Below are 144,179 nucleotides of genomic sequence, written 5' to 3' on the forward strand. Positions count from 1 at the left end.
ACAAATTTTTGAGGAAATTACCAGTAGGCTAGACAAGGGAGATGCAGTGGATGTTGTATATTTGGATTTTCAGAAGGCCTTTGACAAGGTGCCACACATGAGGCTACTTAACAAGAGCCCACGGAATTACGGGAAAGTTACATACCTGGATAGAGCGTTGGCTGATTGGCAGGAAACAGAGAGTGGGAATAAAGGGATCCTATTCTGGTTGGCTGCCGGTTACCAGTGGTGTTCCGCAGGGATCAGTGTTGGGGCCGCTTCTTTTTACATTGTACATCAACAATTTAGATTATGGAATAGATGGCTTTGTGGCTAAGTTTGCTGACGATACGAAGATAGGTGGAGAGGCCGGTAGTGCTGAGGAAACGGAGAGTCTGCAGAGAGACTTGGATAGATTGGAAGAATGGGCAGAGAAGTGGCAAATGAAGTACAATGTTGGAAAGTGTATGGTTATGCACTTTGGCAAAAAAAATAAACGGGCAGACTATTATTTAAATGGGGAAAGAATTCAAAGTTCTGAGATGCAACGGGACTTGGGAGTCCTCGTACAGGATACCCTTAAAGTTAACCCCCAGGCTGAGTCAGTAGTGAAGAAGGAAAATGCAATATTGGCATTCATTTCTAGAGGAATAGAGTATAGGAGCAGGGATGTGATGTTGAGGCTCTATAAGGCGCTGGTGAGACCTCACTTGGAGTACTGTGGGCAGTTTTGGTCTCCTTATTTAAGAAAGGATGGGCTGACGTTGGAGAGGGTACAGAGAAGATTCACTAGAATGATTCCGGGAATGAGAGGGTTAAAATATGAGGAACGTTTGTCCGCTCTTGGACTGTATTCCTTGGAGTTTAGAAGAATGAGGGGAGACCTCATAGAAACATTTTGAATGTTAAAAGGCATGGACAGAGTGGATGTGGCAAAGCTGTTTCCCATGATGGGGAGGTCTAGTACGAGAGGGCATGACTTAAGGATTGAAGGGCGCCCTTTCAGAACAGAAATGCGAAGAAATTTTTTTAGTCAGAGGGTGGTGAATCTATGGAATTCGTTGCCACGGGCAGCAGTGGAGGCCAAGTCATTGGGTGTATTTAAGGCAGAGATTGATAGGTATCTGAGTAGCCAGGGCATCAAAGGTTATGGTGAGAAGGCAGGGGAATGGGACTAAATAGGAGAAAATGGATCAGCTCATGATAAAATGGCGGAGCAAACTCGGTGGGCCGAATGGCCTACTTCTGCTCCTTTGTCTTATGGTCTTATGGTCATATTCAGAAATTTTTAAACTAGAAATGTTATTTCTGTCCTTAGTTATAACCTAAAGTGTGTTTCACATTCAATTCATTTTGAAAGTCACTAATTCAAGAGAACAAACCTCCAAAACGTTACCATTTAAAGCAAATGTTGTAAACAACCAAGGAATCATTCTGCTGAGATTTTTCAGCATTTTCCATATTTATTTCAGATTTTCAGTATTAGGAGTGTACCGTAAACAATTTCTCCTCTGACTAATCACTCACAGAAATGAATTCCAGATCATAACCTTTGGCTGAGTGAAAAAAAAATCCTAATGTCACTTTCAGGCAAATCTTTGTCATAGAATACAAATACAATGATCGTTCACATCATAGGGCTACTTTGACAAAGCAAGTAAGGTGAAGATAGTAAGCAAAGAAAACAAAGTATGACATTAGAGATGAATGATTCTGAAATATATTAACGGAACGCTATTATCCATCAGCAGTGCTAACCCAATAATAACGTGCAATCTATGAATAACTTAGTAAAGTAATTTATTTGAAAGAAATCAAAAACATCACAAAAGTATATAAGATTTGGAGCAAAAATGATTTTGTGAAATAATTTCACTCAGAGAAATAATGTCCAAAGCGACGCCCCCCTTCCCCCCACTAAAGATCTTCAGCAGGCGAGATGTCTTCAGGGATTCTCTGAACCTCCCCAAAGTACCGATGAAAGCCTCCGGTGGTTAACCCCAATCTCGGACAAAGAAAAGATGAACTTCACGCCGCCCAACGAAACCACGCAACAAATCTCTGCGACTGCTTTCTGCAGCGGCGCCGGTCTCGTCAATTACCTGCTTTGAAGAGAGTTACGGGAGGCAAACTCGGCTCCAAGCCGCACTGATCTCACCCGAGCTCGGTTCCTGGATGTTCTCCGCTCTAATCTCAAACACGAATGTTGAGTTTTTGCCGCGCTTGCCACCACGTGGTTATTGAGGTTCAGCGTCGTCCCGGCAACATTGTAACGTCACCTGGCAGCTCTGTGACGTCACTACATTTCCAGCCGCTCGCTCCGGCCCTGTATTAGGATTTTAGCGCAGCCGCGCCGAGTGAATCCCTCATTTCACTCTCGTCCGTCTGTAGATCATGGAAGTGATGCGAAAGAACTGGAACTTATTATTTCAGCAGACCAGATTTTAAATCGTGCATCACTGCAGACCCTACATATCAGAAAATATAGATTTCATGCTTTTCCGTCTATTACAATTTTTTTAACCTTTTCTATTAATCTTTAAAGAGATATTTAGACATCTCGGAACCTTCTCATCTAAGTGAACTAAATTCATCAACTGCATTTTTTTTAGAGAGTGGGAAACAACTGAAGATCAGATGAGAGGAACATTGTATCATTACTTAATGCATGCATTACTAAATGACAGTAAGAGAGGACTGCGTGTCCTCATAATCTTAAAAAAAAGATCAAATCATAAAATAAAAAAGAAAAGTTAACAGGCACTAATTTCCACTATCCAGTATGCACTCCAATGACCTGAGGATGATGACCCTAGGGATATCAGTGCACTGAATCAGAGAACACTGCTTGCACCCATGGTACCCTGTCACATACAGAGGAGTGCAGATGTTTTTTGCCTTAAAGCGTCTTAACCGCATCTGGGGGATACTGAAGGTGATCTGTTTGATCTATGAGATAGTGAGAAATTCCATTGTAATGCATGATGTCTGCATTGGCAACGTTCTTTCACTTATTTTATGTGTCATACTCTTAGTAATGCTATTTAATGGAGACACTACAAAAGAAAATGCAGCATCTTTGTGATTTTTATAAGTACTTCTTAGGCACTGTAAGATATCTTGGTTTCTTTCCTTAACCCAGTGCTAGCAGAGCGGATCCTGTAAATACTAGTCCTGGCACATCAGTATGGTGACCCTCTTGTCCAGCTTGTCCTCCATATGTACCAGAGGATGGTATTCCGAAGGAACTATAAAAATATAAACTAAAAACCCAAGTGCAAACATTGGAAATATGAAATAAAAAAGAAGGCAATGCTGGAAATGCTGAATAACTCCTGTGATGGCAGGAAGATCACAGTTAATGTGACATCTTCTAGATATTTAGAGTTCACTTTTAACCTCTTTAGAAATAGGGTGAGAGGAATGGCAAACCTGCAACAGAAAATTTTAAAAAATGAGGACTTAGAACTGGCCTCTAAGAGTGAAAATTAATCCTTCAATATACCAGAAAAAAGATGTTATCAAAGAGTATGTTTTCAGTGCCTTTAAAGGGGCCACCAAAGAGTATTTGATGCTCTTTATGCAATCATGATGTACACAGCGATTCGTTAATTGTTACGCTATTCATCACAAACATTTATTGTTTCCATCAACATTACAGTGGTGCGGCATTTAATACCTATAAATCAGTAATGGTAGAAAATGGCACAAATGGTGCCAAATAGGCCTAGCATTTTCAAGGCAAGTGTTTCACACATTGAGTAGAAATTAATGGACAGGTCAAAAGAACGTGTGATTTTCCTAAATTAGTCTCAGTATTTGAATCACTTCTTAAATATAAAACAAAACCAACCTAATGCTCGTGTCTGTAATTAAAACAACCCACTGTCTACTCCGCAGAGACAACATGTTATTGAAAATCCAAAAACGGAAATTTTATTCTGTTTATGACTCCTTATTGCAAGAAGCTTAAAATGATTTACTATTGCTCCCCTGAAAAATGCCACATATCTGTATCAAAGAGAATTATCTAATTTGCCAAATAATGACCATATGCCAAAGATGATAGATCTTAGGTAACTGTCTCAGAAAAGTATTGCATTTATTTATTTTTTAGGATTGTAATATTGCTGCCAAGGCAGGTTGTACTTGAGGGACGACAAGACCATCAGACGAACACTCACAATGCGCTGCAGGAACTCAGCAGGTCAGTCAGCATCAGTTGAAAAGATTAGTCGACGTTTCGTGCCGACGAAGGGTTTAGGCCCGAAACGTCGACTAATCTTTTCAACTGATGCTGACTGACCCACTGAGTTCTTCCAGCGCATTGTGAATGTTCCATTGACAACAGCATCTGCAGATTATTTTGTGTTTAAAACCATCAGACTATAAGACATAGCAGCAGAATTAGGCCATTCAGCCCATCAAGTCTGCTCTGCCATTCCATCATGGCTGATCCCAGATCCCACCCAGCCCCATACACCTGCCTTCTCGTCATATCCTTTGATGCCTTGACCAATCAGGAAACGATCAACTTCCACCTTAAATATCTGCACAGACTTGGCCTCCACCAGAGTCTGTGGCGGAACATTCCACAGATTTACGACTCTCTGGCTAAAAGAATTCCTCCTTACCTCTGTTCTAAAAGGTTGCCATTCAATTCAAGCATAAGGAACAGGCGAGACATGGTACAGGCAGAAGTACGGATCCGTGAGGAAGAGAAGCGGATATCAAAGGCAGTAGAACAAGGGTCCCAGGGTGCCTGGACAAAATGGGATCTGCCCAAACGCAAGATCTCATGGGCAGAGTTAAGAAGTCTGGAGCCCTTCCATATTTCCTTCCTCTTGTGATCCGTGTATGACACCCTTCCTTCGCCATTACAGCTGTACACATAGGAGATGAGAGAGGACCTGAACTGTAAGCCCTGTGGTCAAAAGGGGACACTGGCTCATATACCGTCAGGGTGTAAAACAGCTCTAACTCAAGGACGGTATACGTGGCACCATGATAAGGTGCTTCTGGCTCTTGCTGACACACTAGAGTGAGAGAGATGCAAGAAGAGGATGGCTGGCACAGATTTGAGGAAGGCCATCACCTTCATCAAAGAGGGAGCCAGGCCTTCTTCTTCTTCTTCTTCTTCTTCTTCTTGTGTTGTTTAATGGCGGTTGGCAAACCAGCTTTAAGGTGCATTACCACCACCTGCTAGACTGGAGTGTGGATAGTTGGATAAGCAGGAGAAGGGAAAAGAATTGCATTCCCCATATTCTATATAACAAACCTGGGTCTTTCAGACACTTCATGATACAGATCTGTATTTCTCTTGAATTCCCACTTAAGATGTCTTCTATACCCAAATCAGTTTTTTCGTTTATCTTAAGCACTCCTATCATCTTCACTCTTTCTTTTTGATACTTACATTTTATCAATACATGTTCAACTGTATCTGGTTGATTACAGTATTCACACAACCCAGCTGGATGTTTCTCTATTTTGTATAATGAGTAATTAAGACTAGTGTGTCCAATTCTCAGACGACTGATGATCACTTTTGTCTTTCTATATCCACTTGACAATCTTTTGTATCTGACTTTCCTCTGTATTTTGTACAGTTGTCTCCCTGTTACACTTTGACAATAAAAATGACAATAAAGAGGACTGCGAGTCTTTATAATCTAATCTAATCTATTCAAATCTAATCTCATCCCAATCCTTCTGCCATGTCTCCTCAATGCGTGCTTTAATAATGCTCTTGACTTCCGCTTTGCTAAGAGCGATCTGGACCGCTATTATAGATGATTTGAGCGATTGTTCAGCTATACGATCCACCTTTTCATTCCCCTCCACTCCACAATGAGCAGGAGTCCAATGAAAGCTTACTTCTACCCCGTTTTTGGTCAGTGTATATAACTTGCATAGAATCTCCAAAAAGATATCCTGTCTACTTTCTGATTTTCTTGATTTGATCGAGGTTAATGCAGATAAACTGTCTGAACAGGTTACAGCCTTTTTGATAATATTTTCTTCTGTCCAAGATAATGCACTCAATATTGCCATTAATTCCATTGTATACACTGATAAATGGTTTGATGTTCTTTTTCTGATACTGGTTTTGCACTGAGGAATGTAGACTGCAATACCTGTGTGGCCAGATCTAGGGTCTTTTGATCCATCCGTAAATATTACAAGTTCATTTCTAAAATGCAAGTCTTTATATTCTTGTACTATCTGTTTGATTCTATAGTTAGACTTCTTTTTTTAAAAGTTGTTGCAGGTTTTTATCTACTATATGCATTGTAAAGAGCCATGGAGGAACATCAGATATTGGAACTGCAGGGCTATATTCCATTTCATGTGGACAATATTTTTGTGCTGCTGCATCCCCGATCTATCCAAAGCTATTATAATTTGACTTATTATGTTTCCAGCAGTCTTAATATAGCTTTAGCTGGATGTGAGTCGTTATGTCCCATGACATTAACCCAGTAATTTAGCATTAGCTTTATTCTTCTAAGTCTTAATGGCACTTCCCCCATTTCGACTTGAAGAGCTGATATAGGTGATGTTCTGAATGCACCACTACGTATCCTGAGGGCCTGAGCTTGCTCATCATCCAGCATTTTTAAATTACTTTCTGCAGCTGACATGTATGCTACGCTTCCTTAATCCAATGTGGCCCTCATTAAAGCTTGATAAATACTTAATAGCGATATCCTGCTTGCACCCCAGTGCTGTCCAGCAAGACCCCTTTCGTAACCAAACAACCAAAGCCCAATCTGCTGCTAACGGCCAGGTCCTGGGAGATGAGGGTCTATCTGGGAAGGAGATTGCAGTTCCCGGATGTGGTGCACACAACCCTACGCTCGGACGTTGTACTGTGGTCAACTGGAGACAGGAAAATAATTCTGTTTGAGCTGACTGTGCCGTGGGGGGAGGGATGGGAAGAGGCCCATGGGAGAAAGGCCTTGAAGTACCAGCCCTTAGTGCAGGAGTGTAGAGACAAGGGACGGCAGGCATGGTTGTTCCCTGTGGAGATCAACTGCAGAGGTTTCCCAGCCAAATCAGCATGGCGGTTGTTGTCAACTCTGGGCCTGGATGAAAGGAGCAAAAAACAAGCAGCTCGTAGGATGGATTGGACTGTTGGATTTGGAGTAGCTGAGAGGAGGAGAGCTGGAAGCCAGGAGCAGATGGGCAGTGATTTGTACACCACTGCCGGCCCACCCACTGGAGTGTGTCATGGTTAAGGGTTGAAACACTCTGTGAAGGTTGGGAACCACGGGATGACATCTGCTCATGGCTGAAGTCTACAGTTACCTTATACGGTATCTGGAGAATGTGCCCGAACAGGTGTACGTAACAAGTAACAAGAGGCTCTGCCCTTTAGGTCTGGTTCCCCCCACCATAGGAAACATTCTCTCCACATCCACCCTATCTAGTCCTTTCAACATTCAGTAGGTTTCAATGAGATGCCCCCCACATTCTTCTAAATTCCAGTGAGTACAGGCCCAAAGCTGCCAAACACGTCTCATGTGTTAACCCCTTCATTCCCATAATCACCCTTGTGAACCTCCTCTGGACTCTCCAATGACAACACATCCTTTCTGAGATGTGGGGCCCAAAACGGTTGACAATACTCCCAAGTGCGGCCTGACTAGTATAAGAGGGTGTGGTGTTGAGCTGCATTCTTGAACTGCTGAAGATATTTTTGTGATCGTACCCCAAAGAACCCTGTAACATAGGGATTCCAGGTTTGTACTGAGGAATGAAGAAAGAATGAATATATAGAGTACTTCTAAATCAGGATGCTGTGTGACCTGAGGGGAACATGCACTTAATGCCCTGTTCTTCTTGGGCGAATAGATAAATAAAGGTAATAGATTTGGGAGCAGCTTGGGGAAGCAAATGCATGTTTTTGATAGCACACATTATATTACTGTAAATAGTGATGGGGAGAATACATTATTAAGGTGGTGGATCGGATAATGATTAAGCAAGTGGATTTATCTTAGACGCTGTTGATCTTCCTGAGTCATTGGGGCCTCACTCATCCAGGCAAGCAGAGACTATTCCATTATGTTATTGACTTGTTGCTTTAGATGGTGGAAAGGCCCTAAGGTGTTAGAGGTAAATTGTTCACAACAAAATATCCAGCCTTTGACCAGCTTTGTAGCCACTGTGTTTATGAGGTTGGTCCAGTTGATATTCTGGTCATTGATGACCCCCCAGGGTGTTGATGGTGGTGAACTGGACAGTGATAATGCTATTAAATGTTGTGTAGCTGAGTTTTCTTGATGGAAGTAACATTTCCCTAGCACATTATGGTGCAAATGTTATCTGCCACTTATGATGGCTCAGGTCATTGTGGATTTAGGTGTGGACCACTTCATTTTTAAAGTAACTTATCATCAAAAATCATCAGAAAATATCCTTACTTCTGCCCTTAATGTGGAAGGTAGGTCACTGATAAAACAACTGACGATGTTTGACCCTGAGGAAATCCTATCATGATGTCATTGGGCTGGGTCGATTGACTTCCAAAACCATGATGATCTTCCTTTGTGCAATGTACAACTCTGTCCATTGGAGTGCTTTCCTGTCTCTGCCCCTTTGTCAAAGGTTGCCATGATGTCAAGGTCAGGCATGCTCACCTTCTGTTTGCAACTCAGCTCCTTGATCACACTTGGCTGTGGTGTGCTCTGAAGCCCAGTGGCCCGTTGGGTACCCAACCTTCGCACTGATGCTCAATTATCTTTAGAATTCTGTTTCTGACACCATCCATTACTTTGTTGATGTTTGAGTGTAAACTAATTGGGTGGATTGAATGTGTCCTATGTTTTGTGAACATATCCGGATCATTTTCACATTGCTCAGTAAATCCTGTACTGTATCTATACTGGAAGATCCTGATTTCAGCCATTATTGTATTCAAATTCAGGCCATCTTCTTTTGCTAGCAGTTTACATGCTCACAAAAGTCATGACCAGATGCTGCAGAATTACACAGCTTTAATATTGTTGCTTAGCTATGTTTCATTGCTCTGTTAATCCATTCAGTCTCTGCCCAGATGTCATATTAGCACTGACATAAAAATTGAATTCAAGATGCCTGCCTGATACAAGCATCTCCCTGTCTGTTTAAACTAGATTCACAGGCTTAAGTGATCAAATGAATCACTAAGATGGAAATTCACAATTGATCACTGTAGCAATGCAGTGAGAGACAATATCTATCTAAAAGGTTAGTGGTTTATTTGCTAGGCAGATATTTAGATTAAGACACTAATTGGGCAGAAGGTGACAATGTTGTTACTGCAAAACAGACACACAGCATGACTCAACTGTCCATTCAGCACCATATTATAATCACACAAGCAGTTAGGGAACAATTAGTATGTTCTTGTCCAAAACAATAACAGTGCCATCAAATTATGTTTAAAAACATGTTTATTAATGCATTTGAATGGAGGACTCCTAATGCTTCTACATATTCTGGTTTACATGTAACTTTAGTCACAACAATTATGTGGTTAAACTTAATTGCCTTATTAAGTATGCTCAAACATTGGTCTATCGAACACACAGTTGTATGATGTTACCTTTTGGTTATAACGTTCCTCATGGGAAGTTTTGATGAAGTTAGTTACATCAATTTTCCAACGTACAAAATTGAACAGTCAGCTGGGAATAAAACAATGTGCTTTATGTTAAATGTTCAAAGCTAAGTAATAATTTTTTTCATTTCTTCATATTATACCTACTAACAGTAAAACATACACAGAAAAAATCTGAATGTTACATGCAGATGACTGACAACTCAAAAAGACAATTACAACTTCCTAAATAAAACTGATAAGAAAGTTACTTACAGAATGCAACATTTAATATTTTAGTAATAAGATATAGTTACTAGCAATTAAACCAGCAAGATATTTGTGAAAATAAACAAATACAGCTTCTGAATAAAGAAATGATCCTGACAGTATATTAATACATCAAATTTACATTTCAGATGTAAACAAATAAAAAATCTTTTTTCCCCAAGTCTTGTTAAGACAGATTTTAGTTATTTAAAAACAATTGGTCACAATACTGAGCTTATTTTAAAAGGAATTACATTTGAATGATGTACAGTAAATGTTTAATTGCAATTACCCACTGTGCAATATTTTATTCAAACTCTCTGGCAATCTTATAAGGGAATAACAAATATATAGAGAAGCAGCATATTTTAATATTTATCTTTGTTCGTGTAGACTTTCTTTTGGTGTCAAAGTGCTTGTAATCAGATAACGGATTTTTCCTGCTCTGTCATTTGAGCTGCCATTGTTAAACAAGATGTTTTAATCTTCAAATAAGATGTAACTCTAAAAAAAAATCCACACTGTAAATGAATAAAATTAAGACACCAAAATGCAATAAAATGATACTATAATTTTACTAAGTACCATAGCATTTGGAAGGGCATGTCTATGTTTGTGTGAGAATTAGCCATCACTTATGACATGCAAGGTATTGAAAACATTGTTTATTGATTTCACTAGCTCTTTTAGGAGTGGGCCTTTGAGACCACAAGAACAGCAATGGAAGTGCACTTTTTGATCTACTGAGCCTGCTCTGCCCTTTAATACGATCATGGCTGATTTGACATTCTACAAGTCCATTTTCCCACACTATACCCAGATTCCTTGATTCATTTACTGAGCTAACTCGGTTTTGAATACATTCCAGGATTCAACCACCGCTGTTTTCTGGAGTAAAGAATTTCAAAGACTCACAACACTTTGAGGGCAGAAGTTCTTGGTCTTAAATGAGACTACATTCTCTGTCCTAGACTCTCTTACAAAGGAAAACCTTTTTATAACTTTTTATCCTGTCCAGCCCTCTAAGGACCTGAGGTGATTCAGTTAGATCGTCCATCATTATTTTAAATTCCATTGAGTATAGTCCCAGCCTGTTCAACCTTTCCTCAAAGGATTATTACCCCCATACACATAGAATCATCCCAGTCACTGTTCCCTCTAAGCTGCAGGGGTGCACGGCCATGCAGCAACTGAAATGCTCCCGCACACATAGTTCTTCCACACTGCATCCAATTTCTCATCCAGGCAGTGTACGATGTGCTTCCAGGCCCATCAAACCTGCACACCTGGGGCAAGGCAGAGTCATCTGCGTGCCCACCATGCTCCAAGCGAGGAACCCTGGAGCACAACTTCAGCGGCTGTGCAAGGGCACTTGATGAGGGACGATACAGGTGGAGGCATGATCAGGTCCTGAAGACCATCGCTGAAGCCGTCAGTGCAGGAGTTGAGTGGGCGAAGCGGTCCCAACCCTCCAAGCAGACCATTGCCTTTGTCAGAGCTGGGGAGCAGCCAATACCTGCCAAACGAACATCAGCAGACATTCTGACCTCTGCAAGTGACTGGCAGCTGTTGGTGGACCTCGAAGGGCAGCTGAAGTTCCCCAACCATATTCCAGCCACCATCCTGCGACCAGACATTGTCCTAGTGTCTGAGTCTACTAAGCAAGTGGTGCTGCTAGAGCTGACAGTCCCATGGGAAGATAGCTTGGAGGAGGCCTTTGAAAGGAAGTTCTCCAAGTACGCAGGACTGATCAGCAACTGTCAGCAGGCTGGATGGAGAGCAAGGTGTCTCCCAGTGGAGGTTGGTCGTAGGGGATTCGTAGCCTGTTCTTTAGTTATAGCCTTCAGCATTTTGGGCATCGAGGGAGAGAGGAAGAGGAGAGCCATCCGCAGTACCACCGATGCAGCAGAGAGGTCCTCAAGATGGCTGTGGCTCAAAAGAGGGGAGCCATGGAGTCATAAGTAGCTGGGGGTCTGATCAGCCCCGGCTGGGTCACCTGGATACGCAAGCCAGGGCAGTACAATATGGAGAGCAAGCTGTTGCTCCTGTAGCAAGCTCCCCCCCTCCCCACACCCCCCGCCATGCAGCTGATGCATCCAAAGGGACAGCAGAAACCAATATAGTCCAGAGTTGCAGGAGTTAACACTTAACAGTCAGTGTTGAACTCAACGTAGGGCTGCCTCAGGGATTGCAGCTCCGAATTTTTCTACAGGGTTTACTTCCAAAGCCTTCTCCATCAATAGGTATATCTGCAAGGCAATGGAAGTAGAGAACTGATACAGTCAGAGAAACCTACTGTTGTAATGAAGCCCAACACCAAGCTTGAGAGATATCTTCTCATCTTCCACCTAGATATACTGCAGCCTTCTGGACTCAATATTAATTCTACAGCTTCAGGTAACTTGATATTTATATCCATGTCACTCATCCATCTGTGATAGTGGCTCAATCTGGTTATTTTTTTAATCTTTTATTTATTTTTTATCTTCTATTTGTGGAGGACATGCCCAGCCTGATCTGCTCTGCATTTTGAAACTTTCACAATCATTCATCTCTGTTCTCACTTTCAACTGCTTATATTTACTCATTTTCTAGATCACCTAACTTTATAGTTTATCGCCATGGACACTATGGTTTTATTCCTTATCAACTCTTTCCCTTTTTCTCTCTGCTGCTTAATAAGTTTATTTTAACTTTTCCTCAGCTCTGATGAAGGTTCCTAACCTGAAACTCTTACATCAGGCGTGACCTGTTCTCCTGAGTACTTCCAGCATTTGCTGTTTTATTTTATATTTCCAAAATTTACAGTTTTTCAAATTTTCATCCAAATCGCATTACAGTCTGATAACAGCAGATGCAATTCAGAAGAGAATGTGGCTCCAGAAACAAACAAACAAAAAAAAAAATCTGGTGCTGAAAAATACTTAAAACTGTCTCCATAAGAATCAATAGGACCACAACATATGTAGTGTCTCTCTGGGTTAGATAATAATCTGCTTTTCGATTCTTCCTATTGAAGTGCATGATCTCATGTTAAACTCCAAATAACTTTAACAATCAAAATAGGCTCCAGCCCCTAGTTATTTCCCTTTCAGTTTCTCGAGTAATTTTACAGAATTCCCATCAATATATCTATCAACCCAAACTAGTTTCAGACAGGCAGGCAGTTGTGCATTCAATTTGTTGGGACTTCTGTTCTGGGGCTTTCTAAAGAGGTGTGCACCCACTTTTCTCAAACTGTATACCAGTTAGGTTTTCTCTCTAGATGTTCCCTTCTGTTGTTTGTGTGAGTTTTAGACCAGTTAACAAAAAAAAAATCGGTATCTGCTGAATAGAGTATTCATTTCCAACTATCCATATATATGACCTGACTTGGTCCATCCAAGCAGAGTTCACTGCCAAGAAGGCCCACCAGCGCCTTTACTTCCTGAGAAAACTAAAGGAATTTGGCCTGTCCCCTATTATCCCTCACTAATTTTTATAGATGCACCGTAGAATGCATTCTTCTAGGGTGCATCACAACCTGGGATGGAAGTTGTCCTGCCCAAGACTGAAAGAAGCTACAGAAGATCGTGAACACAGCCCAGCACATCACACAAACCAACCTTCCGTCTGTGGACTCAATTTACACCGCACGCTGTCGGAGCAGCACTGCAGGATAATCAAGGACACCACCCACCCAGCCAACACACTTCTTGTCCCTGTTCCCTCCGGGATAAGGCTCAGGAGCTCGAAGACTCGTACGTCCAGATTTGGGAACAGCTTCTTTCCAACTGTGAAAAGACTGCTGAACGGATCCTGACCCGGATCTGGGCCATACCCTCCAAATATCCGGACCTGCCTCTCGTTTTTTTTTGCACTGCCTTACTTCCAATTTTTCTATTTTCTATTTATGATTTATAACTTAAATTTTTAATATTTACTAATTTTAACTATTTTTAACATTCTTAATATTTAATATTTGTAATCAAGGGAGTGGGAAGCGCAGAATCAAATATCGCTGTGATGTTTGTACATTCTAGTACCAATTGTTTGGCAACAATAAAGTATAAAGTATTTCTTTTTTCATTTCATGGCTCTAATATGCTTAGCCACCAGGATTGTCTTTTTAAGTTAGGATACCTCATAGAAGTTAAACAGAATTCTACAAGGAATGCAATTGCAGTTAATTTGTTAGATCCAAATTTGTTTCTGCTCCTTCTGCAATTTTTCACAGCACCAAAAAAACCTGCTTTTTCAATGATTTCCAAGCATGTTTATTCACAAGTCTGTTGGTTTTGCATGTTAGGTTATCATTATTAATTCCTTTGGAATATGCAAATTAATTCAAAGTAATTTAATTTTCACTTGTACTCACTTCCCCTAATCAAAGTTGTTAAAGCATCAAGAAAACCACCCAGAAGAAAAGAATGTATTGGTTAAAAATTATGAAAACTTTGGGTGAGTTCTGAAACATTTTCCCCAATCATGGCAGTCTCTACGAAAAGTGACAGAAAAAGACCATAACAATAGTCAAAGTTGGAAGAGTCAGATTTCCATGTGAAGAACAAGCTGTTGTTCATGCAGCAGGCCCCCTCTCTCCATGCAGCTGATGAACTTACAGGAATGGCAGAGACTAATACGGCTTGATAACAGGAACAGCATTGCAGGAGTTGCCAGTCGACATTGAACGCAGCACAGGGTTGCATTAGAGATTCCAACTCCAGAATTTTTCTTGGAGCTTATTCCCGAAGGCTTCCCCAACAGTGGTTATAGCTGGAAGGCAGCAGAGGTTTGAGATCAGAGTTTCCCTTCTCCCAGATAAGCTGTCATGCACAGCTGAAAAGTCCCATTGGCCCTGGTACTGATGAAAGTGATACAAAGTGTTGCCTTTATTGGATACAGCTTCCAAAGCCTCAGGCAGCAACAGTGACATTTTGATAGTTAAGGAAGCTTCTTGGAGACAAAACATAGTAACGACCATGTAGTTAGTTGAGATTAATTTTTGTGTCTACTGTTAAATAACAAAATGACACTTCCACCTAGAACTTCTAAGAAGATTGCTGCTTGACACATCTGCTCTTCATGGAATACTTTTAAAACCAATAATTCAGTCGAAGAACATGCCATACTTTTCAGATTGCTCAGGGAAACAAGCTCTATGATTGCCATATGATTTTGGGGTTCCAAGCAGCAGAAACAAGATACTGCAGATACTCTAAACCTAAAATGAGGTTAAATGTTGATGCAGATCCTCAGCAGGTCAGGTAGCAAAGACAAAATCAGAGTTTCAGTTTTAGTCTAAGGAGCTTACACTAGAATAAGACAAAAAATGACTCTTCCATTTCTTCAGTTGATTCTGTCTTTCATCCCTTCTTCAGATCTTCAGCTTCTCCTTTGAGACCTTGAATAGTCCATCCTCAACAAAGGTCTCAGCTTCAATCACACATTTCTATATTGCAATCATTTCAAGCTCAAAATGATACCAAGAACTTCTTCCACTGCCTACACTTCCAGGTGAAGGTCCCTTTATTCAGGAGACTTCAACCAGAGCATCGAACTATGGGAACATGGGAAGATCAGTAGCCTCCCAAGCTTTTCTGGCATTTAAAGGGATGGCCATGCTTATCCATTGACCGATAACTTCAGATAAACTTGGTTACCAAAAATCTACCAAACTCAGGTTTAAAAATAACAAAATACCAAAGAACACGCGATTTTTATAAAATGATCTCGCAAGCTTCTTCAACTCTGCCTATGTACGCATTTCCTAACTTCACTTCTGACAGGACCCCTAATTGTTTAGACCATGCCACATGTCCAAGACTTCCCATTTAGTCAAAAAGCTGCACTCCATTTTCCCCATTATTAACTTGGATTGATCAAATCATAGCTTAACTTTCTAAGTTTCACAAACGATAGATACAACATAATTGTGTAATTTCTGGTGAATTTCTTGTTCATGTATGATTTTGGTAAAGTTATAGTACATTCTACCAAAGGTCAATACCTTTCAATATTTTCAAGGTGTGGCACCCAGAATTGCTCACACTACCTCTGTACTAATCCAATTAGGGATTTCCATGGCTTAGTCATAGAGTCACAGAGCACTAAAGCACAGAAACAGACCATTTGGCCCATCAACCCTGTGCCAAACTGTCATTCTGCCTAGTTCCAATGACCTGCACCTGGACCATAGACCTCCATACCCCTCCCATTCATATGCTTATCCAAACTACTTTTAAATGTTGAAATCCACTACTTCAGCAGGAAGCTTCACTCACACACACACTCTCTCTTTCTCTCTCTCTACACCCTCTGAGTGAAGAACTTTTCCCTCATGGCTACTTAAATATTTCACCTTTCACCCTTAACATATAACCTACTTCCAGGCTTGTTTATCTTCAGTGGAAAAAAGCCTGCTTGCAGTTACCATATCTATAAATCTCATAATTTTGTATATTCTTTCAAATCTTCCTTCATTCTCCTACAGTCCCAGGAATAAAGTATGGTACTAAGCTATTCAACCTCTACAGGCAACTCAGATCATTAAGTCGCAGTAGCATCCTCATAATATTTTTTTTGTACTCTTTCAATCTTATTGATATCTTTCCTGTAGGTAGGTGACCTAAACTTCACACAGTACTCCAAATTTGGCCTCACAAACATCTCATGCAACTTCAACATAACATACCAACTCCTGTATTCAGTACTTTCATTTATTAAAGCCAACATGCCAGAAGCTCTCTTCATGACCCTATTTACATGTGACACTACTTAATGCATTAATTTCATCTGCCATTTTTAGCCCATTTTTTACAGCTTTTATACATCCCACTGTCGGCTTTGATAACCTTCTTTGCTGTCCACTATGCTCACATTCTTAATGTTATCTACAAATTTACTGATCCAGTTTGCCACTTTATCATCCAGATCATTTAGCAAAGAACAACAGATCCAGCAGTAATCTCTGGCACACGACCAGTAACAGAAAGGCTACCATCTACCCTGGCGTCTTCTGCAAAGTCAATCTTGAATCCAATTTACTACTTCATCCTGAAAGGAGGGATTTTTTCAGCCAAAGTGGTGAGTCTGTAGAATGCTCTGCCACAGACTGCAGTTGAGGCCAACTCATGGGTATATTTAAAGCAGAAGTTAATAGATTCCTGACTGGTCAGGGCATCAAGGGATATGGTGAGAGGGCAGGTGTATGGGATTGAATAGGATCTGGGATCAGCCATGTTGAAATGCCGGTGTAGACTCGATAGGCTGAATGGCCTAATTCTACTCTCATGTCTAATGGTCTTATGGTCTAATGCCAAGCAACTGATACTTCTGGACCAGCCTTCTGTGTCCAGACTTTGTCAAAGGCCCCGGCTATCCAAATACTTACACATATATCCATTCCCTTACAATACCTTCCTATAATTCACCCACTATTCAGGTCAGGCTCATTAGCCTATAATTTCCAGGCTTATTCCAAGAGCCTTTCTTGAACAATGAAACAACATTAGCTATCCTCCAGCCCTCCAGACCTCCAGCCTCTCACCTGCGGCTAAGGATGCTTTAACTATCTCTGGCTGGGCCTCTGCAATTTCTGCACTGGCCTCCCATATAGACCAAGAGGACACCTTATCAGGCCCTGGGAATTACTTACCATAATTTTCCCTCAAGACAGCAAGCACGTCCTTCTCTGTAATTCGGATACAGTCTATGAATTCAGTAATGTTTTGCTTCAATTCTACAGTCTCTGCGTCCATCTCCCAAGAGAATAAATAATCAAAAACTCTATTGAAAATCTATCACACCCTCCATCTCTTTTGTATAAATTACCACACTGATCTCATGTGGACTAATTTGGTCCATTGCTATCCTTTTGATCTTAATATATCTGTAGAAGTCCTTGGGATTCTCCTTCACATTGTCTGCCAGAGCAAGCTAATGCCTTCTTTTAGCCCTCCTGATTTTCCTTTTAAGTGTTCTCTTGCATTCATTCTACTCTTCAAGCATCTCATTTGTTTCTTGCTGCCTATACTTGCTGTGCAAAAACTTCTTCTTCTTCTTAACCAGGGCCTCAATATCCTTTGAAACCAAGGTTCCCTAAACCCATTAGACTTGCCTTTCATTCTTACAAGGAACATACAAACTCTGCACTCTCAGTATTTCACTTTTGAAGGTCCCCCATTTACTAAAGATCCCTTTGCCAGAAAACAACCTAACCCAATCCACACTTGCCAGGTCCTTTCTGATGGCATCAAAATTGGCTTTTCTCCATTTAAAATCTCAAACCAAGGGCTAGTCCTATCCTTCTATGTGATTATCTTCAAACTAATGTAATTATGATCACCAGATCCAAAGTGTTCGCCTATACATATTTCAGTCACCTGCCCTGACTCATTCTCTAATAAGAGATCCAGTACCACACTCTCTCCAATTGGAATCTCTATAGATTGATTAAGACCATAAGGCCATGAAAGATAGGAACAGAATTAGGCTACTCGGTCCATTGAGTCTGCTCCACCATTCCATCATTGCTGATTTATTATCCTTCCCAATCCTGTTCTCCTGCCTTCTACCTGTAACCTTTGACGGCCTTACTACTCAAGAACATATCAATCTCCACTTTAAATATATCAAATGACTTGGCCTCCACAGCCGTCTGTAGCAATGAATTCCACAGATTCACCACCTTCTGGCAAAAGCATTTCCTCCTCATAGTTGTTGTAAAGGGACATCCCTCTATTTTGAGGCTGTGCCCTCTGGGCCTAGACTCCCGCACAAGGGAACATCCACTCGTTCAAAGACTTAAAATATTCAGTAGGTTTCAATGAGGAAGCCCCTCATTCTTCTAAACTCCAGTGAATACTGGCCTAGAGTCATCAAACTCTGCTCATATATTAATTATTTCATTCCTGGGATCATTTTTGTGAATATTTTCTGGACCCTCTCCAATGCCAGCACATCTTTTCTTAGATAAGGGGCCCAAAACTGCACACAAGGCTCCAAGTGCAGTCTGACCAATGCCTTATAAAGCCTTAGCATTACATCCTTGCGTTTATATTGCAGTCCTCCCGAAATGAATGCTAACAATGCATTTGCCTTCCTCACCACCGACTCAGCTTGCAAGTTAATCTTTAGGGAACACTGCATGAGTTCTCCCAAGTCCCTTTGAACCTCTGAATTCTGAACTTGCTCCCCATTTGGAAAATAGTCCACACTTTTATTCCTTCTACCAAAGTACATGACTATATTCTTTCCTACACTGTATCAATCCTCCACTTCCTTGCCAATTCTCCTAATCCGTCCAAGTCCTTCTGCTGACTCCCTGCTTCCTCAGCAGTACCGCCACCTATCTTTATATTGTCCGCAAACTTAGCTAGCAAAACATCAATTTCAATCTCCAAATCATTGACATATAAAGTGAAAAGCTATCCCAACACAGACTCCTGTGGAACACTGCTAGTCCTAGGCAGTCAACACATATAGGCACCCTTTATTCTGACTCTGCCTTCAATCAGTCTTCTACCTTTCCTATAATGCCATGGGCTCCTATCTTGTTTAGCAGCCTTGTCAAAAGCCTTCTGAAAATCCAAGCAAACAACATCCACTGACTCTCCTTCGCCTATCCTGGCTGTTATTTCCTCAAAGAATCCCAGCAGGTTTGTCAGGCAAGATTTCCCCTTATGCTTATTTTACCATATTCCTCCAAGTACTCCAGGTAACTCCTTAATAATGGATTCCAACATATTTACAACCACTAATGTAGGGCGAACTGGTCTATAATTTCCTTTTTTATGCCTTCCTCCCTTCTTAAAGAGTAGAGAGACACTTGTGAAAATAAATGATGTTGAAAGTTTAAGCAAATCCGCTGATAGAAAGGTTGTGAGTGGTGGTAAAAATCTTCTGAGGTGTATATATTTCAATGCTAGGAGTATTGCGGGGAAGGTGGATGAGTTGAGGGCGTGGATTGACACGTGGAATTATGATGTAGCAATTAGTGAAACTTGGCTACAGGAGGGGCAGGACTGGCAGCTTAATATTCCAGGGTTCCGATGTTTCAGATGTGATCGAGGCAAAGGAATGAAAAGTGGGGAAGTAGCATTGCTTGTTAGGGAAAATATTACAGCAGTGCTCAGGCAGGACAGATTAGAGGGCTTGTCTACTGAGTCCTTATGGGTGGAGCTGAGAAATAGGAAAGGTATGGCCACATTAGTGGGATTGTATTACAGACCACCCAATAGTCAACGAGACTTGGAAGAGCAAATCTGCAGAGAGATAGCAGGCAACTGCAGGAAACATAAAGTTGTGGTGGTAGGGGATTTTAATTTTCCATATATTGATTGGGACTCCCATACTGTTAGGGGTCAAGATGGTTTAGAGTTTGTAAAACGTGTTCAGGAAAGTTTTCTAAATCAATATATAGAGGGACCAACTAGAGGGGATGCAATATTGGATCTCCTGTTAGGAAACGAATTAGGGCAAGTGACAGAAGTCTGTGTAGGGGAGCACTTTGGTTCCAGTGATCATAACACCATTAGTTTCAATTTGATCATGGACAAGGATAGATCTGGTCCTGGGGTTGAGGTTCTGAACTGGAAGAAGGCCAAATTTGAAGAAATGAGAAAGGATCTAAAAAGCGTGGATTGGGACAGGTTGTTCTCTGGCAAAGATGTGATTGGTAGGTGGGAAGCCTTCAAAGGGGAAATTTTGAGAGTGCAGAGTTTGTATGTTCCTGTCAGGATTAAAGGCAAATTGAATAGGAATAAGGAACCTTGGTTCTCAAGGGATATTGCAACTCTGATAAAGAAGAAGAGGGAGTTGTATGAAATGTATAGGAAACAGGGGGTAAATCAGGTGCTTGAGGAGTATAAGAAGTGCAAGAAAATACTTAAGAAAGAAATCAGGAGGGCTAAAAGAAGACATGAGGTTGCCTTGGCAGTCAAAGTGAAGGATAATCCAAAGAGCTTTTACAAGTATATTAAGAGCAAAAGGATTGTAAGCGATAAAATTGGTCCTCTTGAAGATCAGAGTGGTCGGCTTTGTGCGGAACCAAAGAAAATGGGGGAGATCTTAAATAGGTTTTTTGCATCTGTATTTACTAAGGAAGCTGGCATGAAATCTATGGAATTGAGGGAATCAAGTAGTGAGACCATGGAAACTGTACAGATTGAAAAGGAGGAGGTGCTTGCTGCCTTGAGGAAAATTAAAGTGGATAAATCCCCGAGATCTGACAGAGTGTTCCCTCGGACCTTGAAGGAGACTAGTGTTGAAATTGCAGGGGCCCTGGCAGAAATATTTAAAATGTCGCTGTCTACGGGTGAAGTGCCGGAGGATTGGAGAGTGGCTCATGTTGTTCCGTTGTTTAAAAAAGGATCGAAAAGTAATCTGGGAAATTACAGGCCGGTGAGTTTAACGTCAGTAGTAGGTAAGTTATTGGAGGGAGTACTAAGAGACAGAATCTACAAGCATTTGGATAGACAGGGGCTTATTAGGGAGAGTCAACATGGCTTTGTGCATGATAGGTCATGTTTGACCAATCTGTTGGAGTTTTTCGAGGAGGTTACCAGGAAAGTGGATGAAGGGAAGGCAGTGGATATTGTCTACATGGACTTCAGTAAGGCCTTTGACAAGGTCCCGCATGAGAGGTTAGTTAGGAAAATTCAGTCGCTAGGTATACATGGAAAGGTGGGAAATTGGATTAGACATTGGCTCGATGGAAGAAGCCAGAGAGTGGTGGGAGAGAATTGCTTCTCTGAGTGGAGGCCTGTGACTAGTGGTGTGCCACAGGGATCAGTGCTGGGTCCGTTGTTATTTGTCATCTATATCAATGATCTGGATGACGATGTGGTAAATTGGATCTGCAAGTTTGCTGATGATACAAAGATTGGAGGTGTAGTAGACAGTGAGGAAGGTTTTCAGAGCCTGCAGAGGGACTTGGACCAGCTGGAAAAATGGGCTGAAAAATGGCAGATTGAGTTTAATACTGACAAGTGTAAGGTATTGCACGTTGGAAGGACAAACCAAGGTAGAACATACAGGGTTAATGGTAAGGCACTGAGGAGTGCAGTGGAACAGAGGGATCTGGGAATACAGATACAAAATTCCCTACAAGTGTCGTCACAGGTAGATAGGGTCGTAAAGAGAGCTTTTGGTACATTGGCCTTTATTAATTGAAGTATTGAGTATAAGAGCTGGAATGTTCTGATGAGGTTGTATAAGGCATTGGTGAGGCCGAATCTGGAGTATTGTGTTCAGTTTTGGTCACCAAATTACAGGAAGGATATAAATAAGGTTGAAAGAGTGCACAGAAGGTTTACAAGGATGTTGCTGGGACTTCAAAAACTCAGTTACAGAGAAAGGTTGAATAGGTTAGGACTTTATTCCCTGGAGCGTAGAAGAACGAGGGGAGATTTGATAGAGGTATATAAAATTATGATGGGTATAGATGGAGTGAATGCAAGCAGGCTTTTTCCACTGAGGCAAGGGGAGAAAAAAACCAGAGGACATGGGTTAAGGGTGAGGGGAGAAAAGTTTAAAGGGAACATTGGGGGGGCTTCTTCACACAGAGAGTGGTGGGAGTATGGAATGAGCTGCCAGACGAGGTGGTAAATGCGGGTTCTTTTTTAACATTTAAGAATAAATTGGACAGATACATGGATGGGAGGTGTATGGAGGGATACGGTCCTTGTGCAGGTCAGTGGGACTAGGCAGAAAATGGTTCGGCACAGCCAAGAAGGGCCAAGGGGCCTGTTTCTGTGCTGTAGTTTCTATGGTTTATGATTTTCTAGTCCTCCGGAAACATTCTAGAATCTAACCATTCTTGAAAGGTCATTAAAAATGCCACCACAATCTCTTCAGGTACCATTTTCAGAACCCTGGGGTGTAGTCCATCTGGTCAAGCTGTCTTATCTACTTTCAAACGTTTCAGCTTCTCAGTAAGAGCAACTTACTTCTCCTTGGTAAGAGCAACCATACTGACATCTGCCCTCTGATGCTCTCAAATTGTTGGCGTACTGCTGGAGTTTTCCACGGTGAACAAAATACTTTTTAAGTTCATCTGCAATTTTTTCTCTTCCATGACTACATCTCAGGAATCTTTTTCCAGCAGTCTGATATTCATTCTTGCCTCTCTTTTACTCTTTACATATGTGAAAAAAATCTTTTGGTATCCTTTTTTATATTTTTGGCCAGCTTACCTTAATATATTAACTTTTCTCTCCTTATAGTTGCCTTCAGTTGGTGTTTAAAACCTTCCCAATTCTCTAACTTCCCACTAAGCTTTGCTGTATTATACACCCACTCTTTTGCTCTTATGCTGTCATCCACTTCCCTTGACAGCCACAGTTGCCTCATCCTCCCTTTAGAATACTTCTTCTTCTTTGAGATGTATTGATTCTGTGACTTCTGAATTGCTTCCAGAAACTCCACCCATTGCTGTTCTGCTGTCATCTCTGCTAGTGGCACTTTCCAATCTGCTTTGGCAAGCTCCTCTCTCATGCCTCTGTAATCCTCTTTACTCCACTGTAATACTGATACATCTGATTTTAACTTCTCTCTCAAACTGGTAGTACAGGATATTTATCTGAGGTATGGAGGATTCAAATGTGAGATCTATTTGCTGCAGTTTTGGTAAATTTTCAAATTGTAAATATCATTTTTGTAATTTTATGGTTCCATCTACACATATCTGCAATTTTAAATTGTATATGTGGCTTTTTAATCCCATAATCTTCATTACTAATAAACCACAGTGAATACTTTATGGGTCATTATTAACCATCATCTGCCTTTAGACAACCTGTCTACCAGAGTCATTGTCGGAGTTGTACAGAATAGAAACAGGCCCTTCAGTCTACCACATATATTCTCACCATCATGTCTATTTATAGTCATTCCATTTGCCTGCATGAATTCCACATCTCTCTCTCCCTGGCTCATTTAAGTACCTGTCAAGATGTCTCATATATATATTTCATCACCTCCTCTGACAGCTTATTCTATTTACCAACTATTCTGGGTGTGAAAAATGTGCTCCTCAGATCCCTTTTAAACCTCCTCTTGGTCACCTTAAATCTACGCTTCTGATTTTAGTTATTTCCACCACAAGAAACAGACATTGCTATCTATGCCTCTCATAATTCTACATACCTCTGATCATGTCTCCTCCCAGCTTGCTACAGTCTAGGGGAAACAGACCCAGTGTATCCAATTCCTTCTGCTAACTCAAGTTCTCCACTCCAGGCAACATAATTGTGAATCTTTTCTGCAGCCTCTGTTTTAATCGTATCTTTCCTGTAGCACGCTGACCAGAACCGCGCATAATATTCCAAGTGCAGACTAAGCAAACTTTTATACAACTGACACCTGAAGTGCCAACATCCCTATTCAGTGCCTCAGCCAATGAATCTAAGCATGCCATATGCCTTCTTCACTACCCTGTCTACTTGTATTCTCATCTTCAGGGAACTATTTCCACCATCTGCACAATCTCTGTGTCCAAGTTAAATTCCATCTGCCATTCCCTTTCTCAGTTGATCTCTATCCTGTTGTAGTTTCACCTTCTTCAGTATCAATGACTCCACCATTTTTTTTCGCCATCTACAAACTTACTCAATCACGCTACCTACATTCGCATCCAAATCATTATGTGACAAACAACAGAGGATCCAGCAATGATCCCTGCAGCACACTACAGATCACAGGCCTCCCATCTGGAAAAGCAACCCTACACTATCACTCTCTGCTTCCTCATCTATTGAACCTTCTCACTCTGAATCCATGTGTTCTAACCTTCTGTCACAGTCTACCATGTGGAAGACTTTACTATAATGTCCATGCAGAAAACATCTACTGCTGTGCTCACGTGTCTCTCGGTTACATCTTCAATAAAAAACTATTTAATTTGTGAGATGTGATTCTGCTAATCAGTCCTCATCCTTCCAAATGCTAATAAACTCTTCCTCTGAAAATCCCTTCCAATACCTTTCCCACCACTTATGCAAGACTCACTTGCCTGCAGTTTGCTGAAGTATCCCTGCTGCTCTTCTTAAATAAAGGCACAATATTAACTATCCTCCCGTGCCACACCTATGGCTGACAAAGATACCAAGATCAGGGTCCTGGTGAGTGGGAAGGAAGTGGGAAACTCAGAGTCTTTGCAGGAGGGGTTGGAAGGTGGAATTGTAGGGAGCTTGGCAAGTATTAACTGATGAGTTAGAGACTAAACCTGTGTGATTTCAGAATTGTCAAATTGTTGACTTTTGGAGCACTTCTCTAGGCACGTAATTCTCCCTTGGGTAAATTTACTTCCATTAACTTCAGTGAAATGAATTTTAGAAACTTTAAAGTATTTTAGAAGTTTTAAAGTATAACTCCAATAATCCTCAGTTTTGTTTGTTTAAATGATACAGACTGGGATGAATTACTACCTCTGAGCTTTTTGCAAATTTACTACAGGTAATTAATTTGCCCAGGTCTTTGACTGAAATGAAAACTCATTTTCTCCCTCCATAGTTATTACCCCATCTGCTAAGTGTTTTCAGTATTGTTCAAAAATCTAATAACTCATTGACAGAAATGTTGTCCACATCTTTGTTTCATCTTTCTGCTCATTAATGTATTATACTTACCAGTTACAGTGATGCAGGTCTTGCCAGAGCTTGAATCAATTTCAGATCCCTCATCTTCAAGCTTTATTCCAGATAGTTCTATTGTGTACACTGGCTCATTTGTTGATATAAAAGAAGCTCTTTTAACATGTTTCTCAAATGCATTGAGTTTTACATTAAATTTGATATTTTCCTCAGATTGACCTCTTAGCTTTTTCCAGATAACCTGTTGAATATTTTCTAATTGTGTTGTACAGCTGAAGTTAACGTTTGCACTTATAACTGCTGTCTTATTCTCTTGAGTCTCTTCATGTGGACTTTTTGCTGTGAAATGGAAACAGAATACAGTTAAAATTTCCCGTCAAGACCTTGAAGTTTTCAAATTGGTATGAATGATTTTACCACAGTTTGGTAAAATGATTCTCATCAGCTTTGTTCCACTCCAAAGCCCAAAGCACAAACCCTGGACTTGTACTTCCGTGCTGATTTGAAGGAGCAGCACTGTATTGGAAGTGTACTTTTCAACTGAATTGGTAAATTGAGACCCTGACTGCTCCTCTTTACAAAGCTCTTTACAATGGACAGGGCAAGTTTTCTCCTGACCCTGGCCAATAGTGATTGCAAATCATTTATTGTTAATAACATTATTAAACTAATCCTTAAATAGTTGACAACTCCATCTGTAATAAGTTTTCATAGGCAACAACACTTGAACTGGAAAACTAGAAGAATCTGTTGCAGGACAGCACCAAAAATACTTTTTTATTTACCTGACTATCATGTCAGAAGATGCAAGACAGCTGATCTTTATCTCAGTTATCATATTGGTTTCTATAGCTCTGCAGATACCACACCCATTATTTCCTGATTACATGCAAGGGTCAAATATGTACAGTAAAGTCCTTTTGGTACTGCACTTTACTTTTCCTGCAGGGCTCACACCTGACATTTCTTCTGGATGAAAAAGCACATAACTATGTATTTGGTTCCCAGTCACTGCCCCATTATCTATCTCTGGTGCTTTTAATAACAATGCCTTATTTCTGGAGCATCACGAATACAACCTTTTCATGTTTCATAACAAAAATGCCAGAAATTACTCATCTGAACTCTTGAACTCCCATTGTTACTCATTAGTTTAAGTCTAAAAGGTAAAGAGCAAAATCTGTGATATTCTTTGTGGGGATAAAACAGCTACAGTTTGGGAAGACATTGTTAGTGAGCTACCAGGAAACTACATGCATAAAAGTTTATCCCCAGTTGCTACAGGTCATTCATGTTTTTATAGATGTCCGTAAGTTGATTTTGTCCATGATGGAAAATAAACAACAAAATAAAACTCACTTGGTATCATAACCAATGGTAACCATACCTCCACAGTACTACAAGGAGTGGCATCAAAAGCACACACAACTGATAAAGAAAGAACAATTTTAGAAAGTGAAGTGAGAAGAAACTAATTCTGCTGTTTGTAAGTATGTACATTGAATTTTTGAATTTGAATTTTGTGAGCATGCCTGTATGTAGGGGTGTTCATAAGTTGAAAGTTCTTAACCCAGGAATATCCTACACTACTGAATACATTATTACATTAACTGTGTGATAGTCTGCCTTGAAATCCATTCCAATGATATCAATGGATTACAGCACAGAAACAAGCTTTCCACCCCACCAAGTTTCACTAAGCAGCAAGCATCCATTCACAGTAGTCCCATTTTGTTCTCCCCTCAACATTCCTGTCATTCATGCAATTTACTGCGGCCAATCTATCAATCTGCACATCTTTGATGTGTGAGTGGAAACCACTGCAGCCAAAGGAAATCCGTGTGGTCATGGAGAGAATGTCCAAATAACTGAGGTCAAGATTGAAGCCGGGCACTGGAGCTCGTGGGCAACAGCTTTATTAGCGCATATTGTGGACAGCAGTATTTTGAATCTAGATTATTTAACCCACTGTTTACCTCAGGTCCTCAAATGAAATTTGAATTACTAGTCCTCCAATTTAACAACTGACCACATGATTTCCTTGGCAATACACAAAGTACTCTCATAACTACTGATCCAGGCAGAATACCTGTCAGTGCAACAAGGAAAGTACAATGGTTTAAGAACATACGATGCTAAGCACATAACTGAGCAATGTCCCATCCATGATCCAGTTAAACCCGTGGACTGTAGACTGCTAAATTGCCTGATTGCTTCTCAGCTGCAAGGTCAGCCTCATGGGAAATAAAACATCTTAATTAATCAACACACCATGAGATATGTGTTTCAAAATGATCCAAATTGAATTTTCAGTAGTAATAGACAATACCTATTATCGATTAGACATAACTTATTGCTTATTCTTACTAATTAACATCAACTTCAGGTAAGTAAATATCAGTTGTATTTTTAAGTAAAAAGTAAATATTTTAGTCACTTTTACATGAGATAATGAAATTACAGAACAGACTATCATAGATGATTTTAGTTCAATCAATTCTATTTCAAGATAACAATTAACAAAAAAAGATTGAGAGTTTTGTTTGAATAGGTTAGTTTGAATGACGCTAGAATTAAAAAAATTCTGGAATCTTGCACGAGTTTGCATTCATGATTAAATAGTCACATAGGGAATGTGGAAGGAGATAATTTAATGAGCGAAGTGGACTTCGGTGGTTGAAGACATACTTTATTTTTATTTGTACAAGTCTTACCAAGTACATTCAGGCAGGTCTTCCCAATATTTGATCCATCTGGGAATACTGATAACATCCTTTATCTTCATGTCTCACTCCCAGAAAGTACAAGGGTGGATTCTTGCTGCTTTGATGTCAAAATAGACACCCTATCCATAAATGGTCCAAATACTTTGGGTCCAATTTTTTCATTGTAGATGGCGATGTTTTCCTCTGTTTGACCATTTAACTTTTGCCAGGTCACCTGTAGAATATCATTTAAATTTGTTGTACAAGTGAAGGAAAAACTTTCTCCTAAAACTGCTGTTATTTTTTCCTTTGTCTTCACAATCGGACTTTGAGCTGTGAAACAGAAATAAAATAGAATATTGTAAAGAAAACTAATCAACCATTTTACAAATATTTATTCCCAAAACACTCAAAGGTATGCTAATTATACTGGACATACATATGTCTTGGATGAGAATGCATGTGTCTGATAGCATATTTACAGAAGAGGTAAAAATTTGTGCCTGCTGAAGGGTCTCGGCCCGAAATGTAAACTGCACTTTTTTCTATTGATGCTGCCTGACCTGTTGAGCTCCTCCAGCATTTTGTGTGTGTTGCAAAAAATTGTGGAGATTGTAGAAAGCAAAGAAGGTAGCCTATGTGTACAGCGGGACACAGATCAGTCAGAAAGTTAAGCAGAAAAATGGTAAATGGAATGAGCTAATGCACCTTGGAAAGCAAATCCTTGCAGGATATGTACAGTAAATGGTAAGAACTTTAGGAGTATTGATGCATAGAGGGACCTTTGGGTGCAAGTCTATAGCTCACTGAAAATGGTAATCTAGCTGCATAGGAAAACAAGGAAGACATTTTGTCTGCTTGGTTTCATAGGCTGAGATATTGAGTATAAGAGTTATGGTGTCATGTTATAGCTGTATGAAACATTGGTTAGACCACACTGGAGTGTTGGGTACAGCTCCATTTGCCACACTGGAGGGAGGGTGCTGTAACAATAGAAAGAGTGCAGAAGAGATTCACCAGATAGTTGCCTGGAATGGTGGGCTACACAGAAATTGAATAGCTGGGTTTATTCTTATTGGAACATACAGTGTGCTAGAAAGTTCGTGAGCCCTGTAGAATTTTCTCTATTTTGGCATAAATATAACCTAAAATGTGATCAGATCTTCACATTAAGTCCTAAAATGAGATAAAGAGAACCCAATTAAATAAATGACACAAAATATTATACTTGTTCATTTACTTATTGAGAAAAATTATCTCTACAATTCTTCTTCTAAGGTCCTCTGAAAGTTGTTTTGATCACGGCATGGGGCACATAAACAGATCTTTCTTGAGAAGAGCAGACTTTGTCAGTAACCCGACTTGGTGAACCATTTTTATAGGGCAGGGCACGTCCACAACCCAAACCTCCAATCTCACCACATTGATTGGAACACCTGACTCCAAATAGCTTTTGTAGAAGGCATTACCCCAGAGGTTCACATACTTTCACCAACAGATATATGTAATACTGTAATTTTGTAATAATGTAATATATGCAAATTTGCCTCCAACTTCCACCCTGCTCTCAAATTTACCCGGTTCATTTCTGACACCTCCCTCCCCCTTCTCAATCTCTCTGTCTCTATCTCTGGAGACAGCTTATCTACCGATGTCCACTATAAACCCATGGACTCTCACAGCTACCTGGACAATACCTCTTCCCACTATGGTATGTATAAAAACACAATCCCCTTCTCATAATGCCTCTTCCCCTCTCTTTTACCTTGCCCCTGTACGTTTCGAAACATCTAAATCTTCGAACAGCCAACAGCCATTCTGTTAGCCAAGTCTCTATAATATCACAACATCGTAGTTCCATGTGCTGATCTATATTATAAGTGCATCACCCATGTTTCTGATACTCTTTGCATTAAAATAGACTCACTTCAACACATCCTACTGACTGCAATTATACCCCATCCAGTACCTATTCTTCCTCACAGTCTGTCCGCATGCTGAATCTACCATTACACCTTCTGCCTATTTTCTGACCTTCCCACCCCCTGCCAAACTAGTTGAAATCCTTCCCAATAGCTCAAGCAAATCTGCCCACAAGGATATTGGTCTCCCTTGAATTAAGGTATAACCTGTCCCTTTTGTACAGGATATACCTTCTCTGGAAGAGTTTTCAATGATTCACAAATCTGAAACCAGCTCTTCAGCCACACATACACTTGCTAAATTATCCTATTATTATCCATACCAGTGCATGGCACAGGCTGCAATCCAGAGATTATTGCCCCTGAGGTGCTGCTTTAGGATTCCTACCTAACTCCTTCCATTTGCTCTTTAGGACTTCACGTCCCTTATCCTACCTATGTCAATTGTATCAATATATACGACTTGCGGTTGTCCACCCTCTCCCTTAAGAATGCTATGGACGCGATCTGAGATGTCTTTGATCCTGGAACCTTGGAGGTAACAAAACATCTGGGAGTCTCTTTCATATCCAGGAAATCTCCTCTCTGTTGCCTTAAGTACTGAATCCTCTATCATCACCCCTCTTTCCTTCTTCCTCTTCCCTTCTGACCCCGAGATCCCTCTGCTCCTCCACATTACCAAGTATCCTGCCATTTACTTTGTACTCTGACTTGGAGTTTGTCCTTCCAAAGTGTACCACCTCACACTTCTCCGGGTTGAACTCCATCTGCCACTTCTCAGCCCACTTCTGCATCCTATCAATGTCTCTCTGCAATCTTTGACAATCCTCTACACTACCTACAACACCACCAACCTTTGTGTCGTCTGCAAACTTGCCAACCCACCCTTCTACCCCTACATCCAGGTCGTTAATAAAAATCACGAGAAGTAGAGGTCCACGAACAGATCCTTGTGGGACACCACTAGTCACAATCCTCCAATCTGAATAAACTCCCTCCACCACCACCCTCTGCCTTCTGCAGGCAAGCCAATTCTGAATCCACCTGGCCAAACTTCCCTGGATCCCATGCCTTCTGACTTTCTGAATAAGCCTACCGTGTGGAACCTTGTCAAATGCCTTACGAAAATCCATATAGATCATATCCACTGCATCTATATGCCTCCTCACCTCCTCAAAGAACTCTATCAGGCTTGTTAGACACGATCTGCCCTTCACAAAGCCATGCTGACTGTCCCTGATCAGACCATGATTCTCTAAATGCCTATAGATTCTATCTCTAAGAATCTTTTCCAACAGCTTTCCCACCACAGACAGAAACGCAAACACGAGGAATTCTGCAGATGCTGGAAATTCAAGCAACACACATCAAAGTTGCTGGTGAACGCAGCAGGCCAGGCAGCATCTCTAGGAAGAGGTACAGTCGATGTTTCGGGCCGAGACCCTTCGTCAGGACTAACTGAAAGAAGAGCTAGTAAGAGATTTGAAAGTGGGAGGGGGAGGGGGAGATCCAAAATGATAGGAGAAGACAGGAGGGGTGGGGATGGAGCCAAGAGCTGGACAGGTGATTGGCAAAGGGGATATGAGAGGATCATGGGACAGGAGGCCCAGGGAGAAAGAAAAGGGGGAGGGGGGGAAAACCCAGAGGATGGGCAAGGAGTATAGTGAGAGGGACAGAGGGAGAAAAAGGAGCGAGAGAAAAAGAATGTGTGTATATAAATAAATAACAGATGGGGTACAAGGGGGAGGTGGGGCATTAGCGGAAGTTAGAGAAGTCAATGTTCATGCCGTAAGGTTGGAGGCTACCCAGACGGAATATAAGGCATTGTTGCTCCATCTTGAGTGTGGCTTCATCTTTACAGTAGAGGCCATGGATAGACATATCAGAATGGGAATGGGACGTGGAATTAAAATGTGTGGCCACTGGGAGATCCTGCTTTCTCTGGCGGACAGAGCGTAGGTGTTCAGCGAAACAATCTCCCAGTCTGCGTCGGGTCTCGCTAATACATAGAAGGCCACATCCGGAGCACGAGACGCAGTATGTCACCCCAGCCAACTCACAGGTGAAGTGTCGCCTCCCCTGGAAGGACTGTCTGGGGCCCTGAATGGTGGTAAGGGAGGAAGTGTAAGGGCATGTGTAGCACTTGTTCCGCCTACAAGGATAAGTGCCAGGAGGGAGATCGGTGGGGAGGGATGGGGGGGGGAACGAATGGACAAGGGAGTCGCGTAGGGAGCGATCCCTGCGGAAAGAGAGAGTGGGGGAGGGAAAGATTTGCTTAGTGGTGGGATCGGGTTGGAGGTGGCGGAAGTTACGGAGAACAGTATCTTGGACCCGGAGGCTGGTGGGGTGGTAGGCGAGGACAAGGGGAAACCTATTCCTAGTGGGGTAGCGGGAGGATGGAGTGAGAGCAAATGTGCGTGAATTGGGGGAGAGGCGTTTGAGAGCAGAGTTGATGGTGGAGGAAGGGAAGCCCCTTTCTTTAAAAAGGACTGGGAGATCTTCCAGTTACACAGACCGCTCTTAAAGCAAAACATCCCTTCCAGCTTTGATTTCCTCACTTCTCCTGATAGCATCAGATCATTGCTGATATAAAGTTCCAAAAATGCTGGAGTACTTTATGCCCACAATTCATGTGTGTGTCTTAACAATGGATATCAAATGTTGGATCAAACCTGATACCAAAAAGAAAATCTGCTTCTGACCAAATTGCGCATTCATGTCATTGCTTACACATTTTTGGAGATTATAATAACTGGACAAATGACGGTAACCCTGACTGACATCCTTCCCCACACACCCATTTTCAGTTTGAGCCCCCTGACACAGGTTTGCTGCATCCTAATTGCAGCTTCTCTATCAGCTCCCCAAGGGATAAACTAATGGATCAAAAAGCAAGGTTCCAGTCTGTCTGTCTGAAAGCTACACTGAATGAAAGACTCCACTTACATACTACTTCCTCACAACTCGCTAAGACTTTAAAGAGTTTAATATAAGAAGTGCTACCACAAGGTTTATAAATTATTATATCAGATTTGAAGCACGAGGAATAATTGAGTTCTAGGAGTGATAGTCCTGACAAGTTAATTTTGTAACATGACAGTTTCAAAATACATGAAAAATGTGAGTAATAATAATGCCTTGTTTAAATTTACTAATTAGCATACAATGTATTTAGATCTTACAAAATGTATACATTGGAGTCTTTATCCCAGCTACATGAGTTGACACCTACAAAAATGAGACAAATCAGGAAAAGAATATGACTCAAATGATTAATCTGCTGATGTTACAAACATAACTATACCCTCACCAGATTTGATTTCAACTATTTCACTGAAAGAATAGCTTTTGCAAAACTCCGATCATTTAATTATAAAGCTTAATATTTTAAAAATGCAACTCAAATAGCTGAATAGATTTTATGCCCTAAAAGAGATTTGATCCTATTCCTAATTATGAGACCTTAGTGCCGTTTTATGAGACATACTTTGTGCTTGTGTGATCAAGATAAATGGAATAGTGGGTGGAAATTATCAAACATCCGCAGTCTATCACATAAAGGTCAGATGCAAAATAAGATGCCAATAAATGTTGCTTAACATCTGTGGAAGAGAAAATAATTAATAGCATTGTGCAAAATGCCACCAAGTGTTTACAAAATAGCAGAGAGAAGTTACACAGCAAGAAGTGAGAAGTCAGCTCATGAATCAATGGGGAATCTTTGAACAGATGATTATCTGAAGGAATTGGGCCTACCCTGCTGTTAAAAGTTGCTTTAAAAACATTTCAGACGATGATTGATCATTTCCTCTCATTAAGACTTTTAAAAAAGATCAGGAGTGCAATTACAAAGTAGTTTCAACTTTGCACAATGCAAAATTATCCACTACAAAAACAGAAATTGCTGGAAATACTCAGCAGGCCAGACAGCATTTATGGAAAGAAAAATAGAGTTAACATTTTGAGTACAAAGTCCATCATCAGAACTCGGAAGAGAATTTTTTTACAGTTCTGATGAAAAATTAACTCTTTCTATTGATGTTGCCTGGCTTGCTGCGTACTTCCAGAATCTTCTGCTATTGTTTCATAATTCCAGAATCTGCAGTTAATTTTTAATTTTTACAGAACTTATACTGACTCCAAACCAACATGCACTGCACTTCCCTCCATGACAGGAATCAATAGTAACTCGGACAAGCAAAATAAAAACGGAACATTCATTAGAAAATCTTACTTATTTTAATCCCCATCTTTGTTCCTAAATTATTCAGATGGAGCACGTTACTTTGTCTAATCTGCAAGAATAGATCATTAGCCTAAATCCAATAAACCTAAGAGTAACCAATGTGAAGATCTTTACTTCTAGAAAGTGATGGGAAGGTGTCATAGTCAAAATGGTATTGGAGCCATTTGGAAACTCTCTAAAAGTAGCAGTCACAAAGCCTCCCCTTAAATACATACGACTGCCCTGGACAGAAAAGGCCATGAAACACATTTCAAAGCCCATCTCCAATTTGACTCTAGCAGAGGACAAAGTGTCAGGAGAAAAATACGTTGTTCATTCAGTCTTATTACCATCCTTGCTTTTTCCTTGTAGGTTCTGCACGCATGAACATTATGGCACCTTGCCCTGAGTTGACAGCATGGAGCTGGGTGATGTAAAGGATGTGTTGACAATAACATTGCTGTTAGCTGATTGTCTAATGTAATTCTTTATCTCACACTAATCAAATTTATATGGAATTTACAGTGTGGGAACAAGCTAATTGGCCAAACTAATCCATGCTAGTTTTTAAGTTCACTTGAGCCTGTCCTCATTTTAATTTTCAAACCACTCTATTTCCATTAAGGAATCTTTGTTTCTTTTGCTTGTATATTTATTGAACCACCAGGCCCACAACATCACCACCCACCTCAAAATGCCTCTGTTGCTTGCCTCAGCAGTGCCTGCTGTTAGTTGCTTCCATTTTTTCAGCACAGCATGTAAAATTCTCTCCATCAACTTTAACAGCCACCTTAAACCCATACCTCCCTGACTGTGCACCAAATTCCTCAGAAAGAAAGAGCACATTGCATGCACAGTGGTTCAGCCAATAGAATTGAGTTCACAGTGCCAGAAAGCAGTGTTCAATCCTGACTTTGGATGTTACATGTGTGGAGTTTGCATGTTCTCCTTGTGACTGCATGGGTTTCCTTCAGGGGCTCTGGTTTCTTCCTACATCCCAAAGAAAGTTGGCCACCATAAATTGCCCCTACACTGTTGGTAATTGTCAGAACCTGGTAGAGTGGCCTCAATTTGCTTCTATATTTATGGTCTTACGGTCTAATTGACAAAGAGAAATGCACGGGCTCACCATCTGAGAGACAGTGACCAGGAATTTCCTGGAAACATAGAGCCCACATTACACTTCACTACATCCTAGTTCTACCCTTCCCCAGCCTGAGTTCTTCCAGCAACAAATTTCAACCACAGCCAGCTCTTGGTCAGCAAAGATCATGAGGAGCAAGTCGTACCAGGCATAAATGACACTGAAGAAGCTCCATCCACTGTTCTGTTTGGGGGGGGGGGGTGTTAATCACGATCGGAATATCGGTAATAAGTGGCTAATACACTCAATTTCTTTTCTAAAAGGGTTTATCTAACGAATTTAATATTAAACACACAGCACATATTTTCCTCGCATGAATATAGCAATAAGTCAATATTAAGGGGAGGACAGGGGAGCTTGAAGTAAGTGTTGAACGAACTTCCAGTAGAAGTGGTAGAGGCAGGTTCGATATTATCATTTAAAGTTAAGTTGGATAGGTATATGAACAAGAAAGGAATGGAGGGTTATGGGCTGAGTGCAGGTCGGTGGGACTAGGTGAGAGTAGCATTCAGCACAGACTAGAAAGGCAGACATGGCCTGTTTCCATGCTTTAATTGTGATATGGTTATATGTCATTTATAAGTCAATAGCATTATAACATTTTAAGTAACATTTGGATATTAAACACACAGCACATATTTTCCCCCGTATGAACATATAAAATCATTGCAACACACCAATATCGCTGAACCAGTGGGAGCCCTGGGCTTGTTTCGCTGCAACAAGACGGTGCCATTGAGGGGTGATGGGAGACAGCGATACTGGAAGGGGGGGGGTTCCTTACGTCCAGTCTATTCTGCAATTTAGTTTTCGTTGCATTCATTGCAGAGATACGTTGGAAATGGAAGCTACGTTTTCAGTGCTTTCGTGGCTATCTCCGGATATTTAGCCGTGACTTTGATCCAGAATGCCGGCAGAGATGTTATGTCAAACGTACCTTTCAGCCCATCGTCATTTGCAAGCTCGAGGAGTTGATCTCCTTCCCGCGCTGACATGGATGACGCGCAGGTAATGGTCTCACGTGCGTTTGAGTTCAACAGTGGGCGTGACAGAGAATGAGGAATGGTGCAGCTCACTCATATCGCCAAATCATATCGTTTCCTCGTGGCCGGGTACACATGCTTTGCGGCCCGGTGGTTGGGAACTGCTGAATTAAGGAATGCGTAACAGTTTATTCATAATAAAGCAATCCACCACAGAATTTAGACACATTCATGAGGCACAAGCAATGTAAGAACTATGTGTGTCAATTATTCACTTTTTATAGACGTTCTCTGATATCTTCAACAAATCTGGTAGTCCAGAGAACCATTAGTCACATGACACAAGCCTTACTAAGGGACAGCAGCCCTAAATCCACAGTCGTTTTTTTCATTGTTATATATACCACAACTGGCATGATTCTTTTTGTAATGGCTTTGCTAAAGCTCTGCAATATGGGGAATTTTTCTCCATCTCACCGCAGACTTCGGAATGATCACTTCTCCCATTTTCACTCCGTGAGCAGTCTGTGTTCGATCTTATCACTCAACCTTTCATTTCTGTTCAGAAGCACGGTGCAGGGATTCTCGCTGTTTTGGTGCTGCACCCTCTCCTCCTTTGTTCTCAGATGCTCACACTCTTCCAGTGAAGCAAATCGCAAGCCTGAAGAGCACTACATTTCTCTAGGGGGTAAGTTAAAACCTTCCAGGGCTTATACTGCCTTCAGCTGCTGTGGACCTTCGCTGATATTCCTAATCTATGTTTCAGAACAAAACAGTTATCTCTTCTACACATTTTTATGTGTCTTCTATTCTGTGAGCAGGTCCTTTATCCTAAAGCCTGTGGAACTGAGGATGACCAGGTCTTGTATCACTCAGGATAAAGGAAGGAAACATTTCTGTTCTGATGAAAGGCCATTGAGCTAAAATGTTAACTCTTTCCCCTCTCCACCAATGCTGCTAAACCACCTGATTTTTAGAAACTTCCTTCCTTTTAACGCGCGTTACAGTCAGCTGATTGACTAAGTAGCTGATCCTCACCACAGCATTTTCCTCCCTTCCTTCCTCTACATTCATGGACCATGGGAGTGATATCCTCAACACATTTGCCAAGCCTCTGACCCTTCTCCTGTACCTGTTCATTCATTCCTCCTCCAGAACTATATTTTGTTTCTTTATAACTTCCATTTTCTCCTTTTTTTGCCCTTGCACCATTATTCTGTTGCTTTCCCCCATATCTACTTCCCTTCACCTTATTTTTAATGCTTTTATTCTATCTGCTCATCCATTCCATGACACGCTCAGTGCTATCATTTCCTTGGCTTGGTATTTGCTGAAATTCTGTCAATTTCTGAAACATTTTCAAAATTTATTTGTTTAGAAGTACAGCATGATAATAGGCCCTTCCAGCCAATGAGCCCAATTACACCCATATGACCAATTACACCACGAATCCATATGTGGGAGAAAACCGGAACAGTCGTGGAAATCCACACAGTCACAGGAGGAACACACAAAATCCTACCGACAGTGGTGGGAATTGAACCCAGTGTTCCACTGATTCCTATGCTACCGTGAGCTAAACTATTAACTCTCCACCATTGCTGCTAAACCACCCGATTTTTAATAACATTTTTCCTTTCAACATTATGTATGATTATGGTGCTGTCAGGTTTTGTTCCTGCTTCATAAGTAATTGTTTCAGTTCTTGCACGTGCAGGATTTCAAAAGCACAAGGCTACTCCAGGTTTAAGTCCTTAATGCGGCAGATGTGAGGGCAGTGCTGAAAGAATGCTGCACAGTCTAAGGGCCTGCATTTCTGATCAGACACTAAACTAAATGCCAACTCTAACAAAGGTCTGAAAATAATGCCATGACATTAGTTCAAAGAAAAGCTGCCTCACCTCTGAAATGGCAGAGCTGAAAATCTGATCACGTGGCCATTTAGCTCAATATGGATCTCCCAGTGGCCACACATTTTAATTCCACATCCCATTCCCGTTCTGACATGTCTATCCACGGCCTCCTCTACTGCAAAGATGAAGCCACACTCAGTTTGGACGAACAACACCTTATATTCCGTCTGGGTAGACTCCAACCTGATGGCATGAACATTGACTTCTCTAACTTCTGCTAATGCCCCACCTCCCCATCGTACCCCATCCGTTATTTATTTTTATACACACATTCTTTCTCTCACTCTCCTTTTTCTCCCTCTGTCCCTCTGACTATACCCCTTGCCCATCCTCTGGGTTCCCCCCGCCCTTGCCTTTCTCCCCGGGCCTCCTGTCCCATGATCCTCTTATATCCCCTTTGCCAATCACCTGTCCAGCTTTTGGCTCCATCCCTCCCCCTCCTGTCTTCTCCTATCATTTTGGACCTCCCCCTCCCCCTCCCACTTTCAAATTTCTCACTAACTCTTCCTTCAGTTAGTCCTGACGAAGGGTCTCGGCCTGAAACGTCGACTGTACCTCTTCCTAGAGATGCTGCCTGGCCTGCTGCGTTCACCAGCAACTTTGATGTGTGTTGCTTGAATTTTCAGCATCTGCAGAATTCCTCACGTTTGCGTTTCTGTCTCTGGTTTGATATGGTATACTTGCCTAATGGACCATTAATTTTACCTTAATGGTAGCAGACAGGAAAAACAGAGAGGAGTCATACAATTTGTAGAACTGTTCATCATTGACAGGAAAAACAGAGGAGTGTTGCAATTTGTAGAACTGCTCCTCATAGCTTCAGTGACCCACATTCAATCATAACTTCTAGTCGTCATATGTTTGTTTGTATGTTTTCCCTGTGAACTTGTGGGTTTCCTCTGGGTGCTGAGGTTTTCCCACATATCCCATAGACGTATAGATTGGAAAATTAATTGGCTACTATAAATTGCCCCTAGTGTACAGATTAACCATTAACCCAATTATTGTGTTAATGGGTTAATCTACACTGGGAAGAATCAGGGGAAGCTATTGGGAAACAAGAAGAATAAAATTGGAACGAGTGTAATTGGGTTAATGGTTGGTATAGACTCAGTACGCCTCCTTCTGTATTGTATTGCTCCTTGATCGTGACTGTACTCATATGTACTATTGCAGAGTATTTATTTAAGCACTACATATGTACATCTAAAGATTGGCACATATTACAACATAGTGGGCATGATTACTGCTCATTGCATTTAATCATGGTGTTTCCCTACATAGCAGGAGTAGAAGAGCTTATTTTTGTCAGCAGGAGTTTCCACCTATACACCTTGGCTTCCACTTTTAGAACCTGGTTAGCAGGCTCTTATTCTTGTGTTTGAAGAAATTTCTATTTACAAATTGTATAATTCTAAAATAGAGACTCAACCAATGGCAATTGAAAGCTGGCTTGAATGGGAATTTTGGTCAGCTGGAACAGTTGGGCGAAAGGCCCTGTTTCTGTGCTATGTGATTCTATGCCTCTATGACCAGAACCAAGTCAATAAAGGCAAGAAGTTATTTAAAGCAAGTTTTGTGCTTTATTGGTTTGGATAAATATTGCAAGTGAACGAGATCCATTGTGTCCATGGGAAATTATCCAAAAAATTCCTTTCAAACGAGTGACAATAGACATGACTTTAAGTGAAACAGTGCCCATTGGACTCTAAATATAATGGACATCACCCAAAATTATTCATTGATCAGAATCACATCATCTCCCCAAAATTAGTCTAAAGATGCATGAGCTGAATGGAGTTTTCCAAGTGTTGGATCTCCATTCAGCATTGGCTTTCAGTAAAGCATTTTTTAAAATTAAAAGACAGCTTGATTAAGCTTGGACTTTTGGATCTGTGATAACTTGCAGCTGAAACCACTTGTACATACCTGAGTTAATTTGCAGATTTACTTCACTGCAGAGTACAGCTTGGACACAGATGTCCATGATGAGAGATTACAAGCATGAATGAATGCACTCAGCAGTCTCAATTAACGGTAATTAAACTATTCTCAAATGCTCTTTGTACAGCTACTTCATTAGGAACAGATGTAGATCTGGAGATGCCATGCAAGTCAAAAACCACAATCATATGTAATAGGAAATGATTTGACAGCTTCCACTGATACATCTGGATCCATCATAGTGCAATAGAAAACTACTTCATTACTTCTGATTAAGACAAATGAGTGAGTTTGGAAAAATCTGCATTGATTATCTCCAGTTAATGAATATTTGTCTTCAAGACTTTTAGCTTTAGGGAACCTTATAAAAAGTTGTTTATTTGGATTCAACATTTTATTTTGGAATGAACAGTTATGATAAAATTGGATTCAAGATTATTTATTCTGTTTTCATGTATTCCATTAGTTGCACTTGAATGAGTCTACAATATATATTGGATTATGTATCATTATAACAAGAGTCTTCACATCCTGAAAACTGGAACAATAAACAAGATACTAGAGAAACTGAGAGGGTCAGGCAGCATATGTGGTGGAAACAGAATTCATTTACCTCAGCAGATACTGTCGGGTCTGTTGAGTTCCACTAGTATCAAGATATTTGCACTGGAAAGAAATATTCCAAGCTACATAACTACAAGCCAACGCTGAACTTCTCTCCTCAGGCCACTTATGGCAATTATTGTCTTTGAATCCATGTCAAATGGAAACCAACCCAAAGTAAACAGATTTTATCTCACCTGTGGGCATTGAGTCGTTACCTCACAAAGAACTAAGCCTTCTGGGTGCATCTGAACTTTAGCGTCCAGGGATGATGGAGTAGAACTCAAAGAAATATTGTCTATCTTCAAACATAAAACTAATCCTGTGTTGGTGGCTCGGTAGCAGAACAGTTAGCGTAATGCTTTACAGTGCCAGCAATCCGGAATTGGGGTTCAATTCCCACCACTGTCTATAAGGAGTTTGTATGTTCTCCCCATAACCTATATAAAGTAGAAATAATGTATGTACAGTGTAGTATCACTTATGGGAATCGGGAAGACAGCTGGCCCAGCACACTGATGATGCTGTGTTAGACATGTCACAGGCTGGGGTGGTGCAGTGGCCCCCACCCGATACATTGTTGCGAAGAACGCAGGGGTCCAGCGGTAGCCGGGAGGTACACAGCACATCTTTAAGAAAAAACCAAAACAAACATGCTAATTAATTAGGTGCCGCCCATAATTGTCGGCCCTGATCAGTGCCGATTTCCGATTGTGTCATCTCTGATCTGGGCCGACAATTACGTGTCGGAGGCACCTAATTAATTAGTATGTTTATTTCGGCTTTTTTCTTAAAGATGTGCTGTGTGCCTCCCGGCTACCTTTGCATTCTCCACGAATCGGTATCTGTCTGTGGCCTGGGGGTTGGGGTGGTGGGACACTGGGGTGTCATCTCGTCGCCTATTTCCATTAGAGCAGGCAGCTCATCTTCTTCCATCTCTGCCCGCCTCAATGTCGAAGGTCGAGGTTCGTCGTCTGCTGTGGCTGATGTGGAAGGCTTGCTTAACTGCTGAGCCTCGCGCATTTTTCTATCACACAGTTCAAACCATCCTGCAAATATCCCCTAAACCGACGTACCCTTTCAAAATTAAAGTCGTACTTTATCATTACTCATTCGGTTTCCATTGTTATCCATTTTTCTTCTAAGTGCATCAGCTTTTCATCTGTCAGTTCTTGGACATGGGATGCCAAAACCTTTTCAACATCATGTTCGTCAGCTTCCATAAGCCAAACTCACGTTGTCCTTACTTCGTTCACCACGATCAAAACGCTTAATTATGTCTAGTTTTACCGTAAGTGTAACACCCTTACAATCTCTTTCAGGCTTTTCCGATACCATAGAGCTCATCTTGCAAACGGCTGCTCACAGGCATGTGTTAAAGCAAAGCAGTTCCGAATCCGGGGGAGAGCAGCTGCTCGGGGCGCTCTGCCTTTTATCGCGCACTGATTTTTTCGCGAGCTGAAATTTTTTTTCGTTACAGTTAAAACGCTTTCTGAAAGCGAAAACAGGGTACTAATGTAGGTCTTTCGTAACAGTGAGGTTTCGTAAAGCGAACGTTCGAAAAGCGGGGGACACCTGCAGTTAAGACCTATCACAACTTAAAACAATGTTCTTCTGGAATAGATGAGGGCCAAACCTAATTTGGTGTGTATAATTAAGATTGAACACAGCACTTTCATGTTGTACTTACATTTGAACAAATCAATATTCATCTCTCAGGAGAGTATCTTTCATAGACTGACCAGTTGCTCATTGAAAGCATTGGACAATTATTCCATTTAAAACGTCAAAACATGAACAGATGAGCTTTAAGATTTTTCTTCCCATACCTCAGTAATTGCTTCCGGAAAACAGGTAGATTAGGCGTGTGTGCAATCCTTTGGCGAGCTTTAAGACTGTCAGAAGAGAACAACCAACTTCTGTCATTTGAACATGGTGCATCCACCAGCACCTAAGAGAATGATAGATAATTTTATTGGAAAAAATTATACAAGCTCAGATGACAAAATGCTATTTTATTCAAAATGCCCTTCTTTTCCCACTCCAGAGATCAACTGGAAGGCGAACTATCCAAGAATCACGCCTTAACCAACAGCTCTAAAATTAAATATTCTGCTATTTGTTTACTGTTTATGAGGTTTTGCAGTGCACAAATTCTCTGTACTGTATACCTAACAGTAACTGTACTTCAAAGGATAATTCAAGGTTTTAAAAAACAGCTAAAAATAAGTATACTGTAGAATTGGTATCATTGCACTCTGGGACCTTCACAAAATATGGTAATGTAAACTGATAATCAGAAAACTGAGAGGTGAAAGAGGCTGTACAGATTAACAGTGAAGTCCTCAATTTTTATATCTTTGCATTCCAACGTGTCCTAGGATTAAATGCACCAGATTTCTCAAAAAGTGAATATAGTGACCTAGTTAGAAAGCAACTTCTCAAGCGAAGCTGACCACCAAAGGAAAGCGAGACAAATCTGTTAATGTAACACTGATATATTCTAAGATCTACTTGTGAGCCAAGACATTTGGGAAACTCATTATTTAGTTAATTAAATCACTGACTTGCTCTTGTTGATAGGCTGCCTGTTGGGAAAATTTATTCTCCTGGTAATACTACATGAGAATAGACATTATAAAATTTAATTCCTTGTAAATTACAAATGAATAACTGGGAAGAAATCATCTGAAAAGAAGAAAAATTATTATTGAAAGTAAATTTACAATACCCCTTTCCACCATGTCTCTTGTAAAAATGCTGTTCACTTTTCTCAGTTCGTCTCCACCGCATCTGTCCTCAGGATGAGGCTTTTCATTCCACAACAACTGAGATGTCTTCTTTATCCAAAGAAAGGGGCTTCCCTTCCTCCATCAACACTCCCCTCATCTGCATTCCCTCCACTTGGCTCACATCTGCCGCCACACTAGGGATAGGGTTCCTCTTGTCTTCACCTACCACCCCACCAGCCTCCACGTCCAGCATATAATTCTCTGTAACTTCTGACATCTCCAACGGGACCCCACCACCAAGCACGGTTTTTACCTCTCCTCCACTTTTGGCAGGGATTGTTCCCTATGCGACTCCCCTGTTCACTTGTCCCTCCGAGTACTTATCCTTACAAGTGGAACAAGTGCCACACCTGCCCCTACACCACCTTCCTCACCTCTGTTCGGGGCCACGAATAGTCCTTTCACCAGGTGAGGTGACACTTCACCTACAAATCTGTTGGGGGTTATCTATTGCATTTGGTGCTCCTAGTGGGACCTCCTGTATATCAGTGAGACCCGATGTATATTGGAAGACTGCTTCGTCGAGCACCTTTGCTCCGCCCACCACAAAAAGCGGGATTTCCCGGTGGTCACCCATTTCAATTCTACTTCCCATTCCGACATGTTGGTCCATGGCCTCCTCTACTGAGGCCACACTCGGGTTGCAAGAGCAACACATTATATATTCCACCTGTTAGCCTCCAGCCTGATGGCATGAAGGTCGATTTCTCGAACTTCCAGGAATTACACCCTCCCCTCCTTCACCATTTCCCGTTTTTGTTTCCTTCACACCTTCTCTTCTTATTTGCCCATCACCTCCCCTGGTCCTCCTCCCCCTTCCCTTTCTTCCATGTTCTTCTGTCCTCACCTATTGGATTCCCCCTTCTCCAGCCCTTAATCTCTTCCACCAACTAATTTCCTAGTTCTTTGCTTTACCCCCTCGACCTGTTCCAGCTTCACCTATCACCTGCCAGCTTGTACTTCCTCCTTCACTCCCCCCACCTTCATGTTCTGGCTTCTTCCCCCTTCCTTTCCAGTCCTGATGAAAGGTCCTGGCTTGAAAGCTCCACTGTTTATTCCCATCATAGATGCTGCCCAACCTGCTGAGCTCCCCCAGCACATTGTGTGTATTGCTCTAGATTTCCAGCACCTGCAGTACCTCGTGTCACTGAAAGTAAATTGTTACTTTTAGGGAAATGACAAAGAAAACCTACAACTCACTTGTATTATATTCATGCTGATTGTCATCCTTATGCAAGGCACAAAGGTCTAAAACGATATACAATGGATTCCGGTTAATTGGACCATCAGTTACTTGGGGCAGCCACTTATTTGGGGCAACTCTGAAAGAACAAAATCTAATTCAGAAGATAGTCAGGATTCCCTTTGTTTATTTGAGATACTATGCTGCTTAATCTTGAGTATTGTGAACAGTTTTGGGTTCCTCATCCACGAAAAGATATGCTGGCATCGGAGAGGATTCAGAGGAGGTTCACAATGGTGATTCCAGGAATGAAAGTGTTATCATACGGGGAGCGTTTCATGGCTCTGGCTCTGTACTAGCTGGAAGTTAGAAGGATGGTCGGCGGGGGGGGGGGGGGGGGATCACATTAAAACCTTTCGAATGTTGAAAGTCCTAGACCTTTCAACGTGGTGTAGGAAGCAAGGATTTACATTCTTGGACCACTGGGGTATGTTTCGGGGTAAGGATGAATTGTACAAAAGGGAAGGGTTGCACCTTAAAAAGTGGGGCACCAGCATTCTGGCAGGCAGGTTTGCCTCTGCAACACGGGTGTGTTTAAACTAAGTAGTGGGGGGGAGGGGACGAACTGGAAACATAAGGATGGAGATAAAGGGAAAGTGAGAATAAGAAAAGTTAAGAATGACAGCAGAATCAACAGAGCAGAAAGCTCAAGAGAGGATCGTACAGTATGGCCAAGTGAAATAGGAATTGACATGGGAGGTGAGGGGAGCAATGAATTGAAAGTACTGTATATGAATGCACGGAGTATAAGAAATAAAGTGGATGAGCTTGAGGCACAGTTGGAAATTGGTAAGTATGATGTTGTGGGAATAACAGAGACATGGCTTCAAGTGGACAGGGCCTGGGAAATGAATATTCAAGGATATACGTCCTATCGAAAGGACAGACTGATGGGCAGAGGGGGTGGGGTGGCTCTGTTGGTGAGGAATGATATTCAGTCCCTTGAAAGGGAGGACATAGAATCAGGAGACGTAGAGTCAGTATGGATAGAACTGAGAAATTCTAAGGGTAGAAAGACCCTAATGGGAGTTATCTACAGGCCCCCAAACAGTAGTCTGGATGTAGGGTGTAAGTTGAATCAAGATTTAAAATTGGCATGTCGCAAAGGTAATGCTACAGTTGTTATGGGGGATTTCAACATGCAGGTAGACTGGAGGAATCAGGTTGGTGCTAGACCCCAAGAAAGGGAGTTTGTGGAGTTCCTCCAAGATGGATTCTTAGAACAGCTTGTACTGGAGCCTACCAGAGAGAACGCAACTCTAGATTTAGTGTTGTGCAATGAACTGGATTTGATCAGGGGCCTCGAGGTAAAGGAGCCATTAGGAGGTAGTGACCATAATATGATAAGTTTTAATCTACAATTTGAGAGGGAGAAGGGAAACTTGTAAGTGTCAGTATTACGGTTGAACAAAGGGAACTATGGTGCTATGAGGGAGGAGCTGGCCAAAGTTCAATGGAACAATACCCTAGCAGGGATGACAGTGGAACAGCAATGGCAAGTGTTTCTGGGAATAATACGGAAGGTGCAGGATCAGTTTGTTCCAAAGAGGAAGAAAGATCCTAAGAGGAGTAAGGGGAGGCTGTGGCTGACAAGGGAAGTAATGGACAGTATAAAAATAAAAGAGAAGAAGTATAACATAGCAAAGATGAGTGGGAAGCCGGAGGATTGGGAAACTTTTAAAGAGCAACAGAAGGTAACTAAAAAGGCAATACGCGGAGAAAAAATGAGGTATGAAGGTAAACTAGCCAAGAATATAAAGGAGGATAGTAAAAGCTTCTTTAGGTATGTGAAAAAGAAAAAAATAGTTAAGACCAAAATTGGGCCCTTGAAGACAGAAGCAGGTGAACTTATCATGGGGAACAAGGAAATGGCAGACGAGTTGAACAGGTACTTTGGATCTGTCTTCACTAGGGAAGACGCAAGCAATGTCCCAGATGTAATAGTGGCCAAAGGACCTCGGGTAATGGATGAATTGAAGGAAATTTATATTTGGCAGGAAATGGTGTTGGATAGGCTATTGGGTCTGAAGGCTGATAAGTCCCCAGGACCTGATGGTCTACATCCCAGGGTACTTAAGGAGGTAGCTTTAGAAATCATGGACGCATTGGTAATCATTTTCCAATGTTCTATAGATTCAGGATCAGTTCCTGTGGATTGGAGGGTGGCTAATGTTGTCCCTCTCCTCAAGAAGGGAGGAAGAGAGAAAACAGGGAATTATAGACCGGTTAGCCTGACGTCGGTGGTGGGAAAGATGCTGCATAAAAGATGAAATTACAACACATCTGGATAGTAGTAACAGGATCGGTCTGAGTCAGCATGGGTTTATGAGGGGGAAATCTTGCTCGACTAATCTTCTGGAATATTTTGAGGATGTAACTATGAAAATGGACAAGGGAGAGCCAGTGGATGTAGTGTACCTGGACTTTCAGAAAGCCTTTGATAAAGTCCCACATAGGAGATTAGTGGGCAAAATTAGGGCACATGGTATTGGGGGCAGAGTACTGACATGGATTGAAAATTGGCTGGCTGACAGAAAACAAAGAGTAGCAATTAACAGGTCCCTTTCGAAATGGCAGGCGGTGACCAGTGGGGTACCACAGGGTTTAGTGCTGGGACCACAGCTGTTTACAATATGTATTAATGATTTAGATGAGGGAATTAAAAGTAACATTAGCAAATTTGCCGATGACACAAAGCTGGGTGGCAGCGTGAAATGTGAGGAGGATGTTGTGAGAATGCAGGGTGACTTGGACAGGCTGGGTGAGTGGGCAGATGCAGTTTAATGTGGATAAATGTGAGGTTATCCACTTAGGTAGTAAGAACGGGAAGGCAGATTATTATCTAAATGGAGTCAAGTTAGGAAAAGGGGAAGCACAATGAAATCTAGGTGTTCTTGTACATCAGTCACTGAAAGCAAGCATGCAAGTACAGCAGGCAGTGAAGAAAGCTAATAGCATGCTGGCCTTCATAACAAGGGGAATTGAGTATAAGAGCAATACAGCAGCTGTACAGAGCCCTGGTGAGCCCACACCTGGAGTACTGTATGCAGTTTTGGTCTCCAAATTTGAGGAAGGACATTTTTGCTATTGAGGAAGTGCAGCGTAGGTTCACAAGGTTAATTCCTGGGATGGTGGGACTGTCATACGTCGAAAGATTGGAGCGACTGGGCTTGTATATTCTGGAATTTAGAAGGCTGAGAGGGGATCTTATTGAAACATATAAGATTATTAAGGGATTGGACACACTGGAGGCAGGAAGCATGTTCCCGCTGATGGGTGAGCCCAGAACCAGAGGCCACAGTTTAAGAATTAGGGGTAGGCCATTTAGAACGGAGTTGAGGAAAAACTTTTTCACTCAGAGAGTGGTGGATACATGGAATGCTGTGCCCCAGAAGGCTGTGGAGGCTAAGTCTCTGGATGCTTTCAAGAGAGAGATGGATAGAGCTCTTAAAGTCAGCGGAATCAAAGGTTATGGGGATAAGGCAGGAACTGGATACTGATTGTGGATGATCAGCCATGATCACAGTGAATGGCGGTGCTGGCTCGAAGGGCTGAATGGCCTACTCCTGCACCTATTGTCTATTGACCGAGTAGATACGGAAAGGGCATTTCCCATGGTGGGGGTGTCTAGGACAAGAGGGCATAGCCTCAGGATAGAGGGGCATCCATTTAAAACAGAGATACAGAGAAATCTCTTTAGCCAGAGGGTGGTGAATTTGTGAAATCTGTTACCAGAGGCAGCTGTGGAGACAAGGTCGTTGGGTGTATTTAAGGCAGAGATCGATAGGGGTTCTTGATTGGACATGGCATCAAAGGTTATCGGGAGAAGGCCAGGAACTGGCGTTGAGGAGGAGTTAGAAAAAAGGATCAGCCATAATTGAATGGCAGAGCAGACTCAATGGGCCAAATGGCCTAATTCTGCTCCTATGTCTTATGGTCTTAATTGGGACAAGAGACTGTTGCTGAACAGTTTCAGTCATGTGCACTTGTATAGCCATTAGACACTACACGGTGTTTAGATTGAACAGTTTTTAAAGTGTCAGTTATGTGTGCTTGTGTTATGATATCCATTTAGACTGATGGACGCCGACTCAAAAAGCAACAATTTTTGATAATTTTGTTTTATTACTTTGACTTCACAAAGTGATGAAGTTCACATCTGAACTTGAGCTAGCGACTACACAGGATGCCAGGAAATTTATTGTTGGATTACAACTCTCATGCAACAAAGGCAGTCCATTATCTGTTTAGGTCATTGTGCTGATTTTGTTCGTTTACAGTTAATCAAAAGAACATGGTGGTGTACACTGGATGAATTCCTCCATCAATAACTATCAGAAACTAATAGACAGTTTTAGATTACTGTAGTAGCACTGGTAGTCTAATTCGTTCTGTATTTCATTTAAGTATATAATTTGTTACTTAATTAAATAGTAGTTTGTCTTTATTATACTGTACCTTTTTAACTATTTTCATGAAACCTCGGCTAATTGGAGCAGCCGTTTAATTGGGCCAACATGTACTGGTCTCAATGTGTTCCATTTAACCAGAATCCATTGTATATGCAGACTAACATGGGCTGATTTCACCTGAATGGAAATTTTTAGATAAAGCTTGCATCTTAATACCCCCATGTGGCTTGTGTCAGTACTACATGGATGTTCCAAAATTCAAGAACACAATAGAAGCAGAACCAGAAACACAAGAGATTCTGCAGGTGCGGGAAATCTTGAACAACACACTCAAAATGCTGGAGGAACTCAGCAGGTCAGGCAGCATCTAAAGAGGGAAATAAACTGTTAATGTTTCTGGCCAAGACTTCCTGATGAACGGCCTCTTCCTGAAATGTCAACTATTTTCCTCTGTTGATGCTACCTGGGCTGCTGCCATTTGTGTGAGAAGTAGAAACAGAACCAGGCCACCTGTCTGCACCGAAATTCAAAAGAAATTTCTACGTATCTTTTAAATGACCAACCCGTTGAAACTCTACACCCACAATAGAGACAAGGCAGAATTAATCATTCTATTCATAAACGGACAAGGGTGTAGCACTTCATCCCATTTGAATGATGTCACCTAATTCCAAATGTAATTATTTCAGTTTTAAATGAGACATTATTGAGCCTCTATTGAAGATACAATAGGAATTTAAAGGAGTTCTAGATTGCCACACAAAAGCAAGCAAAGTTTTACGGAGCTGCAACATTACCTCGTGGGCCTTTACAACAATCTGATGACTAATCAAAACCAACCATACAGCGTCTTAGCCACCCTATTAACTTGCATGACAACTTTGAGAATCACAGGATGTGAACCCAAGATGTTACTCCACGCTGCTAAGAACCATGACATTCACCCTGTACTCTGTCTTCAAGTCCATCCTTTCAAAGTGTATCATTTCACATTTTTCTGGATTAAATCAGTGCTGGATTGTGCACCGATACCTTCGGCAGGCTAAGGTACCCACCTTCTTCAAGTAGGCTTCAGTTATACCAGTGCCCAAGGAGAATGCAGTAGCACTTACATCCACAGTGATGAAATGCTTTGAGAGGCTGGTGATGAAACCGCCGTTGTCTATAAGGAGTTTGTATGTTCTCCCTGTGACTGCGTGGGTTTTCTGTGGGCGCTCCGGTTTCCTCCCACAGTCCAAAGACATACCGGTTGGTAGGTTAATTGGTCATTGTAAATTATCTTATGATTAGGCTTGGGTTAAATTGGGGGTTGCTAGGTGGCATGGCTCAAAGGGCCAGAAGGGCTTATTCTGTGCTGTATATAAATAAATAAATACAAGTAAACTATCATCCTTTCAAAACTAATCAACAAGCTCCAAGACCTAGACCTCAATACCTCTTTGTTCAGCTAGATCCTCAATTTCCTCTCTCGCAGACCTCAGTCAGTTCAGATTGACAACAATATCTCCTCCACAATCACCATCAGCACGGGTGCACCAGAAGGCTGTGTGCTTAGCCCCCCTGCTCTACTTGCTTTATATTTATGACTGTGGGGCAAGGTACAGTTCCAATGCCATAGTTAAATTTGCTGACGGTACTCGTTGGCCAAATTAAAGGCGGTGATAAAACAGCATAGAAGACGGAAGATTGAAAATCTGGCTGAGTGGTGCCACAACAACAACCTCTCACTCAATGTCAGTGACACCAAAGAGCTAATTACTTACGACAGGAGGAGGAAACTGGAGGTCCATGGGTCCAGTCTTCATCAGGGGATTAGAGGTGGAGAGGGTCAGGAATGTTACATTCCTTGGTGTTATCATTTTAGAGGATTGCCCTGAGTCCAGCACATAAGCATCATTACAAAGAAGGCACAGCAGTGACTCTACTTGCTTAGAAGTTTGAAGATTTGGCATATCATCTGAAATTTTTGACAAACGTCTATAAATGCATAGTGGAGAGTATACTGACTGGTTAAATCACTGCCTGGTAAGGAAGCACCAATGCTCTTGAACAGAAAAGCCTTTAAGAAGTAGTGGATACAGCCCAGTTCAGCACGTGTAAAGCCTTCTCACTGAGCACGTCTACAAGAAGTAGAATGCAGGAAAGCAGCATTCAACATCAAGGATGCCCACCATCCAGGCACGCTATCTTCTTGTACAAGAGCTTCAGGTCCCACACCACCAGGCTTAGGAACATTTATTACACCTCAACCACTGTGCTCTTGAAACAGTGGGGGTAACTTCATTTAACTATTCCACAACATATGGACTCACCTTCAAGAACTCTGCAGCTTACTTTCTTGATATTATTTATTTATTATTTGGTTTATTTTGCACAATTTGTTGTTTTTTGTATACTGATTGTTTTTTCTGTCTTTGTTGAGTTTGGTTTTTCATTGATTTCATTGTTACTTTGTATTTACTGTGAATGCCTGCAAGAAAATGCATCTCAGGGTAGTATATGGTGACGTATATACGTACTTCAATAATACATTTACTTTGAATCTTATCCTACTTCTCAGACTAGCTCTGCATCCTATCAACGTGCTGTTGTAACCTACAACAACCTTCTACAATATCTACGTCACCATCAACCTTCATGTCATCTACAAAATTACCAAATAGCCCTCCACCCCAACTAAGTCATTTATAAAAACACCACTGGGCACCAACCTCCAGGCAGAATACACTCCATCTATTACCATCCTCTGCCTTCTGTAGTTCTAGTCAATTCTGAATCCATGCAGCTAAGTTTCTCTCGATCCTATGCCATCTGACTTTCTGAGTGAGCCTACCAAGCGGAATATTGCTGATTAAATGTGGCTTTCTCCACATTACACTCTGATTTGTCTGTTAAGTTCAACTCTTCAAATGCTGCTTTGTCAAAAAAGTGTACAGTAAGCATCATGTCCCTCTGATTTCATTTTCAGTTATTTCTGTAGCATTCATGGATTACACAAATTGTTCCATTCCAATGTGGAGTACATAATACATCTTTCTTTCTATATTCTTCACCACGTCATTGCAGTTTTATCACTTCCATCTACTCCAAAGCAGGCCACTAAAATCTACTCAGCGTAACATGGTCTATGGCCATAAGCACAGGTCTCAGTTACACTTTGAAATTCTGATAAGCAGCACATTCGCCATAGTCCAACAAAGCCTGGTCAAAATGCAGACTCACCTTGTTAAATATTTGTGGCTGTTGTGGGCCAATGACTCTTCCATCCAGGTTCGTCACAGATATTACCCCCCCCCCCCCATGGCATCAGGTACAAAAGACTCAAGGGTTTGCTTCAGCCACTTCTGACGCAAATTGTCCTGCTCATTGCAAAGAAAGTGACCTTTTAAAGAAAGAGAAACTATTCTGAGGCTGTGTGATCGCTCATACATCCCCCAGTGACACAGGAAGAAATTCTATCGGATTACTTGAGCGAAACACACACAAAATGCTGGTCAGGCAGCATTTATGGAAGTTAACAAACATATTTAAATATATTTTTTATGATCGCAAGACCTGCTGGACATTAAGACCTAAAGTAATGCAGTTCTACCCCATCAGCTAGTTGCTGGTTACTGAAGAACTGAAGGAGCTGGACTTGATGTGTATCGTGCTGCTAACAGAGGTGTGCAGTGGAATACTGCATGGCCTAGGTTGTCTCAAGGACTGGGCCTCAAGCCACAGTGTCCCATGTTTGCAGCTGCCCAGGAGAGAGGTGGAGCTGCTGCGCTCCACCGGAGTGCCAGAGGAGGTGTAATGCAGTGTAAATGGAGTCGGCACTGCCTTCCAGTGTTCACTCGGCCAGAAAATGGGAAACATTTAAGCTCAGTGCTAAAAAGACGTTCCTAATCTTTTCTTCATAGAATTAATATTGTTTTGCTGTGATGACGAGACTAAATTAATAAACAGATCGGAGGAATATTGTTGAAAAATAAATAAATAAAAGCCAAATGAGAATAATGGTTTGATACGATCAAATGTACCTCAAATGCAAAAGCCAAGAGATGTGATAGGAATGCAATTATCTTGACATCACTCCTTTAGAATCTGTTACACTTTCTATCGGTATTGGGGAGCTTTCTACAAAGAGGGCAGTAGTTGATATTAAATCTTTTTTATTCTTTTTGAGAGCAGTTGCCGTAATAGCAATAGCATGTGGTGAAAATCTGAAGGATAAATTATGGGATGTACTCACTGCAGGTCTATCCAGCAGAGATTATGAAAAAATAATTGTCAGGTTGTATGATACATGTAGCATCTTAATTGTACATATTGATGGAAATAATAGTAACGCAGAAGTGTGTCTAAGTGTGTAAGTATTCCCATCAGGCTATAAACTAAGTTCAATCGCTAGGTTGAAAAGATGATAGAGAGTAAAATTGCTTTGAAGAAAACAACCATAAAGATGAGATCTAAAATGAGAATGTTCCTACTGTAACAATAAGACATAGCATAAAATGCTGCAAGATAGATTATGATGAACTTCACTGAACATAGTTAAATGAAATGTATTTCACTTAAAAGTTGCTATATTTCGTAACAACATTCTGTTTCAAAACGTTAAACTTCACTAAGTAAACAAGCTACTGCCTCATTCCTACAAATTCTCCTTACACGACCTAGTTTGCAACTAATCGTGTTTCACTAATATAAGAAACTGGTAAAATTGTATAGAAAATTCAAAAGCATTTCAGTAAAGCATTCTACCTGGAAACGTCTGAATCGACTTACAAAAGTGAGCTTTCGAGTCACTCGCAGTCATGTCTATTAGAAAATTAATGGAGCCATCGAAATGGATTCTAATTTTGCATATGCTATCTGTAGCTAACTGCTCATGTAGAAAATGTCTGTGACAGTATGCGGAAATATTTATTTTAAAAGAAAAATGTCAAATCCACCATATCATTGAGGTTCCAGGAAAGATCAAGAATAATACTGACATTTTCCATTGAAACGTGATGAAAAATATACTGAAAGTTATACTTCATATATAGACATAAAAGATAAAATATTTTAATGTTTACCTACAAGTTTGCAACCTATAAAAATGTTTGGTATGAAATAAGAATAATCTATACCTGCTGTCCAATCATATTTAATGAAATGCAAGTACCACTAACTATACTGTTTCAGTGTAAAGTTCATCCTTTAAATTGGGCAAAATTAAGGAATAAATTGGCCTCAACATCCAGCAACTGCAAAGAGGTAGTTACAGATTGAATCCAGAAGTGGTTTTCCAATGGAAGCTTTGAAATATTGTTAATTTGCCACAAGATTCAGCGTTCATACAAAAAAGAAACTATTAGATATCGATTAGACACACTAGAAAATGCAAAGGCACATTTATTAAGTATAAATAATTTTTTTAATGGCGTGAAAGCTCTGAATTATTGATCATCACCTTACCAGCAGTGATAATTTAAGGAATTATTACTGGCAGTTATAATTTGACTAATAAATTGAAAATAAAAATTATTATTTTCTTTTACTTGCTGCCTTTTAATTTTCTTGAACTCAAGCATCCTCCAACCCCATTAATTCTGTAACATGAAAATATGTTCAATTTATGCTTCTTGATCTAGACCAATGTGATACCTCAACAAAGTTTCATCAGGATGATTGGTGGAAGAGGCACCCTACTCCAAGCCAATTAATAAAGGCCCTAGATTCCCTCTGGAAGGCACCATGCTATTTGAGGTTCCTAACAAAGACGAGTTGTCACGCCATCACAAGAGACTCATGGCAGCTCTAATCACAAGGAACAATGAGCCACATTTGCTTTTCACTGACCAAAAATGGGACAACAACCTCAGTGTATATTGTATTCATTGCGTAAAATTTATACATTACACGTGGAAAAATAAACTGCATTATGGAGAGTTAGACATGCATTCACAGGTCCAACAGAATAGCCACTGCCCAAAACATTGTGTATTTCCCTCCATAGATGTTGCCTGACCTGCTGAGTTCCTCCAGTATTTTGTATAAATAGAACATGATGCTTGAAGGAGGTCATGAAATACTAGGCAATCTCAGATGTCCTCAGCGATGTCACAATCCTGACCATCTTCAAGAAAGAGAGCTCAAATGGAAATGACAGATCACCTAGATGTCAACTACAGGAAAAAAAATCCATCGAGATGCCTTTCAGGTCACCAGGGACCATAATTCTCTATGTATTGCCTTCTTTGATCTTACAAGGGCTTCATCCCTGCTAATAACCATTCTGGGTAATTCTTCTGAGTTATGTTTACTCCCCAAATATGTCACCACTTTACTCAAGCTCAACAACAATAATAAGGCGTTAATACACAATGTCAGCCTCAGCACAAACTGGACTGGGGTTAAGAGAGAACATCAAAGGGTGGCCTCAAAACTTCTTTCTGCAATTGCTTATTAGGCACTAACAGGCCCCCACCAAGCAAATGGATGGACAGAAAGCCAACTAACCTCATTGACACTAACCCAGAACCAAGAACATCTTGATTTCAGTTACCTAACAATACGGCTGCAATAAATGTTCTAATAAAAAAAAATGGATGTTCAGACAATCTTCAGCATGTTTACCAAAGATACTGGAAAATAAAAATGCCACTTAATACTAAGACTAAAATCCTCCATCAAGGAGCTTTGAGCGGACATTCCCCTGTTCTTGCAGTGCCAATTCAGAGGAGATTCTGAGAATGATGAGCTCCACACACCATGGAGGCAATCTCCCACAAACAGCTAAATATTGATAGTGAAATCTAATATTAAAAGTGTAGGAAGCCAATTAACCCTCCAATTTGCGTAGCTCTGAATGTGGGATGAAACTGGGTATTGAGAAAATGTGCAAATTCCATGCAGATACCACCAGGGGGCAGAATTAAACTCATGTCACTGGAGCTGAGGTTGTAGCTCTACAAATAAGTCACTCTGCTGCCTGATCAAAGCATTCTACACCCCAATCTGCAGTTTAATAAAGGCTTTCCTTTTGTCATCTCTGGTTCTTTTGCCAGAGATATAGCATGGAAACAGGCTATTCCACCCACCATGTGCACACTGATCACTGACCCATTCATAGTTACTCCCATCTTCCAGCACTTGGCCCATAGTCTTCTATGCCTGAGCGATCCCAGTTCTCATTTAGTCACTTAAGTTACGTCATCTTAAATTTGTATCTTAGCCAGAAGGAAACTAAGAGCCAGAAAACCCAGATGTAACCATAAAAATGATGGCAATTACAGAGTAGAAGAAAGAAAATAAGTTATTTCTGTATCCTGCAAGTAACATGCAATAGTACGGAACGTACGTGGAGTGGCAGACTGCAATATTGCCACAGATTTTCCTCCAGGAGCAGCACACATATCTAACACACACTCTCCATCTTGGACACCTAATGCAAGGACAGGCAGTAAAGAGGCCGCATTCAGTAAGTAATATTCCTTTAACCTTTCAGCATGATGTAATAGTCTTGGGAACCAGTTCTGGGTCCTGCTGATGTAACATCGTAATGAATGCTGGGAAAATGGTAACGCATCTCCTACAAAATTCCAATATCCCTGTGATTGAAGACGTTGTTCCAATGCTATACAGTGGCTGAACTTGTTCACCAGCACGCCATACTGCCAGCTGGAGGGAAGCAGCAGCACTTCTCTGAAAGACAAGCAAACAAAAAATAGTAAAAATTAAGCTCTGACAAAACTAGAACCTTTTTGTACCGGAGGATCGTATAGCTACCTGAAAAGCAACAGCTTAGTGGTATTAGAGCATACAATTCATACTACCTTATCTACTGAGCAATGGCTTGTAAGGTTATATTGAGGCAATGGAAAGAATACAGGCCTCCAGTGCAGACAAGCTGGCCAGTCGCAGAAGTGGATGATGGAAAAATTGTCTGGCTCAGTTGCTTAACTACTAACATTGCCATGAAAAATTAGACTCCAAATAGATGAATTCACCCTCCTCATCCCCAAGTAGCAGCAATTCTTCCTCAGAAAATAATACACTTGACTTTAAGTCCTAATTATACACAAATACCTGAAGATGGAGACCTGGTCCAAAAGGAAGCATGCCACTAAATCAAGTCAACTGAACTGCAAGGTGTCACAAATAAAGACCAAGTATTTTAACTTTATTTTAAACAGTTCTAATCTTATCAGCTGCTCTGATATTCTTGCTGCAACTATAATATACTGCCCTCATGAACTCATGACTTCCACACACTTAGGAATTTATATTAGGCCCTGCTGTACTACCATATAAACTGTAGTGTTCAGAAACAAAAAATCCAAATACTAGCAACCCAGTTGAAAACTACTGTAGATATTATCCCGGCATATGCAGTAGTTCAAATACTTAATAGCAAAAAGAATGATAGATATTAATATCTACATGGTATTGTTTTTGCAGTAATCCATATAATTTACAATTTTAGATTTAAGCCACACGTACTACTTAGTGCTGAGGCCAAAATGTTCCACTTTAGTCTCATCTGACCACAAGACCTTCTTCCACAGCTTTATAGTATCTAATCATGCTTTGCAAAATCTTTATGGGTAAGGATATGCTTTTTTTAATCAGTACATGTGGCGTAAATTGAATACTGCACATCAGCCAGGTAAAACCGTCTCTATTAAAAGTATGGTGGAGATTTCACCAAGGTACGGAGATGCTGTTCAGCAGTGGGGATTGGAAATCTGATCAGGACTGATGGGAAGATGAACTTTGCTAAACACAAAAAGATCCTGGATAAAAATGTGCTAACCATGGCCAGAAAGCTCAAACTGAGGAGGAAGTTAGTCTTTCAACAGGACGATGATCCAAAGCACACTGCCAGAGCAACCATGGAGAGGCTTCAAAAGAAGAAAATTGATGTCCTTGAGTGGTCCATAGTCTGATCGAACATCTCTGGCAAGACCTGAAAATTGCTGACAACTGTCACTCCCCAACTAACCTGGCACAGCTGAATGCAAATTTGCAAGGAGGAATAGACAAATTCTGCTTCAGCATGTTGTGCAAAGAGACTGATCCATAAAGTCTACTGGCTGTAATATCTGGTTCAGCTAAGTACTGAGCAAAGGGGGATGAATATTTTTGAAACACTGAGATTTCAGTTCTTGAATTTTTAGTTTTTCATCCTTTACACTTTTCCCTGTTTTTCTGGGGTTCCACTGTGAAAAAAAGGAGCATATGATTCACAAACAAAATATCTCAGTTAAATCGATTCAAATCTCTGCTGGTAATTCTCTTTTATGTGAACAAAGGGCTGGGGCTGAATACATTTTCAAAGCACTATAGATACCATACTATCTGCATACAGGCTCATATCTTTAATCAAGCTTTCTTCAAACTGCTGGACTACAGAACTACAAGTTTCCCCCTGCCATCCGAAGGTATGAAATGGTTCGTAAGCCGGAATGTCGTAAAGCGAAGAAGCAATTACCATTTATTTATATGAGAAAAATTTGTGAGCGTTCGCAGACCCAAAAATAACCTACCAAATCATGCCAAATGACACATAAAACCTAAAATAACAGTAACGTATAGTAAAAGCAGGAATGATATGATAAATACACAGCCTATATAAAGTAGAAATACTTCTCTACAATCATTGCCTGCACTGTTCCCTGTAGCGAAAATCTCACACAAGTGCTCTCAGCAGATATACTCACTCCAGTAACCTTTAAGCTATGAAGCTGCCAAATCATACCAAATAACACGTAAAAGTACACTGCCGATATAAAGTAGAAATAATGTATGTACAGTGTAGTATCACTTATGGGAATCGAGAAGACAGCACCGAGCACACTGATGATGGTGTGTTAGGCTGAGTCGTCGGAGGGTGGGGTGGTGCAGTGGCCCCCACCCTCCTGGCAGCGAACCGATACCGATCCGCAAAGCATGCAGGGGTAAAGCGGCGGCCGGGACACACCCAGCACATCTTTAAGAAAAAAGCCGAAGTAAGCAAGCTAATTAATTAGGTGCCGCCCGGCACGTAAATGTCGGCCCAGATCAGAGGCGATTGCCCATTGCGTTGCCTCTGATCTGGGCCGACATTTACATGCTGGGCGGCACCTAATTAATTAGCTCGTTTATTTCGGCTTTTTTTCTTAAAGATGTGCTGAGTACATCCCGGCTACTGCGGCATCCTTCGCGGATTGGTATCTGTCCGCGGCCCGGGGGTTGGGGTGGTGGGACACTGTGGTGTCATCTCGTCGTCTGTTTCCATCAGGGCAGGCAGGTCATCTTCTTCTATGTCTGCCTGCCTCGATGTAGAAGGTCGAGGTTCGTTGTCTGCTGTGGCTGATGTGGAAGGCTTGCTTAACTGCTCAGCCTCGCGCATTTTTCTATCATACAGTTCTTTGTAAGGACTCAAACCATCTTGCAAATATGCCCTAAACCGACGTACCCTTTCAAAATTTAAGTCGTACTTTATCATTGCAGCGAAAATCTCACGCAGTTGCTTCACGTTCAGTTCCTGGATGACTTCACTTTCAGTCCGCTCACTACTACATCCGATTTCGATTGTTATCCTTTTCTCTTCCAATTGCATCAGCTCTTCATCTATCAGTTCTTGGTCATGGAATGCCAAAACCTCTTCAACATCATCTTCGTCAACTTCCACAAGCCAAACTCACTTTCTCCTTGCTTCGTTCACCACGATGGAAACACTTAATTATGTCTAGTTTTACGCTAAGTGTAACACCCTTACGAGCTCTTTTAGGCTTTTCCGATAACTTAGAATTCATCTTGCTAATGGTTGCTCACAGGTACGTGTTTAAGCAAGGCCGGCTAGAATGCAGTTCCGAAACCGGGGGAATAGCGGCTGTTCGGGGCGCGCGTTGCTTTTTCTCGTATCAGTGAAAACACCTTCTGTTAGTGAAAACAGGTAACTAATGTAGGTCTTTCGTAACAGGGAGGTTTCGTAAAGTGAACGTTCGAAAAGCAGGGGACACCTGGTATACTAAATCTTGGGAAGTCCATTGCTTATTGTCCTTTAGCAGAATGAATTCTGAAGACATTTAAGAGTTTAAGTTTTTTTAAAAATCAGTAAACCACTGGAACTTCAGTTTTACCTCATGCACTACTGACATTGTGTTTGTGTATGAGGAGTGGTGGATTGGTCCCCTGGCCTGTTCAAGGAACCGGCACAACAATATGGAATAGAAAAGAGGGACTCTGCCCCACCTTATATCAGAATCAATGGATTTTTAAGTTATATCTGATCATTGCAAAAGCCATCTGCCTACATGCCTCAACTCTGGAAAGAAAGCTTACACAAATACTCATTCCAAAACTGAATTTCCTAAGAGTCTAGCACTTTAACCTACGCTGCTCCTGAAATTAGTCCTGCGGTAAAGTTGATAAAGTTGACATTATTGCCTTTTACATAAGCGCACTGTTGATTCAGTTTGCCCAATGCCATGATAGAAATTTAAAAAATCAAATGCAAGTAATTAGTTTGGAAGACACAGGACACACAATTTAGGATGTTAAACTATCTAAGCCAGGGGTCCTCAACCTTTTTTTGCACCATGGACCGGCCGACCGGGGGAGGGTAAGGTTGCCAACTTTCTCACTGTGTTTACCCCGAGAAAGACTGCCATGACCATGAAGCCTTGCACGGGCACCTGTGTGCGCTTGCATGACGTGCACATTCGTGTACGTGCCGATTTTTTTCTACAAATCGTTTTCTGCGATTCTGCTCAGTGAAACTACGCTGTACATACATTATTTCTACCTTATATAGGCTGTGTATTTATCATATCACTCCTGCTTTTACTATATGCTAGTGTTATTTTTAGGTTTTATGTGTTATTTGGCATGATTTGGTAGGTTATTTTTCGGGTCTGGGAATGCTCAAAAATTTTTCCCATATAAATTAATGGTAATTACTTCTGTGCTTTACGCCATTTCGGCACAAAAAGTTTCATAGGAACACTCTATCTTAGCGGGGGAAATACGGGACAAGGGCGGTCCCATATGGGACAAACCAATTTAGCCCAATATACGGGATGTCCCAGCTAATACGGGACAGTTGGCAACCCTGGGAGGCGGTGTTAATCACGACCAGAATATAGGTGGTAAGTCAACTGTAAGTCACTTATAACTGGTTAATACAGGTTTCCCCCACCATCCGAAGGTAGAGCGTTCTTATGAAACGGTTCGTAAGCCACAATGTCGTAAAGCAAAGAAACAATTACCATTTATGGGAAAATTCTGTGAGCGTTCGCAGACCCAAAAATAACCTACCAAATCATGCCAAATAACACATAAAACCTAAAATAACAGTAACATAAAGTAAAAGCAGGAATAATATGATAAATACACAGCCTACATAAAGTAGAAATACTTTTCCACAATCATTGCTGGCACTGTTCCCCGAAGTGAAAATCTCACGCAAGCGCTGTTAGCAAAAACACTCTCTCCAGTAACCTTTAAGCTATGAAGCTGCCAAATCATACCTAATAACACGTAAAAATATACAGCCTATATAAAGTAGAAATAATGTATGTACAGTGTAGTATCACTTACTGGAATTGGGACAGCGTCGAGCACACTAATGATGGTGTGTTAGGCTGAGTCGGAGGTTGGGGTGGTGCAGTGGCCCCCACCCTCCAGGCCGCCGACCGATACATTGCCGCGAAGCATGCACGGGTCCAGCGGTAGCTGGAAGGCACACAGCACATCTTTAAGAAAAAAGTCGAAATAAACATGCTAATTAATTACATGCCGCCCGATACGTAATTGTCGGCCCAGATCAGTGCCGATTGCATCGCCTCTCATCTGGGCCGACATTTACGTGTTGGGCGGCACCTAATTAATTAGCATGTTTATTTCAGCTTTTTTCTTAAAGATGTGCTGTGTGCCTCCCAGCTACCGCTGCATTCTCCGCGAATTGGTATCTGTCCGTGGCCCGGGGGTTGGGGTGGTGGGACACTGGAGTGTTATCTCGTCGTCTGTTTCCATCAGGGCAGGCAGGTCATCTTCTTCTATGTCTGCCTGCCTCGATGTCGATGGTCGAGGTTCGTTGTCTGCTGTGGCTGATGTGGAAGGCTTGCTTGACTGCTTAGCCTCGCACATTTTTCTATCATACAGTTCTTTGTAAGCACTCAAACCATCCTGCAAATATCCCCTAAACCGACGTACCCTTTCAAAATTAAAGTCGTACTTTATCATTGCAGCGAAAATCTCACGCAGTTGCTTCACGTTCATTTCGCTACTGCATTCGGTTTCGATTGTTATCCTTTCCTCTTCCAATTGCATCAGCTCTTGATCGATCAGTTCTTGGTCAAGGGATGCTAAAACCTCTTCAACATCATTTTCGTCAGCTTCCACCAGCCAAACTCACTTTGTCCTTACTTCATTCACCACGATCAAAACGCTTAATTATGTCTAGTTTTACGCTAAGTGTAACACCCTTATGGGCTCTTTCAGGCTTTTCCAATACCTCAGAACTCATCTTGCAAACGACTGCTCACAGGCACGTGTTAAAGCAATGCCTTTCCAAATCTGGGGTAGAGTGGCTGCTCAGGGCGCGTGCAGCCTTTTATCGCGTGCTGATTTTTTTCACAACAGTGAGGTTTCGTAAAGTGAACGTTTGAAAAGCGGGGAACGCCTGCACACTCAATTTCGTTTCTAAAAGGGGTTTATCTAACGAATTTAATATTAAACACACAGCGCATATTTTCCTCGCATGAATACAGTGATAAATCAATTATAAGTCACTTGTAAGTCAATAGCATCATAACATTTTAAGTAACGTTTGGATATTAAACACACAGCGCATATTTTCCTCGTATGAACATATGAAGTCATTGTAACACACCAATATCGCTGAATCAGTGGGAGCCCTGGGCTTGTTTCCCTGCAACAAGACAGTCTCATCGAGGAGTGTTGGGAGACAGCGATACTCGAAGGGGTTCCTTATGTCCAGTCTATTCCGCAATTTAGTTTTTGTTGCATTCATTGCAGAAAACCCCGCTTCGCAGAGATATGTTGGAAATGGAAGCAACGTTTTCAGTGCTTTCGTGGCTAACTCAGGATATTTAGCCTTGACTTTGATCCAGAATGCTGGCAGAGATGTTATATCAAACATACTTTTCAGCCCACCGTTATTTGGAAGCTCGAGGAGTTGATCATCTTCCTGCGCTGACATGGATGACGCATGCATAATGACCTCGCATGCGTTCAAGTTCAACAGTGCATGACAGGGAATGAGGAAAGGTGCAGCTGACTCATATTGTTTCATATCGCCAAATCATATCATTTCCTTGCGGTCTGGTAGCACATGCTTTGCGGTCCAGTACCAGTCCCTGGCCCGGTGGTTGGGGACCACTGATCTAAGCAAATCTAACCATGTTTCCATTCAAACAAACTGAATTGTTTCACTTGCTGATTGGAAATTTACAACATTGGATAAAAAAAATGTCTGCTCCCTTATTAATTAGCTTTTCAAAAATTTATGACAGAGCTATTCTACTGAATGGCCACTGACTAGTATGATGAATAGTCTTCCCTTCAGAAATAATCCAAGTCACTATGGTATTCACCCAGTTCAGCTCCAGCAGAATGTCTGCAATACTAATTAGACAGAGGGAAGTCAACTCCGGTGATGCTCATTAAATACAGGCCCAACAATTTTTCTGTGCTACTTAATTGCAGGTGCTCCAAATGTAGCACCAATTAGCTACAGGTAGAAGAAAGACCAGAAGTAGTCTCCAAAATGTACACCCACTATTATTGTAGAGTTCAAGTATTGGATATTAACTTCCATGAAATTTGAAGTGGCATACTGTATGCACTCTAAAATACAGGTCAATGATCATCTCCAACTATGGAATCGATATAAGCACACTTGCTTTCAATAGCACTATCATCAGCAGAGCCTTGCACCATCAACATCTGGGTTCACTTTTACTTAGAAACAACTGGGCCAAACACATAAATACTACAGTATCAAGAATAATTCACAGGCTGGGAGCACTGCAGTAAATGAATCATCTCCTAACATCCACAGCTCTCCCATCTTTTCAAAGGCACTTGTCAGGAGCGTGATCAATTGTAATTTCAACAACACCAATAGCTGGATGCCATTCAGAAGAAAACACTCCAATTAACAGGACTTCCCTACCCCATTTGTAAATGTAACTTTGCTGGATCAAATAACGACAGCACAAAAAGATCGTTACTTATCTTTTCACCTGTTTATTCCTTTGAGCTCAGCCAGCGAGTGAACTTGGACCCGACATCAGGGAGAGAAACATTCTCATCTCCCTGGTGGTTCAACAATTTAACTGCCTAATGTCAGAATTGTTAGAATTTACAAGGCCACCGATACAAAAGAACAATCAGTTTGATAACCATTCCGGTCAAGTCAATGGACTATTGATACATAAGAACAATCAGTCTGACAGACACTCCAGTTACCTTAATTAAAGAAAGAAATGTCCGACTTGGTTTGTTGGAGCCACAACTTAATTACAAAGATAAGAACATCCATCAAATTTATGCTTTAATTAAGAAAGGAACGTTCTGTCTAATTTCCATCAGGAACCGCCTTTTGTCAAAATCAAAAAGGTGTGAAAAGCCAGAAGACATCTTATGTGGATCTGGGTGAACTTTCACCCTTATCTCACTCCAAAGAAAGCAGCTGTGAGACATTATTCAAACACACTGCAGTCACAGACATAGTCAGTAATTAATCCATTGTTTACAGGAATCTGAGAATCCCCCATTCCCTTAAACTTCATCACATCCATCACCTTATACTTGAATTCCCTCTGCCAGTGTTGAAAAATTCACTACATTACTAGTTGAGGCTTATTATTTAATCAATTTTTGTTTGAGTGTAGGATGGTCAACATCTGTTTAGTTTCCTTAAATGCCCTCGCAAAGGTGGTGGCAAGTTACCTTTTTGACTGTAGCAGTCATTCTGGTGAAGGTGCTCTCACAAAGCCATAGCAGAGAGTTCCACAATCCACAGTTCCTGCTATGATGAAGGAACCGCAATATACCTCCTATTCAGGAAGGTATGCAACTTGCTGACATCGTGTAGGTGCTGACATTCCCATGTGGTGCCATGTCCTTCTTGCTGGTTGAGGTTGCAAGATGTTATTGGAGTAAGCTGGGTAAATAACTGCAGAGCATTTTGCAGATGATTTTGCAATTGGATCCGTGACTCTCTAACCAGAAGACAACAATCTGTGCGGATTGGTGATAATATCACCTTGCTGACCACCAACACCGGTGCATCTGAGGGGGGTGTGCTTAGCCCACTGCTCTGCTCTCTCTATACCCATGACTGTGTGGCTAGGTATAGCTCAAATACCATCTATAAACTTGCTGATGATGCAACTACTGTTGGTAGAATCTCCGATGGAGACAAAAGGACGTACAGGAGTGAGATATGCCAACTAGTGGAGTGGTGTCACAGCAACAACCTGGCACTCAACATCAGTAAGATGAAAGAGCTGATTGTGGACTTCAGGAAGGGTAAGACGAAGGAACACATACCAATCCTCATAGAGGGCTCAGAAATGCAGTGAGTGAGCAGTTTCAAGTTCCTGGGTGTCAAGATCTCTGAGGACCTAACCTGGTCCCAACATATTGATGCAGCTACAAAGAAGGCAAGACCGCAACTATACTTCATTAGGAGTTTGAAGAGATTTGGTATGTCAACAGGAACACTCGAAAACCTCTTTAAATGTACCGTGGGGAGCATTCTGACGGGCTGCCTCACTGTCTGGTATGGGCGGGGGGGGGCGGTGGGCAACTGCACAGGACTGAGAGAAGCTGGAGAAGGTCGTAAATTTAGTCGGCTCCATCTTGGGTACTAGCCTACAAAGCACCCAGGACATCTTCCAGGAGCGGTGTCTCAGAAAGGCAGTGTCCATTATTAAGGACTCCCAGCACCTCAGTGCCCTTTTCTCATTGTTACCATCAGGTAAAAGGTACAGAAACCTGAAGGCACACACTCAGCAATTCAGGAACAGCTTCTTCCCCTCTGCCATCTGATTCGTAAATGGACATTGATCCCGTGAACATTACCTCACTTCATAAATGTATATTATTTCTGTTTTGCACGAGTTTTAATCTGTTCATTATACGTATACTGTAACTGATGTACTTATTTTTTTAAATTCTTTTTCTTCTCCTATATTATGTATTGCATTGAACTGCTGCTGCTAAGTTAACAAATTTCATGACACATGCCGGTGATAATAAACCTGATTCTGAGATGGTACATATTGCAGCCTGTGTCCTAGTGAAGAACAGAATGAATGTTTAAAATGGTGAATGGGATAGCAATCATAAATAAAAGAACAGAGCAAATAGAAGTAGGAGTAGGCCATTCACCTCCTTGTGCTTGTGTCACCATTTAGTACGATCAAGGCTGATCTTTTAACCCAGCACCCCTTTCCTCCACTGACCCTGTACCTCTTGACTCCATTAAAAAGTATATTGATCTCTATCTTCAACAAAAGCAGCGACCAAGTTTCCACAGTCTTATAAGCTGCAGAATCCCAAAGGTTTACTACTTAGGAGGAGACAATGGCGCTTAACAGCGACTCCTTTGCTTGCATCTTCGGAAACAGCTCTATTTCCATCTTTAATATCTCTGTTTTACCCTTTCAGGGTTCTTCTGAAGACCCTGACCTGGAGTTAAATGCTGACTTCCCTTCTTCGCGGGAATGGGACCCACTCTCAGGGTTTCACAACTGGCCGTTATACGACATGCCAAGGATGCTGCCTAAGAGATTAGCTTGACTTCGGAGTTCTGGGTTCTCGTGGCTCTGGAGATGGGCGGACCGAAGGCTGGTATCCCGGCAGGAAATCGGTATGTCGTGGGAGACCAAAGATCTCTGGCTGTGTGCCCAGAGACCTGAGATCTTCGGGCACAGAGCTCAGAAAAAGTGAAGCAACAGACTTTTAACATCGTAAATAAGTGAGTTATTTGTTATGCCTCCCCCCTCGCTGTGAAACAGAGATACCTGTCGAATACTGGGTGAACGAGTAATCTTTGGGGTACTGCAAGTCTGTGTCTTTGCTGTTGCTTCGCTGCACGCTTGAGTATCCAGTGGTGGATTCCAATGCTTTTTCTTAAATTGGTGGGGGAGGGGGGAATCATTGCTTTGCTGCTGCTTACATGTGGGGGGAGCTGGGGGGGACTTTGGGGATCTAACATTTAACTGTCATTCATTCTTTGAGGGCACTCCTCTGTTTTCGTGGAGGGTTGCAAAGAAAAAGCATTTCAGGATGTACATTGTATACATTTCTCTGACGTTAAATGTACCTTTGAAACCTTTCAAACTTTCTGGGTGAAGAAATTTGATTCCACCTCAGTCAGCTGTGAAATGCCAACTCCTTTTTCCGAAACAGTGAATCCTGGCTCTAGCCATCTTAACCAGGAAGAAACTTTAACAGCTCAACCTTGCCTCTCCTACCTAAAATTGAACTATATACTGTAGTCACATTTCTGCAATGGGAATTATATTGTGTACATTTACAAAGATTTACTTTATTGATCTGTCTACTTTTTTTCACAAATACTTACAAATAAGCACAAATCTTTTTCAAGCACAGTCATGATCTTTGTGAGCTGATGCTAATGCTGCGCAGAAAAGAGCCACATGGCCAGAGTTTAAGCTAGCAAGGACTTGCCTAGCAAAAATGTCTTTGCTGTACTTAAACAAAAAGATTGATATCCCATTCACCATTTTAAACATTCATTCTGTTCTTCACTGGGACACAGTTGTTGCTCTGGAAGGCTAATACACCTTTTCATTCAGGCTTTTCTGAGCACGCTGGATGCATTTCCCAAGAATGAGTGCTAAAAGATGTCACTAGAGTATTTTACATACACAGAAGTATATTACTGATAGCACTCCTAAGCTAGGAACCTTGGGCAAACCCCTGCCCTCTTCAGCTGATTTGCTGATGATCTGGCACAATGATTAGCCTCACAGCTTGGTATGGAGAGAATCGTGCTGGTAAGTGGTGAGGCCAGTCAGTGCTGGGATTCGAACCTCAGTGTGCACCCTGCCTGGCACAGTGTGGGTGAGATTTCGCTGGCGAGTAGCAGCAGTTGCTTTGTGTGTTGTCAGACCATTCAGATCCTAGTCTCCCTATTCACCACCTGTTGAATGTGGTGGTAGCTGCTGCCTCTCACACAACACACCCCGCACCAGAATTTCAGTCCTTTGCAAACTCACTGGCTGGCCTGTGCATTGCGTGGACCATGCACATCCAGGTTTGGTCTAAATAGGAACCAAACTGCTGAATTTGAGAAGTGAGGTGAAAATGACTGCTCTGGCCACGAGGTAAACATTTGACCAAGTGTGACAGGGCATCCGAGCAAAACTGGTCAATGGGTACCAAAAGGGAAAATACTCCAATGATTGTAATCAATGTCACAAAAGGCAGGAGGCTGTTACTGTTTTACATCAATTTTCTCAGCCACAGGATAATATGTCAGGAATATCTTAAGATAGTAATCAAACACATTCATCAATTAGCTTCATCAAAAGCTAGGATGTCCCATTTGAAAGCACCACTTTCCAAATGAAGTAGCCCATGCCTACACGCATCAACACCAAGGCAATATTCAAGCAGAAGCTGATCGAGTCGTGTCCGGCAAATATCTCTACCTACCATTGTCATTATTTTTGGATTCCCTCAACTAGACTTGCAACATAAATCCCCCATCTGCAAGTGTAGGTAAGAGGCAGGGCACTCTACAAGTGACTCAATGTCTCTTGCATCAATGTCTTTCAACCATCTGTAAGGCACAAGTTAGGAGAGTCATGAAATAGTCCCCACTTACTTGGCTTCAATACATCCCAAGAAACTTGGTAACATCCAGGACAAGGTAACACACTTACTTGAATGCTATCCCATCAACCACCCTAAACATTCATTCCCTCTATTATTCACAGCACAGAAGCTGCAGTGTGCATCACCGACAAAATGCATTGCAGTTCTTCATACAAGCTACTGGACAGCAGCTCCTGAACTTATGACTTTTTATAATGGGAACAACAACACAACAGAGACTATCCTCACTTGGAAATTTTTTGCCATTGCTTCACTGTCACTGCCACATGCAAAATTGCCATGGGAATACATTCACTAAAAGGACTACAGCAGTTCAAGGTCACAGCTTAGCACCATCATATCAGAATCAGGTTTAATATCACCAGCAACTGTTGTGAAATTTGTTAACATTACAGCAGCAGTACAATGAAATACATGATAAATAAATAAAGAAAACTGAATTACAGTAAGTAATTAAATAGTTACATTAAAATAAGTATGCAAAAAAAGTGAGGTAGTGTAGTGCACTACCTATAATTAGAGATAGGTTATAAATGCTAGCTTTGCCAGTGACAGCTAAAATATGAAGTTGAAAGAAATAGCTCCAGAATCAGTTTATGGCCTAAAACTTAACATTAAACTATGCCAGTACATTAGTTTTAAAAATCTGTCCATACATTTAACATTCTTCCTAAAGGTCAAGGTGCTTTGTTTGTAGACTACATTTCTTTCAATGGGCCAAGATCCATTCTAGGGACTTCAGCACATAATCGATACCAATATTTGAATGCAGTATTAAACAGACATTGCAATGATACAGATACGAAACTATAGAAATATGATAAATTGAGATTAGAATCATTTCTATATCATTTAATCAGAACATCTTATTTTCTTTATTCGCTAAGGAGATAATCTCTTTTATGACCTGACTTTGTCCCACAACTTTCCATGTTCATGCCCCTATTTTTTATCAAAATATTCCAAAGCTGGTATACAAATTTGTTTCTGTGAGTTCTGTCTGATCTGAGACTTTTTATTCTTATTGTTCTAAAAAGACAAAATTCAAAACAACAAATGATTCCTTCATCCCTTATTACCTCATTATTTAGTTTTTTCTTTACTACATCTGACTCCACCACCTTTTCTGGTTGTTCAGCTTTATCATATTAGTTTTAACTATAATTCCATTTTAGTTTGCTCTGCTTACTGGTCACAAATCCCTGTTAGACTCACAGCAATATGGATTTTACTATCTATCCATATCTCTCATAACCTTGCATACTTCTGTCAGATTACCCCTTAAGGCTGATTTATACTTCTGCGTCAACTTGACGCGCTGCCTACGCAGATCCCTACACCGTAGCCTGACGCGCACCTCTCCCATAATGTAACTGCGCATCGCAGCAACGCAGACCGCAACAGCTGTGATTGAGTCCATTTGGTAGCACTGCATTTCCTCCTACACTGCAATAGCTTCCCATTGGCCAACTGAAAGGCAGGGAAGGAACTCTGGCTGCAATGCTTTCCATAAAGCTTTACAGACCTCCGAAATTATGGAGGACACTTTTTACTTTTATGAAAAAAGATGCTCGCTTTACCCCGAGAAAGACTACGATGACCATGAAGCCTTGTGCCGGCAGGTGTGTGCGCATGCGCGACGTGCCCGGATTGCAGAGCGACGCAGACACACCAACGCACAAGTATAAATGCTCACAACGCACGTAGGCCACTTGCGTAGGTTATGGCGTCGAGTTGACACACAAGTATAAATCAGCCTTTAGACTCCTTCACTCCACAGAACTCAAGCCCAGGTTATCCAAACACTCCCCAAAACGTACATGAAATGTACGTGGAAAAGTACGTGAAAGGAGTATGACATTACGCCACCACATATTCTCACTCAAAGTAGAAATGAAATTTACACACATCTCTCAGGTTCCCTTGTTTTCCTTTTTGGAGTTATACATAACAGCTATGCAGGAAGAAAGCATTATTTATTTATTGAGATACAGCACTTAATCCTTCTGGCCCTTCGAGCCACGCTGCCCAGCAATCCCCCGATTTAATCCGAGCCTAATCACAGGACAATTAACCTACTAATCCATATGTCTTTGGACTGTGGGGAGAAACCACAGCACTGAGAGAAAACCGATGTGGTCATGGGGACAACGTACAAACTTTTTATAGGCAGTAGTGGGAATTGAACCTGGGCCACTGGTACTGTAAAGTGTTGTGCTATCCACTAAACTAGATTGACCTTGGAGTAAGTTAAAAGTTTGGCACAACATCGTGGGCCAAAGGTCAAATACTGTGGTGTACTTTTCTATGTACAAACGTACCCAGTGTATAAATGCCATGAAATTAATTTTTTCCAGCTTCAGCACATTACAGACATGCAAAGATAATGTGAAATAAACTGAATATTCAGACAACATCCTGGAGCATCTTCCTTGCATACTGTGCAGCAGTCACATCTTTCCTATAGTGTGAAGGCTAGAACTGCACACAATACTTCTAAATGGGTTCTAAACTTGTAAAGTAACACCCCAAATGTTACATTCCATTTACCTTTCCAATAAAACAAGAACGCCAGATATCTTCTCCACCATCCTCATGGGTTGTTCAGTCAATGTACAAACGCCATTTCCAGAAAAGTTGGGATATTTTCCAAAACGCGATAAAAACAAAAATCTGTGATATGTTAATTCACGTGAACCTTTATTTAACTGACAGAAGTACAAAGAAAAGATTTTCAATAGTTTTACTGACCAACTTAATTGTATTTTGTAAACATATACAAATTTAGAATTTGATGGCTGCAACACACTCAACAAAAGTTGGGACAGAGTTAAAATAAGATTGAAAAGTGCACAGAATATTCAAGTAACACCGGTTTGGAAGACTCCACATTAAGCAGACTAATTGGTAGCAGGTGAGGTATCATGACTGGGTATAAAAGTAGCATCCATTAAAAGCTCAGACTTTGCAAGCAAGGATGGGTCATGGCTCACCCCTTTGTGCCAAAATTCGTGAGAGAATTGTTAGTCAGTTTAAAAGGAACATTTCTCAACGCAAAGGGCAAGGTCGGAAACCACTGTTGAATGCGTGTGATCTTCGAGCCCTCAGGTGGCACTGCCTAAGAAACCGTCATGCTACTGTGACAATTATAGCCACCTGGGCTCGGGAGTACTTCGGAAAACCATTGTCACTCAACACACTCTGTCGCTACATCCAGAAATGCAACTTGAAACTGTATTACGCAAGGAGGAAGCCATAAATCAACACTATGCAGAAACGCTGGCGAGTTCTGTGGGCCCGAGCTCATCTCAGATGGACCGAAAGACTGTGGAACCGTGTGCTGCGGTCAGATGAGTCCACATTTCAGCTAGTTTTCGGAAAAAACGGGCGTTGAGTTCTCCGTGCCAAAGATGAAAACGACCATCCAGATTGTTATCAGTGAAAGGTGCAAAAGTCAGCATCTGTGATGGTATGGGGGATGCATCAGTGCCCACGGCATGGGTGAGTTGTATGTATGTGAAGGTACCATTGACTCTGAGGTGTATATTAGGATATGTTGACATATGTTGCCATCAAGGTGACGTCTCTTCCCGGGACATCCATGCTTATTTCAGCAGGACAATGCCAGACCACATTCTACACAGGCTACAACAGCGTAGCTTTGTAGACACAGAGTGCGTGTGCTTGACTGGCCTGCTGCCAATCCAGATCTATCTCCTATTGAAAATGTATAGCGCATCATGAAGAGGAGAATCAGACAACGGAGACCACGGACTGTTGAGCAGCTGAAGTCTTATATCAAACAAGAATGAACAAAATTTCCAATTGCAAATCTATTACAATTAGTATCCTCAGTTCCAAAATGATTAAAAAGTGTTATTAAAAGGAAAGATGATGTAACACAATGGTAAACATGCCTCTGTCCCAACTTTTGTTTTTGCAGATGACTGCATAATCTACCCTGAGATAAAAAATGACCAAGATGCTCAGCTGCTGCAAAACGATATTGATTCATTATGTCAATGAGAGTCTCAATGGCAACTGTCCTTCAACTCATCTATATGTTATGCTGTGCATGTCTGTCACAAAGTTAATCCAACCAACATGACATATAACATGAATGGACAGATTCTTGAAACAGTCACCCACCACCCATATCTTGGTGTTGAAATTAGCAAGTATCTTAACTGGGCATGCCACATCAATCAGATTACAGCCAAAGCAAATAAAATGCTGGGTATCCTGAGAAGAAACCTCCACTCATGTAGTAAATCCATCTTTTCCTCCCTCTTTTACGGATCGCACTTTTCAAACTTGGAAGAGTAAGGGTATTTTACGGTTTTTGGATTTATTTTTAGATGGTTCCCTTATGTCTTTTGAACAATTATCTAATAAATATAACTTATCAAGAATACATTTTTTTAGATATTTACAAGTTAGAAATTTCCTAAGTACTATACTTTCTTCCTTTCCAATGCTTCCTCCTACATATATTTTAGATTCGATAATTAACCTTAATCCATGTCAGAAAGGTGCATCGGCTATGATTTATAATATTATTATGAAACTTAGGAAAGCTCCATTGGATAAGATTAGGGTAGATTGGGAACAGGAATTGGGGCTTACCATTTCTGTGGATGATAGGGGGCAGATTTTACAATTAGTTAATACTTCCTCTATTTGTGCTAAACATTCCCTAATTCAATTTAAAGTTGTTCATATAGCACACATGTCCAAAGATAAGTTAGCGCGTTTTTACTTGCATATTAATCCTTTTTGTGATAGATGTTCGGGGCAGATAGCCTCTTTAACTCATATGTTTTGGTCTTGCCCTACTTTGGAAACTTTTTGGAGAGACATTTTTAATATTATTTCTAAGGTATTAAATATAGATATCTCTCCTCACCCTATTACTGCTATCTTTGGACTACCTAAAATTTCTAGTAATCTTTCCCCTTCAGCCCGTAGAATGATTGCATTTCTTACTTTAATGGCGAAAAGATGTATTTTACAACATTGGAAAGAGCTTAATGCTCCAACTCCATTTTTTTGGTTCTCTCAGACGATATTATGTTTGAATCTGGAGAAAATTAGAAGTAACCTTTATGATTCTTCATTTAAATTTGAACAGACTTGGGGATCTTTTATTCGATATTTTCATTTAATGTAATATATACCCTTCTTGTTTTTTTTCACTGTTTTTAATGGAGGTCGGGATTGAGGACGTGATTTCAAGTTTAACTCTGTTTGGTTTCAAGTTAGCCCATTGCTTTGCTTTGCTTTTAGTTAGTTGCACGGTGGGGTTTTTTTTGGGGTTTTTTTTTCTTTTTTTTCTATTGATATATATATAAAATTTAGTATACTATTAGGTTATCTTGGTTTCTTATGTTTAAATTACATTGTTTGTAGTATTCTTTTTTGGTATTGATACCTTCTGTAATTTTATTATATTTTAACATTGTATTAATGTTTATATGGCTTACCTTTTTGTATACTTATTCAATAAAAAGATTTAAAAAGAAAGAAAAGTAAATCCATCAAGGACATGGCATATAAGACACTCATCCATCCAAAGCTCGAGTATTGCGCAGCCATATGGGATCCCCATTAAGGTAACAATAAGAAGTCCATCGAAACAATCCAACGCCGTGCTGCTCGCTTTGTGTTAAACGATTACAGCAGGAAATCCAGTGTCACCAACATGCTCTCTAACCTTCAATGGGAACCACTTAAAAACTGACGTATTAAACTATGGTTGATTTTCATTTTCAAAGAAGTTCACAACGTCACTCCATCAAACATCCAAATTTGTCACAGGGTCAGTTCAACTTGACAGCAAACTGGACCTCACATATTGTATCAAATTCTGAAGCAAACATCACACCGTCTTTAATGTAAAATAGCCAAAGAAAAAAAGTGGATGGGTTCCACAACAGGATAATGAACCTAAACACACCTCAAAATCCATAATGGACGACCTCAAGAGGCGCAGGCTGAAGGTTTTGCCATGGCCCTCACAGTCCCCTCATCTAAACATCATCAAGAATCTGTGGATAGACCTCAAAAGAGCAGTGCATGCAAGACGGCCCAACAATCTCACAGAACTAGAAGCTTTTTGCAAGGAAGAATGGGCGAAAATCGCCCCAAGCAAGAATTGAAAGACTCTTAGCTGGCTGTAAAAAGCATTTACAAGCTGTGATACTTGCCAAAGTTGGTGTTACTAAGTACTGCCATGCAGGGTGCCCAAACTTTTGCTTCGGGCCCTTTTCCTTTTTTGTTATTTTGAAACTGTAAAAGATGGAAATAAAAAAGTTTTCTTGCTTAAAATATTATAGAAATGTGTCATCTTTAACTTTTTGCCTTTTGGAAATCAGTTCATCTTTTACTCGCTTAGCTATTCACAGTAACAGAAATTTTGACCAGGGTGCCCAAACTTATGCATGCCACTGTATTAGTTGTATTCTGTACAAACAAGTCACAGCTTTAGCCCGAGATCATGACAAATATGTGGATCAGTGAGAGGGGAAGGTAAAGCAAGTGATGCCAGAGCACAGGGAAAAGAGCAAAGTTGGCAATTCCAAAGGTAGAGATCTGAAGGTTGTAACCCTTGGCTCAGCTTTTCTGGAGACCAGAGGCCTGATGTTTATGAGTCCGGACTAGAAATTGGAGGTTGGAGGCTTAAGTCTGAGTGTTTGGGTTCAAGAACCAAGGCCCAGAAGCAGCCTGTCCTGTCTATGTATGTGAGTGGGTAGGAGGGTTGGACAATGGGAAAGGGTATGTTTTGCTGCTGTTATTTTGTTTCCTTATTGATGTTGCTTGTGTTACTCTGTTGAACATTATGAGCATGTTATGTTGGAACTGAAATGTGTGCCCCAGCGTATCCTAAAGTGTGTTGGTTGTTAATGCAAATGACGCATTTGTGTTTCAATGTACATGTGATAACTAAACTTGAATCTGAATCTGAATTCCTGGCCCTCACTAGGTCCTGTTTCCATCATTCCCTTTACACTTACTGCAACCCCTTTTCTCACGCTCCCTTTAAATTCAGGAGGAAGCATCTTTACATTATCCATCCTCTGAAATCTCCTGATTCTTTAATGAGATCCTATTGTACACAATCTCCAACAAGTAAGATTCACTGAACTCAAATCGCTCCTTTTAAGATTTACATTCTCATCAAGGCAAGCATAGCACTCCTTAAACTGGGAGATAAAAACATTATGCTGATGGTCTTACTAAAGTATTATTCAATTATGACAACACTACAGCACACTTTTATCTACCCCTTTTGAAATACAGGGAAGGTTTTAATTGTCCTTTTTAAATGCTTGATGTAACGTTTTTTTATTCATTCACAGGAAATAGGTATCAATTACCCTAAATGCATCCTTATAGGCCTCTTACATCACCAACTGCAATTCTTTTGGTGAGGGTATAATCACTGTGTATTAGTGAAAGGAATTCCATATTTCAAACACGATGGTGAAGAAGGAATGGTAATATATTTCCCAATCAGATAGGCATCTGACCTGGAAGGGAAGCTATAGGTAATGTGCCTGTATGCTTTATGCTCTGTTCTTCCTGGTGATACAGGTTACATATTTCAATTTTGTGTAACATTAAGCTATTTGAGTAACTGCTCTTGCATCCTGTTCCTGTAAATTTGGGATCAAGGGGGACCAAAAAAATGTTAATGTTTTTATCTATTTATTTTATTTAGCGATATAGTGCAGGGTAGGCCCTTTTGACCCATCAAGTTATGCCACCCCAGCCAAGTTGCTAGCTCAACACTCAACCCAGCACAGATGGAAAAGGTGCAAAGAGCCGGCCGGATTCGAACCCAGGACCACTCGCCTCAAAGTCCGGTGAGGATGCTACTACACCACCGGCTGGCTTTGATTAAGGTATGGTTGGTGAATTTTCTAATGGCATAAAGATAAATGGGAAAGTAATTTCTGGGCAGGATACAATGAGACTGCGAAGAAATTCATAGGACGGAGAACTAGGAAAAAGGATACAATTTGAAAAATGAGATTGCCCATTTTAGGATAAGAAAATCAGAATTTTAAATAAATAGTTGAAAAGCTCTGAGATCTAGAAGTATATGGATGTCCTAGTCAGAAATGACTAGTAGACAGGCATAGCAATTAGGAAAACTAACAGAATGTTCTTATTTATTGTGAGCAAAATTAAATACAAATCCAGAGAGTCCAAAAAATTCTTTGACTTCACAAGACTTGTTTTATTTTCTTTTTACTAATGCTGTCTGATCTGCGGAGTGTTTCAAACATTCTGCTTTTTTTCCCAACCTATGCATTTTTTTGATTTAGCAAAAGTTGGGAGCTGATACTTCAAGATGCAGGGGGCCCCGGTGCAACCAAATCCAAGGGCGGGGGGGGGGAGTGGTGGGGTGGGTAAAGGGTACAGTTTAGTTCTTCTTATTTATGAAAGGCTATTATTCGATTAGATGTAAGAGTATAATGCATAATGAAGCAGTTCATTGACGACTGATAGGATAAATATATGGATGTCTAATGAGGAAAGGATAGACCTGCTAGGTGTGTAGCTACTGGAGATTAAAAGAAAATGAGGGAGGGAGAGAAGTAACTGACAGAAACATATCATGATACACTGAGGTTTTAAAACATTGATGTGGAATGATGTTTCGCTTGTGAGAGATCCTAGAACTAGAAGTCACTGTTTAAAAGTGAACATCACCCATCGAAGACAGGCATTTTTTTTCCCTCACATCTTCTTATGAAATACGAGGTTATTTGGCCCAACAAGACTATTCCAGCTCTCAGACTATTCCAGCTGATTCCATTTCATTACATCCTAATCTCGCCATCAACTTGGCTCCAATTCTTGTGCTATCCACCTACATGAGGGGCAATTAAAAGAAGCTAATTAATCTACCAGCATAATCTCTGGTAGATGGGTAGAATGAGTGACCGAGGTTCTACACAGCATTCAGGGAGCTGAACTGAATTTTTTCTGACATCCTTCACATCCATGAGGAGTAAAAATCTTTTATGTTACGTCTCTGTCTAAATGTGCAATCATAGTAATTTATAATAAATAGAACAGTCAATGCAACATAGATGTGACTATCAACTACTTGAACAGAAAAGGCTAAGAAAATTTTAGAAATTAGTAGTATACTGTAGATTTGAAATGGAGCTCGCAACACAACTGCCATACACGGCGGCATCTTGTTTGCTAAGTTAAAAAGTAGGCCATCCAGGGTTCTGATCTTAGGATTGCTAGCCATGCAATGTACTGGTGAGGCAAAAACTATACTTCTACTATACTTTATTATCGCCAAACAATTGATACTAGAACGTACAATCATCACAGCGATATTTGATTCTGCGCTTCCCGCTCCCTGGATTACAAATCGATAGTAAATATTAAAATTTTAAATTAGAAATCATAAACAGAAAATAGAAAAATGGAAAGTAAGGTAGTGCAAAAAAACCGAGAGGCAGGTCCAGTTATTTGGAGGGTACGGCCCAGATCCGGGTCAGGATCTGTTCAGCAGTCTAATCACAGTTGGAAAGAAGCTGCTCCCAGATCCTGAGCCTTCTCCGCAGAGGGAAGAGGGACGAAGAGTGTGCTGGCTGGGTGGGTTGTGTCCTTGATTATCCTGGCAGCACTGCTCCCACAGCGTGCGGTGTAAAGTGAGTCCAAGGACAGAAAATTGGTTTGTGTGATGTGCTGCGCCGTGTTCACGATCTTCTGCAGTTTCTTCCAGTCTTGGACAGGACAACTTCCAGACCAGGTTGTGATGCACCCTAGAAGAATGCTTTCTACGGTGCATCTATAAAAATTAGTGAGGGTTTTAGGGGACAGTTCAAATTTCTTCAGTTTTCTCAGGAAGTAAAGGCACTGGTGGGCCTTCTTGGCAGTGAACTCTGCTTGGTTGAATCAAGTCAGGTCATTTGTGATATTGACCCCGAGGAACTTAAAGCTTTTGACCTGTTCCACTTGCACACCAGCGATGTAAATTGGGTTGTGCGGTCCACTACTCCTTCTGAAGTCAACAACCAGTTCCTTCGTCTTGCTGACGTTGAGGGATAGGTTATTGTCTTCACACCGTGCCACCAGGTTCTTAATTTCCTCTCTGTACTTAAACTCATCATTACCCGAGATACAGCCTACAATTGTTGTGTCATCAGCAAACTTATATATTGAGTTCGATGGAAACTTGGCTACCAATCATGGGTATACAGTGAGTACAGCAGGGGGCTGAGTACGCAGCCTTGTGGGGCACCAGCGCTCAGAGTGATTGTAGAGGAGAGCTTGTCCCCTATTTTTACAGCCTGGGTCCTGTCTGTGAGGAAGTTGAAGATCCAGCTGCAGATCTGAGTGCTAAGACCCAGGTTCTGGAGCTTAGGAATCAGTTTATTTGGAATGATGGTATTAAAGGCAGAGCTGTAGTCAATGAAAAGGAACCTTACATATGCCATTATACAGTTTAATACAGGGAAAGTGGGACCTATACAATAAGGATGGTTTGCGCTTAAAATTGGAGGGGAACTAATATCCTAGCAGGAAGGTGTGTTAATGCTGCATGGTGGGATTTAAAGTAGAATTGCAGAGGGATAGAAACCAGAGTGCCAGAACAGTTAGTGGAGGGCTTGTGGAGGTAGATGCTGGTAAGACCTCAGACAAAGTTAGGAATCAAAAGGTTGAGCATGGTCTGACTAGCGTCCTGAACTGTGTGTATTTCAATGCAAGAAGTATTGTAGGAAAGGTGGATGACAACGCTGACGATGAGGTAGCTGGTTTACAGAGGCAGTGTGTAATGAGAAGAGGCTGTTCATAAGACAAAATTGCAGTCAACAGGATGAGTTGCAATGTAGGAGGTGGACAAAATCAAAAAGGGTGAATACAGGACTGAAGGTGTCATAGTTAAATGCATGCAGTATATGGAATAAGGTAGATGAAAGTAGCACTGTTTCAGATTGACACGTATGATGTTATAGGCATCACTGAACCATGGCCAACCCATCACAATTGGTGTTCAGTCACGAATGTGGCTATGGAGTTAAAGTTTGTTTGTTTTTTTTTATTGATTAATTGACAAACATAGGCCTTTCCAGCCCTTCAAGCCATGCTACCCAGCAACCCCCCAATTTAACCCTAGCCTAATAATGGGACAACTTACAATGACCTATTAACCTATCAACCAGTAAGTCTTTGGACTGTGGGAAGAAACCAGAGCACCTGGAGGTAATGCACAGGGAGAACTTACAAACTCTTTACTGGCAGCAATAGGAATTCAACCTGGATCACCTCTACTGTAAAATGTTGTGCTAACCACTAGCTTCCTCCAGGATGCTGGAATTAGTACACCTGTTCTTCCAGCTAATTCCCAATCTCTTGGAGGCATCTTTGATAGTATGTTTCCAGGGATTTTATGTGCCTGCTGGATGTTGTCCATGACTTTGATAAGGTCCCACATAAGAGGTTAGTTGGCAAAATTAGAGCATATGGTATTGGGGGTAGGGTACTGACATGGATAGAAAATTGGTTGGCAGGCAGGAAACAAAGAGTAGGGGATTAACAGGGCCTTTTCAGAATGGCAGGCAGTGACTAGTGGAGTACTGCAAGACTCGGTGCTGGGACCACAGCTATTTACAATATACATTAATGATTTAGATGAAGGGATTAAAAGTAACAATAGCAAATTTACAAATGGCACAAAGCTGGGTGACAGTGTGAAATTTGAGGAGGATGTTATGAGAATACAGGGTGACTTGGACAGGTTGGGTGAATGAGCAGATGCAGTTTAATGGGGATAAATCTGAGGTTATCCACTTTGGTGGCAAGAACAGGAAAGCAGATTACTATCTGAATGGTGGCAAGTTAGGAAAAGGGGAAGTACGACGAGATCTGGGTGTTCTTGTTCATCAGTCACTGAAAGTAAGCATATAGGTACAGCAGGCAGTGAAGAAAGCTAATGGCATGCTGGCCTTCATAACAAGGGGAGTTGAGTATAGGAGCAAAGAGGTCCTTCTGCAGTTGTACAAGGCCCTGGTGAGACTCCACCTGGAGTACTATGTGCAGTTTTGGTCTCCAAGTTTGAGGAAGGACACTCTTGCTATAGAGGGAGTGCAGCTTAGGTTCACTGAGTTAATTCCAGGGATGGCAGGAATGTCATATGTTGAAAGATTAGAGCGACTGGGCTTGTATACACTGGAATTTAGAAGGATAAGAGGGGATCTGATTGAAACATATAAGATTATTAAGGGATTGGACACGCTAGAGGCAGGAAACATGTTCCAGATGTTGGGGGAGTCCAGAATCAGAGGCCACAGTTTAAGAATAAGGGGTAGACCATTTAGAACGGAGTTGAAGAAAAACTTTTTCACACAGAGGGTTGTGCATCTGTGGAATGCGCTGCCTCAGAAGGCAGTGGAGGCCAATTGACTGGATTCTTTCAAGAAAGAGTTAGATAGGGCTCAAGATAGCATAATCAAGGGATATGGGGAGAAGGCTGGTACAGGGTACTGATTGTGGATGATCAGCCATGATCACAGTGAATGGTGGTGCTGGCTTGAAGGGCTGAATGGCCTACTCCTGCACCAATTGTCTATTGACTCCACTCCATATAGCAAGGAGGGGAGGACTATAGTTTTATAGACCAGAAGCTTAGTGTTGGTCCTGCTATCTCAATCTTCAAAAGCCCCCCTTTCTCAGCCTGGCAAAAGCTCCACTTGCACAGCCTATTCTGCAATTCATTTCAAGATCAATGCTGCCTCTTGAAGAAAGAAGGCTGCCAAGATATGGGAAATGATCAGTGTTCTCCAGAGGTATGTTGTCAACTTGGATGGTTAGAGGTTTAGGAGCTCGATCTGGAGTCGGTTGGTGCAGGACTTGGATTTTCTTGATGTTTAGATCAAGCTAACAAATAGATATTGAATCAAGGTAACAAGTGTAATGCCCAACTTGTTGGTTTAGCACAGGTAGAAAACCGGCCCTTGAATAGGGATAAGTAGTAATTAAGGGTTTAAGAGACAATGCTACACTGCAGACAGGCCTATGAGAGAAATGGATTGAAAACAAAACCTAAAGAGATTTCCCAAGAATTTAAGGAGGTTTGATTTATCGTCAAACACTTAATAAACTTCTACAAATGCACAGTTGAAAGTACCCTGAAATCATGGTGTGGTATGGCAATTTGAATGCTTGTAATATAAGAAGCTGCAGAGTAGTGGATTCTGTCCAATATATCACAGGCATGCTCCTCCCCACCACTGATAGTATCCAAGGAAATTCAAGAAGGCAACATCTATCAACAAAGAACTCCACCATCTCGGCCATGCCATCTTTTCTCAGCTGCCATCAGCAGGAGGTACAGAAGCTCAAAGTCCCACACCACCAGGTTCAAGAACAGCTACATCCCTTTAACGATCTGATTCTTGAATCGACCAGCAAAACCCTCACCACTACAGTTGAGGAACATTATGTACACTTTGAACACGTTGCACTGAAATGGACTTGATTCTGGTTCTAATTATGTTTTCTTGTAAAATAGTGTATAATTTATATTTTTCTGTGAATGCTACTTAGATCATAAATATACATATGGTGCTCCTAAAAGTAAATCCTTCATTGTATCTATGTATACATGTACTTGTGCATTTGATAATAAACTTGACTTTCAGCTTGAAAAGTTAAAATTTTCATTTCATCTTTAAGTGAGTGCAAAGCAGGAGGAGGAACAAACAACTTAAAGCACCAATTCTAAAACTTGAAGCATCATTCAAGTTTACAAAACAGGAGGTAATTATTTTGCCAGATATGTAATTGAATCCATCCAAATCAATCCTCTTTATCTTGCTCTTCCAAAAGCACAGTATTTTCATTTGCATTCATTACTTCTTCCCTTAAGGAATGTAGTATCTTTTGTCATGCCTACTGAAAAACATCTAGTTGAACAATGTCTATTCTGCTGTGGAGGGGGAGGGGGCAGACCACATTCAGGAGAAACATAGAAACATAGAAAATAGGTGCAGGAGTAGGCCATTCGGCCCTTCGAGCCTGCACCGCCATTTATTATGATCATGGCTGATCATCCAACTCAGAACCCAGCCTTCCCTCCATACCCCCTGACCCCTGTAGCCAAAAGGGCCATATCTAACTCCCTCTTAAACATAGCCAATGAACTGGCCTCAACAGTTTGCTGTGGCAGAGAATTCCACAGATTCACCACTCTCTGTGTGAAGAAGTTTTTCCTAATCTCGGTCCGAAAAGGCTTCCCCTCTATCCTCAAACTGTGACCCCTCATTCTGGACCTCCCCAACATCGGGAACAATCTTCCCGCATCTAGCCTGTCCAATCCCTTTAGGATCTTATACGTTTCAATCAGATCCCCCCTCAATCTTCTAAATTCCAACGAGTACAAGTCCAGTTCATCCAGTCTTTCTTCATATGAAAGACCTGCCATCCCAGGAATCAATCTGGTGAACCTTCTTTGTACTCCCTCTATGGCAAAGATGTCTTTCCTCAGATTAGGGGACCAAAACTGCACACAATACTCCAGGTGTGGTCTCACCAAGGCCTTGTACAACTGCAGTAGTACCTCCCTGCTCCTGTACTCGAATCCTCTCGCTATAAATGCCAGCATACCATTCGCCTTTTTCACCGCCTGCTGTACCTGCATGCCCACTTTCAATGACTGGTGTATAATGACACCCAGGTCTCGTTGCACCTCCCCTTTTCCTAATCGGCCACCATTCAGATAATAATCTGTTTTCCTATTTTTGCCACCAAAGTGGATAACTTCACATTTATCCACATTAAATTGCATCTGCCATGAGTTTGCCCACTCACCCAACCTATCCAAGTCACCCTGCATCCTCTTAGCATCCTCCTCACTGCTAGCACTGCCACCCAGCTTCGTGTCATCCGCAAACTTGGAGATGCTGCATTTAATTCCCTCATCCAAGTCATTAATATATATTGTAAACAACTGGGGTCCCAGCACTGAGCCTTGCGGTACGCCACTAGTCACCGCCTGCCATTCTGAAAAGGTCCCGTTTATTCCCACTCTTTGCTTCCTGTCTGCTAACCAATTCTCCACCCACACCAATACCTTACCCCCAATACCGTGTGCTTTAAGTTCGCACACTAATCTCCTGTGTGGGACCTTGTCAAAAGCCTTTTGAAAATCCAAATATACCACATCCACTGGTTCTCCCCTATCCACTCTACTAGTTACATCCTCAAAAAATTCTATGAGATTCGTCAGACATGATTTTCCTTTCACAAATCCATGCTGACTTTGTCCGATCATTTCACCGCTTTCCAAATGTGCTGTTATCACATCTTTGATAACTGACTCCAGCAGTTTCCCCACCACCGACGTTAGGCTAACCGGCCTATAATTCCCCGGTTTCTCTCTCCCTCCTTTTTTAAAAAGTGGGGTTACATTAGCCACCCTCCAATCCTCAGGAACTAGTCCAGAATCTAACGAGTTTTGAAAAATTATCACTAATGCATCCACTATTTCTTGGGCTACTTCCTTAAGCACTCTGGGATGCAGACCATCTGGCCCTGGGGATTTATCTGCCTTCAATCCCTTCAATTTACCTAACACCACTTCCTTACTAACATGTATTTCACTCAGTTCCTCCATCTCACTGGACCCTCTGTCCCTTACTATTTCTGGAAGATTATTTATGTCCTCCTTAGTGAAGACAGAACCAAAGTAATTATTCAATTGGTCTGCCATGTCCTTGCTCCCCATAATCAATTCACCTGTTTCTGTCTGCAGGGGACCTACATTTGTCTTTATCAGTCTTTTCCTTTTTACATATCTATAAAAGCTTTTACAGTCCGTTTTTATGTTCTCTGCCAGTTTTCTCTCATAATCTTTTTTCCCCTTCCTAATTAAGCCCTTTGTCCTCCTCTGCTGAACTCTGAATTTCTCCCAGTCCTCAGGTGAGCCACTTTCTCTGGCCAATTTGTATGCTACTTCTTTGGAATTGATACTATCCCTAATTTCTCTTGTCAGCCACGGGTGCACTACCTTCCTTGATTTATTCTTTTGCCAAACTGGGATGAACAATTGTTGTAGTTCATCCATGCAACCTTTAAATGCTTGCCATTGCATATCCACCGTCAATCCTTTAAGTGTCATTTGCCAGTCTATCTTAGCTAATTCACGTCTCATACCTTCAAAGTTACCCTTCTTTAAGTTCAGAACCCTTGTTTCTGAATTAACTATGTCACTCTCCATGTTAATGAAGAATTCCACCATATTATGGTCACTCTTACCCAAGGGGCCTCTCACGACAAGATCGCTAATTAACCCTTCCTCATTGCTCAAAACCCAGTCCAGAATAGCCTGCTCTCTAGTTGGTTCCTCGACATGTTGGTTCAAAAAACCATCCCGCATACATTCCAAGAAATCCTCTTCCTCAGCACCTTTACCAATTTGGTTCACCCAGTCTACATGTAGATTGAAGTCACCCATTATAACTGCTGTTCCTTTATTGCACACATTTCTAATTTCCTGTTTAATACCATCTCCGACCTCACTACTACTGTTAGGTGGCCTGTACACAACTCCCACCAGCGTCTTCTGCCCCTTAGTGTTACGCAGCTCTACCCATATCGATTCCACATCTTCCCGGCTTATGTCCTTCCTTTCTATTGCGTTAATCTCTTTTTTAACCAGCAACGCCACCCCACCTCCCCTTCCTTCATGTCTATCCCTCCTGAATATTGAATATCCCTGAACGTTGAGCTCCCATCCCTGGTCACCCTGGAGCCATGTCTCTGTGATCCCAACTATATCATAATCATTAATAACAATCTGCACTTTCAATTCATCCACCTTATTACGAATGCTCCTTGCATTGACACATAAAGCCTTCAGGCGCTCTTTTACAACTCTCTTAGCCCTTGTACAATTATGTTGAAAAGTGGCCCTTTTTAATGCTTGCCCTGGATTTGTCGGCCTGCCACTTTTACTTTTCTCCTTTGTACTTTTTGCTTCTACGCTCACTTTACACCCCTCTGTCTCTCTGCACTGGTTCCCATCCCTCTGTTGTGAACTAACCTCCTCACGCCTAGCCTCTTTAATTTGATTCCCACCCCCCAACCATTCTAGTTTAAAGTCACCTCAGTAGCCCCCGCTAATCTCCCTGCCAGGATATTGGTCCCCCTAGGATTCAAGTGTAACCCGTCCACCAAATAGCAAGTTTAATAATTTAGCTTACAAAAATATACATGAATGACAAAGACTGATATGAAACAAAAGCACATTAGAAAATCCATGAATTCCTAAGATTTTTGTATACCTTCAACCAACCTACTTTACAGATAGTTAAGGCAAATAATTGAAAAGTTTATACTTCCTTCTTTGTTCCTGTGCTGTGCTTTGCTCTTCACTGCCAAGTAGTGCAAGATGCTGCTGGACTTTATAGTCGAAAGATTGAGATTGCTCCTCTCCTTTGCCATTTTTCTCCACTTCCCTTGTGCATCAAACCAAGTTGACAATCATATCGCTGATCTGGATTCTTTCGTTGGTCTTTTGCTACATTGGTCTCCACCCAAGAGGGCACATGAATCTTCAATGTAACTTCTAAATCTTCTAACAGGGCACTGCTTTCTCAGTACTGAGCTGTGTAAACAAAACTGTACTTTGTATTTCATTATTTTTACCAGTTATTACTCAAGATGGTCCAGTCATACCACTTGTGATTATGATTTATTTAAAGAGCAATGTCACAAAAGTATGCATTTGGCATGCGAAGCAGGTGACTAAAACAAGCACTTATCCTAAACTGATATCTCTTAAATTGTAGAAAATTTATCAGTTATATTAACGGGATTTGTGTTTATTGAACCCAAGTCATTCTTACATTTATCAAGCATTCAGTAACATACAAAGATCCTTTATACATGCTTCTAAAATATCAAACAAAATACAAACACATCTGTATTTTCATTTCATCAATTCTTAAGGAATTCACAAACCAGATTTAATGTGCTTTCCAATCATACGCTTGGTGGTTCAATAAATACTCATTATCAAATTTTTGCAGAATGAAAACATTCCTGTATTAGTCCTTTCAATTACATGGCTCTAAGGTCAAAAAAGTAATAGCTTCTTGGATGAATAGATTTGATGTTATAAATCGTCTTTAGAGATAAAGTTATTTAGTCTATGACATTGTTTAAAGGGGCAATTCATAGTTCTCATATTTTTGGACAAAGTCATTTCTGGTTCTTCTAAATACATGGCCGAGTTTAGGTAAACTTACTGCAGATGAACTGTACCTTTTCCTGCAGTTTGCTTTGAGCTAGCATCTCTGACAACCGTATTTTACATTTTAAATAAAGACATTTATCATAACCGTCACACTATCTTACATTACTTCACTCTTTCATTTTATATTAAGTCATAACATATTAAATCATATTATAACTTACCTCCATTCACTGCTTTTAAACCTTTACTTACACAAGCGTCCTGCTGGATGCACTGCAGAATGTGTTTAGCAGGGACGAGGAATCAATAAGGTAGCACAATCCATCACCACAATATGTTTTCTCCACGACATCAAAAACCTGACAGAGAACAGTGGATGCTGTGGCCTCAAAGGGGGGATAGAGTGTTGACAGAGTATTCTGAATACACGTATCCAAGGACACAGAATCCTGCCAAAATAAGAGCATAATTATTCAGGAATAACGAAAATAAATAGAATTTTCCCTTGAAACTTCAACAAAATGGGATTCACATCAACCCTTAAGTATTCTTACAAGTTAACTACTTTCTGTGAAGAAAATAATGACTAATCCTATCTCTTTGACTCAGGAATACAGATTGACCAATGGCCATTTTATTGTATCCCTGAACAAAACACGTTGAACAAACTATACAAACGAAATGTGCACAAGGTATCATTCATAAATAGATTTTGCATTTCAATTTGTTGCTATCTAAATATAATTTTTTGATAAAGGTTTAACTATGATCTTCTTATATTGTTATTTCTTACATCATGCATTCATGTTACAACATTTACAATGACAGAGACTGCTCTACCACTAATAAATCATTGGCATTTTTTTTAATAGAAAGTTAAAGATTTCTGCTTTTATCTGACTATATTGAGAAATATTATTTGTTCCATCATATGCCCATGGCAAAAAGAGTTGCTGTAAATTGTGAAGTAATGAATTCTATTTTTGCTATGCAGCTCAATAAACAGATGGAACTCCGAAAATGCTGCACATTGCACCAATAAATATGTAAAATATCTACCAGAATTCATATCTGAGACATTGTATTCTATCCATTGTATGGAATGGATGATAACACCCTCAATGTTTGCAGACTGGCAGGTAGAACTGCTCAAATGCTTGCATCAAATCTAGTAAGGAAACAATGAGGTAGCTTAAAAAGCTTCTGTTCATTACCTAAACTTCAAGGAAGAGGTATTAATATGATGGTAATTGTTTTGAATGAAACATAATCCTCTTATTTCACCTCAAGTACATCATGCTTTATCAGCAGAAAGAGCAACATAATTCAGAGCTAAAATTATTCACGTATAGAAGTCAGTCAGGTTTTTTTTCTCTTTATTTATTCATGGGATGTGGACATCGCTATCCATGCCTGCATTTATGTCCATCTCATTCTCTCCCTGAACTAAACAAATAGTTAAAAGTAAACTCATCAACAGGTCTAGAGCAGCGATTCCCAACAAGGGCAGTTATTTGTCCCAAGGGGGCATCAGCAGAATAGAAGTTGTCGGGGGGTGGGGGGGGGTGGAGCAGTAAGCAGCACCCTAACTTGAGGCATGAGACTTGACCAACAATTAGTAGAACAGGCATTTTCTAAAATAAAAGGATAAGGCACTGGAGCACAGGAAGAACCATAGCTCTGCAGGCAGTGAGCACTTGTCTTCACAGCACATCTGAAACTCAGCAATTTCATCCAACTGTATCAACCAAAAAGACATTAATGGGGATGCATAAATTAGCAACCAGTGTGCCCAACAATTCCCTTTAACTTGCAGCACAGAACAAGTTCATGCAATTTAACAGCTGCTAAGTCAAGTACACCCTCTCAACTTTCTCTACAGATCAACAGAAAACAGGTCACGCAACGATATAGCGCTGGTTGGAACCAGGCAGTAAAAGGCAGCCAGTCACTGGAACTGCCAACCCTGATGATTCCTCTTGAGCTGTTCAAAGTGACCCCTTGGCTTCATGTCTGCAGTCAAGAACCATTTTTGGGGATTATGAGACTTCCTTGACTGGTCAATTGCACTAACTGGGGTGGTATCAAGGTAGCTTGCCAAACACTCGCTCTATCCCGACTAACATTCAGATTCCAATCTGGACCCTTTTTAACTTAATTTTCGCTATTGTGATCGTTTTTACCTTCGCCTTGCCGCACCTCTGCATGCTGCTACCATCGTTCCATCTGTGTCAAGTTGCTGCTGTCATCAACATCCAATAGTCATTCCCAGTTTGTGTTAATTTTTCATTTTAATTTAGCCCCATTAATGACGGATAAATACTTACGGCGCAATCTTTGAGGGTGAGGCCTTGAATTCTAATCCTGCTAAGAAACAGAAACTACAGGAAATGCATCAATACTATGTTTATATACCTGGAGTATGGTTTTATTCCATCCCGTTAGATCAGTAATGTCCCATGCGTCTTATTTGTAATACTATATTTTCTAATGAAGCCATGAAACTATCAAGATTGCAGGAACACTTCCGTAAAAGACACCCCGAAAAGGCTACTTATGGCATTACTCAGTTCCAGAAGATGAAAGCAGCATTTGAACAATGTTGTACACTCCAATCATTTGGCAAGAAAGCTAAAAATGACCTCGATAGTGGTCTCGTTGCTTCTTATAACATTTCCAAAATGATAGAAAAGTGTGGAAAATCTCATACCATTGGTGAAAGATTCATAATGCCTGCTGTATCAGAAATGCTCACCACTGTTCTCAAAATGGATACCAGTATTTTAAAATCAATTCCTCTGAGTAACAACTCTCAAGTTCATCATATTGACAACATGAACAAAGACATTGAGTATCAACTATTCACACAGCTACAAAAAACAGAATTTGGGATATAACTGGATGACTCCACTGTGTGAGACAACAAGACATTACTGATGGCATATGTACTGTTTATCAGAAATGGAAAAATTTATGAAGAGATCTTTTGTAAAAAGACAAAAACAAATAACAATGAAAAATCAATCAATGAACTCAAAATGTATATTGAGGATAAAAGTATTCCAATTAGGAACATGATTTCTTGTGCAACAGATGGAGCACTATATATGATAGGTCACCATGCTGGTTTAATGAAAGAAGAAATTCCAAGTTTGTTTGCAATCCATTGTGTAATTCATCACCAACATTTCGCAGCCAAATACTTCAGCCAGTGACTTTTTTCAAGCATGACTCTTATGATATCTGCCATCAACAAAATTAAAGCTCATCTATTAAATAGCAGAATATTTCATCAGTTTTGCCAAGATAACGATGAAGAGTTTGAACACTTGCTTCTTCACACTGAAGTGCACTGGCTGACAAAAGGCTGCCTCTTAAAGCTTTTCTTTGATCTTTTTGTCACTGTGGTTAAATTTTTGCACAAAGTCGACAACAGCTTGGGAAACAAGATGGAACTATGTGGAGACGCAGCATACCTTGCCAATCTGTATGACAAAATGAACATTCTAAATATGAAACTGCTGGGTGACAATTTCAATTCAATCTAGGCAAAACATGTAGTGTCCACTTTTATCAAAAAATTGAAAATACAAAAGACAACATTGGGAGATGAATGTTCTCAGTTCCCTGTATGGAAAGTATGGCACTCTCTTTTATAGATGGTGATTTGCAAGAATACTACTTACACCTGCAGTCACTGAAGAAGGATTTTCAAAATCAATTCAAGGATTTGAACGACCTGGAAATTCCAGACTGGGTAAAAAACCCATTTCCTTGCTAAGTGGAAGAATGTGAAGAAGCCAAAATGCTTTTCAAAAATGTCGGCTTTCGTGATACGTGGTTACACTGTCATATGAAGCTTCCTGATCTTTGGAAAAGAGCCAAACTGCTCTTCAATGCATTTCCACCCTCCTACCTTGTCGAAACAGGCTTCAGTGCAGTGAACCACATACACACAAAAAACACTTGGACATTGTTATGTGTGGGGGCTTAAGGCTTTTGCTGTCACAACTTGAACCAGATATTTCAACTCTTGCTAAAAACCATCAAGCTCAAGGATCACATTGATATTGAAGCTGCTGTACAGCATACAGGGACTGTGTAAGCTAGGTTTAAAGACAAACAAAAGTTTAAAGCAGAATCATTTTTCTCATGTTAGCATATGGTAGACATGTTTTTACACTATGGGGCACTAGAAAGTATATTGTGCCGAAGAGAGGTGTTGGCAAGTATGAAAGTGCTTTGATGGGGGGGGGGTGTTGGGCGATGGGCGATGGGCAACATGTAAGTTGGGAAACACTGATCTGGAGTCACAAGAGCCTAGACTGCACAATGACCAAAGGTTTACATCCCTAAATATATTTGTGCACTATTTGGAAATCCACTGTCGTGAAACATTTCTGTTTTTAACAACTGCCACTTGTGTCTTGCTCGCAATCCAATGAAGGCTGTACTGATCACATGTTGCATGAGCAAATTAAATTGCCTCTCACTCGCATTAAGTAATAATAATTAAAATGACTTTTACTGTACTGGATATGCCCATGTAGTTGAAGAGTTACAAGCAGGGCTTGAAATAAATTCTTCTCTTATATTTGCTTTTACATTGAAGTTATTATCTTGTCATTCTATAATAGTAATACTATGCAGAACTATGTTCTCCAAGGATGATTTTATGTATTTTGTATTAGGGGCTGAAAGCAGAGATTGTCATGTAAAATATTTGTTTTAATTGTGAAGTCACTGGTGTATCCTGGCAATTTACCATACAATAATTGCTAATGCAGTCCATAGATCACATTCACACCTCAGATTCTGGAGCAATGGAGAGATGTTTATCAGACTCTGTAAGCTGTATAGACATAACTAAACTAGACAGTCACTATGCTTGACAGTCACTATTTAATCATTACAAAATTTGTGCTTAATGCCACCAACAGAACATCATGACTGAATTCATTTGCTTCTGATATGATGTCCCTAATCTCAACAGAACTTGGATTTGTGTCCTTTATAGTTATGTAAACTAAAAGTACAAAGTTGACCGTCCTTTGTTGAATTCTTCTTTCTGCAGTATAAGTGAATTTAATTTGTTCCACTGTCTTTGATTTGACCTGATTGTCTTACACTTGGTATGCATGAAGAATTTACTCCTTTCAACTGAATTGTTTAGCATGGGAGAGGCTTTGCAGAAATAAGAGTTGCTTTCTTCTGCTCAATCCAGGTTACTCGGAAAATTGAATCAAAGAAAAGTTTGTAAAAGTGGCTCTGGGGAGCAACAGAATATCAGCTATTGATTTTTACTGAAAGAAAACATTCTTGCCTACCCTTGCAATATTTCCGAAAAAGCCATTAAATTGTCTCTTCAGTGAGGAACTTGAGTGATACTGATGTTGGTTGACAACACACTTCTTTCAATATAACTCAGTTACCAGCCATCAGTCTGTACATAAATTTCCTTCATTGTGTATTGCCTAGACTAGACTACTCTCACTGTAACTCTGAAAAATATTTATAACGCAGAAATTACATATATAATGTAATCCTTCCACTTGCCTCAAATTGCAAGTGTGGTACATGCCTCAGTGTTTAACCATGTATGACCTTTATTAAAGTTATAATTTTAACACAAACCCTTTTTTACTGGTAAAGTTCAAGTTTTTTTCTTTTTCTTGAGGATTTTTCCTTTTGTGTTGTGAAAAGCAATCTAAAACCCATATTTTGTTGATTTGTACGGGCAAAGTTTCTGTGCAAAGCTTAATTAAACTGATATAGCATGATACCTTGTTAAAATACTGTGGATTCCGGTTAATTGGGGCACATCGGGACCAGTACATTTTGGCCCAATTTTGGCCATGGAAATAGTTAAAAAGGTACAAAAGAAAATACAAACCACTGTTTAACTGAGTAACAAATTATGTATTTAAACAACAAGAATTCTGCAGATGCTGGAAATTCAAGCAACACACATCAAAGTTGCTGGTGAATGCAGCAGGCCAGGCAGCATCTCTAGGAAGAGGTACAGTCGACGTTTCAGGCTGAGACCCTTTGTCAAGACTAACTTATGTATTTAAATGAAATACAAAACAAATTAGAACACTATTAATATTACTAGTGGTTGTCCACTGACCATGGTAGGAAATCTGTGCAAGAGAGTTTTTAAATGGAAAAGCCATTGCACTGAGGAGATCTACTCTCTCAACCTCAGAAGTCAAGGTCCAATGGTACGAGTAGGTGTCACAACTGGAGCCTTCCCTGGTTGCAGTGGTTGACTATGACCTCTGTGTCTCACCATGCTCTTTACTTTCCAGGTAGCATTGCAGCACTGCCTTCCTGAAGTTTGGATCTCACTGTAGATCTCTTCTGCCCAGACCACCAGAGCTGACTTCACATGCTAGCACAGGCATGTCCCTATCTCACCGGGGTAGGAGACCCGTTGGCAACCCTCACCTGGTTTAGCCCACCTGTCGGCTCTTTAAGAAGGGAGGGAAGCAGAAAAAAAGGAAATGATAGGCCAATTGGCTTGACTTCAGTAGTTGGGAAGATGTTGGAGTGGATTGTTAAAGATTGAGTTTCAGGGTACTTGGAAACACATGATAAAATAGGCCAAAGTCAGCATGGTTTCCTTCAGGAAAATCTTACCTGAGAATTCTGTTGCAATTCTTTGAGGAAGTGAAAAGCAGGATAGACAAAGGAGAATGGTAGATGTTGTGTACTTGGAATTTCAGAAGGCCTTTGACATGAGGCTGTTTAAGAGCTGATAGTATTACAAGAAAGATACTAGCATGGGTAGAGCACTGGCGGATTGGCAGGAGGCAAAGAGTGAGAATGAAGGGAGCTTTTCTGATTGGCTGCTAGTGACTGGTGGTGTTCTACAGGGGTCAATGTTGGGACTGCTTTTTAGACTATATGTCAATGATCTGGATGACAGAATTCGTGGCTTTCTGGCCAAGTTTGCAGAACATACAAAACTAGGTGGAGGGGGCAAGTAGTGTTGAGGAAGCAGGGAGGCTGCAAAAGGACTTAAGACTGATTAGGAGAATGGGCAAAGAAGTGGCAGATAGAATACACTGTCAGGAAGTGTATGGTCATGCACTTTGTTAGAAAGAATAAAAGCACAGAATATTTTCAAAACAGAGAAAATTCATAAATCAGAGGTGGAAAGGGACTTGAGAGTCCTTGAGCAGGGCTCCCTAAAGGTTAACTTGCAGGTTGAGTTGATGGTGAGGAAGGCATATGCAAAATTGGCATTCACTTTAAGAGGACTAGAATATAAAAGCAAGGATATAAAGCTGTATAAGGCATTGGTGAGGCTTCACTTGGAGTATTGTGAGAAGTTTTGGGCCCCTTGATCTAAGAAAGGATGTGCTGATATTGGAGAGGGTTCAAAAGAAGTTCACGGAAATGATTCTGGGAATGAATGACTTATCATATCAGGAGCTCTATCAGGATAGAGGGATGTCCATTTAGAACAAGGAAATTCTTCAGACAGAGAGTGGTGAATCTGTGAAATTCACTGCCACAGGGTGCTGTGGAGGTCAGGTCACTGAGAATATTTAAGGTGGAGGTTGATAGGTTCTTGATTAGTCAGGGATTGAAAAGCTGTGGGGAGAAGGCAGGAGAATGCGTTGAGGGCTAAATAGATTAACTAACATCAAATGACAGAGCAGACTTGATGGACTAAAAAGCATAATTCTGCTCCTATGTCTTATGGTCTTATCCTTTCTTAGATATGGGGCCTAAAAGTTCTGGTCAAGATGGCACCTACATACATCGCTCTCACAATCGACATATTTGGGATAGACCACAGAACTATTTATTTCCCTTCTTTTACATCTACTTTTTATCTTGAATATGTTTCTGGAACTGTTCAAGCCTGTGATTTGCAGTTTGGAGATCGTTTGGGTGATCCAGTGCTTTGCTGTCTCCGAGAGGATTCCAGGAGGCAATGAGTTCAAGCCTCCCGGTTAGGAGGTTGCAGGGGGTACAAGCAAATGTTCAACTCCATTTCGCCGATTAAAACGACAAGGAGGATTGAAACATCACGGTGAATCTGGAAGGTGTGCGCTGGTTGGCTGCCTTCTGATCGCCCTGCTACCAGAGAGGGGAACCTGTGTGGCCTGCCACTATGCCCAGAGGAATTACTGAGATTTTCTGTTTTTTGGGCATAGATATAAATATGAATATGGGTTTGGACTATAGACTTTTTTCAGTCTTACAGTTTTTTAATTTTCTGTTTTTTTTCCATTCTTTCTTGTTTTTTTGTGCAGGTGAAGGGGATTTGGGAGTCAATGTTTTTGTTACGTAGTTTCTTTATTCGGGTAGAGGGGGATTAGGTAGTCAATGTTCTTTTCACGTTTCGTATGTGGAGGGCGGTTTGAAGTGTGATGTTTGCATTGCCGTTTTTTTCTTGGTTTCGAGGCTATCAGGAGAAAAAGAACCTCAAAATTGTATAGTTTCATAATAAATGAACCTTTGAATCCTATAAAACTTGCCACGATATTCCAAATGTGGTCTGGCCGATACCTTATAATGCCTCAGCATTTCAGCCTTGCTTTTGAGATCCCAGTCCTCTGGAAATGAACGTTAATAATTTATTTGCCTTTCTTACTATCAACTCAACTTGCAAGTTAGTAACTTGAATGAGGAAGTGGAATGTGGGTTAGAAGTTTGTAAGCCACACAATAGTCGGTGGTGGTGCGGATAGTACAGAAGGTTGTCATTGGTTACATCAGAACATTGACAGGATGCAGAGCTGAGCTGAGAAGTGGCAGGTGAGTCCGTAAAAGTGTGAAGTGATTCACTTTGGAAGGTCAAACCTGAAGGCAGAATACAGGGTTAATAGCAGGATTTTTAACAGTATGGAGGAACAGAGATCTTGAGGTTCGCATCTATAGATTTCTCAAAGTTGCAGTGAAATTGATAGGATGATTAAAAAGGCATATGGTGTGTTGGTCTTTATTAGTCAAAGGACTGAGTTTAGGAGCCACAAGATAATGATGCAGCTCTATGAAACTCTGGTTAGACCACATTTGGTATACTGTGTTCATTTCTGGTTGCCTCATGATAGGAAGGATGTGGCAGCTTTATAGAAGGTGCAGAGGAGATTTAGTAGGGTGCTGCCTGGATCAGAGAGCATGTCTTATGAGGACAGGATGAGTGAGCCAGAGCCTTTCCCTTCGGACAAGAGGATAAGAGATGACTTGATAGAGGTGCACAAAATGATAACAGGCATAGATAGACTGGCCAGGGCTGAAATAGATAATACAAGGGGGCATAACTTTGTGAATGGAGGAACATATAAAGGAATTTCAGAGGTAGGTAGTATGTATAATGTACTGTTAGGGGTGGTGGTAGAGACAGATACATTACCGACATTTAAGAGGCTCTTAGGCACATGGATGAAAGAAAAATGGAAGGCTGTGTGGGAGGCAAGGGATGGGGGTTAAAGGAATGGCCCAACATCATGGGCTGAAGGGCCTGTATTAAGCTGTACTGTTCTGTGTTCAATGTATCAATACCCTGACATAGCAGTTGGTTTTAATGGTACTTGTGTCATTAATAAATCTGCAAAATATAGTCTTCTTCTATTCATGTAATTGTACACTCACAGATACACTACATGCTTTCATGTAAAGTCCAGCTACTTGAGTAGAATGGGCCAAGCTAAATGTACTGTGAACTATTGCCAATATTGGAAACATTTGTAATAAAGCAACTACAAGTAATAAAATAAAAATTTAAGGACCCTGAACCTTGAACATAGTAGAATCAAGGAAAAGGTGGGAAAGGTATGAAGAGTCACATACTATTTTCTTAAAATAATTTCTGACAGTGTTATCTTGATGGATAATCGGTAACTGAAAGAATAACTTGTTTTAGCAACTAAAATATAGAATATCAATACCACAGATACATTTGTTTGTATCATGCAAGGTACATTGTTATACTACATTCGACTTGTAAAACCAGAATCAACTTTGCTTCATTATTTCACATTTTAGCAACAATTATGGCAGTTCAGGGTGAATTTCTGCTACCTGGAGGGATCACCTGTAAGAATAAAGGGGGCAGTAAATCTAGTATCAGCTAGGGTACCAAATTCAGACAAACAAAATTCTTTCCATACAGCTGTTGGTAAGATAAATTCTGTCTCACCAGCAGTACACATCTGTCAAAGGGGGCATGTACAGGTGGGAAGGTGTACCTGGGTGTCCAAATATTGGTTCCAGATCCCATAAGTCTTGGCAATAAGTCAAACAAGGACAAGGAAAGATTTTCCAGATTACCAAATACTTTCTCAACTGAGAAATCAGTAATCCTGTAAAATAAATCAGTATTCATAACAAAATATTACTAGAGAAATTAATGACCAATAAACTGACAAAACTCAAGGACATGATTATGGACATTCTAGACTTTTGCAAAAGGTAATTGTAGTGACACAGAATGCTCTGACCAAAATTCTATCAAATCAAGAATGGTTCCTTCAGGTTAAATAACACAAACGGCCCAACTATTTAAGGAAGAATAAAGTCTGTCATCAGCAGAGAAAATGGTGGAATCCGTTATAAAGGATGTGATATGAAGAACTTGGGAAATAATAGAATTGAACAGAGTCAATGTGAAAGGAAAATCATGTTTGACTCATCAAGGCAGAAATTGATAGATTCTTAATTGGAAACTGGGTTAAGGATTACGGGGAAAGGGGAAAATAATGAGGTTGAAAAAAAACAGCCATGATTGAATGGTGGAACAGACTCAATGGGTAAAAAGACCTAATTCTGCTCCTATACTTTATCTTGTCTGCTGAAACTGTAATCTGTAGAATAGGTAAGGGAGAACCAGTGGATAGAATGTATTTTGATTTACAGAAGGCTTTTTATTTTGTCCCCATAAGGTTAATAAGCAAACAGAAGGAAATGCGAAAAACATACTCAAGTGAGAATTGGTTAACAAAAAGAAAGCAGTAATAGATTGGCTTCATCAGTTTGGAGGGCAGTAAGAATTTATTTCAATGATTTGGCTGAGGGAACCAAATGCAAGATGCCCAAGTTGCTGAATACATGAAACTGCATGAGTTTACGAGTAGTGAAGAGAATGCAAAAAGATGAGACATAGACAAGCTAAGATTATAGGCCAGGACATGGCTGGTGGAATATAGTGTGTAAAAATGTGAAGTCATCCACTTCAGAGAAACAAAAAGAAATTCTGGGCAATTTCTCAAAGGGTCAAGATTAGGAAATGTTCATAGGCAGAAGGACTTTGACATCCTTGCACATAAGTCACTGAAAGCTAAACAGCAGATGCAGACACAATGAATAAAAGTGACCCCTTGGCCTTTATCCAGGGTTTGAGCACTGCAATAAGGATGTTTTTCTCTAATTACACAGGGTTTTGGTGAGAATACACCTGAAGTATTGTGTGCAACTTTGATTTCTTTTCTTTGGTGTACATTTTTGCTAAATGATCACAAAAAAATCATTAGTGTGGCATCTGGAATGGCATGCCTCTTTTTATAGGTAAATATTAAGTAAACTAGGCTCCTTTACTCTAGAGCTTATAAGAATAAGGCCAAATACAAACCACATATAATTCTTAGAGGGATCAACACATCCCTGTAGAGGTCTTCTCCCTTCCTTTCCAATCAAGATGAAGGGTCTCGGCCCAAATCATTGAGTTTATTCCCCTCCATAGATGTTGCCTGATTTGTTGAGTTCCTCCAGCATTTTGATGTGCTGCTCAAGATTCCCACCATCTACAGAATCTCTTGCATTTGTAAACAAATTTGATCTCACTCTCACCAAAAACTATCAGGAACAGATTTAAGTGTTTACAATGTCACAGGCTGGAATGAACAAATATAGACCTTTTAGAGAAAAGTCCCACTTTCACACTGAATACACCATCTATATGAAATAGAGTATGTTCAGAATGAATCTAGCAGCTCAAAATTTTACAACCATGGAGTCATTACGGACCACTGGAAACGGAACTGTATTCCACGATTTGTAATTTTATGCCCTGACACATCCTTCATTCAGGCCATGGGGTCAAGTCTGCTTTTAATGCAGTGGAGTGTGCCAGGGCAGCATCAAGAATACCAGAAACAAGGTTCTAAAATGTCAAATGCAACTCTAAATAACAAAAACAACACGTAATCCAATAATCAGATCCAAGGCCTGCAGTCTAGCACATCCATTCAGGAATGGCAATGTACTAATGAACAAATAATGGCAAGTGACAGTTTTAACATCATCCCTATCTTCTAAGATGAAAGGGCTCAGCCCATGAATTACAAAGAAAAGTCAGAATGATTTACAACCATGTACCCACGAAATTCAGTGTTTATCTAGCCCAAATAATTACCATTCAATCAGGTTATTCTCAATCCTAGACAAAATGATAAATGGTGAAATTGATAATGTGGTAACAGTGAATAATCTGATCACCAATGCCCTGTTTGAGATTGACAAGAACCACTCAGTTCCAGATCACACAGCAGCCTTAGCCCAAACATACACCAAAGGACTAAAGTTCAGATGTAAGGCAAGAATAAGATGCAAGATCTCATTGCTATTTTTTTTTAAATTTACTTCTCTTAAACGTACTTTCAGATTTAATACTTCATTCAATAAAACAAACCTCTGACAATGCAGCAATCTCTCAATCCCACCTAAATGTTTTAGTCAACTCTCTGGAATGTGATGAACCCACAATCTTCTGACTGAGCAATGAGGGCTTCACCCACAAAGCCAACATCCAGCATAACAGAATGCATGAGTGAGGGGATCTTTCAAAGAGTTATTTTCTTAATTGCAGCATAAAAATTTGCTGGTATAAAATTCTTAACCAACATGAAGGAACTGCTGCATAATGTGAAACAAGATACTGAGGTATAATAGCATAAAACATTCTTTCTCCCACTCACTATCACATACAGATGGCTCTGTATTTTCTCTCATTTAGGTATTTATTTACAGACAAATAAAACTTCCCTGAAAGTATTTAGTTATAGGTAGCTTGAAAGCATACCCCTAAATATTTAAGTATAGATAGCTTACAACCATTGATCAGTTTCCATTTCTCTTTTTTTCCCAAAACAACTGAATTCTGACCGAAACAGTAAGCTTTTTTTAAAAAATGGCAGCTGGGCAACAAAATCAAATAGTTTCTCGAAACACTGTGCTCTATTAGTACTCTGCTCTTCACCACACCAAATAAAGCTCTCAGTGCATCCTCTGTCAACCTGACAACAGCATTGCTCATAAAGACATATGAATTTACTTGGATTTTTTGACAGGTTTAACCCCTCTTCACTCAGTCTGAACAACTCCAAACAGGTTTGTTTTTGTTAAATGGAAAAATAAATGGCAGTATCAGCCACTTATTCGACTGTAATGAGTAGAAGCATAAAAATGCCATGGCATAGGATAAAATCTTTTAATTGTTTAATCAATATTAAGCCCAATTCTGAAGCTAAATATCCACATTAAACTTAAATTTTAAAAGCAATAAATGCTTTTAACAACCTATGTTAGCACAAAAAAATCAAAGTATCACAGATTTATCAAAAATGCCATTGGCACTTTTACTCTGTTACAGTTCTTAACTGGAAAATACCTATCCAAGTAATAAAAGCCAAAAAGAAATAACAAAAATCTGCATTTTCAGACTTCACACAATAAACAACAGAAACAAGCTACAATTCCTGAAGCTCCTTGTATCTGCCAGTTCCAATTACTCAGGTGTTAATTGAGCTTCTGAAGCTACAATTCAATAATCTCTGTTAGTATGTTTGCAAGGTTTAATTTACCCAACATATAACTAAGACATTTATCACAAGAATTAGACATTATTTAAAATGCAGTAACTACAGAAAAATGCATTTAATGGCATGGATTGATGCTTGCAGCAACTTTTTTGACACAGTACATACATAACAATTGTTCTTTTTGTCACTAACAACAGTAGACAATTCTACTGATTAAAAATTGTGTCAAGATTGATTAAAACTAAATGAGCACTCTCACACATAATATACATCTGAATACCTCCACATGAAATGAAAATACAGAGGATATAAAATAAATTAGTACCATTTTCTTCAAGACATATCATATTTTCTTTTGGTGTTTTCCAATTTGACATTTCTTCCTTTGGTCTTGGCTCTGTGATAGTTCCTAAAGAATTCTGATAACTGTAAAAATTGATGAATAAATTGCAACACACCAGCACTCTAAGCATGCAGCTGTGATCGAGCCTTTTACACACCCCCTCTCAAGGTTGCCAGCAATTCTAACTCATGACACATACGGTCCGTTGGGGACCAAGTAAGGAGATTCTGACTACCAACAGTCATTGCAAAATAATTTTCAATATTAAAGCATAAAAAGCAAATTAACTGGTAAATTTTACTAAGATACCTGAATAAATAAATACATGAAATTATCTGGTCTTAAACCTCTGGAAAACGTACAGTACTTTTAAATAGCATGGACATTTTACTTAATGAAAGTATAAATACATAAGCAGCATAGTAATAGTAATGAATGCAAGTAACTCAGTATTTCATTATTTATGCATTAAAAACAAATTAAATAGAATTCACATGTGACGATTATTTTTCCACCAACCTGAGTTAATACACTTCAAAAGCTGCAATTTCTATAATGCTGAAAGCAATCCCTTCAAACAGCCCTATTTCCCCAATTATGCATACAGAGGAGTTGATTTCCTATGGCCACTACCATAACACACAAAAAAAACTTTTTCCAAAGGCAAGGCACATCAAATGTTTCTGAGTTTACATGTAGAGAGTTATGAAACAGAGGTCAACTTCATACAACTTTCCAAATGCTTTTTTCGAACAAGCTTAAGTCATAAAAGATGTATTTCTCCTGTGGGTGTATTTTCTTTTTCAAATTCACGACAAAGCAACATTTGTTTAGCTATTTTCAATAGTGATGACTAACTTCAGTGTTCATTGGTTTTAAACCTTGAAAATGGACACAAGGGCAAGTATTCCCAAGCAATTTTTAAATGCTACTTTGTTCGACATCCATTACTTGTTCAATTGAGATGGAAAAGACAAGCTCTGGCTATGAGAAGAGGTTCTAAACACAAAATATTTTTAAAATTCACCTAATTTGTGCCATAAATTAATAAATCTTATGGATTCAAACTACTTTAGGAGAATAGCATTTTCCTCTCATTCAGTTATATAAAGATCAAGAAAATACTACTTCAAACAAGTGTTTAAGTTTCAAACCATTATACAAAGCTCTCATTATAAAAGGAGCTTTTACACAATCTGATTAACTTTACAATATATTAATTTTCTATCCATTATGATCATAATACGGCATGGTGATAGATCCTAAAACAAACATAAACATCAGACAAATCTAGTAGAATCGTATAATCAAACATGAACATCAAATCATAAATGATGAGCCACACTTGGCAGGAGTGGAATTTATTTCTCTGGAAGTTGCAATTAACACATCAGTTGTATTAACCCAGCAGTGACAAGTATTTCCTTCGTCAATGATTACTAGAATAAACTGAAATAGAACCATGAATGCTTTTCAGCCCATCAACCAAACATTGTTACAGTCAATCCCTATCCTGAAGGAAAAAAATCTGTAATTTGATTAGGATCAATTATTCAACCATACTTTTGCTCACATCATTGCAATACCAGACAAATGATACTAATAGTTATTTGTTGCACTTGTTTTTATATGCCTGTTTAATCTTATAAAATACTTTAAGAGCCGATCGAAATTAAAGTGTTAAATGAAAGCACCAGAGATGAATCAGAATAAAGTTTCATGTATTGTTGTTTTGCAGCCGCAGTACATTGCAATACGTAACAATAAAAACTATTAAGTTACTAAACACACACACACACGTGATTGACATGTACAATTTTTATACACATACAATATACCTTGCCTCTAAAGCACAAAAATTCTGTAATGCAAAGGTACTTCCAAAAATAATTAAGTATTTTTATTAAAAATACTACAAAAAGCAGTAAACAGTAAAAAAAAGCCTAAATCAATATTTGATATGACCACCCTTTGCCTGCATCAAGTCTCTGAAAAACACTATCACGTTTTGTTTAAATAAGAAAATCAGCTGGTAGGTTGCTCCAAGTATCTTGGAGAACATGCCACAGTTCTTCTGCTTTTGTCTCTCCTGTACACTGGGTGTTAATGTCTCTGTGTGTGTGTGCGTGCGTGTGCGTCTGTCTGTCTGTGATATTGGTGTGGCATGGGTACAGGCACAACCAGCCCTAAGACACCACACAAGATTATTTGATTCCAAACAACTGGTTAAATTGATAATTACAGAATGTCTTTCTAGTGCTTCCCGCTCACTCCCCTCTTCATTCCTCTTTTCCAACCATTATTCCACTCTCCCTGCCCCTTTCCCACTCTCAGTCCACAACACAGACCCATATCAGAATCAGGTTTATCATCACTCACATCGTGAAATAAATATATACATACACACACCTATATATCCAAGACTTTTCCACAGTACTGTATATATAAAATTCAATAAGTAATGCAAAAAAAAGGAGAAAACATACTGAGTTAGTTTTCATGGGTTCATTTTCCATTTGGAAATCTGATGGTGGAGGGAAAGAAGCTGTTCATGAAACTGTGTGGCTTCAGGTTCCTGTACCACCTTCTTCATGGCAGAAATGTGAAGAGGGCACGACTTTGGTGATGGGAGTCCTTAATGATGGATGCCACCTTTCTGAGGCATCACCTCAAAAAGTGTCCTGGATGCTGAGGAGGCTAGTGCCCATGATGGGGCTGGCTGAGTTTACAACTTACTGCAGCTTTTTCTAATCTTGTGCGGTGGCTCCTCCATCCCAGACAGTGATGCACCCAGTTAGAATGCTCTCCATGGTACATCTGTAGAAATTTGCAAGTGTGTTTGGTGACATATAGTGTCTCCTCAAACCCCTAATTAAATACAGCCGCTGTTGCGCCTTCTTTGTAATTGCATCAATAGGTTGGGCCCAGGATAGAACCTCAAAGATGTTGACACCCAGAAACTTGAAACTGTTTATTCTTTCCACTTCTGATCACTCAAGGCTCGAAAAACAACTGAGTAATTGGCTTTCGACTCCCTCCAAGGTTGCAGCCTTCAATCAGTTAAGCATATCATTTGCTTTCATGAGTTAATTCCGCTGAAGGGATCAATTGTCTTCTCTGCTTAAAAAGTCTGTTTAAATTACATAATGAAGAGCATACAAATTCTTACATAAATATCCATGCAGAGCAGAAGCAACATTAAATCAAAATGCATACAGAAGGGAATGGAGAAAGCCAGAAGGGTAACTGTTTGAAGCAGGCAGGACATTTAATTCTTACTCCTTCTCTTAGCAGAAAAACTAATGCCTGCTGAACCAAATATAAATATGATCATGACTGTTAAAAATTCAAAAACTGAAATCCAAGTTATAAACTTATCCTATCCAACATAGTTGAAATGACACAAAGAGATTAGCATAAACTAATCTTTTTTTCCCAAGATAGCACTGAGTTGCAGCCTCTGTTGAGATCACAGCTCAGATTTAGTTTTTTTTATTTCTAAAGTATGTGGTTCATAGGCATGGTTTTGGGGACAGAGGGGGCAGTTAGGGGTCAGGTTAGGGTTTTGGGACAGGGATGTAGACAGGCTAGAACCTCAGCCTCTGCTCCACATTCGAAGGACAGCGTCAAGAGAGTAGTCAGATGTCAGGCCTGCAGACCAGCAAGGTTGATCAGGATCCTGTCATTAGCAAGACCAGAATTTGAGGTTTAGTTTTCGAGTCCCATCACCTGTAAGTCCAGCATTCAAGGCCTGGAGTTTGGGTCCGAGTTCATCATCATCTGTAAGTCCTGGGTTGATACTGATGATGAAAGGCTGAAGCCTGACTGGAGGACTAGACTGAAGCCCCAAGGTCAATTGAAAGTCCAGAAGTTGAGGCAGAATGGTTGCAGTCCGGGTCTGCGAATCTCTGTGAATCCACTGGGGAAATCAGGTTCAGTGTCTGTGAATCCACGAGTCCACTGGAAGCCAAAGAAAACAACCTATCCTGGGGTTAGAGGACTGTGTATGTGCATGGGTGAGTTGGTGTATTTCTGGAGGGTGGGCGAGGAATGGGGCTTTCCCACCCCCACTGTTGTTGCTTTGTTGTTTGGTACTTTGTTTTATTGTTTTCTGTGTTTTTCTGCCAAGAATTGTAGAATGCTATATTAGCACCGGAATGTGTGATGGCACTTGTGGGCTGCCCCCAGCACATCCTTAGGTGTGTTGATTGTTAATACAAATTACATAATTCACAGTATGTTTCAATGTACATGTGATAAATAATCTAAATCTGAAATCTACATTTTAGCCAGAAATGGTATGGGCACGGGACGGCCAATAAGGGCCTATTTAAAATATTGCTGCTGTGGTATAATTTTGTCATCAAGGCATGATTCAACTTTAACTCATGGAAGCACAGTAACCCATCACCAACATATCAGAAAGAAACAAAGTAGGCAACATGTTGTTGAGAGTTCTTAAATTAGTGTTGCACAAGGAGTAATCATTCCTTCAATTTCCTGATATTATTCCACCTGTTTTCAGGAAGAGACCATTTGAATAAATTCCTTTGACGGCCAGGAACTTATAGTTACTGGTCTTTGCATCGAATTTACCCCTTCCCATAAACTTAAATGTCACAAATATTCCACAAGTTAAAATTAGCACTTAGAAATCTCCTGTCCTCCGTATCATATAGAAAACCAGGCAGAAAATAATGGCATCCCATACAAAAAGCAATAGGATAAAAATAATGAATTTGATTGTTCTGACAGGTAGCTTCATGGTCACCAACACTATGCTAGATTTTTAATTTCAGATTCACCTAAATAGCCAAACAGAAATGACTTACAGTAGATCATATTAAGGTCATAGTAAAAATCAACTATCCAAATCACCAAATATTAATGCTGTAAAATAATGGCGATACCACTATAATCACCATTCATCCTACAAGGGAATTATTAATGGTTGTATAATGCACTGTAAGGTTTTACTGCTAATGTAATGGCCTCTCTGTAATGTTTCACTGCTAATGTAATGGTTTCTCTGTAGCAGCAGTGTTTGGGTTATGACTAGAGATAACGGGGACTTTAGAATGTATGACATCCAATGAGAAGCATGTTGTTCTTTCTTGTGGATCTGAGAGAAGGGATTTTGCAGTCTTTTGTCGGCGAGAGATGAAGAGAAAAGGCATAAGTGGAGAGAGCTGGTAGACTGCCGGACGGAGTCGACTTGAAGCGAGGGTTTGTGGGTCAGCGATGCTCGGAAGAGGTCGACGGGGAGATGAATGGATGGAACCATGAGCTCCAATGTGCACATTAGACTGTTTCATTAAAATGGGCCATTTTTCTTTTTATTTTCTTTACTAACCCTATAGTCAGATTAAGATTTATGAAGTTCAATCGTTTAATTGCATACAGTGTACTGTCTGATATTTTACAGTACAGATTTGTAACTGGGCAACATATCACGCAGCGTCCACACAAATGAGATTTCTCAGTTTGGCTGAGCCAGAGGCCGTCTTCCCTGCACAAACACATGCTGGTCGAACCTGAGGGTTACAATTGTGGTGGTATCGTTCAGGGATTGATTTTGTTGGATACTGTGTGATTGCCCTGAGCATTGAACCAGTGGGTTGTGTGTTTAAGTCTGTGCTGGTATGGATGCTGCCGGGGTGGAGCAGTGGTGTGCTTCCATGGGGTTACCGGTGACTAATGTGCACGTGTTCAGTGGGGTGGATATTCATACCCCAGATGAATTAATCCAATTTTTGAGTACTGTTAAAGCTGTTGGCAAAGTTGCAGTTGTAGGGCAGAAATTTGACAAAATGGTGGGCTCAGACTTTGTTTTAGCTCAGACTAGCGCTAATGGAACAGTAGTGGAACTGCCCGCTTCTATCTGTACCCCAGGTGATGCTGAGCCATGACCTGTTCATACTGACAGGGAGGAAGGGAGCGTAGCCGAGTGGGCCAAGTCACAAGTCGAGATTCCCGTAGCTGGGGGTGGAGATTTCAAAAACAAGGTTCTATCGTTTCTGAGGAGTGAGAGAGGATCGGTTGGATTTGGAATATCTAATTAGTCCCTACCTCCCGGTGAAGGGTGAGAGTTCTGAGTTGGCATCAGTCTTTACCTCTCTGGCGAGTAAGTGGCCCAGTGCAGAGGCAGAGGGTCCCCACCGGAAGATAAGAATATTCTCTGGAATAATGCCCACCCCACAAAAGGAGGGGGTGTATGAGACTTGGGCGGAGAAGACCTCTCAGTTGTTAGATGAGTGGCTGTGCTCTGATGAGGTAAAGTGACAGAGACTGGTTGAGAGTTTGAGTGGGTAGGCTGCTAACACTGCGAGACCCATCGGGTTGTGGTATCCCGTAGCTACAGATGTCGATTACATGAAAGCATTGGACAATGCCTTTGGCACGACAGGGAATCCAATGGAGCTCATGACGGATTTCAGAACATACATCAGGAAAAGGGGGAGTAGGTTTCTGCCTACATCTTCTGGCTAGACAGGCAGCTAAATTGCTTGCAGCACAGAGGGGCCATTCAGGTGACTGGAGAGGAGCAGCTAAGAATGGAACAGATAGCAAGGGGCGCCCAGTCCCAGGACCTGATCGCTTGGGGTCTCCGACTGTCTTGTAAGACACATCGCCCTCCCTCGTTTATTGAAATGATCAGAGAAGTAGGAGAGGAGGAGAATGTGCCGGAGGCCTCAGTCAGTAGGGTACAGTCCTTGGTAGTAGTCCCCTGCGGTGAAGTGACCATAGATAGCCTGCCCCGGGGAGCGGTAGAGGATATTGTGGCAGAGTTGAGAACCAAGATGTCTTGGCTGTTATCAGCAGGTGTGAACCCCCCCATATGATGGAGCTGATGGGGGGGGGGTTGGATCCCCTAAGGGGACAAACAATGCGGAGGGCTGTTAGCAGCCAGTGTCACGCGAGGAGAGTGAACCCTCAAGTACCTAAGCAGAGAGAGTCGTTACAAAAACTTAGAGGAGAGACAGTCAGGGAACAGCTTGGTGCCTCTGGGGAAAGATGTTCCCAGCAATATACCAAGGAACCCCCGAAAGCAAAAGACCCTATTCCTGAAGGCTTAGGGGAACCATGCTCCAGTGTGTCACTACAGATAGAGGGTATTTATGCTAAAGCCATACTTGACACCGAGTCGCAGGTCATGTTGTTGTAATGTTCCATTTTACAACCAGTATCTGAAGCATTTACCACTGACACCATTAAGGGCACTGGAGATCTGGGGTCTCAGTGCTGGTGATTATTCATATGACGGTTATTTGTCAGTGAAGCTGAAGCTCTCGGAGGCTGATGTGAGAGTGTCTGAGGTCCTTGATACATCAGTGCTGGTTTGTCCGGACCCTGTTGAAAGGGGCAGTGTTTCAATTCTGGTGGGGACCAACAGCTCTCTTGCGAGAAGGCTCATCGGGGCCTGCAAGGAAAAGGTTGGCGAGAGCTTTCTGGGAACATTGTCCGTGCACCCGGTGTTTTGAGCTGCTTTTCAAGTGTGTGGCTGCATTGGGTCAGATACTGAATTTAGACGAGGGACTGTGTGATTCACCCAGTCAAAGCCAATAGTGGTACGGCCCAGGGAAGTAGCGAGAATAATGGGGACCCCCAAATTTCCCAGTGTGCCTGAGGGCAAAGCCCTCTTAGTGGATGCTCCGGAAGACCACAGGGGAAGTCGGGATTTCCTGCTGGGGTACTGGTGAGGCCCGAACTGCAGAAGCCCTCGGATGTACAGGCAAGCAGGATGGCAGTGACTGTCAGGAACACTACAAAGAGGCAGGTCACCTTCAAGTGGGGGATGCCCCTGGCACATCTGTTCCCAGTGATGGTAATGTCTAGTGTCCCTGTGAAACAAGCCGGGGAGAAACTATTGGAAAAAGGGGGAAGTTGACCACTGAATCATTCAACTTTAGGGACTCCTTGGTTCCTGCAGGTTGGAAGAGGGGGTTGGTAGAGAAGATGTTGAAGCTGGAAAGTGTCTTTTCCACTGACGAGTTTGATGTGGGCTGTTCCAAGAGCACTCATCACACTATCTAATTGGGTGACTGAGGACACACCGTTTACAAAGAAGTCATGGAGACCGACTCCTGCAGAGGTGGAAGACGTTTGGCAACATTTGTATAAGTTGAAGGAAGCTGGGATCATCACTGAGTCCCCAAGCCCCTATGTGTCCCCAATAGTAGTGGCCCGAAAGAAGAATGGGAAGGTACAGATGTGTGTGGACTATAGGACTCCGAACAGGTGCACGGTTCTTGACCAGTATACGGTCCCAAGGACTGAAGACACGCTGGCCTATCCGAGTGGTGCGAAGTGGTTCAGTGTGCTGGATTTGAGGAGTGGATATTACCAGATCCCCATGAATGAGGCTGACAAAGAGTAGATAGCATTTATATGTCCCCTGGGATTTTTCCAGTTCAAAAGGATGCCCCAGGGCATATTGGGAGCCGCTGCAACCTTCCAGCAGGTCAAGGAGAAGACGGTGGAGGATATGAATTTGCTTGAAGAATTGGTGTATTTGGATGACCTCAGTGTTTGGATCAACATGGGAAGAACACGAAGCAAGGCTACTGAAGGTGCTGGGCCACCTGAAAGCTGAAGGGTTAAAACTTTCCCTGGACAAGTGCCAGTTCTGCAAGACATCTGTCAGCTATACTGGGCACATAGTCTCACAGTATGGAGTAGTTACAGATCAGTCTAAGCTGGAGGCAGTGAACACTTGGCCAAGACCCCAGACTGTGAGCACTCTGCACTCATTCCTCAGATTCTGTGGTTACAATCAGAGATTTGTGAAGGGCTATGCGAAAGTGAGTCACCCGTTGAATCAGCTTCTGTGCGTTGGGAGGGAGAAAAAAAAAGATAGGAGGGTGGAGTATCTTAGCCCGTCGGAGCCCTTTGGACTGAGGTGGGATGCAAAATGTCAAGAGGCCTTTCAGTTGTTGAAGGAGCTGCTGACCCAGGAGCCGGTGCTGGCTTTTGCAGACCCCCGATTGTCATATGTACTGCATATGGATGCCAGCCGACAGGGCGGCCTGTATCAGGATCAGGGCACTGGGTTGAGACCCGTTGTGTTTATCAGCCGGAGTTTGTCGCCCTCAGAGAAAAACTATCCCACGCACAAGTTGGAATATTTGGCATTGAAATGGGCGGTGGTAGATAAGCTGAGTGACTACCTCTATGGGGCCAAGTTTGAGGTAAGGATGGACAACAAACCCCTAACTTATATCCTGACCTCGGCAAAACTGGATGCCATAGGCCATTGGGGGTTGGTAGCGTTGTCTGCCGATGATTTCAGCCTGAAGTACCAGCCAGGAAGTAAGAACATTGACGCTGAAGCTTTGTCCCGATGGGTACAAGGGATTAAACAGGGACGAGGAATGTGAGAGTGTTCCTGGCCCGGGGGTGAAGGTCATGTGCCAGTTTGCTGTCACTATGAAGGCAGAGGGAAAGGAGGGGCAGGATTAAGCAGTGGATCAATTGGGAGCTTCTGATGGTGCCATTCCACAAGTTTACTGTAACCTGACAGCTCTGAAGTCAAATGAGCTGTCGGAATTGAGTTCTGGGGAAGTGGCAGCCGCTCAGCAAGATGATCTGGGAATCAGTGCCATTTGGTCAACGGTTGAAAAGAGAGATGTGGCTCAGGCAGAGAAGACAAAACATTACTGAGAGAATGGCCTCGGTTGGAGTTGCAGAACCAGATCCTATACTGGATCACGTCACCCCTGGACTGACCTCGACATTGCTAGCTGGTTCTGCCGGAGAAGTAGTATCGGAGGAATGCGTTGAAGTCACTTCATGATGACTCTGGACATTTGGGGGTTGAGAAGACCTTTGGGTTGCTCAGAGACCAGTTTTACTGGTCCCAAATGAAGTTGGAAGTCGAAGAATACCATGAGTCGTTCATTCCATGCATACGGCGGAAGATGTTGACTACACAGGCAGCTCCCTTGTCCCACTTGCCGAGTGTAGGGCCCCTGGACCTGGTGTGTATGGATTTTCTGTCCATAGAACCCGATGCCAACAACACCGCAAATATCTTAGTCATCACAGACCACTACACCAGATATGCACATGGTTTTCCTGTCAAGGACCAGAAGACACCCACGGTGGCCAAAGTGTTATGGGAGAAGTATTTCATTTATTATGGCCTTCCCAGGTGGATACATAGTGATCAAGGGCGGGATTTCGAGAGCAGACTCATCCATGAGTTACTGGGCATGCTTGGAGTTGAGAAGTCAAGGACCACATCCTATCATCCACAGGGTGATCCCCAGTCCAAGAAGTTTAATCAGACCTTGCTAGACATGCTTGGGAGACTGGAGATCAGCAAGAAGAGCAGGTGGAATCAACATAGTGGACATTTGGTTCACAGTTACAACTGTATCCGAAATTAAGCTGCTGGGTACTTGTCATACTATCTGATGCTTGGCTGCGAGGCAAGGTTGCCCATTGACCTTTGTTTTGGGACTGACGAGGGCAGCTTACCACCAAAGATTTATCTGAAGTATGTGCCTGATATGAGAAGACAGCTGAAAAGGGCTCATGAATTAACTGCGGTCACGGCTGCCAAGCGGAATCAAGGAAATAAGAGGAGGTATGATCAAACGGTGAGGTTCTCCCAACTCCTGCCGGGAGACTGAGTCCTCATAAGGAATTGGGGCTACCTGGAAAGCATAAGCCAGCTGACCGCTGGGAGGCTATGCTCTATATGGTGGAGAATATGATGCCAAAGCTAACAGTTTTCTGGGTGAAACCAGAGGATGGGAATGGGCCTGTCAAGATTCTCCATCAGAACCACCTGCTGCCCCTGGGACAAGTGCAGGCAAACCCAGAGCATGATCTTACTACACCCAGTAAGAGGACTCTGAGGAAATGTGGGGTGACTATAGGGTCAACAGCAGGAGAGGTTAAGCCAGTCTCCACCCTTGAGAGGGATACTGATTCAGAGGGTGAGGACCTGGATGTGTGGTATATGCTGCCTTTGCTAACTCCTCATTGATTGACGAAGAGGCTTCTAGCCCTTCTTCTGCTGAGCCAGGTGAAGTGGGTGGGGGGGGGAGGGGGAGGTACTATCTGTGAACAGCCTGGGTTGCAGTGGGACCCTACAAGGGATGAAGCAGGGCTTGGCCACGGGACAGAGGGGTCCAAGTTGCAGGTGGCGCATGAGTGATAGGCCAGGGCAGGCCTCAACTAGTAGACCAGAAGTACCCCCAGTAGTATCTGAACCTGAAGAGTTCGGTGAGGAGGAATGGAGGTCTCAGAGAATCAGGAGCCCACCAAATAGGCTGGCCTACATAGCACTGGGGGAACAGAGTGTGACTCCTATCGTTTTGGGGAGCTACGTCACTGCCTTTTTACACCTGGGTTGGACTTTGTGTTTTGCAGGAAGGGTTGGCGAATTATGTGAACGTCATGAGGACATAACTAAATTTGATGGGGGAAGAGTGTAACACGCTGTAAGGTTTCACTGAAAATATAATGGCCTCTCTGTAATGTTTCACTGCTAATGTAATGGTTTCTCTGTAGCAGCAATGTTTGGGTTATGACTAGAGATAACGGAGACTTTGGAACATGTGCCATCCAATGAGAGGCATGTTGTTCTTTCTTGTGGGTTTGAGAGAAGGGATTTTGCAGTCTTTTGTTGGCGAGAGATGAAGACAGACGACGCGAGTGGACAGAGTTGGTCGACCGCCGGAGTGGACTTGGAGCGAGGATCAACGACACTCCGAGGTCGATGGGGAACGCATGGACGGAACCATAAGCTCCAACGTGCACATTAGACTGTTTCATTAAAATGGGGCTTTTTTCTTTTCATTTCCTTCATTAACCCTATAGTCAGATTAAGATTTATAAAGTTCAATCATTTAATTGCATACGATGTACTGTCTGATATTTTGAGGTATGGATTTGTAACCAGGCAACATATCATGCAGCATCCACACAAACAAGATTTCTCAGTTTGCCTGAGCCAGAGGCTGTCTTCCCCTCGACAAACACATGCTGGCTGAACCTGGGGGTTACAGTTGGATTATACATCACAGTCAAATTTAACAAGGTTTGCAACTGTAAGAACAGTATTACTATTTTGCTCTAATATTTATTTCTTTAAATCCAAAACCTATTTTGCCGTAGCAGGAAGATCAAGGGTTGATAGGAAATGTCTTATCCAAGCCAAGTACTTTTCCAATTTCATGTGCTTTTTATAAAGAAAACACAACTTGTGTCATTTATGAAAATAACAAAAACGACATGCTTTACTCAAACTAATATGTCCTATTCATTACCTGTGTGATTGTCAATACCTTCAAATTCTTTGTAGTTCCTAAATTACTGAACTAGTGAAAAGTATAAATCAGTATAATTTTCAAATCCCTTACTCACTCTTCCTTCAGTTAGTCCTGACGAAGGGTCTCGGCCTGAAACGTCGACTGCGCCTCTTCCTATAGATGCTGCTTGGCCTGCTGCGTTCACCAGCAACTTTGATGTGTGAATCAGTATAATTTATTCTTTTTATTCAAAAAGGATAATTTATAAGCTCTTTTCAGTACATTATAGAATTTGTTAATTGCAACACATTGCATTCCAGTTAATTGGGCTATTGGTTAATCAGGGCAATGCTTATTTGCGACAACACCTGTAGAACAAAAACTAATTAACAGAATAGCCAGGATTCCCTTGCTATTTATTTGGGAGATTATGCCACTTAATTGGGACAGGTGACTATTGCCAAACAGTTTCTAACTAGCGCCTGTCAAGTACACTTATGTGGCTTAGAGTAAACAGTTTTTTTTTGAAAATAGCATTAGTTGCGTGTGTTTGTGTTCAAATAGCCATGACTTTTGTTACTGATAGTTGTCAAGAAATAAGCAGCAAGATAATTCAGAAATGTTTTGCTCACTACATTTTCAAGCTTTCAGTTTTGGAGTTGTGAGAAATGATCAGGAATAAAAATGAAACTATTTAATTACTTTAGCAAGGTAGGAACTATGAAGAATTTGAAGGTATTTTGAATGTTACAATGAAAAAGATGATCTGAAGGATGCAATTGTCAAACTTATTGTTTGAAGTCAGTCCATTATCTGCACGAGGTGTTTGTGCTGATTTTGTTCATTTACAATCAGTGAAAAGAACACGGCAGCATACACTGGATAAATTCTTCCATTGATAACTATTAGGAACTGATACATAGTTTTATTGTACCATAATAGTGTCTAACTGCTGGCAGTGTTCTAATTTATTCCGTATTTCACTTAAATACATAATTTGTTATTCAGTTAAACAGTAGTCTGTTGTTTTTTTTTTAAAACCTTCTCAATTATTTCCATGAAACTTCAGCTAATTGGGTCAGCTGCTTAATTGGACCAAAATGTACTGGTCCTGATGTGTCCCAATTGACCGGGTTACGATAATATGCTCATAAATTCTACACAATATACCGCAAGTTTTAAAGTAACCTAATTAATGCAGTATTATCCTGTATATAAAGTGTACATTTCCAATAACTACTGGAAAGAGGAGGTGCTGGATCTAAAAACATTAGGATAGCTAAATCCCCAGGACCAGTTGGGAAATACTCCAGATGGCTATGGGAAGTGAGGGAAAAGGCTACTACACCTTTGGCAGTGATCATTGCATCCTCACTGGACACAGGAGTAGTACCAGATAATTGGAGGGTGGCAAATGTTATTCCATTGTTCAAGAAAGGGCATAGGGATAAACTTGGGAATTAGACTTGTGAATTTAACTTCAGATGTGAGCAAATTATTGGAAAGATTTTGAGAGACAGGATTTATGGCAAAGCAAAGTCTGATTAGGGAAAGTCAGCATTATAAAATCCTCGTTAGTCCATACTTGGAATAATGTGTTCAGTTCGTCATCACATTATAGGAAGGTTGCAGAGAGACTTCCAGGACACTGCCTGGATTTGGTACCTTAGGAGAATTGACTGAACGAGCTAAAGCTTTTCTCTTCGGAATGAAGGAAGATGAGAGGCGACTTGATAGAAGCATACAAGATGATAAGAGGCATGGACCGAGTAGATAGTCAGACTTCTTCCCAGGGCAAAAACGTGTAATACCACGCGACATAAGGAAGAAAGTCATTGGAAGAAAGTATAGGAGGGATATCACAAATAATATTTTCTACACTGAGAGTGGTAGGGACGTTTAAGAAATTCTTAGATAAGCACATAGATGAAAAATAAATTGAGAGCTATGTGGGAGGGAAGGGTTAGATTCATCTTCAAGTAGATTAAAAGGTCGCCACAACAACATGGGCCGAAGGGCTTGTACTGTGCTATAGTTCTCTATGTTCTACCACATAACTTTGCTTCACTGGTACTAAAAACTTTAACAGAATTCAGAGTCATTGCTGACTGAAGAATTGTTCTTGCTCTGACTGACAAACAACGTAACACAATGGTAATTGTATACATATTCCCATGTAGTTGACACTTTCACAATTTCAACTCAGTATTGTTATGCACAAACATATCTATGAATGATTGCTAATAAAGCAGGTCTGCTCCACTGTTTCTACATAACAGAGGAATATGATCTACTTTTAATCCCACTTTGTCTTCATTCAATTCAGGACAATGCAGTGGGAAAACAGACTGAATCAAATTCAATAACAATTCTTGGAAGATTGGGTTGTTATTTTCGGTGTTTCGTCTTTACAATTTTATCTGGCTAGTTTTGTAACTAAAATATAGAATAAATAATATACAAAAAATGTTTGCTGGTTTGCAGGTAGAAGGATCAAGTCACAGAGATATGCAAGCCACATTAGCAATTACAATGGAATTCTAATGTAGGGCTTGGCTTATAGAACAGCTTAGTTCAGCAAGTTGGTTGGCAACCATTCCAATCCTCTCAACAATAGAGAATTAGAAGATTAAACAAGTAGAACATCAGACTGACTCTTTCAGCATTCAGAACAGTTAGGACACATACCGCATTCCATCTGTAAAATTTTCATTAGGTTAACTGAGCAAATTTATTTTTGTTTGATTCAGCTTTTTTCCATGACTAAGGAAATGTTAACTCTTGATTGTCTCTCCACAGATACTGCCTGACTGGTGAGCATTTCCAGCATGTTCCATTTCACATTTCTAAATTCTGCAGTATTTTGTATTTTCATGATTTTTTGATTACAGCTTCAGGCCCAGTTTAATTACTCCCAGCAGATAAGAAAGAGTTACAAAACTTCCTTTTATGAAAGTGAACATTTTCACACCAAAGAACTAATTGCTAAATTATTTCTATACTCCATTCTTCAAAAATTGAAAACTACCCATTTACAAAATACAGAATACATTTCCTCTATTTCCTCAACACAATATTATTCTAAAGAAATGATGCAGTCTTATGCATAGTGTACTTGATATTGTACAAAGAGAAAGCATTTTCCCTTTAATAGGAAAATGCTAGTAACATTACAGAAACACCACTATTGAAGGCACTTTCAAGTCACAATCACAAAATGCTGGAGGAACCCAAAGGATCAGGCAGCATCTATGGAAATGAATAAACAGTCAATGTTTCAAGTCAAGACAAAGCCTGGCCCGCTGAGTTCCTCCAGCATTTTGTCTGTGTTGCTCTGGATTTCCAGATTCTGCAGAAACTCTTGTTTACAGTCACAATTAGTCATATTTTGCAAATGTAATGTTATTACTTCAAGGTAACTTGGTCACAGATCTATATACTGCAGATATATCATCAGTACAGGAACTGGGAATGGTTCAAATGGAAGGTCTGCATCCATCTTTTCAGAGCAACATCGAGCAGAGAGTTATCATAATTGTAAGACAAGACAAAGGAGCAGAAGTCGGCCATTCGGCCCATCGAGTCTGCTCCACCATTTTATCATGAGCTGATCCATTCTCCCATTTAGTCCCACTCCCCCGCCTTCTCATCTTAACCTTCGATGCCCTGGCTACTCAGATACCTATCAATCTCTGCCTTGAATACACCCAATGACTTGGCCTCCACTGCTTCCCGTGGCAACAAATTCCATAGATTCACCACCCTCTGACTAAAAATATTTCTTCGCATTTCTGTTCTGAATGGGCGCCCTTCATTCCTTTAGTCATGCTCTCTCGTACTAGACTCCCCCATCACGGGAAACAACTTTGCCACAGCCATGCCTTTCAACATTCGAAATGTTTCTACGAGGTCTCCCCTCATTCTTCTAAACTCCAAGGAATACAGTCCAAGAGCCGACAAACATTCCTCATATGTTAACCCTCTCATTCCCGGAATCATTCCAGTGAATCTTTTCTGTACCCTCTCCAACGTCAACACATCCTTTCTTAAATAAGGAGACCAAAACTGCCCACAGTATTCCAAGTGAGGCCTCATCACCACCTTATAGAGCCTCAACATCACATCCCTGCCCCCATACTCTATTCCTCTAGAAATGAATGCCAACATTGCATTCGCCTTCTTCACTACGGACTCAACCTAGGGGTTAACCTTCAGGGTATCCTGTACGAGGACTCCCAAGTCCCGTTGCATCTCAGAACTTTGAATTCTTTCCCCATTTAAATAATAGTTTGCCCGTTTATTTCTTCTGCCAAAGTGCATAATCATACACTTTCCAACAGTGTATTTCATATGCTGTCCAAGTTGCATGCCATGCCATCTTGGACAATGACTCCCATCCACTACATAATGTACTGGTCGGGCACAGGAGTACATTCAGCCAGAGACTCATTCCACTGAGTTGCAACACAGAGCGTTATAGGAAGTCATTCCTGCCTGTGGCCATCAAACTTTACAACTCCTCCCTTGGAGGGTCAGACACCCTGAGCCAATAGGCTGGTCCTGGACTTATTTCCTGGCATAATTTACATATTACTATTTAACTATTTATGGTTTTATTACTATTTATTATTTATGGTGCAACTGTAACGAAAACCAATTTCCCCCAGGATCAATAAAGTATGACTATGTCCATGACTATTTGCCACTTCTTTGCCCATTCTTCCAATCTATCCAAGTCTCTCTGCAGACTCTCCATTTCCTCAGCACTACCGGACCCTCCACCTATCTTCATATCGTCAGCAAACTTAGCCACAAAGCCATCTAGTCCATAATCCAAATCGTTGATGTACAATGCAAAAAGAAGCGGCCCCAACACGGACCCGTGGAACACCACTGGTAACCGGCAGCCAACCAGAATAGGATCCCTTTATTCCCACTGTTTCCTGCCAATCAGCCAACACTCTATCCACGCATGTAACTTTCCCGTAATTCCATGGGCTCTTATCTTATTAAGTAGCCTCATGTGTGGCACCTTGTCAAAGGCCTTCTGAAAATCCAAATATACAACATCCACTGCACCTCCCTTGTCTAGCCTACTGGTAATTTCCTCAAAAAATTGTAATAGGTTTGTCAGGCAGGATTTTCCTTTAAGGAATCCATGCTGAGTTCTGCCTACCTTGTCATATGCCTCCAGGTACTCTGTAACCTCATCCTTGACAATTGGCTCCAACAACTTCCCAACCACCGATGTCAAGCTAACAGGTCTATAATTTCCTTGTTGCTTCCTTGCCCCCTTCTTAAATAGCAGAGTGACATTTGCAATCTTCCAGTCCTCCGGCACCATGCCAGAATCTATTGACTTTTGAAAGATCAGCTCTAATGCCTCCGCAATCTCCACAGCTACTTCCTTCAGAACACGTGGGTGCATTCCATCTGGTCTGGGAGATTTATCTACCTTTAGACTATTCAGCTTCCTGAGTACCTTCTCTGTCTTAATTGTGACTGCGCACACTTCTCTTCCCTGCCACCCTTGAGTGGCCGGTATACTGCTGATGTCTTCCTCAGTGAAGACTGATGCAAAATACTCGTTCAGTTCCTCCGCCATCTCCTTATCTCCCATTACAATTTCTCCACCACCATTTTCTATCGGTCCTATATCTGCTCTCACCTGTCTTTTACTCTTTATATACTTGAAAAAGCTTTTAGTATCCTCTTTGATATTATTTGCTAGCTTCCTTTCATAGTTAATCTTTTCCCTCTTAATGACCTTCTTCGTTTCCTTTTGTAAGCTTTCAAAAACTTCCCAATCCCCTGTCTTCCCACTAATTTTTGCTTCCTTGTATGCCCTCTGCTTTAACTTTGGCTTTGACTTCTCGTCAACCACGGTTGCATCCTTTTTCCATGCGAAAAATTTCTTTTTCTTTTATGCCAGCATTATCCGCATCTCAAACACAACTAAAACAAAATAAACATTTCGACAATAGTAGTAATGTTCCATAAATACATGATTATAAATGAGCTAAGTGTTTAACAAGTATTTTTCTTCCAAGCTTACAATTAGATGTAAGACACTGCATAAAACACAAAGGTGAAATTCCTTTCTTTTTTTTCCCATCCTGGGAATCATATCCTATATGAAATGGACAACACATACAAAATGCTGGAAAAACTGAACAAGTCAGGCAGCATCTATGGAGGTGAATGAACAGTTGATGTTTTGGAAAGGAAATAGGCAGCCAGTGCAAAGTACCTCTGTGGCTGTCCCCTCAATAATAAATATACCATTTTGGATGCTGTTGAGGGGGACAAACTACCAGAAAGGAGCTGCAACAACCAGGTCTCTGGAACTGAGCCTACGCTGTGGCTCAGAAGGGATGGGAGGAGCAGTAGTGATAGGAGATTCCATAGCAGACAGGAGATTCTGTGGATGTGGAAGAGACACACAGATAGTATATTGCTTCCCAGGTGCCAGTGGCAGGGATACTGAAATCAAATCCATGGTATTCTAAAGGGAGAGTAGGAACAGCTAGAAGACTGGATACATATTGGCACCAATTGACATACTGTAGGTAGGAAAAGGGAGGAGGTCCTCAAGAGAGAATTTAGGGAATTAGGTTGAAAGCTGAAAAGTGGGACCTCTAGGGTGGTAATCTTTGGATTGCTGCCTGTGCCATGTGCCAGTAAGGTTAAGAATAGGGTGATTTGGCAGATGAATGCGTGGCTGAGGAACTGGTGCAGGAGGAAGGGTTTCAGATTTCTGGATCATTGGGATCTCTCCTGGGTAAGGCATGACTGGTACAAAAGGAACGAGTTATACTTGAACTCAAGGGGGACCAATATTCTTGTGGGCAAGTTTGCTGGAGCTGTTGGGGTGGGTTTAAATTGATCTGGCAGGGGTATGAGATTGATAGGGCTGAGGATGGGGCACTGTAAGCACATACAGTGTGTAGTGAGACTGTCAAGAAGGACGAGCAGATGACAGGGCAAAATTGCAGTCAGTGGACTGAGTTGCAGTTTTAACTCAGGGACAAGATCAAAATGGGTGACAAATACAGGACTAAAGGCGTTATATTTCCATTCATGCAGTATACCGAATAGGTAGATGATTTTGTTGCAGCTGGGCACAGTTGACTGGAAGAGGATACTAGCTGGGGTGACAGCAGAACAGTAATGGCTGGAGTTTCTGGAAACAATTCAGAAGGCAAAGAAGCAGTATTCTAAAGGCATGATGACATAATAGTGGCTGACAAGAGAAATCAGAGACAACATAAAAGCAAAAGACAGAGCATATAATAGAGGCAAAAATTAGTGAGAGGTTAGGGGATTGGGAAGTTTTTAAAAAGACAACAGAAGGCAACTGAATAACCCATGAGGGAAAAGACGAAATAGGAACATAAGCTAGCCAATAATATCAAAGAGAATACCAACATTTTTTTCAGATATATAAAGATTAAAAGAGAGATGAGAGTAGATATCAAGACTGCTGGAAAAGGACACTAAACAGATAGTAATGGGGGACAAGGAAATAGCTGATGAAATGAAAAAGAACACTGCATCAGTCTTCACTTTGATAGACACAAGCAGTATGCCAGAAGTTCGAGAGTGTCAAGGGGCAGAAGTGAGTGCAGTTGCTATTACTAAGCTGAAGGTGTTTGGGAAGCTGAAAGGTCTGAAGGTAGATAAGTCACCTGGACCAGATGGACTACATCCAGGGCTCTGAAAGAGTTGGCTGAAGAGATTCTCTTTCAAGAATCAATAGATTCTGCCATGGTTCCAGAGGACTGGAAAATTGCAAATGTCACTCCAGTCTTAAAGAAAACTATAGGTCAGTTAGCCTGACCTCAGTAGTTGGGAAGATGTTGGAGTCAATTGTTAAGGATAAGGTCTCAAGGTACTTGGAGCCACAATACAAAATAGTCCAAAGTCAGCATGGTTTCCTTAAGGGAAAGTCTGTTGGAATTCTTTGAGGAAATAACACACATGATAAATAAGGGACCGAAATAAATAAATAAATTGGTGGATGTTCTATACCTGGATTTTCAGAATGCCTTTGACAAGGTACCACACATGAAGCTGCATAATAAGGTAAGAACCAATGGTATTGCAAGAAAGATACTAACATGGAGAGAGGATTGGCTGCCTGGCAGGAGGTAAAGAGTGTGAATAAAGTGAGCCTCTTCTGCTTAAGAACTGGTAACTAATGGTGTCTGCAGGGGTTGGTGCTGGGACCGCTTCTTTTCATGTTATATATCAATTATTTGGATGACAATTAATGGCTTTGTGGCCGAGTTTACAGACAATACCAAGATAGGTGGAGGGACAGGTAGTGTTGAGGAAGCAGGGAGGCTGCAGAAAGACTTCGACTGATTAAGAGACTGGACAAATAAGTGACAGTTGGAATATTGTCAGGAAGCGTATGATCATGCACTTTAGTAGATGGAATAAAAGCATAGACCATTTTCTAAATGGGGAGAAAATCCTAAATTCCAAGGTGCAAACGGACTTGGGGGTCCTCATGGTGGATTCCCTAAAAGTTCATTTGCAGGTTAAATCAGTGACGATGTGGGCATCAATGAAGGTAAATGCGATGTTAGCATTCATTTCAAGAGATTTAAAATATAAAAGCAAGGATTTAATGCTGAGGCTTTATAAGGCACTGATGAGGCCTCACTTGGGAATATTGTGAGCAATTTTGGGCCCCTTATCTAAGAAAGGATGTTCTGACATTGGAGGGGGTGGTTCAAAGAATGATGCTGGGAACGACAGCTGTGGGCCAGTACATGCTGGAATTTTGAAAAATGAGGGGTGTGTCTCGTTGAGCCCTATCGAATGTTAAAAGGCCTAGATAGAGTGGATGAGTAGAGGAGGTTTCCTATAGTGGGGAAATCCAGGACCAGGGAGCACAACCTCAGAATAGAGGGACATTCATTTAGATTAGAAATGAGATTTTTTTTTGCCAGAGTATGCTGAATCTGTGGAATTCACTGCCACATGTAGCTGTGAAGCCAGGTTATTGGCTGTATTTAAAGTGGAAGTTGATGTGACTGTTCCTTCCACTCCATAGGTGCTTCCTGACTTGTTGAATTCCTCCACAACTTTGTGTGCCGTTCATGAGTTTCAGCAACTGCAGAATCTTTTGCATGTACATACAATGGGCTGCCCGAACTCTGCACTGTGCTCCTTGGGCCAATTAACTATTTTGCATACATTCCCCCGCCCCCATTGTATTTGTTACTTATAACAACATTTTTTTTGTTTTATATCTTCAGAGACTTACATTATTTTGTATTTGACTTTTCCCTTCAGCTTGTACATCTTTCCATTGAATAGCTACTTTAAAATTATTATTTATCCTGCAACTTAACACTTTCTCATGATCAATAGAGAAAAAAAATCACACTACTAACTTCTTTTAATATAGGAGCAATTCTGCTGAAATCAAATTGATGCAACACTTGTCACTGACACACCTGTGTCTTCTCCATTTCCCACACATCTGCCTTCATCCCATCCACTCACCATTAAAGGGATAGAGCTTCTCTTATCCTTACCTACCACCCCACCAGCCTCCATATCCAGGACATCATTCTCTGCAACTTCCATAATCTCCAATAAGATCCTACTTCTAGGCACATCTTCACCTCCTCCCCCAACCCCACTTTCCATAGGGACCACACTTTTACGGACTCCCTTGTCCATTCGTCCCTCCTTACTGATCTCCCTCCTGGCACTTATCCCTACAAATATGACAAGTGCTACAACTGCCCCTACACCTCTTCCCTCACTACCATTCAGGACCCCAAAATGTCCTTCCAGGTGAGATGAATTTCACCTGCTAGTCTGTTGGGATTATCTATTCTTTCCAGTGTTCCCAGTAAAGCCTCCTCCACATCAGTAAGACCTGAAGCAAACTGGGATCCACTTTATCGATCACCTTCACTCTGTCCTCAGCAAAAACCAGGATTTCCCAGTGACCACCCATTTCAATCTGACTTCCCTTTTCCTGGCCCTGTCTGTCAATGGTCATCTCTACTGCCACAGTGAGGCCAAACTCATGCTGGAGGGGCAACACCCCTCATATCCTTACTGGGTAGCATTCAACCTGACAGCATGAACTTTGATTTCTCTAACTTCCTGCCAGATAATACTCCTCTGGCACCGTTTAGGATGTTGAAGACACATGCTACTTATCATGGATGAAGAAACTGGCTGTAAAGAATTTGGATCAACAGAAGACTACAGAGTCAAGTGCATTGAACACTGCCAAGTGTACAAAAGACTACACAATCCCTTGGCAGGATATACATTAAATTTTTATTATTCACTTTGATTTTGCCCAGGGCAAAACAAAACAGGAATGTATAAACATGTGAAAGTCTGCAGGTGCTGGAAATCCAAAGCAGCACACAAAATACTGGAGGAACTCAGCAGGCCAGGCAGCATCTATGGAAATGAATAAACAGTTGACATGTCAGGCCCAGACCCTTCTTCAGGACTGAAGAGGAAGGGGGAAAAAGCCAGAATAAAGAAGTTTGGGGGTGGGAAGGAGGCTAGCTGGAAGGTGACAGTGAAGCCAGGTGGGTGGGAAAGGTCAAGGGCTGGAGAAGAAGGAATCTGATAACAGAATAGTGGACCATAGGAGAAAGGGAAGGAGGATGTAATAGGCAGGTGAGAAGAGGTAAAAGCTCAGAGTAGGGCATAGGGAGAGGGGGGAGATGTTGGAAGCCACCCAGATGGAAGATAAGGTGTTGCTCCTCCACCCCAAGGGTGGCCTCATCTTGGCAGAAGAAGTGGCCATAGACCAACACATCAGAATGGGAATAGGAATTAAACTGTTTGGCTATCAGGAAATCTTGCTTGTGGCAGATGGTGCAGAGGTGTTCGACGAAGCAGTCCCTCAGTTGACAAAAGGTCTCACCTCGGGTGGGTCGTACACAATAGACAACCCCAGCAGATTCGCAGGTGAAATGTTGCCTCACCTGGAAGGATTGCCTGGAGCCCTGAATGGAGGTGACGGAGGAGGTGTATGGGCAGGCGTAATACTCAGGCTGCTTGCAGGGATAAATGCCAGGAGGGAGAGGTAAAAATATGTTTAGTGGTAGGGTCCCTTTGGAGATGGCGGAAGTTACGGAGGATAATATGTTGGATGCGGAGGCTCACAAACATGAGAAAATCTGCAGATGCTGGAAATCCAAAGCAACACACGCAAAATGCTGGAGGAATCCAATAAGCCAGGCAGCATCTATGGAACAGAGTGAAAAGTCAATGTTTTGGGTCGAGACCCTTCATTAGTCCTGATGAAGGGTCTCAGCCACAAGTATCAACTGTTTCCTCTTTTCCATTGGATATAGAGGCTGATGGTGTGGTAAGTAAGGACAAGAGGAACTCTGTCACTATTTAGGAGGCAAGAAGATGGGGTGAGCACAGATGTTAGGGAAATGGAGGAGATGTAGGTGAGGCCAGTATCAATAATGGAAGGAGGGAAACCCCATTCTTTATAGGAGGTAAACATTTCTGATATTCTGGAATTGAAAGCTGGAAACAGATGCAGCAGAAGCAAAGAAACTGAGAAAAGGGAGCATTTCTACAGGAGATAGGGTGAGAAAAGGTATAGTTGAGATAAACATGGGAATCAGGTTACTGAGCCAATAGAAATTTATATTTTTCTTTAAATCTGCGTTCAACTATACTTATGGCACCATGTTTACTCAACATATCTCCTCAAATGTTATCAGAAATGAGAAAGAAAGTGACCAAGTTGGGTAATTCTGCCGAAAGCAGTGAGAACTTCTGAAGTGACAGTTTCCCACTACCATTTGCAGAATTCACAACCAGAACACTAAAATTAAGGACCAGTAAGCATAGAAAGTGAGAAAAATACAATCTTATGAACTGGTCCTCCTGCTTCTTCTGATCCTTGTCCTTCTAAGGGTATTAAAACTTTTCTGCCACTTCTTCACTAGTGTGTCTATTTACCAAGATCTCTCCAATCTTTTCAGGAATAGCTTGTGCAGCCTCTCTGGCATAGGTGACAGAAACAGGCCTGGCTTACTTCTCCTGACTAGAACTGTGCTTGTGCCCATCCCCTGGTTTATAAGATCTTCAATGAAAAGCACAGCCATGCCAAGTAGAATCTCAATCTGCAGAACCTCAGAAGTGATTAGCTCTTTTGTTCTGCTCTATAGATAAGTTGCAAAGGCTTGATTATGCCTTCAAGTATCTTCATTCATTTAAAGAGACTGATGTTTCTAACTAGTCTTGGGATTACTGCAGAGCAACGCTAGCCTAAAGAACCAATGTCTATCATTCTCTCTTTCCCTACTCCGCATCTAAATCCTTGAAAGACCTTCAAGATGTGCAGACAATATAATTCACCTTATAGCAAGTACATATCCTTTACAATTTAAAATAAGAAAAATTTATTCCCCAAACAGTCGATTAAAAGATAATACAAAGACATGATTTAGTGTAATATCAACTGTTATGCTTCACTTATAATGGTCACACCTGATCTGAAAATAATCAGCGGACTACTGCATGTAAATAGGGCAGAAACTGAAAACTTCTACATTTGTCTTTTCATGATTTCTGCCCTCAGATTTCCACGAAGTCTATTGAACTGCAAGGTTTAATTTCAACATAAAAAATATTTGCTGAAGACATTTCAGAATAAGTGTTTAATATCAAAACAGCATTTGTAATTAATTTAAATTCATATTTAAAGATTTAAAAAACTCAAATGGTTTTATTAAACTTTCATCAATAGTTTGTAACCATGGAGAATAACATTTCTACATGTGAACTGTCAAATGAACCCAACTTTGATACTTATTATTTAATAATCTATAATTGTATATCATCTTACCTCAATGCCAAATGATTCTGCATCACATCAGCCCTGTCATAAATTCAAATACTACACCTGCAAGCAAACATCAAAGAGTTGGTACCTTTCAACGTGGTGGGGGATTAGTTAATCTATCCAAAGGAAGGAATGTTTCAGTAATGCCTCAACCCATCTACCATTCTGAAACTCGGATATTGTTTGGAACCTTCAGATTCTCAATAGCCTTCCGTCTCCCAACATTCATAAATCTGAAATAAGACTGCAAAGCCTCTAGAAATTTACAATTATGGTCTAGAAGCACACAAGGACAAAATGTGGCATAACCAAAATAATGTGTTTATTTTCAATTTTCTTTAGTATAAATTTTAAACCTATTGCGAATAGTGAGTAAAGTCTATTTGACTGAAAGCATCATCTGTCCAGATACCATAGAATCCATTCAATTTTTATTTGGGATGAGAAGGTGGAACCTTGTGGGAATGGGCAGACTCCATATAGCATTAAAACATCTGAGCAGATGTTTCAATATACCTTGATAAACATACTTCTCTCATTTCTGGCATTGCAGTGGTGAATATTTTGGAACTACCTTCAATGCTTCAATACCCTTGTTAAAATACAGAGAACAAAATAACACATTATCCCACTATGGTTCAATCAAGGTCCTAAATATGTTTGTGATTTTTCTACTTATTAATTTCATAGGGAAGGAGTGAAAGCTATGAGTCCTGAAGTGATAAGAAAATATATACCTGTTGGAATGAAAAAAATTAACAAAGTATAATATTTTGTACTTCTTAAAAGTGACTTCAGCAACTTGCTGTCATATTTTTCACTCGGACCTCTGCCATCCATTCACTTGAGTAAAACAAGGTGCAAGAGTATGCTATAGGGAGATATTGAGCTGAGAATGTCAGGGTTTTAACACTTGAGAAAAAAACATATCAAAAGTCAAATGTGCATGGAGTTCCCCAGTGCATATTTTCCAAATGAATACCGTGCTCTTAAAAATATGCAGAACCACATATTTTGATCCTGCCAGAAATTTTCCACTATTTCAAACAACATTGATGTATGAAACATCAAACTTGTAACTGTTATAATATTGAAATAATATAATTCTATTTTCAGTAGATGGTGTAAATTAATATATTAACACATTCATTCTGTAACATCATAATAAATGAGTTATGCAGTAAATGAGCTCAGAACTTCAAAACAAAGGTTTTAATTTTTAACTACCAGAAAAGATCTAGTGTTTTCTTGCTGTATACGACAAATAAACCGCTTCTCAGGCTGGGTACAGGTATCGATTATAACCAATGTTTCGATGACAAACTCTGCCATCTTCTTCAGGGATGATGTCTAGACACATCTAGTCCAGTGGTATTTATACTCCCATAGTCCGTCCCTCCTGATTGGTTGAGGATGAACCAATCAGGTTTCCATTCTCCCATCTTGTTTACATGTGGCGCTTAAGTGGTTAGGACATCGGACTAGCGATCTGAAGGTCGTGGGTTCAAGCCTCGGCCGGGGCAGCATGTGTGTCCTTGAGCAAGGCACTTAACCACACAATGCGCCAGTCTACCCAGCTGAGAATGGGTACTGGCAAAAATGCTAGGGATTAACCTCGCGATAGACTGGCGTCCTATCCAGGGTCGGGGGGGGGGGAGGGGAGTCTCGTACTCCCAGTTGCTTCACGCCACGGAAACCGGCATAAGCACTGGCCTGCTGGGCCACAAGGCTCGTGACAGACTTCTAAAAAAAAATCTTGTTTGCAATCAAATTCTAGTTCTTACTTAGAGTGAGACCTTTGCCTTCATTAAAATTCTCTTTATTTCATTAGCTTCCTTTACCAGGCGGTACCAAAAGCCCATTGGTTCGGCACAGTAGTTTTGTGCCATTGAAGTCAATCCTATGATCATTGCGAATGCAGTATTCTGCTACTGCAGATTTCTCTGGGGAATCATGGATGGCTTCCAGACCGTACCCCAGCTGACCGGAAGTGCACTGCGAGCAGTAAGCGTAAAGGAGTTGGGTGCTTACTGTTCTGGCTAACAACAGACGGTGCAATCCATGTCATATTATGATCCAGGAACGTGTTTGTAGACTGGATATTGAACTTTTTACTGTTGGACTTCGGCCACATTCCACCGAGATACAACACTGGGTGGCACGGGAGGTCGTTCCTGCCTGTGGTCATCGAACCTGCAGCTCCTCCCGTGGAGGGGCAGACACCCTGAGCCAATTCACTGGTCTTGGACTTATTTCCCATCTGGCATAGTTCGCTTTTTGCTGTTTGATCGTTTGTGGTTTTTGTATTGTTACATTTACGCTCTATTGTTGGTTGGTGCGGCTATAACGAAACCCAATATCCCTCGGGATCAATAAAGTACATCTGTCTATCTAACCAAAACGGATACACCTCCTGTGCTCCTAGATGAGAGTTTCCACCATGCGTCACATCTGGTCGACATACACTGCTCTACATTCACAGTGAATCTTGTAATTGCCAGCCGACCTGAGTCCAGGGTCATCTATAACCTGCATGATCTATGATTTGAGCTTCATAATGGGTTTGTGGATGGTATTAATCCAGTATTTCTGCAGGATCCTGGCGATCCTTCCCGAAACCATGGAAATATAGGGAAGACAGGTGGTAGCGATGGGTTCCTCCTCATTGATAGGTTCCCTATTTTATTCATTGGCCCTTTAAAGTGCCCGATTGATTTCCTTCACCTTGTAGCCATTCTGTAAGAACGTGACCGTGATCATTTTATTTCCTCAGGGGGATTCTCCGGCTCCAAAATAGTTTTTGCACGGTTAATCAAGTAGAAAGAACTGGAATTTGAATGTAAACAAGGTGGCAGAGCAGAACCCAATTGAGTGAGAACTAACCAATCAGAAGGGACGGACAATGGGGGTATGAATACTACCGGACTAGACATGCCAGGCACTATCCCTGATGAAAATGGCAGAGTTGTCATCAAAACGTCAGTTATAATCGAAACCTGTACCTGGATGGAAGCCAGAGAAGGGTTTATTCGTTTAACGACCAAGTCAAAATTTAGCAGATGAAACATTCTATACAATCAACTTGTCCATCTTCTGAAAAGAAAAATTTAGAGATACAGCACATTAATAGGCCCAACCAGCCAAACAAGTCAGCACCACTCAATTACACCCATGTGCCAAAGTAACCTAACCCATATATCTTTGGAACGTGGGAGCACCCACAAAGCACCCAGAGGAAACCATGGAGAACATACAAATTCCTTACAGACAACAAGTGAATTGAATCAGGTCCCTGGCACTGTAATAACATGATGCTAACCACTACACCACCATGCCCCCCTACGCCCCCCAAGAATTCAGAATCATACATTTATGAATATACCAGATATCTCAAAAAGCTGGGAATCACTACTAGGCCAGTGTACTATATGCAATTAGGATATTATTATTTTTTTCATGGGCTTTTACAAAACAGCATGAAACTTACAGACAAGCTGACAAAAATGAATCCAGCAACTTCTCTGAGTGTGGCCTCTGCTACAGTAAGCCACAGTATAATAGAACTACTGTTACCACATACCTTGTTTACAATATACTTATATATAACATTAGAAACTAGAAGAAGTGAAATCAGTTCGGACTTTACTTTCCAAAATCTCAGTACTATGTAATATGCCAAAGGAAGAACCAGTGTGGAATTATCTCCTGCAATGGATATTAATACAAGTTTGTAGAAATTTTTACAAACATACAAGATTGATTTCATCATGGCCTTGAAATAGCCTGTTCAAGAAATGATTTTATAGCAGAGAAACAAACAAGTATTTCGTTAAAATGCATATAATTTTTTGAGATTATCTGTTGCTATTTTAAGTCAGTTTTAACATTGCCATAAGCCATTCTCATTGTTTAATAAGCTTTCACCAGTAAAACTACACAGCAAAAGAATTCAACCGCCACTATTCCCCTTGAGACGATCACTAAGCTTTATTTCACTTTTATACTATTTTTACTCAATTCACAGGCACAGATATTACTTATGTAAGGCAACCATTTAATTCTACTTTGAGCAAGTTCATTATAAACTAATTGAATTCATTCTCTACTTGCGGCTATTCTGCATTCAGAAGCCAAAAAATTGTACCTTAACTACTTTGGAATTGCTGTACACAGAGGGGACTTCCGGGTCATCAAGGGAATGGCGGCGTAAGGAAAAGGTCTCTCGACAAAAAAGAAGGTAAACTGCCCCAAAATCGAATTTAGACAAATACTTAATATTGCATAACTATATTAATAAAAGGGGCAAGGATGATGTCCAAGAACAAGAATAAAAAGTCCGCTTCGAAGGCTGATAAACATAAAGAGATGCAGCAAGGCGACGGGCCTAGCTCCCCCACGGCAAGCCAGGACGGAGATAATGAGGGGGAAATCGGTGACTCTGTCTTTGATTCTCGGAGAGATTCGCGAGTTCCGACAAGATAACAGCAAACAGCTGGAAGTTATTAAAGGAGAAATAGTAAAAACTAACTCGCGGATAGATGAAGCCGAAGCGAGGATTGTTGGAATTGAAGAGAAGCTACAAAACGCCGAGGAAGTGATAGCAGAAATGCTGAAGCTACAAGACCAGCTCCAGTGGAAACTAATAGATCAAGAAGGCCGCTCGAGAAGGGAAAATGTGAGGATCTACGGAGTTCCCGAAGGAACCGAAGGTAAACCCGGATTGATGATTCCCTTCGTGGAGAAGCTGCTTAGAGAGAACCTTGATATACCGGCCGCAAAAGACCTACAGATAGAAAGGGCTCACCGCGCGTTGGCACCACAGCCCCCGGCAGGCGCCCAGCCCAGATCGATTCTGATCAGATTTCTCAGTTACAGAACGAAGGAAGAGGTGCTTAAAAGAGCATGGCAAAAGAAAGGTTTCATGTGGAACAACTGCAAAATCAGTTTAGACCACGACTACGCACCGGGGATTCTTGCCAGACGGAAGGAATATACGGAAACACGGAGAGTCCTGAAGGAAAACAACATCAGATTCCAGACCCTGTATCCAGCTCGGCTGAGAGTCTTTTACGACGAAGGGACAAAAACTTACGCTACGGTGGAGGAGGCAACGTTGGACCTGGCGGACCGGGGACTACCTATTAAAGTTATCACCCAACCGGAGTCGCTACTGGAGAGGATTCGGCAGAAGTCGTGGCAGTTAGTGGGGCGAGGACACTCCACTCGAACCAGAGTGTCAAACTACAAGGAAAAGCTGCAAATATTCAGACGCGAATGTACAGAGAATACAGATTAATTAAGAGAAATGACTGAAAAGAGTAAATCGGACTTAAAAGTAAAATGAAAACTGGTAACTGAAAATAAACTAGGTGGAATAACTTGAATGATAGCAATATGGTCGAGACATAAATAGGAGAAAATTCTCTATGATTATTCAAACTGCTGAGGGCCCTCTAACACAGGGTGAAGATAGAGGTTATCCCTCTGAACTGAGGCGGGTCGGTGCTCAGGCCTCACTGTGGGAAGTCGGGAAAAATTTTCAAATGTTATACGTTCAGAAATGTCTAGGGTGTGGTTATATGTCTTGGTTTACTGTTGAGAAGGGATTGCTTACTGTTTGGTTAGAAAAGGAGAGTGCTTTTTTTCTACTAGAGAAAAATGCAAACTGAATTGGTAAAAATAATTTCCTATAATGTTAATGGGGTTTTGAATCCAATTAAAAGAAATAAGATTATGTCTAAATTGAAAAAAGAGAGGGCACAAATAGCTTTCCTCCAGGAAACACATATGAGCCAATCTGAACATGGAAAATTAAAAAGAATGGGCTTTAAGCATGTATTTTATTCATCATATAAATTGAGTCACAAAAGAGGGGTAGCTACTTTAATATCAAGTACTCTTAATTATGAACATATTTCAGAGACTAGAGACAAAGAAGGACGGTTTGTAAAAATCACAGGAAGAATAGAAGATACAGAAATAACATTGCTGAATGTTTATGCTCCTCCAGGTAGTGAATGGTCATTTTATAGACACATTTTTGACCTAATGGTCAGTTCTCGAGGGGTAGTAATTTGTGGAGGGGATTTTAACATTAGATTAAATCCTATATTAGATTCTTCAAGAATAGTTACTCAGAATAAACCTCTGACTCGGAAAGTGAATTCATTGATGGAGGAGTTGGGAATTATAGATGTCTGGAGGGAATTACACCCTACTAGTAAAGATTATACATATTACTCTTTCCCTCATTCAGCCTATTCAAGGATAGACTATTTCTTTATCTTTAATACAGATAGACTCAGGATAAAAAACTGTAATATTGCAACAATTGATCTGTCGGATCATAGCCCAGTCTCTATGTCTCTAATCCTGGAAAGGAAAATGAGGAAAACACTATGGAGGCTAAACTCACATATACTCAATAACCCGAAAGTAATGGAGAGATAAGGCGAGAAATCAAAGAATATCTAGACCTTAATGACACGGGAGAAACATCACCAGTGATTTTATGGGATACATTGAAAGCTGTACTGAGAGGGAAAATTATTTCCATTACTACTCACAAGAAAAAAATCAATGCACAAAAATTAGCAGACCTTCAAGGAAAATTAAAACAACTTCAAGTTGTAGATAGCAACAAAAGTAATTCAAATCGAAAACAGGAAATTAGGAAATTGCAAAGTGAAATTGATGATATTTATACGTTGGAAACTCAAAGAAATTTTCTTTACCTGAGACAAAAGAATTATGAAGTAGGAGGTAAATCAGCTAGATTATTAGCATATAAATTACGAAAACAACAAGCAGACAATACAATTCATAAAATAAAATAAAGGCCAATTAGTGTTCTTAATTTAGATTACAAACTATTTACATCTATATTAGCGCGCAGATTGGAAAAGCTTTTACCTGGCCTAATCCATTTAGACCAGATTGGATTTATTCAACAAAGACAAACACAGGACAACATAAGGAGAACTCTGCACATATTAGAACAGGTTAATAAGAACGAGACAGAGACAATGGTAGTAGGATTGGACGCTGAGAAAGCTTTTGATTCGGTTAGTTGGGCATTCCTATACAGAGTGTTAGGAAGATTCGGCTTTCAAGAAAGGTTTATTAAAGTAATTCAGACTCTATATGACAGCCCGAATTAAGATAAATGGGGACCTCTCTGACTCCTTCATTTTAGAGAGAGGCACTAGACAGGGATGCCCAATTTCTCCTCTCCTTTTTGCGCTATATATTGAACCACTTGCCCAACTAATTAAACAGAGCGAAATCGTAAAAGGTATCAAGGTGGCAGGGATTGAACAGAAAGTGGCGTTATTTGCAGATGATGTTTTGGTCTATCTAAGTGAACCAGAAAAATCATTTACAGGATTGTTTACACTGTTGGATGACTTTGGGAAAATATCAGGTTATAAAATAAATGTAAAGAAAACACAGGTTATGTCCCTAAATTGTACAACATCCAAAAAATTGCAGGATACATACGATCTTAAGTGGGAAGCTAAATCATTAAAATATTTAGGAATAACCCTGCCGAAGGATCTTTCAACACTGTCACAGGTAAATTATGGGCCATTAATCTCAGAGATAAAAGCAGATATGCATAGATGGAATCTTATCCCCTTTTTAAGTTTAAATTCAAGGATAAATACTATAAAAATGAATAGTCTTCCTCGGTTATTATATCTTTTCCGTACTTTACCAGTGGAGGTGGATGATAATCAGTTCAGGGAATGGGACAAATGGATTTCCCGCTTCATTTGGCAAGGAAGGAAACCTAGAATTCGATATAACACCTTACAGTTAGGGAAGGAAGGAGGAGGTATGGTTCTTCCTTGCCTGAGAAATTATTTTTATGCCTCACAGATAACCCCTCTGTTATATTGGTGTAATAGGGAATATAAGGCCAGATGGAAGGAAATAGAATTTGGATTAGTTGACAGTTTTCCTCTTCAGGCCTCAATAGCTGACAAAGGATTGATGGCCCAGTTGGAAAAATTTAATAATGCTTGGATAAATCTTACATTAAAAGTATGGCAGAAGGTGGTTAATTCATGTGGAATTAATAACATGTTAAAACTCTTTAGCTGGTGTGCATATGATACCGAATTCCTTCCCAACAGAGGAGATAAAAGATTTGAGCTATGGATAAAGGAAGGTCTTACAACCGACCTCTCATTTATAGATAAAAGAGTATTACAAAGTTTCCAAATCCTGCAGGACAAACATGGCCTAGAACATAATGACTTTTTTTTAGGTACCTTCAAATACGAAACTATGTTAACCAGAGTTGTAGATATACAGACCTATCAAAAGTAGAATTAGAATTTTTCAAGATTCTGAATTCGGCTTGCAGTTCAATACCTAGTAAATCAGTTTCTCACCTATATAATGCACTCTCCCATGCTAAAACTGTAAATACACTGTATATTAAAGAGAAGTGGGAGAAAGAAGCGGGGTTGGTACTTTCAGAGGAGGCTTGGAGGAAAATCTGCAGCTTTCAATGGTCCTCGACTAATTCTTTGACTTGGAGAGAACATTGTTGGAAAAACATTATAAGATACTTCAAGACCCCATATCAGGGAAAATATAAAGATACAAATGTGATGTGTTGGAGAAGGTGCGGCTCCAAGGAGGCAAATCATTTTCATATTTTCTGGGATTGCCCTAAATTAAGTCTATTTTGGGAAGGTATTCATAGAACATTAGTTAAGGTACTTAGGTCCCAGATACCTCTGAACTTTGAGATGCTCTATTTGGGGCATGTATTGTTCCTTGAACAGAAGGAAGATATAAAGTTGCTGCAGGCCCTCTTAGCGGCAAGTAAGAAATCAATCACTAGAAAATGGCTTAATCCAATACCACCTACATTAGAAGACTGGTACGAAATTATCTTGGAAATATTTAAAATGGAAAAGTTGACTTACTCCCTGAGAACTCAAAAAGAAACATTTTATCAAATCTGGAATAAATGGATTGAATATATAACCCCAATGCGAGCAGACTTTAGATGACTCTCCTAATGATTTATATTGCTCTTCTCATCAACACAGTAATATTGCTAACGTAAGCACCCCTAGTCTAAATATTTGTGGTTTTTTTTTGGAAAATAGAGAATTAACACAAGTAAAGGGAAAGATTTGGGAAAGGGATAAAAAGAAATGAAAAAATTAAGTAAATAAGTACATAGGGATTGGATAATTATGTCTGCGGGCAGGAACAAGCGCGAACAAATTGGGATATAAACACCTACAATGGTTGGTATATAGGCTTGTATGCAACATTTTGGACCAGTGGAAATGGTCCAGAAGGGTTGTATGGAAACTATTATTACCAGTTTTCTTAATAACTAATTTCATTACTTAGCCTAATAGGTTAGATTTACCACAGTATATAATTATCTATTTAAATGTTTATTTTGCTTTTATATCATCTCAATGTGTACTTAAGAATGTATAAATAATTGTAGTTTTATACATAAAAAAATGGAAAAGGTTATATGTGTGAAAAAAGTACATGATAATTGTGAATTCCTTATCCAAATAAAAATAAAATTTTAAAAAAAGGAATTGCTGCACACACACTGCATAAACTTACTTGCCATTGTGTAACCCAGGTATACTCCTCTTGGGTCTGAAAATAATCTTTTCCCTCGCCCCACCTCTCCAGCTAAAAAAGGCTGAATATCAAACTGCCGAAGTTGAAAATGCTTTTCACTGCAATGCTAAGAAACTTAATTATCACAAGTCCAACAAATAAATTTCCAGATGTACTTCAGCAATGAGTAAAGTCACAACCATGGCATATAATAAAGATTCAATAAATGACTAGAAACACCGATAAACTATAACCATTTTGTGTACTCTTCAGCAATGAAAAAGTAAAACACAGACATTCCAGTTTACGACATACTTAACCAATTCACAATACCAACAACTGCAACTAGCTTTTGTGCCAACTTTGCACCTCTAAAGAAAAAAAACATATTTCATACCCAAGTTATGAGGGCAGTAATATCACATTCCCAAACTCTACAGTAAATTTACCATTAGAAATTATTCACTTGTAAACACATTCAGAATAATAAACTTTGAACAATACATGCATAATTAAGGGTATAGGTAAGTTACAGGGTGAAAGTTAGCTTGCATGCTATAAAGAATATCCTCAACTATGCAATCCAAAAATTCAAACATTTCTTATTAAATAAAATGATGCATCTTTTAATGCAATTTCAGTAGTTTAAAGTAACACTTTTTAAAACAAAGCTCCTTTTTGTTAAGCAGTACACTGTTGTGCAGAAAGAAAACAAGAATAGAACAGCAAAGTATATTATCAGCTGTTGTTGGAAATTTATAATCCCAAAAATAACAGAACCAAAGTAGCTTAGTTAATAGCAGCAGCAAAATAGTACAACAAGTATAACAGGTAGAGCCATACTTACAAAAGACAAAGTTCAAATTCCACTCCACTGATTTGTCTTCCTATCCAGGCAACAACGTATATTTAGTTGAAGCTGAGGGATAGCAAAAGTACTGCTACAGCTCGTAATTGCACTTTGTTCTTGGCTTTGGGACCATAACAAAAAAAACACAAGGAAGGATAATTACAATCAGAGCTCTGAGATCGAATTTACTCTTGCCAGTCTTGGGCTCTTTTAATGCTGAGTTATACATGCCTGTCAATAGACTTGAGAAGTTAAAATAGACATTTGGCTAAAATCCTTTAACTACTTCAAAATGTAAACTAGTTATTCAGTTAAGGTACTTCAGAATTCAAGCTAACGTAGTTAAGTTCAGCACACAATTGCTAAAGTCAGGATCTGGATTTTCCCCAGAGTAATGACTACTCTCATCTACTCAGGAGCAATAAAAAAAAACTCCAAGTTGATTGATAGTGGCTTAGGCTTCCTTCACAGGAAGCACTGTATGCATCCTTCTAAAAGGTATCGAAACAAAAGATTTTATGTGCCAGAAATCTGAAACAAAAAATAGTGCTGGAAACACTCAGCAAGTCAGATTGCATCTGTGAGAGGAAAATAGTTAACATTTCAATTCAACATCCTTCAAAAGAACCTGGACTTGTGCATTTCACTATGTCTAGCATTTAAAGGTGGCACTGCGTCATTTTTATGAATGGTCAAGTCCTTGCACAGAAAATGCTTCCACATCGCTTGTAAACTTAGAATCCAAGGACCAAACAATAATGTTATGGCAAAAAACTTGGAGAAGAACATACAGAGGTGTTAGTGATCGCAGGTTTCGGAGAAGCTGTTGAAGAAGTCTTTACATAGCCGATCCAGTTAGGTTTCTGTTCAATATAACTTTGGAACATTTACATCAAGGAATGTGACAACAATAATGCTACTGAATACCAAGGGAGGTGATTAATCTTTCTCTTGTTGGAATAGGTCACTGTCCGACAATTAAGTGGCACAAAAGCTATAGTCACTTATCGGCCATGCCTCGCAGCCTGGAAGAATAAGCCATTTTATTATCTTGTGAATTAATAATAAAATTGAACACTGAGCACTCAATGATGAACTGCATGACACCTGACGAAACAATTGAAAGGTCAACTATCTGAGTAATTCCTACAACTGTTCTAGGGCCAAGATCACTGGCCTCCAAAAGACACAATCATCTTCCTTTGTGCTTTGTAAATCCCCAACTAACAGCGAGTTTTACTTTCATTCACATTGATGTCACCTTTATAAGAGCACTTTCCTAGCACCTCCTGTTAAAGTTTGCCTTGAAATTAGTCAATCCCATCTCACTTTTGAAGATTATCTCCTTCAGTACATCTGGACAAATAGCAGAAACCAAACTACAAGTGAGTGATTAGTTTTTTAGCAAGTGGGTGTCTTTGTGAAATATATGGATCAACTTTTGTTTCTGGATTTGTCTTTCTCAGGAGATAAGCTAGCCACAAACATCCATGCTGAGTAAAGAAGAGTAAGTGTTAGTTAATAATAAAGGCTAGGGCTGAAAAGGTGTAAGTGAGGAGACAAGAATTAGGAGTAGCCATAGTGCATTTCAACCTTTATTTGCTCCTCAATTCATCAAGATCTTTCTTGATCTTTTCCCTCACTATCACTTTCCTGCACTACTCCTTATTCCATTTCTACTTAGAATGAACCCAATGGCTAACACTCCACAGCCTTCGGAGATAGAGAACTGGAATGAAGAAATTTCTCTTCTCAGTCCCTGATGGTCCTTATTCTGAAACAGTGAACTGTAGTTCTGTATCGGTCAGCAAGAGGAAATAATCTCTCTACACCTATCCCTTCAAGGCCTGTAAGAATTTTGTAAGAATCTCTACACAACTTCAATAGGACCCCTTCACTACTCTGCCCAAAGATTTTCACAATAAACATACTATGTGCCCTCCTAACTGCTAGCTGTACATCGATACAAATTTCAGTGACTTGAGTAAAGTGCACCCAGGTCCCTCCAAATATCAGCATGTCACAATTCAATGATATTTCTGCTTGTTCCTTATTTTACAATATTTTTCTTTTGTGACCTCACATTTCTTCCACATTATATTCTATCTGCCATGTTCCTACCCATTCACTTAGCCTTCTGTATACTTTTGAAGCCTTACATGTGTAAATCATGGCTCTCAATGCACCTTTTGTATCACTGAACGCAATCATTATTTCCGAGTTTTCCAAAGACATATGCAATACACCAAAACATAAAATCTATATAAAAATAGGCAGATTACCCCTGATTATTCTTGAAATATGATAGTCAGATTCACATGATACACTTCTCCGATTGCTCATTGTACAATTTGCTGCAGCGCTAAAGGAAAAGGAAAAATAAGCAGACCCAAACCGGAAAGAAATAATTTAAAGGAGTAAGAAAGGGAAGGAAGGAGGAAGTAATAAGGAGAAATGGCACCAATGATATGAGGAAAAAGGTTACTGAAATAAGTGAAGGGAAGGGAAACAAAGACAAACAGGAGCACTGAGAAAGGAGAGAGAGAAAAAACAGAACTTAACATGGACACAATGCATTTAAAGAAATAAAGAAACAGACGAAGAAAATTTAAAAAACATGAGTGCGGGAGAATAAGAGGAAGAAAAGCAGCAGGGATGATGCAAGATGAATCTCAAATCTGAAGTAGACAAGTATTAAAGCTATAGTATGGTCATTTTTGGTGGGGTAGGGTGATTATAGTTGATAGTTTGAAAAGCTCAATAATGGCTCCAAGAAGCACATACACAGCTCTAATGAATGAATTAACAATCTTCTTTATTTCATGTACACTAGAAGAGGTAATGGCAATAAGATTGGGGGTGGCAAAAGCAAAGATACAAAAACAATTTTTAGAAAATGCACACAAAGAACAGGAAACAAATACCTAGAAACAGGGCTAAGTTCTTCAGGACTGAGATGAGAAATTACACATGTAAGTTGGTAAAATGACTGGAGGCTCAGTTATTGAATTTATTCAAAACAGTGATTGATAGATTTCTAGATCTTAAGAGAATCAAGGGATATGGCGATAGTTCACCAAAATAGCACTGAGGTTGAAAGATCTATCAAGATCTTTATGAATAGTGGAGCTGGCTCAAAATGCCACCTAGTCTATTCCTGCTTCCATTTCTTAACTTCTTGCAGTTTAAAAGCAGTTCAATGACTCCTGTATAAATCTAAAATCCTAGAAACTTAAGGTTCCCTCCACTGTTTCCTGAATAGGATGCAGACAGTTACACAATCTAACAAACACTTTTTTGGCAAACAAGTAATTTGGTGGGTTTTAACCTCAAGGGAAAAAAAATACAGAAATAGTTATAAAGATTAATGACAGAGAATACAAACTACAAGAGAGAAAATGTTAAAAGATCATGCAAGGAAAACCAGGTTTCAAGCCAATTTTCAACCAGCCAGGACTTTGTTTCCCACATAATGTATTAGAGAATTGCTAGCCAAGAAAGTTGCAAAAATAGTCTGTAGTACAGAAATAAGTTTTAATAGCTGCAGAGGATCCTTCTTGGGTACCTGAAGCTTCCACCATCTCAGCAGGCATTCTTCAATCAACTGAATTCTGTGCATGTCATTATTAATAAATAGTTAATGAACTTGCCATTCTGCCATTAATGGATATCATATGCTCCCTGCTAAGGACTTTGACAGACACAGTACACTGCCAGAGTAAATTCAAAGTATAACAGTATTTCAATCTACAAGGAGCTAATCAATGAATCAGATCATCTTAGGCATATGGAAGTTGAAAATCAATTTGCTCAGAGACTTATGTGCATGGTTGAAAGCAGATTAGGTTCATGTTTCTTTTTTTGGATTAACCACCAGATGTATTTCTGGGTCTGGCAGAAGCTAGATTACAAAAATTGATCAATATTGCTATATTATGCAAGAATCAGGAAAGTAAGAGGCAGGCTTCTTGGATTTTCATCTAACAATTCCTTTATTCCCAATGTCATTTTTTTTTTCTTGACTCTTTACCTGCAATGTGTCAAGACACTTAGCTAATAAACAAAAATATTCTTGATTTGAACAATGACCAATACAAGGAATAAAATCCCACATAGAACATAATGAGAAAACATTGGAATAATTTCAGCAACAATTGGAATTTGTACTGGAGGGACTGTGTTTGCGATCAGATGGATGAATTAATTTTGGCTGGATGACCTCCTGATCAATTATTATCTTGTAATCTTATATACAAGATGAGCTATGTATGACATTGGATACAGGATAAGATCTGAACTGTAAACCATTGTATTGCACAGGATGTTCAGATGATGTAATAAAACAGTCAGCTAAAGTATTTATTCCTTTCAAACCTTTGTAATACATTCAATACATCTTTGCTGTAGTGAGTTATTCTCAGAAATATCAGGTTAGCAACATAAAATAATTCAGTACCTCATCACATTCCTCTTCCTACTTTGCCCCTTTTCAGAATTACAAAGGAAACCACCTTCTATATTTTTTTGTAATATAAACCTTTCTGCAAATACATTCACTGGTTGGGTACATCCCACCAAACAAAAGAGGATGGATGGGGAGGTAAAACCCAGCTCACTTTGGGTGGGCACTATAGCCAACAATTTCCATTGTTCAAGAATCTAGAAACCCCGCATTTTGTGAAACATTCCTACTATGACTCAAGGCACGACAGAAGGGGAAAATACTGACAAAATATTATAAAATTGCAAGATATCCATATGTAAATTACTTCAAAGATCACCTGGTTTTGCCTTAAAGGTCAATTCATTGGGTATGCAATAACGCTTTATCTCCCTCAATTTCTTTTCAATTCTTTTGTTACATACAAGTGAAGCAATGTTCATTCAATATTTTATTTGGTTATTGATTTCAGTTCAGCAAAGATGAAAACTATCATTTAGCTGTATTGGAACAGTGAAAGCAAACTTCTCACAACATACTAGCACAGTCATTAAGTGAAAACAGACTTTTTAAATCCCTTCAAAATCCCTTTAAATTGATGGAAAGACAGCTTGTTGCAGCCATGCAACATCACTTGAAAAACAGCATCAATACACTTATAGTTTAAACTTAAATGCATTCCATATAGAATACACCAGAACTTGGATCAACTAATATTCTGCATGAGTTGGGATTATTAATGAAGTGTCAGCAATACCCAACGAACAAAATCTGAATCCCATTGCTGGACCCATATACCCCACTTTTGCTGCAACTGGGGACAAATGTTTCATTTTACAAACTCACTAATTTTACATCTGAACAACATAGCCCATATCTATACATGCAGAATTCTACAATTACATGATACAGTATATCATTTCTGAAAGTTAAAAGTTAACAGGCATAGGGAACCTTGGTTTTCAAGGGATATTGGCAATCTGGTTAAGAAAAAGAGAGAGGTGTATAGCAGATATAGGCAACAAGGAACAAATGAGGTACTTGAAGAGTATAGAAAATGTAAGAAAATACTAAAGGAGGAAATTAGGAAGGCAAAAAGACATGAGGTTGCTTTGGCAGATAATGTGAAGGTAAACCCGAAGGGTTTCTACAAGTATATTAAAAGTAAAAGGACAGTAAGGGACAAAATTGGTCCCTTAGAAGATCAAAGTGGTCATCTATGTGTGGAGCCTCATGAGATGGGGGAGATCTTAAACAATTTTTTTGCATCAGTATTTACCCTGGAAAATGGCATAGCATATATGAAAGGAAGGGAAACAAGCAGTAGTGTCATGGAACACATCGGGATTAAAGAGGAGGAGGTGCTTGCTGCCTTACAGCGAATAAAGGTAGATAAATCCCCCAGGCCTGATGTGATATTTCCTCGGACCTTGAGAGAGACTAGTGTAGAAATTGCAGGGGCCCTGGCAGAAATATTTAAACTGTCCTTAGCCATGGGAATGGTGCCGGAGGATTGGAGGATAGCTCATGTTGTTCTGTTGTTTAAAAAAAGGCTCCAAAAGTAAACCAGGTAATTACAGGCCGGTGAGCCTGACATCAGTAGTAGGTAAATTATTGGAAGGTGTTCTGAGAGATCGGATATACAAGTATTTGGACAGCCAAGGGCTGATTAAGGATAGTCAGCATGGCTCTCTGCGCGGTAGAGTGTGTTTAACGAATCTTGTAGAGGTTTTCGAGGAGGTTACCAAGAAAATAGACGAAGCAAAGGCTGTGGATGGTGTCGACATGGACTTCAGTAAAGCCTTTGACAAGGTCCCACATGGGAGGTTAGTTCAGAAGGTTCAGACACTAGAGGTTGTAAACTGGATTCGAAATTGGCTGTGTGGGAGAAGACAGACAGTGGTAGTGGATGATTGCTTATCAGACTGGAGGCCTGTGACTGGTGGTGTGCCTCGAGGATCTGTGCTGGGACCATTGTTGTTTGTTGTCTCTGTGGTAAATTGGATCAGCAAGTTTGCTGAATAGACTGAGATTGGAGGCAATGTGGACAGCGAGTAAGGCTTTCAAAGCTTGCAGAGGGATCTGGACCAACTGGAGGGGTGGGCCAGAAAGTGGTAGATGGAATTTAATGCAGACAAGTGTGAGGTGTTGCATTTTGAAAGGACAAATCAAGGTAGGACATACACAGCAAATGGTAGGGCACTGAGGAGTGCGGAGGAACAAAGATCTGGGAGTTCAGATACGTCATTTCCTGTAAGTGGCGTCACAGGTAGACAGAGTTGTAAAGAAGGCTTTTGGCATCCTGGCATTCATAAATCAAAGTACTGAGTATAGGAGTTGGGATGTTATGGGGAGGTTGTACAAGACATTGGTGAGGCCAAATTTGGAGTATTGTGTACAGTTCTGGTCACCTAACTATAAGGAGGGTATCAGTAAGACTGAAAAAGTGCAGAGATTTACTAGGATGTTGCCAGGTCTTCAGGAGTTGAGTTACAGGGAAAGATTGAACAGGTTAGGACTTTATTCCTTGCAGCGTAGAAGAATGAGGGGAGATTTGATAGAGGTTTACAAAATTATGTGGGGTATAGAGAGAGTAAATGTGAATAGGCTCTTTCCACTTAGATTAGGAGAGATAAATGCGAGAGGACATGGCTTTAG

General features: G+C 40.6%; 1 long non-coding RNA gene and 1 pseudogene across 1 annotated transcript; both read right to left on the bottom strand.

Annotated features, from left to right (window-relative positions):
- Positions 1-9,451: 9,451 nt before the first annotated feature.
- LOC134348714 (tRNA (cytosine(34)-C(5))-methyltransferase, mitochondrial-like) lies at positions 9,452-57,392 on the bottom strand (annotated as a pseudogene).
- Positions 57,393-74,687: 17,295 nt separating this feature from the next.
- LOC134348053 (uncharacterized) lies at positions 74,688-101,635 on the bottom strand. Its single transcript, XR_010018341.1, has 4 exons — positions 101,479-101,635; positions 87,632-87,828; positions 86,520-86,788; positions 74,688-75,438 (listed from the first exon to the last, which is right to left on the bottom strand). It is a non-coding gene; the product is annotated as an uncharacterized LOC134348053 (long non-coding RNA).
- Between the last annotated feature and the right edge of the window lie 42,544 nt (positions 101,636-144,179).

The sequence above is a fragment of the Mobula hypostoma genome, chromosome 6 (genome assembly GCF_963921235.1).
Source record: "Mobula hypostoma chromosome 6, sMobHyp1.1, whole genome shotgun sequence".
Classification (NCBI taxonomy): Eukaryota; Metazoa; Chordata; class Chondrichthyes; order Myliobatiformes; family Myliobatidae; genus Mobula; species Mobula hypostoma.